Genomic DNA, 139,496 nt, shown 5'->3' on the forward strand with positions numbered 1-139,496 from the left:
GTTCTCTGTGTTATATGTTTTCTGTGTTATGTGTTTGTGTGTTGCGTGTTTTGTGTGTTATGTGTTTTTGTGTGTTATATGTTTTTCTGTGTTATGCGTTTAGTGTGTTATGTGTTTTTGTGTTATGTGTTTTGTGTGTTATGTGTTTTCTGTGTTATGTGTTTTGTGTGTTATATGTTTTGTGTGCTTATATGTTTTGTGTGTTATGTGTTTCTGTGTTATGTGCCTTTGTGTGTTATGTGTTTTGTGTGTTATGTGTTTTGTGTGTTATATGTTTTCTGTGTTATGTGTTTTGTGTGTTATATGTTTTGTGTGTTATGTGTTTTCTGTGTTATGTGTTTTGTGTGTTATGTGTTTTGTGTGTTATGTGTCTTCTGTGTTATATGTTTTCTGTGTTATGTGTTTGTGTGTTATGTGTTTTTGTGTTATATGTTTTGTGTGTTATATGTTTTGTGTGTTATGTGTTTTCTGTGTTATGTGTTTTCTGTGTTATGTGTTTTGTGTGTTATGTGTTTTGTGTGTTATGTGTTTTGTGTGTTATGTGTTATGTGTTTTGTGTGTGTTGTTTGTTTTCTGTGTTATGTGTTTTGTGTGTTATGTGTTTTGTGTTGGGCAAATCCATTAAGCAGACGCAGGTGACAGCATGTAGTTAATCTGTGCACTGGACCATAACATGTGTTGCTTTAAGTTGTGGGGCGGTGGGGTAGCCTAGTGGTTAAAGCGTTCGCTCGTCACGCCGAAGACCCGGGTTCGATTCCCCACATTGGTACAACTTGTGAAGCCCATTTCTGGTGTCCCCCGCCGTGATATTGCTGGAATATTGCTAAAAGCGGCGTAAAACCATACTCAGCTCAGCTCAGCTTAGCTCAGCTTTAAGTTGTAGTTCTTATGGGATGTAGTTCTTATGCGAGGAGGGGTCTCCTCACTGTGCAGGCACCTTTTGTTCACAATCACTGAAGCACTCAGGCGTATTAAACGACCAAACAAAGGGATTACTGGGGGACCGTATCAGTATTTTCTGTCTGGCAGAAGAAGAACATACAGGCAATAGTGATACAAAGTTAAATAAGACTTTAATTCTTCAACACAGTAACACACTCAACAGTGGCACAGAATTGAATCAAACTTTTACTTTTAACACCGTAAACACTTTAAACAGAGTAACATACTATGGAAGAAATAAGCACTGGATTGGGAATAGCACTGCATGGACAACCTTTCATGATAGCACTGAATTACAATTAAAGTCCAACTAAATGTGACATGCAATCGACAAATTCCATTGGAGTTTTCGCACCATTTCCGAGTAGAATTTTCTGCTGCACCGGGGGCCTGCTTAGCACCGTGTAGGATCTGAAGCATTGTTGTCTCAGTGTGGCTCTGCTCTCTTCGGATAAGGTCAATGAATCTATATATGTTGGGGTGATTCTGGCCAGGTTTGCTTAGTCTTGCATGCCATCCTTCGACATGATTTGTGGTCCTGGCACCCACAGTGTGGAAGTGATTCCACACCTGTCTACCAGGACCCTCAATCCACTGCAGTGTCACATAGTCCGCAAACTGGTTCACAGTTGGGTCATTCAGATAAGTCACAATTCTCACAGACTTCGCTATTTGTGGGTCAGTCACAAACCGCATCTACAAGCCACATTTCTGAACATTTCTCCAGATAGCCAGCCTGAAGTGGAATAAACAGCCTTTCAGGTGACACCAAAACACGTCTTGGATGGCGTTCTGGGCTGCAGGGTCAAAGTGTTTAATGCAGGGTGAAGATGGATATTCAGCTCTGATGACTTCTCTTTGGTAATGCTGAAGAATCTATGGTAGGTTGCCTGTTTCTTGTCTGGAAGAAGTCCATAAATCAGAGGAAACATCTTGTTGTTGACCATGGCATGGATCGTGTAGAGCTGATGGTATATACTAAGGCTTACACTGAAGGTGCGTCGCAATAGAAGGTGTTGGCTCTGGAAAGGTGTTGGAGGTTGGTTGGTGAAGATGATCATCTTGTCGTCAGCATGGAGGATGAAGTTTTCACCGGACAAGGTCTGAATGTTGTTGTCGGGAATGTTGACGTCTGATCGCCGTCTGGGAAGAGGTGGCAGTTCTGTGGCTCGTGATCTGTAGAGGCTGGCCTGGGCGCTGTAGAATGTCGGAGCAATAGCAGCAACATCTGGTTTCTCAGAAATGAGACCTAAAATATGATATCAAAGCATCGTTATAAACTTGACTTGAAAATATCGTTTGTATTCTTATCAGTATCCATATCCATGCAAAAAAGCAAATGCCATTGTTGACCTTTTATTACAACTGAGTATGTTACTTTGTTTAAAGTGTTTACGGTGTTAAAAGTAAAGGGTTGATTCAATTCTGTCTTGAAAATCACGTTTCCATTCTTATCAATATCCATATCCATGCAAATAAGCAAATGCTATAGATGTAAAACTTGTCACTTACGTTGAAGACCGTCTTGGTACAGGGCAGGCATGGGTCTGGTATCAGACTTGATCATATGCTTCAAATTGGCAAGGAATTTGTCCACTGTGATCTTGCTATGGTTTGCCGGATGGTTGTGGGTGTTTCGATATGTCGTAATAAAATCATTGGCAGTGTTGATGGTTGCGGGACAGCCTGTCTTGCAACATCTCCAATGCACACTGGTGTTGCGTCACTTCTGTATTCTAAACTTATAACCTGGATAGACAAGGTTACGTATTCCTGCGTAATATTTACCTGTGAACAAGATGAAATTTATTCAGTGACATTAATTGAACATGGATAATTGGTGAGTTGATGTCAGTCTGACAATCTATCAGCTGGGAATCTGTCCCTTGGCCATGCGTTAAGATCAGCTAAATCATGAGACGACCCCTTTCTATAAAACAACATCACTAATCCTAATCCTCTGCAGGCTACCTCCATAGTGAGGATAAACCTGTGAGGACACCATTGTGGTTTTGCGTATGAGAGAGACCCGACACCCACCGACATGACTCATCTTGGAGTAGCCCTTCAGACGGTACGGCGAGCAATATATACGGTATACGAACAGGGTGGATTCACCAGGAAATGATCCTGTCGCGCGAAACTAATTTTACACATTTATCATAATTACACTTTCACTATCCTTTCATCAATTTCCTCTCTTTGTGGGCAGTATATTAAGTATGGAGGGGTGAAAATAAAACCAAAAAGGTTTGATTAACAAAAGAGTGTGCATGGTATGGAATCCTAGAAGGGACATCGTCGCATTGTTGCCCTCACAAAACAAGCAAACAGTGTCAAAAGTAACCAAGAACGCGACAATGCAACACTTTGGCTATTTGTCGCTCTTTGAAAAATATGTTTTATTCGTCCAAAGCGCGACAATGGGACACTTTTCAGGGTCAAAATATGTCGCGTTGTTGCATTGTCGCCCCATCTAAGATGTGTAAAAGAAAGCCTTAAAATGTGACTATGTCCCTTCTAGGATTCCATAGTGTGGCATTTACGAAGGTGGATATGTTTCAGAGAGTGTTGCGATGGATGGCACCTGGATGGACATATCTCATATTATATTTTATAATGCTACCCCACACCCCACTGAGACACCTTATCGTTGTCACCCGTGAAGGTCCGGGTTAGAATGAACCTTCAGTAACTCATGCTTGTCGTAAGAGGCGACTAACGGGATCGGGTGGTCAGGCTCGCTGGTTTGGTTGACACATGTCATCGGTTCCCAATTGCGCAGATCGACGCTCATGCTGTCGATCACTGGATTGTCTGGTCCAGACCCGATTATTTACAGACCGCCGCCACATAGCTGGAATATTGCTGAGTGCGGCGTAAACCTAAACTTACTCACTCACTCACCGTATCGTTGTTCAACATGGATACCCTATTCAGACAAAGTATACGGACCCCGGCCAGTCGAAGCAGTTGTATCTCCCAAATGCCGAACGCCAGACAGGGCTAAATCATCGCCTCTTGGTATGACGCACCGGGGTTCGAACCCTCGACTCACTCGTCCACAGACCCGGGCTGCTTTATTGCTTTATGAGAAACAAAAAGAATTATTCTGTTGTTTCCTTTTGGCATTTATGATTCATAACAACTATAATTGTTTCAGTAATCTAGTGAACTGAATACGTTTCCTTGGTTTCAATTACATGTCATGTAGGCGTGTTAATATGGATGGAAAGATGACAACTCAACGCTATAGAATAATAATTATCCACCAACACTGATCCTCTTGGGCGCAATTTAAGCCAACACAGCTGAGACTATTGTAGGAAATAACCACTGAAACAGACACCAGTGGCCGTATGCATATCTCCTAGTTCTAGTCCGGGCGTAAATGTGAACTGCACACAAGCGCAAATCTACGCCCTAATGCATATCCATGACGTTAGAAAAGTTACGCCTTACTTTACGTTCAGGGCCTAGATTTTCGAAGCTCTCTTAGCGCAAAGATAGTCGTAAGAGCCATACATTAACATTAACATACGACTATCTTAGGGCTAAGAGAGCTTCGAAAAATCTAGGCCCAGGAGTTACGCCACCTACCTAGGCGTAGCTGAGCAATGGCGGCCGTAGTCTATCGACACCGCATTCGTGACCAACTCGTGTTATTCCGAGAGGTTACGGAAGGGGCGAGTGGTGACGAATGTCGACACCGCAGACGGCACTTGAACAGAAACCGGATATTCAGAGACAGAACGAACCCGTTGGAATTGTTTGACGATCTGGAGCTCCATAGTCGATTCAGGTTTCGGAGAATCGACATATTCAGGATTGTTCATTCAGAGATGACATCAACCATACGGGTGCAGGTGTTTGCGAAATGTTTAAGCATGTCGTGTTCTACTGTTAGCATCTGTCGCGGTTTGCATAAAACAGCAAATAAGTGTTAAGACAGTGTGATTGTAGTATAACACCGAGTTATAATACTGATTGATCGAGTCTGGAACAAACAACCTGTGACTGAAAACAAGAGCGACGATTTAAACATCGGGGTCGGATGACATAAAGCTATTTGACAATCGACCCCCTTTTCAGCTAGTCTTTTGACAAGGGGAAAGTAGTGAGAGAACGCCTTCTTTTAGCCTCTATGACCATATTCTACTTATTTCAAGGCGTGTCAGCTTAATATGGAAGAAAAGCCATTTGGTAAATCCCTGGGGTATGGTATAGACAAACCTGGAACTGGGACGAACTGGGATTCGAACCCGCTCACAGTTTTCTGGTCTGCACAGAGAATTACTGCGCCACTGGTTCTCATCTCCAAGGTATTGTGAACTCACATTGACCCGGAATCCCTCAGAATACCTACCGTGGTGAACTTATTTGAATAGCAAGTGGCTTCGCTTTTTCTAACTGAAAGTGGGGCGGTGGGGTTGCCTTGTGTTTAAAGCGTTCGCTCACCGCCAATAGCTGCAATATTGCTGATGCGACGTTAAGCAATATTTACTCACTCACTTCCTTATAGATTAAATATGTACACTAATCCCACCGTTATCTCGTTATCTGACGGGTCAGGGGCGCCGGGGTGGCCTCGTGGGTAAAGCTTTCGCTCTTCACGCCGAAGACTCGGGTTTGATTTCAATGGGTACAATGTGTGAAACCCATTTCTGGTGCCCCCGACGTGATATTTCTGGAATATTGCTAAAAGCGGTATAATCTGATGCTTTTTGCATCACACTGTGAAAAACGTTTATACATGATTCTTTTGCAAAATTATGTACAAATCATACGTTATTGATATTAATAATGGATGTATTCTATATTATTATCATATTTAGACCCGACATTATTTTACAAGCACACCAACAGTCCAAAAACATTTGATTGAAATTATTCAAATATCTCTCCAAGTGAGTGACTCAGTTTAGTTTTCATCAATATTCCAGCTATATAATGGCGGTCTGTAAATAATACCGTCACAATCCAGTGATCAACAGCATGAGCATCGATCTACGCATTTGGGATACGATGACATGTGTCAATCCAAGTCAGTGAGCCTGACCACCCGATCCCGTTAGTCGCCTCTTATGACAAGCATGGGTTACTGAAGATCAATTCTAACCAGGATCTTCACGGTTATCTTCAAGACTGTTAGGTCTAGGTATGATATATTTCAGTATAGGTAATCGGAAAACAAATATCAATAATATAATGCCTTTCATATGGACAAAATCCAGAGGCCAATTATCAGAGGCAATGACAAACACAACCATTCAACACAATTAGTAACCACCCTCCCAGTCCAGTTATTAATATTTTTGCTAAACTCGGAAGTTACGGATCAGAAAACAGCGACAATTGCATCTTCAAAATTGCTAAATTATAAACTGATGTTTGCGATATTTAATCAACATTGTCGTTCAGTTTCATGTGTACGATCTCGTGACAACATCGGGCTGACACAAAATAAACTGACGAGCAAAAGAAAGTACACAGGTGTAATTGTTGTTGCAATCCCAAATATGCGTTCTAACTAATACAATTATTGAAAAACATTGATTGTATAGAACGCAACCATCATGTTGCATTTGCCAAAATGCAACCAAAAACATTTGTACGTGTTTTGCACGAATTTTTGCAAAATTGTGATTATTGTCCCATGCACCAGCACTTTTTCTGACAGAGAGTATAAAACCTGTTTGTCGTGAAGACTGAACAATCACTTGACAGAAATCTCACGAGGAAATGCCAAGATTGACGTCGGCGCAACGAGAACGGGCCAAAGGAATGACACAAATGGGTGCTTTCAACAGCGATATTGCAAGGGCATTGGGTTGCACAAGACAAACCATAATTCGGCTGTTTAACCGTTTCAGTACGACAGGCCAGACATGTGATCGACCCAGAAGTGGACGTTCCAGAGTCACAACACCCCAAGAGGATCGCTATCTGCGGGTTATTCACCTACGCAACTGGATGTTGACGGTGACGTCATCAGCAGCCACATCATTGGGTCATCGCGTAAGCCGATTCACAGTGACAAGACGACTTCGTCCTGCTCGCATGTATGGGCCTACCGACCGCTGCGTGGAATGGCCTTGACCTTCCAGCATCGTAGGGACCGTTTGCAGTGGTCATCACTACATCGCTGTGTATTGTTACAATGTCATTTTGCTGATAAAACACGTGTATTGCAGTGTGCTTCAACATACATTTTCCATTTCATCAAAAGGTTTTGTTATTTTTATCTTATTGGAAGAAACACAACCTGTGTACTTTCTTTTGCACATCAGTTTATTAACGTGTATATCGCTGTCGAAAATGTGTCTCGTTTACATTTCGCCTCTGTAACGACGAATTTTAGTGTCTCGAAACTGCTAAGGAATATTTTCCTTTGCTAAATTAAAAATGTGGTCGTTATTCACGTAACGTAAACTTTGCTATAGTATTGATGAAATTACTAAGAAAAACAAATCTAATCACCCGTTCCTGTGCTTTCCTCTAGTATATATATATGGCGGGTCGCCTTGTTTGCCATGGGCGCGGCGGCGTAGCCAAGTGGTTAAAGCATTCGCTCGCCACACCGAAGGCCCGGGTTCGATTCCCCACATGGGTATTATGTGTGAAGCTCATTTGGGCCATTTGGTGTCCCTAGTCGTGATATTGTTTAAATATTGCTAAAAGCGTCGTAAAACTAAACTCACTTCCCCACTTCAACGTGTTTGCCCAGCGGAGGCCGCCATTGTGTAGTCATTGCCTGTGTCAGTGTAGCGTCAGCGCACCGTACCCAGCGAACCAGGTTGCCGGATGTGACGCCAGGAATACATTATATTCAAAATATCCGATTTGTCAAGGGAAGTGGAACAGCGTCACTAGGCAGCGTGGGGGACGAGAATGGGGGACATCAACATCCGGGGTATCACCTACGATGTAAACCTTTGTTTGAAAACGTATTTCCTCGAATGAAACATTGGTTAAGGAAACGAATACAGAAATGAGTGATTTATGAGTTTCAAAGAGGTAAAACATGCAGCTTATGGAATGAGTGACTAAGTGAGTGAGTTTAGTTTTACGCCGCTTTTAGCAATATTCCATCAATATCACGGCGGGGGGGAATCCAGAAATAGCCTTCACACATTGTACCCATGTAGGGAATCGAAACCGGGTCTTCAGCGTGACGAGCGAACGCTTTAACCCCACCGTCCCCTTGTGGAACGAACCAGTCACGTACCAAATGACACCAGTGCAGTTCTTGTGCGGTTTGTCAATAGTCGGACACATCGGTCTCTAATTCGTGAACAATATATTTTACAAGAATAACGAGAAAATACCAAAAATACTACATTTTGAACCGACTAAACGGACTGGAATCACTGAATCAACGAATCAGCTTTTCATAACTACAAAGATCATTAGATCCAATCAGAGTGTAATTTTGTTTTGAGGATTTCGACCGGGATACTATGTACATAAACATCACAGACCAGAAGCGAATGACGATTGAAAGACAAAAAGTTTAACAGTGTTGTGTAAAATATAGGTCAACTTGACTGACAAGGAAAATTCAAAGTTCATACGATGACTAACTGTAAGTGTACTTCAGATACTGACACATGTTAATGTAGCCACAATTGTCCAGATAACCACTGTGATATTATGCTCTTTACTCCTACTTCCTTCTAGATAAATCAGGTGTCACAAGTGTAGGTATAGGCGAATATCCATTTCGTCATTCAGCTACCTATACCATGTTTAAACAAACCAACCATGGTCTGAGATTTAACATCGTTATATATATACTACCGATCAAAAGTTTAGACTCACTAGTGTAAATGTAGCCACTTACTTCAGTCAACTGTTCTAAACTAGATTTTGCAAAATATTCCATACTGTTTAAAGGTACTGTTTACACATGAACTAATGTATTGTAAAACAAATTCGTAACGTTGAAAAGATTATTATCCCTGAGTTCAATAAATGATTAAACTCGGTGAAAATTGGCGAATTCTTAACAAAACTTTACACCAAAACGCAGCTGTTCACATGCACGATATTTGCACAGTCATGCTTTTCAGAAATTTGATGCATGATCCTTGCGCATTTCATCTGCATAAGGTTTGCAGTTGGTTCCCCCAAGTTAGTGGAGAAATGCATCTTCGATGTATCCATTTCTGGTGTCCCCCGCCGTGATATTGCTGGAATATTGCTAAAAGCGGCGTAAAACCCAACTCACTCACTCACCCATCTTCGATGTAACCATATATATATACATAACATATAGTGAGTGCTCTAAGTGAGTCTAAACTTTTGATGGGTAATATAGTTTGCTCAATATTCACCCTTCCACAATTGTGGCATGTGATCATGAGTGATTGGAACGTTTTTTAAACAGTATTACAGCTTAGCTATAGCAAAGTCACCTTTTAGACCCACCCTCCAAAAAAACACAACAACAAACAAACAAAAAACAAAAACAACCCCCAAACACACACACACACACACACACACACACACACACACACACACACACAACACACACACACAAAGCGAATAAAAAAAAAGCAAAATGGGCTAAAATCCCGGACAAAAAGTAGAAAAACCCATGAAACAACAACAAAAACCCCAACAACAACAAAACAATAACAACAACAACAACAACAAAACAAATACTGTAACCAACCAACTAACTTCGTTACCAGAAAGACAGTGTTACACATATCTGCAACTTATGTTATACTGCTGAGGAGTACACGAAATCAAACATTATTGAAATATATAGTTTCATCATGTCCTGGAATAAATTGTCTATTTAAAAAATCAGCCCTATTTTGACCTTTATGCTTATATGTGATATTACGCACGTTCGGCTGTAGAAACAAGTGGAACGCTTCCTGAACTGTCAAGTGCAATGGTCAAGGGGAGGTAACTCTCAACTTATAGCCCCGCAGTTCATGGCCGCAGAACTGAGGATTTCTATGTCTAGTTAACAAAAAGAACGAATAAGAACCCGCTTGCGGGCAGTCAATTCAAGAAATCAGATGTTGGTGGGAAGGCTTTGATAAGCCCAACTGAAGGAGGTAAGGAATGGGTGAATACATTGAATTACGTACAACAACGTACATAAATATGCTCATAACCATAGCGAAAGTTCTGTGGCATCAATTAAGGTATATATACTGTCCAGTATAATAACCTGTTGGTGACAGTATATGCCTTGATTCCAGCTTTTTTACGTTACAGTTAAACGTCATGCAAATCATGCATGTAATACAATAAGTCATACAGAAGAGTTATGGTCTTTGGTAGAGCATTATTTATTCACAAGAAACAGATAATTCAATAATTCCTGTTATCCCAGTGTCTACACACAGTTGATACAGCCATTACTATGTCGCAGTTATTGTACCCAAGCACCTTGCTCATGCCAACCAATGTTCTTCTCATTCTTTTATGTCAAGAAGATGAAGATGAGGACCCTTTCAGCTTTATGCGGTTGTGTGAAGCAACTGATGTCACAGACTTCCAGGGTGTGTGCAGTACAGACTCTCCGTGTACCCCCAGTAGATCTACTCCCCCTCATCCCCTAGCACCCCGCCCTGCTCTGTCCCACACAGACACTACTCGAGCAGGTCAGAAGCCTACCATGATCGGCCGTACATCCCGAGGCGGACCCTGATGTACGTACCTGGACATGATGTGAAGAAGCTGCGGAAAGTGCCGAAGCTCGGAGTGGATTGTGCTGTGTTGGAGTGCGAAGACGGAGTGGCTCTTAGTCAGAAGGTACTTAAAAGTTAAACCAGGTTCCACCATACTCCCAGTGTACACTATTAGCTGAACTAAGACAAGGTGTGTCATGATAGGACTATTTCGTAATATAGTATTTAATGCAAGATTTTGTTCATGCATGTATTGTGTTACTGAATTCGAAATAACTTGTGCATGAATTTTTATGTTTCATAGATCATAAACAGTGATTGAAAATCTTGCAAGCCGTTGAATATCTGCTCTAGTCTAAACTTTCAATCTGAATATGTCTTGTTTCAATCAGTTTTATTTAGATTACAGATATAAACTGGGGCCTCAGCACCACTTGTGCTTTAGCAAATGTAGGAAAGAATTAAAGTCTTTCAATCTCATGTATACTCAATGTACAATGTGGATATAGCATATATTGTTGATAATTTAATTGTTCATAAAAATGTAGGTTGGACACGTTTTGCCAAAACATATATTAATATATTGATGAATAGAGCTTGGTGTATATTGTGTTGTCTGAGAATATAGATGTGATGATGCATTGGTGAATGTTGATGCCTATGAATTGCAACATATTAGGCTGTTTATAGTTTGTTACATGCCATGGTTGTCTTTTGGTCAGCCAGAGTGCCGGAATGTACTTCTACAAATATCTGCAGCTACCCACTAGCTTAAACCAGTCAAATATCATTTAGGAATATAACTCTCAAGAACTTGAGCTAGTTGTAAGAGTGAGTGAGAATCTGTTTTTTTAAACCACTTTTAGCAATATTCCAGCAATATCAAGGTGGGGGACAAAAGAAATGGGCTACCCACATTGTACCCATGTGGGGAATCAAACCAGGGTTTTCGGCATGGCGAGCGAACGCTTTAACCCCTAGCCTCCTCCACTGTCCCCTTGGCTTGGCCAGTAATTCTTATTTTACCATAATGGTGAGATTCAGGGTGGGTGGTAACAAGTACCATCTTTAAAACACAGTTTGTTGGGTATGACTCAACAAGGGATGAAGTAACTGACCTTCCACTGTCTGCGCAGATGCTGTAGTGTATTGCCACTGTGCATATCATGTTGTGTTTTGGTAATATGGTTGTTATGTTATGTTTGGCAGTCATGATTCCAAGTAATGACTGCTCATTGTGTAAAAGCCTGCACACATGTACTTGTGAATTAAACTGGGGCTTTCCAGCCAAGAACTCTTTGTCATCTGCTTGCATAATTGTAAATCTTTGCTGTACACTAAAAAATGCTGATAAGAAGCAACCTAATGGATCATTTGAATTTGTGTTTCGCTGAAGCCCTCCTCGAAGCTGTCCATTTGTTTGACACTTGACATCCTCATCCCTTGAACTTATGTTTTAGGCTGACGCTCGAGAGAACATCCGTCAGATGCTGGATGAAGTGGACTTCTCAGGAGTGGACTGTGCTGTCAGAGTCAACTCTGTTTCCAGTGGTCTTGTTGAGGAGGACTTGAGGGTCATCTTCAAGGCTGACAGACTTCCTCAAACGATACTCCTGCCTAAAGTGGACACCGTAGAAGATCTAACACAGGTGAATTGTGTGAAGGTTGTGGAAATAGTTTGCATGTCTCAAATCTATGGATTTGGAAATTGTGTGTTGGTCACAGATCAGAACTTGGGGGCACTTGTGTGTTGGTGACAGGTCAGAGTGGGGTCACATGGGTGTTGGTGACAGGTCAGAGTGGGGGCACATGTGTGTTGGTTGCCGGTCAGAGCCGGTCAGAGTGGGGACACGTGTGTTTGTGACAGGTCAGAGTGGGGTGACGTGTGTTGGTGACAGGTCTGAGTGGGGCACATGTGTGTTGGTGACAGGTCAGAGTGGGGACACGTGTGTTGGTTGCTGGTCAGAGTGGGGGCACATGTGTGTTGGTGACAGGTCAGAGTGGGGACATGCGTGTTGGTTGCTGGTCAGAGTGGGGGCACATGTGTGTTGCTGACAGGTCAGAGAGGGGACACATGTGTGTTGGTTGTTGGTCATTTATTTAAGCCATTTTAATGTTATAAATATTGTTTCACATATATTAGATGTATATGATGAAATTAAAGGCAGTTATTTACCCAAAAGTTTTCCATATGCCCTGATAAGGAAGTGATGTGTTTTGTTTGTTGCATGTACATTCTTCATACTTTGTATTGCCATACAATTAAGTTTTCATGGTCACTCTCTAGACAAATGTTATTTACGGACGTAAACCCTAGGTGAAGCAGAAAGCTTGTTTGATGTGCTATAACCATCAGTGTGTACTGTGTGCTGCAGTTCACTGACCTCCTGCAATCTGTAACTGCTGACCGCAAGGACTACTGTCCATACCTACTGACCTATGTGGAGAGTGCCCAGGGCGTTCTAAACATGCAGGATGTCCTGCAGAGGGCCAGACAGTACTCCACACAAGGTGTGTTCTACATGGACGGTGTCGTGTTTGGCTCAGACGACTTCTGTGCAGATATTGGTAAGAATATCCTGATTGAACTTTACGGATTTGACAGAGATAGAATATGAATCGGCCTTCTAATTTTGATAAATCATTTGCCCAAACCAGCTCACTTGAAAGACAAGTCTGTTAGTAGCCCAAGAACTTGAAAATGATGTTGTCTTTAGCTGTTTAGATTGTAAAATCTAAAGCTGTTTAGGTGGCATTTTCAAGATTGACAACCTGCTTGATGTTCTCCTCAACCTCTGGTCAATATTTGTGGATAATGATATGGATGATGAATCAGCTGAATGTTTTGCAAACCATGGCACACCATTGACTACCACGGCTCCAGATAAGGGCCGTATCGGCGCGTATGTACGGATAAAACATATGCACGATACGGTAGAAATAATTTAGAAAACGTAGCAGATAAGAACCACGGCAATGGTGTACGGTCTTAGAATCATTAACAGACATATTTATCTGAAAAAAGTATTGTTTTATTGTTTATTGACCTGTTTACACAAGAGTAGCAATGTTGTGGTGCATATATGAAACGAAACACAAGATTACTGATATGCCATTAAATTCCATTCAGTACTCTAAATGTACTCTTAAGTTTTTCCAGTACGCTTATATTGAAAAAATATGGAGTACGTACTCCTGATTTTGAAAAATTATCTGGAGCCCTGGACTACCAACACTTATGATATAGTGGGAGCGGGACAGTAGGTCTGGGACGGGTCCAAATTTTCTATCCGGGTACCCCACCCCCTATTACCCTACCCTACCTGGATACCTGTTATGTTAATCCCTGAAATCGAATTTGTAAGAAATGGCAATATATTCTTCAGCTCGGAGGCTAAAATTCTGAGTTTTTCAATATCTTAACCATGTATTATATTCAAAACAGGTGACTGTAAATTATATCTAAATCTTCAAGACAAGACAACCTTTTAATCATTAAAGAATAACATATTGCATTGTTGAATCTATTAGTCACATGATCATAACGGGTCCGGGTATTGAGACGGGTACCCGGATCCAACTCATTACCCACCCGTCCCAGCCCGTCCCAGCCCTACGGGACAGTGAACATTTCTTGTGGATGTGTGCTATATTTACTGATGTGTATTGATGATGAGACTGAAGTGCCTGTTTTCTGTGTACCAGGGGCAGTGAGGACGACAGATGCAAGGGAACTGACCTACGCCAGACAGAAGGTGGTCATGGTGGCCAAGGCGTTCCGACTGCAGGCCATTGACCTGGTCTTCATCAATATCAAAGGTAGTTCTCCATGTGCTACCCTGTTGGGATTATAGAACAAAATAGTTCCGCAGTCCATGTTTGATCGTTATTGCCTTATAATCAGGAATGTATGGAAGACATGAGGACCTCGCTAATCAGTGTAGAGCTAGGTTAGCCATAGGTGGATCCAGAAGGGGTGGGGTGTTGGTGCAGGGGTGTGCACCCCCTTCCCCCCTTTTGTCCTGAAGGTTTATTAAATGACCATTGAAACTCTCGTGAAACTGAAGTGTGCACCCTGCCCGCGTCATACCAAAAGACGTTAAAATATGGTACTTGTTGGTCCCTGCCTGGCGCTCGGCATTAATGGGTACAACAAGGACTGGTCGGCTCGGAGTCAGTATAATGTGTCTGAGTGGGGTATTCATGCTTCACTGCGGCATGGTATCTCAGTGGGCTAGCACTATAAAACCAGCTTCAGTCTGGGCTAGTACAAGCAGCCGCACATACACATACACATGCATGCATGTCGTCATATGAGCGAAATATTCTCAAGCACGATGTTAAACCCTATTTCACCTCACCTCACTTTGAGGAACGGGGCCCAGACTTGGTGACTTGGGTGATGGTGTGTTATATTACTTTAATGGGGTGGATCATTGCTTGAGATATCAGTATCTGTCTTGGATATTTACAGGCTGCTTGAATATTGATGAAGGGGCATTAAACAACACACATGAAGGTAGAGAGATGGACAGAGGGACACACAGACATGCACCAAGAGAGGACAGTATTATTTTGCAAAAATTAGTTTGCTATGTATGGAGAGGGGTGTTGGGATAGCATAGTGGTTAAGGCATTTCCTTGTGACACCGCAGACCTGAGTTCAATTCCCTGCACATGTACAATGTGTGAAGCTTGTTTCTGGTGTTACCTTTCGTGATATTCCTTGAACATTGCTAAAAGCGGTGTAAAGCCTTCCCCACTCATACAAGGAGATGTAATTCAGGCTTGTAACAGATGTGGTCTCTCTCCAGACACAGAGTCTCTACGCCATCAGTCGCTGGAGGGGGCTAGGATGGGTTACACTGGGAAACAGGTCATCCACCCCGGTCAGGTCTCCACAGTTCGAGATGCATTCACTCCCAGTGAGGAGAGAGTGCAGTGGGCGACGGAACTGGTCGCAGCATTTCAACAGCACCAAGAGTCAGGCAAGGTATGCAGATCTCTTGAAACGTGTGTATCCCAACTTTACAAATCTACACGCATAGAAAAAATTTCAACACTGCTGAAAACTATTTCCTACTGAAATATTTAGAAATTGCCTCTTCCATAAAGAGATCCAGTTGAACTGATGTAGTGGTATGTCTACATTAAATCAAACAGTGACATACAGTAAGCCGCATTCCTACTCAAGCCCTGAATCCTACCGTTGGGTGATACCAAGGCAATGTGTAGAGTTACAAGGCTGTAGCATGTTGCACACAAAACATGATGTTGGTGAACATTGTGGTGTAGAGGTTAAATTACATTTGTGACGTCATTCCATTGTCTGCTTGCTCCATTACTTTTCAGGAATGGAGCGATTTGTACCAGTTTCACATTAAAGCCTTCATTTTGGCATTTTGACATTTAATTTTGATAACACATTATTTTTAAGGAATGGAGAGTTACGAGGATATTATCCTACTTGAATTACATTCAAAGTATTGGGAATATTTCTGTTATCAAAATTAAATGTCAATATGACAAAATGAAGGCTTTAGTTTGAAACTGGTACAAATCGCTCCATTCCTGAAATGGACATGGAATGACGTCACAAATGTAATTTAACAACACTGACTACCCCAGTAATGAGTATTAACTCCTCATAAGTTCAAAACATGGATTTGGGGATCCCATGAATATATGACTAAACTGTGCAGATGTTTCGTATATATGATTTTAATTTTGTTTTAAGTTGGTCATGGGACAAAAAATAATTTAAATGCATGTGACTGGCACCTCTGTTTCACATTAATTGCCTGGATAATTTTGGCATCAATTTCATAACATGAACCATGTGATGTCTTTCAGTGGCATTTAGTGACGACGTCATAGTCCTAACTGCCAGTTCACCTGATGAAGGGACCTGGAATGGTCTCGAAACGTTGTGAGAGAAATTAAAAAAGAAGTTTAATCCATAAAAATATCTTGGATGAACCATGTGGATTGATATGTTTGTTAAAATTCCTGCCAGGGTGTAATCATTAATAAGACAGTATTTACTCTGACTCTGTACTCAGTAACACATATCTGGTGTTTTATATTTCAGGGGGCCTTCACCTTTCACGGAAACATGATTGACATGCCTCTACTACTGCAAGCAAAGAATATACTGAAAATTGTGACGAATATTGAGTCATCTGGATCTTAACAGATTATTGTTTGAAGGAATGTTGAATATGCAGACATGTATCATGTAGTGTTTATGGCAAGTAAATTATGTTAAACAGATCATGGTTGTCTGTGGTCGCTGTGTGATGATTACTGATGTAATGTCGAAATCCTTGTTGAGAGTACAGGTTGGCCAAAGTCTTCATGAGATCATGTTACATGGCTGACAGAGTGTGTTGTTTTGTTGTCAGGGTGTGTTGTTTTGTTGTTGGACATAGTGCTTGGCAAGATTCAGATGCATGTATGTAAATAATCCAGACAAATTAAACCAGTGGTTATGAGGCAGGTTTTATACAGACAGGATACAATAAGAAACGGTTGATTCTAGAAAAGAAATGTTCAGGGAGTTGTCGTGCAGTTGACCCATGAGCTTTTGTTTCCAGTGACCTTAGGGATGAACTCTGCACCGCCTCGACACCTGACATGCTCTTCCCTGTGAAATGCTATATTCTGCTGACCTAATTATTTCTCTCCATGTGTACTTTGAGTCACAGGGTTCGAACAATTTTTGGACGATAATTTTCAAAAATAAAAATCATGACTTTTGCAATTGTATATTGTTTTTATATGTTATGATTAACCTATATTTCAAATTTGAACGAGATTGGTGAAGAAATGATTTTCTGTATTTTATGTAATGAGTGCAGCGGTAGAACTTTCTTAAAAATTCATTTCTTCACTGGTCTCATTCAAATTTGAAGTAAAGGTTAATTATAACATATAAAGACAATATACAATTGCAAAAGTCTAGATTTGTATTTTTTAGAATTATTGTCCAAACAGTGATTCGAACCCCTGTGCTTGGAGTGCTCTCCACTAACATCCAACATTAGCCACCAAGGTCAGCAGACGGACCATGCATATGAATATTAACTTTCTGTCGGAGAGTTCTTTACTTAGGGAGCAGTAGAGAAATTCAATGTTGGGTGAAAACCATGCAATCCGTAATCCCCTACATATTTTTCATAGCAGAACAGAAGTTGGTGAAAAGCAGCAAAATATTCTTACCAAGATAAGGTTTTGAACATGAATAATCTTTTGTGAGTTAATTGGGTTTGTCTTCAGTAGCATTTATGTTTATTCCCTCAGTGAAAATGTCACAAGAGTTGATGGTTTTGTACTTATGTATATGAACTTGTTAATGTTGGTAGGTCTATTAAGCTCAAATATAGTCTGCTTGTGTAGAACTATTGAATGAAATAAATATCCCCATTCATGAACGATTTTACTAATACTATGTTGATAAAATGCTTACATCTGTACATAATAGAAATGATTCTGTAAATGTCACATACGTTTGTGTAAATATGTATTCTGCGGTTGCCATTCGTTCGTGTAGGTTTGGCAGAACACTGGGTGAGTTCACACACACACACACACACACACACACCATTACCCGACCTTCATATCGCTCAAACCCATTCCCACCCCATCCCTGTCTGTTTTTTTTGTTCATATCAAGTCGTCAATCAAGTGTCTTGAAAAAAACTGGGGTAGGTTAGTAACTGCTTGGGAGACCGAGCGTATTATTCTCGCCAGACGCGCACAATATATAGCTCAGTTTGGGGCCGGTGTATTTCTGTCCCACATCAAATTCCGTTTCCGCTCACCTGGAAGAACTCAATGAGCACCCATGCATGAAACAATGTCTTAAGTAACAGCTCCGTTGTTGATCAAGATTTCACTTTGTGTTCAGTTACATGTGTAAATGGTTTTCACTTGAAGTCAGTTTGCTACATCTCCTGATGGTTTTATAGTGTGACCAGAAATTATTGAGAATTTTAGGAATATGTTTAATTGGATTTCTAGTATAAACAACCTTAACCAGCTATCAAGTGCGTGGTTTCATTCAAGAGAGACAACTCCGTTAATCCTTTTTCATTAGTTTGTGAAGAGTTATCCCCCTTTGTTTACTTGCTAGCAGACGACATTTTCAGTGCTCCTCAGTATGGATGTTTTAGAGAAGAGGAAGTTGATTTTAGAGTATTATAACAAGGACATCAGATCAGCTAAAGTGATTTCAAGTAGAACAGGCATCCCTTTGTCCACTGTTTATCGTGTTTTGAAAAATATTGCAAATGGATATGGCATTGAGCACCAGGGAGGCGCAGAAAATTGACTGTCGGTGACAGGAGGCGGCTCGGTATTCTTGTTTCTAAAAACAAACTAAGGAGTTTAGAAAACTTAAGGCTGGATATGATTGATAGAGGAAATGTGGCTGTCTGTAAGGAGACAATTAGAACTTAGCTGCATGCAATGGGTTGGCAGAAAAGTCGAGGAATTCCGTCACCGATCATGAAACCTGAACAAAAGGAGCGAAGGTTGAACTGGTGCTTACAGCATAGAAATTTTAACTGGGACAATGTGATTTTCTCAAATGAAAGTTCTGTGTGGCTGTTTCCTAATACACTGAAATTCTGGACCAAACAAACTGAAAAACCTTTGTATCAGCGCCCAAAGTACAGTCCGAAATTTAACGTGTGGGGTGGCATATCTGTGTTAGGGGCAATGCCTCTCTGTGTATTTGAAGGGAATATGAACAGTGAGCGGTACACAGATATTCTCGAGGGACATTTACTTCCATCTGCTCACGTGTTCTATGGAAAGTTTTGGATTTTCCAGCAGGACAACGACCCAAAACATCGTTCAAAGCACTCACAGGCCTGGTTTCGGACCCAAAATATGACATTATTAGATTGGCCAAGCTATAGCCTTGACCTAAATCCAATAGAAAATGTTTGGAGACTTATGAAGGAAAGTGTCAATAAGAAAAACCTGACAAATATTGCTGACATGAAAGAAGAGGTGGTCCGATATTGGGACAGCATGGATCACGACTTCCTATAACTTCTTTGATCAGTAGTATGCCCCGCCGCATTGAAGCCTGCATTGCTGCCCATGGTGACTTGACAAAATACTAAGTGTTAACCTGTCTTTGAATCTGGAGTTATGTTCTGCTAATATTCACATTTAATACGTGAGTAATGAGTGATAAAAATAAATAAAATTACAATCTTAAATTCTCAATAATTTCTGGTTGTACTGTATATAACCAAACGCATCTGCGTATTTTTTTTCTAGCACATACATGCATTTATTACCCACGTGGTCAAAGTATGGGTAGTTGCATACTAATCTCGTACGGCACACGGGTGTCGTATTGCGTTGACCTGTGTCGTAACGACTTGACCTGAGATTCTAACGATTTGATTGGATAACCGATGACCTCTCAATTAGGTCACATTCTGACATAACTATTTTCTCATTTGTAACAAACACGTGAATTCATTCATTCTACAACTTAAATGCATTGTGGGAATGTAAACATCGCGAACGTTGCCGCGTCGCTGTTTAATTGTAAGTCGAACTGAGACATTATATCCGTCGAAAAACTTCAACGCAATGTTTCCACCAGTGATGGTAGTCGAATGAAGCAACTGCAAACAAAGAAACGGGGTGCTACGGAGTAGTTTACTGTAGGAGGCTGTACGAGGCGATGACAACTGACATGCATCGTGACGTTGGTTACCAGGGCAGTGACGTCATTACAGTGTGACGTCATGCAAATATTGTACTACAGTACAAAACTCTTCCGCAACCTCTTTATGAAACCGGTTTCGGTTTGAAACAAAATATTAACAAAATACGCTATTTTGTCAAAGTATGACCAGAAATTATTGAAATTTTAGGAATATGTTTAGTGGATTTCTAGTATAAACAACCTTGACCAGCTATCAAGTGCTTGGTTTCATTCAAGAGAGACAACTCCGTTAATCCTTTTTCATTAGTTTGTGAAGAGTTATCCCCCTTTGTTTACTTGCTAGCAGACGACATTTTCAGTGATCCTCAGTATGGATGATTTAGAGAAGAGGAAGTTGATTTTAGAGTATTATAACAAGGACATCAGATCAGCTAAAGTGATTTCAAGTAGAACAGGCATCCCTTTGTCCACTGTTTATCGTGTTTTGAAAATATTGCAAATGGATATGGCATTGAGCACCAGGGAGGCGCAGGTAGGCCCAGAAAATTGACTGTCGGTGACAGGAGGCGGCTTGGTATTCTTGTTTCTAAAAACAAACGAAGGAGTTTAGAAAACTTAAGGCTGGATATGATTGATAGAGGAACTGTGGCTGTCTGTAAGGAGACAATTAGAACTGAGCTGCATGCAATGGGTTGGCAGAAAAGTCGAGGAATTCCATCACCGATCATGAAACCTGAACAAAAGGAGCGAAGGTTGAACTGGTGCTTACAGCATAGAAATTTTAACTGGGACAATGTGATTTTCTCAGATGAAAGTTCTGTGTGGCTGTTTCCTAATACACTGAAATTCTGGACCAAACAAACTGAAAAACCTTTGTATCAGCGCCCAAAGTACAGTCCGAAATTTAACGTGTGGGGTGGCATATCTGTGTTAGGGGCAATGCCTCTCTGTGTATTTGAAGGGAATATGAACAGTGAGCGGTACACAGATATTCTCGAGGGACATTTACTTCCATCTGCTCACGTGTTCTATGGAAAGTTTTGGATTTGTCAGCAGGACAACGACCCAAAACATCGTTCAAAGCACTCACAGGCCTGGTTTCGGACCCAAAATATGACATTATTAGATTGGCCAAGCTATAGCCCTGACCTAAATCCAATAGAAAATGTTTGGAGACTTATGAAGGAAAGTGTCAATAAGAAAAACCTGACAAATATTGCTGACATGAAAGAAGAGGTGGTCCGATATTGGGACAGCATGGATCACGACTTCCTATAAATAAGTACTGTCGGAAATGCTAGAAAAATGCTTTTTGACTTATATTTAAAATTCAGAGGTATTACAGTTACTTAAATAACAAATATCGCTTCAAGAAACATCTACCTAATGTAGACCGAGGGAATAAATTTTGAGACATGCTCTAAAATGTGTTTTTACTGATGAAAATACCAAAAACTTAGAAAAATAAGGGGGTAGTGGGACGTTATTTGATACAAACATTAACTGCCTGTGTTACGTCATCAGCATCCACGGTATCGACAGGTGAAATTGACACCTGAGCACAAGCTCGGGCGAGGGGTCATCTCAATAGATGTTTTCTGCAAAATGTTGAATATGTGTACGTAAAGTATACGTATCGGTTATGTAAGGGATCATTTGTGTATGTGTGTTTGTTTTGAAATACCCATACGAATTACTGTACATTGGAAAGAATCCTATCACTTGTGTTATCTTATCGATTGATTGTAGAAATGTGCAACGTTTTAATAAATGTTTTGCATGTCAACAGTATATTTCATTGACAAAATATGGATGTAATTCGAACAGTTTAATCTAACGAAGTCACTGGTGTAGCTTCTTTAGAATATATATATTCTTCTTCTCATAACGTTTGTAGACCGCCCGTCTAAGCACTCCCTTGTCAAAGTTGTCAAGGATGGTTTTACGTCCCGGTTTTGCATTTGAGACGGTCCCTGTCTTGTATGATTTGTTTACAATATTTTAAACTTGTTGGTAAGACATGCCAACAGCTCTGCAAGTTCTGTAATAAACCCTTTCTAAACTAATGAAAGGTTTACATCTGTCTTTTTTCAGCAGAAACAACCTATAAACCTTTGCAACAATCGACTGCAAATCGTTGGCCATAGTGGACGTTATGATAAAGATGTGCATGCATGACGGGAAACTTATTTATCAAGACTTAACATTTATATTATATTTCTTCAATAAAGAAACGATAATTAAGTAAAGTAACACAAACATTCAACATTTATTTGTTTAAGAAACACGTTAATTCATATTTTTACATCACCTGTATTATTAGCATAAATGTAAAGACTATTTCAGATTTCTGTTGTTGAACTCTGAAAAAATCTTAAGTTGCTGTTTTGGTACCAAATTCTCTCCTGTAAACTGCCCTTTAAATGAATGGGAATGTTAAATCGGTTGAAATAAAAATTAGGTAGACAATAGACGAGTTGATATATTGACAACATAGTACATTTATCACTTTTATAAAGATATTAAGGCTAAAAAGCATTTTTCTAGCATTTCCGACAGTAACTTCTTTGATCAGAAGTATGCCCCGCCGCATTGAAGCCTGCATTGCTGCCCATGGTGACTTGACAAAATACTAAGTGTTAACCTGTCTTTGAATCTGGAGTTATGTTCTGCTAATATTCACATTTAATACGTGAGTAATGAGTGATAAAAATAAATAAAATTACAATCTTAAATTCTCAATAATTTCTGGTTGTACTGTATATAACCAAACGCATCTGCGTATTTTTTTTCTAGCACATACATAGAGAATACTACACGAGGTCTCATTACATACGAATTATTTGAAACGAGTGTCCTTCCTATGGTATCTGACCGAGGCGAAAGCGAGTCGAATAATTATAGGAAGGTCACGAGTTTCGTATAATCGTAATGTAATGAGACTTTCGAGTATGGTATTTTATTTATTACCCACGTCTTACATGTATTAAATTGACAAAATAACGTAGTTTTGTTAATATTTTGGTTTCAAACCGAAACCGGTTTCATAAAGAGGTTGCGGAAGAGTTTTGTACTGTAGTACAATATTTGCATGACGTCACTGTAATGACGTCACTGCCTTGGTAACCGACGTCACGATGCATGTCAGTTGTCATCGCCTCGTACAGCCTCCTACAGTAAACTTCTCCGTAGCACCCCGTTTCTTGGTTTGCAGTTGCTTCATTCGGCTAACATCACTGGTGGAAACATTGCGTTTACGTTTTTCGACGGGTATAATGTCTCAGTTCGACTCACAATAAAACAGCGACACGGCAACGTTCGCGATGTTTACATTCCCACAATGCATTTAGTTGTAGAATGAATGGATCCACGTGTTTGTTATGAATGAAAAAGTAGTTCCGTCACAACATGACCTAACTGAGAAGTCATCGGTTATCCAATCAAATCGTTAGAATCTCAGGTCCCATGCATTTATTACCCACGTGGTCAAAGTATGGGTAGTTGCATACTAATCTCGTACGGCACACGGGTGTCGTATTGCGTTGACCTGTGTCGTAACGACTTGACCTGAGATTCTAACGATTTGATTGGATAACCGATGACCTCTCAATTAGGTCACATTCTGACATAACTATTTTTCATTCGTAACAAACACGTGAATTCATTCATTCTACAACTTAAATGCATTGTGAGAATGTAAACATCGCGAACGTTGCCGCGTCGCTGTTTAATTCGTAAGTCGAACTGAGACATTATATCCGTCGAAAACATAAACAATGTTTCCACCAATGATCGTAATCGAAAGCGCACTGCAAAAAGAAACGGGGTGCTACCAGTATGTTTACCGTAGGAAAACTGTACGAGGCGATGACAACTGACATGCATCGTGACGTTGGTTACCAGGGCAGTGACGTCATTACAGTGTGACGTCATGCAAATATTGTACTACAGTACAAAACTCTTCCGCAACCTCTTTATGAAACCGGTTTCGGTTTGAAACCAAAATATTAACAAAAATACGCTATTTTGTCAATTTAATGCATGTAAGACGTGGGTAATATACAAAATTATTACCCACTTGGTCAACGTATGGGTAGTTGCATACTAATCTCGTACGTCACACGAGTGTCGTATCGCGTTGACCTGTGTCGTTACGACTTGACCTGAGATTCTAACGATTTGATTGGATAACCGATGACCTCTGAATTAGGTCACATTCTGACATAACTATTTTTTTCATTCATAACAAACACGTGAATTCATTCATTCTACAACTTAAATGCATTGTGGGAATGTAAACATTGCTAACGTTGCCGCGTCGCTGATTAATTGTGAGTCGAACTGAGACATTATATCCGTCGAAAAACATAAACGCAATGTTTCCACCAGTGATGTTAGCCGAATGAAGCAACTGCAAACCAAGAAACGGGGTGCTACGGAGTAGTTTACTGAAGGAGGCTGTATGAGGCGATGACAACTGACATGCATCGTGACGTCTGTTACCAAGGCAGTGGCGTCATTACAGTGTGACGTCATGCAAATATTGTACTACAGTACAAAACTCTTCCGCAACCTCTTTATGAAACCGGTTTCGGTTTGAAACCATAAAACTATCAAAAATACGCTATTTTGTCAATTTAATACATGTAAGACGTGGGTAATAAATAAAATACCACACTCGGTCTCATTACATACGAATTATACGAAACTCGTGACCTTCCTATAGATACCATAGGAAGGACACTCCTTCCGTATAGTTCGTATGTAATGAAACCTCGTGTAGTATTCTCTATTACCACACTCGGTCTCATTACATACGAATTATACGAAACTCATGACCTTCCTATGGTATCTGACCGAGCGAAAGCGTTTCGTATAATTCGTATGTAATGAGACCTCGTGTAGTATTCTCTATGCATACATCCATCCATCCATACATACGCCACTGATCAAGAAAGAAATCTTCTTTTGAAGAAAGTCAAACCCCAGACAACACAACAAGTCATCACTTTTGCTGAGCAGAAGTTTTATGCGTGTGTAGCCGTGTGATATTTCATTCTGCTAAAAGAGAAGGTGTGGTATTTTTGTACATGGTTTGGGCTTATTTCAGTTCATGCATATTGCATTATATTAAAAAATAAAAAAAATATACACAAAACCAACAAAACAAAAACAATATAACTTTTCCCTAAAATATTAAATTACCTGAAGTGCCATTTGGGTGCTGTAATAGCAGTCATGTCATGTCATTGTCTGGTCTTGCTTGTTTACTAACACTGGTCACCATCTTGTTCTTCTTCTCTTTCTGAATTGGGAATCATCCCATTTCACTTCAATTTTCTTTTCTATAAGTAGACTCACCTTATTGCCACTTACCTGCCACTGATTGGTTTCTTATGCCAAACAATTCTCTTCTTGGCTGTGATTGGCCCTATTGGTTTGCCATAGTTTTCTTTTTGCTCACCTGTAGATTGTCCCTCAGTGTGTGTGCCAGTCCCCACTGAGATACATTCTCCTTTATATGTTGGTGAGTCAACCTTTCACAGTTTCATTAAAGATATGTTAGGCATAAGTTTACTAAATTTATTAAACATGTTAAACATTTGTAACTATCAACTAGAAAATATATAAATGTTAACTTAAATTAAAGTATCTGGTTATTGTCCCCCGCCGCAACGCGGAACGGGGGACTATGTATTCAGCGGCGTCCGTATGTCCGTCCGTACGTCCGTCCCGATTCTTGTTAACGCGATATCTCATGAACTGTTGCACCCAATGTCTTCAAATTTGGTGACAGCCTACATTGGGGGATTATGCAGGCACCAGTCGATTTGGGTGACCTTGACCTTATTTTCAAGGTCACCACGACACTGACCACTTTTCAAACTGTTGTTAACGTGATATCTCATGCACTGTTGTACCCAGTGATTACGCAGACACCGGTCGATTTGGGTGACCTTGACCTTATATCAAGGTCACCACGACACTGACCACTTTTCAAACTGTTGTTAACGTGATATCTCATGCACTGTTGTACCCAGTGTCTTCAAATTTGGTGACAGCCTACATTAAGGGATTACGCAGACACCACTGTATTTAGGTGTATTTCAAGGTCACCACGACACTTTGAACACTTTATAAACTCTTCTTAACACGGCATCTCATCGACTGTTGTACCCAATGTCTTCAAATTTGGTGACAGCCTACATTGGGGGATTACGCAGACACCAGTTGATTTTGGGTGACCTTGACCTTATTTTCAAGGTCACCACGACACTTTTCACACTTTCAACTCTTGTTAACACGATATCTCATGGACTGTTGTACCCAATGTCATCAAATTTGGTGACAGTTTACATTGGAGTATTACGCAGACACCAGTTCATTTGGGTGACCTTGACCTTATCTTCAAGGTCACCATGATACTTTGACCGCTTTTTAAAGGCGATATCTCATAAAACATTGCACCCAATGTTTTCAAGTATGTTGACAGCCTACATTGGGTGATTATGCAGACACCAGTAATTTCAGGCATCGTGTATGTGACCCAAAAATAAAAAGTAGTAAATATAGAATTCCATTCTTTAGCGGCGGAGGGACATTGCCGCATCAGTGGCAAACACTTATTTATTCTAAGATAAGCTAAATTAACTTCTAAACTTGACAATGGCCATGTGCTTGTTGGTGTCGGCCATGACAGTTTTTCCATTATATCATTCAGAGTCATAGTTGGCACATGTATTTGTTACAGTAACATACTGTTCACTGATGTAATGCTTGTGATATTAATGTAATGTTACTAGATATATTGATGGTTGGCCAAACTGTATTGTTTATAAGTGTTGTTAAATGTGACAGTGTGTGTGCCTGTCCCCACTGAGAGACATTCTCCTTTATATGCAGGTACACACGGTCATCTCACCATCAACAATAAACTATATTCTTGTTGGCTGTGGTTAACTGTTGTTCATATAGCGTCGTCCAGAGACTCGAATACATTACATCCTTGGACCACGGCCCACGAAGATTGGATGATCAACCGTATCTGACATCCTGAAGCAGTGGTTGAGCGTCTCTACGACTGATTCCAATGCTTGAAGCTATCTGAGGCCAAAACATCGTGGAAGACTTAGTTAACATTTCTGACACACCACTTAGACGTTTTTGATGTTAATGACCATCAAAGACTTTTTCAAGTTATAAATTATAAATGTTGTGATAAATGCCTGATTGTTCACACTAGACGTCCACATGTTAGGATGGAATTAGTTGTATGGAAACTGTAACATATTCAACATCCGGGTCATAATGGCTGCTGATATGCGGTAAAAACAAACGTGAGTTTTGTGCCGATGTGGTTATGAAATAGATATGAAACTGATTGATTATGTGATTATATGTGTATGTTATGCCATCTATGAATGTTAATAAATGATAACAAGGATGTATTGTTATTATTTTCTATTTCTGTGAATATTTTTACACACGATGAAGATAAGTAGATCTACAATTTCTGATATGACAGTATGACGATCATGACATTTAGTAAACATTGATATTTTCACACAAATACATTAATCCGACATATTTCTCTGCAACCACGAGTGTCGGATTAACGAGAGTTGACTGTACATACATACATAAATGTATACATACATATACATCAGATGTGTGTTTACAAATCTTACTGTCAATCATCTAAAGACTGATACATACTTAGTGATGAACATTTGAATAAGCTCATGTAACACTTATCGCACTCTTCAAACAACACGAGTCGTGATGGCTTTCAAAGAATGGCGTGTGACAGACACTACCGGGGGAAGACGTGGGAAGTCAGGCTGACACTTGGGCAGTAAATGGAAGCTTGACTGGCTGATCAGTGTTGGCCCTCCTTCTGGCCTGCTTTCTGCTGGTCTGTCCGCGCTCTTCCCGCCGTCTGTCTTCTTCCCCTGTTTTGCCCATCTGCCTGTTCTTTCAAAGACAGACGAGGTCTGCTTAAGGTCAGCAATTCTCAAAGGACATAAACTGCGCAGCTAGTCATACTTTGACGAGATTTAGAGCATATCACAAGGAAGTACATACGACAAATAGAGTTACAGAGAAAAACGACTGTCACTTTGAAAGAGTATTATTTAATAGCATTTCGATATTCATTAAGTCTGTGCAGACGAGTCCATTGAATTGTGTGACCGATTGGTGTGTTAACAGGGCTGCGTGAACACCCATGAAAGTTGTAGCAGCTGTTACCGTACTGTTAAGAAACGTTACACTGCTCTTAATAATGGGAATCTGCCGGAATCGCGGTGATACCATGTCATAAACACATGCAAAGACACGTCAATTTTCCAACCGAGAAACATGGAACCAGTGAAAATATGGGACTACGCCGGACGTACTTTTATCACCACTGTGAACCACTCAGATATTGTATTACAGCACGAAAATGGCGACGCTCTGTTGATGTTGAGTTTGTGTCTCACATGGTGCTGCTTTGAACACAAATAATTGGTTTATCTCATCCTGTCTCGAGTTGTTGAAAGCCACTGTTGCATGGTTCGAATATTGTTGAGTAGTCACAATAGTCATAAGCAACATTCATATATGTATTTACTAATACACCGGTTCTGCCTTTTCCAGGACAATGTTTGTATACTAGTCAGTTGAATACAAACCGTAGTGCTCATGAGGGGCTTAAAACAGATTCATAAGCAGGAGTGTAGGGATTGGAATGTAATTTAGAAATATGTTGAAGAGATAATTTAATGCAGCGCTGTTTTAAAGAAGGCTCGTTTGCCTCAACATAAAGGCTAGGAACAGGAGATGTTTGAATATCATCCAGAGTCCTTGAGTCCCAGAGGCCTTGGTGGTGGATTGTGTCTAGCTAGCGTTTTTTAATTCTCCCTTGCAGTCTATATGTGAAGGAAGGTTGCCTGCCCCCACACACACACACACACACACCCACACACATACACACTGAGCCGACTTTTAACAGATCTAAGACCTTCAGGCGAAAAAAGTCATATGATGGTCGAAATGAATGTTTTTCAGTGGTATACATATTTTTACCTCGACCTGAAACATTAAAATCTTACACAATCAATGACCGCCTATTGAGGCATTTAATGCTTTTGAGAGATATCTTTTTATGCCAAACAAAGTGACAAACAATATACTGCTTTATGGTACCCCATAATCCTGATTATAATTGCCAGACAGGGTTGATCCAACACTAACTTGAAATTGTCTGTCTGTTAAAAAACTGATTTGGAATGATGTAAACGACCTGTCAAACCAAAACCATCTAGAGGATTCAAACCGCCAAGGTAGAGGCCAGAGTCATAGTTCATATTTATCAATTCTTGTACCTTTTTTGTTCTCTCCGTAGAGTACTTAGTAGTGTTAATATGGACCCCAGACCATTTGAAAGGAGAGAATAGTTTGTCCAAGATAAGGTTAGCAGGCAGGGATGCATTGCTACATCAAAAGTTAAAACAGCGCTTTTACCAACATTGTATTTTAGCTGCCACTTATTTGCGTATGGTTCAGTCTAATTCAGCAGTCTCTGGTGATGTGACACACAAAACCGACTCTCATCAGAGAATATGACACGTCTCCATTCACGTTGACGCCAGTTTTGATGACCCTGTGCCCACTGAAGTCGTGCTTGTCGATGCCGTGGTTGGAGGACAGGACGACGTGCTGGTCGGCGACATCGTAGGTTGTTGGAACGCAGACGTCGGATGACAGTGTCACGGCTGATGCGTCGATTATGCGTTCCTATGGTGTCTCGAGCAGTCTGGCTTGCTGTCAAGAAAGGGTCTGGCTGGTGTTGACGTGTAATGTGTCGATCTTGTCGTGGGGTGGTGACCCTAGGTCGGCCGCTTCAGGGAAGGTCATCTGTAGTCTGCATTGTGTTGTATCGATGCTGGAGACGGTAGATCGTGGTAATGGTGACATTAAAGTGACGGGCAACATCTGGGACAGACTCTCCAGCTTCCAACGGTCCGATAGCCTGCTTCCTCTCAAGTTGATTTAAAAGTGGCATTGTTGAACAAAGAGTGACTGGCCAAAGATTTGGCTCAGTTTTATGCCCACTGAAGATGGTGATAACTCGTGCATGGTTGATTGCATGAGGAAAATGTGCATGATGCGGTGCATTCTGGCGATTCGTTTTTTTTCTTCTGTTCCCACACTGGCTTTGCAAAACGCAACAGAAAATGTTAACAACACCATCAACCATCATTATTTACCAACGCTGTTATAATTTTAGGGGTCTGAAGCACCTTTGCGTAAGAAACTTGCGTTTCTTTTGCGTGTGAGTATAGTTTTACATTTCTGAGTATAGTTTTACATTTCTGAAGACATTCATTATTTCATATTGAGCGCGCAGTTTCTTCTGCAAAGCAATGATAAAAGCTACTTTCCATGCTTGGTACAGACGGATCTTTGAAATTTTGAGCAAAGGTGTTATATATACTTTCTGCGTTATTGTTTGTATGATTCTTGACACTATTCTGCTGACAAGACCTGTAGCTCGTTTATACTCTATTGTAAGCTTAAATATTCATGTACATCTATTTCCGCTGCCTGGGGGATTTCTGTTAATCTATGATCTATGAGACTTTGCTTACATTGACCATGTCGTGTTCTAAGATACGTGTAGCTTCTTTGTATCTAGTATAGTACACATTATTTCTATCATGTACATTCCCATTCTTAACCCAAACCTTTCGTCTAATGCACATATCATCATGTAGTATTTATAGTCAACGTTGTTTATTGTTTGGTCAGTGGAGTGATCTGTTTCGTCTGAACGTTGTTTCTTGGACGAGAAGAACCAGCTTGTTGTGACATGATGAAAACATCACGATTTAGCACCCGACCCATCATAGAGTGTCACCAAGGACGGTGTCAAATAGCACCGGAGATCCATGATGCCGACACCAGAGATACTGGGGTGTTATTATTCAGAGAACATGACACAAATAACTGTATTTATCTTCCAGTGTAATGTCAGACTGGTTCGGTCCATGGCATCGTGTAATCATAGCTTTCGGCCCTTGGAGCCGTGCCAATTTACACTTATTAGAGGGGTACAAAAAGTCCGCAGTCTAGTGACTGAGTGAGTTTAGTTTTACGCCGCACTCAGCAATAATTCAACTATATGGCAGCGGTCTGTAAATAATCGAGTCTGGACCACACAATCCAGTGATCAACAACATGAGGATCGATCTGCGCAATTGGGAACCGATGACATGTGTCAACCAAGTAAGCGAGTCTGACAACCCGATTCCGTTATACGACAAGCATGGGTTACTAAAGATCAATATTTTAGCGGGTTCCGCAGTCTAGAGTACCAGTGGTCCGACTTCTATTTTGTGGAAGTCGCGGTTGCTGAGCGGGTTAGGTGGCTGACTTAGTGTGCGGGCGATTAGGTGCCTGATCTGAGGGTGTGGGTTCGAATCCCGGATGGGACTCAACCCAACAAAAGTACTAGAATTTGTACTTTACTGAGAAAGTGTAATCCCAAATATACTGAACAGCAAAAGAAACGCAAGTTTCGAACAAATAAAATCTCATGAAGGCAAGCGTTCATGTTTATGGAACGTTCATGTTAAAGTGACGTAATGATCCCAGATGAGATGATGTCATGCAATTTGACGTCCATGCGAAACATTCGCACAAACACACCAACAGTGCAGCAAAACCATAATTTTAGCACGTGCATCGACGGTTATAGATGAAAAGCATGCATTTCACTCTGAGGTATCCTTTATAAAAGTTTGTGTCAAAAAACAGTTTAGTATTGACGCTAGGAGGTGTACACGCCACACAACGATGCCTAGACTAACGACTGAGCAGAGGGGAATGGCCATTGGAAAGTTACACGGAGGTAGCACTGCAACCGCTGCAGCTAGACAATTGGGCTGCCATCTTATCACCATTACACGACTTGCTCAACGTCATCAGCAAAGCGGGTTGCTGCTGATCGACCCCGTACCGGACGGCAACGAGTGACAACTCATGCGCAAGATCGGTTCATCCGGATCACTCATCTAAGTAACCGAACTCAAGCAGCAACAGTAACAGCAGCCTTTGTTCTTGGGTCAAGGGGAGCAGTGCCAAGCGATACGATTAGGCGTCGTCTTCAGGCTGCTTGAATCCACTGCCGAAGGCCATATGTGGGGTCAATTTTGGCACGTCAACAACGCATATAGCATATGTTACAACAGACTGACAGGTTGTGGCTTCCCTCCTCATTCAATTAAAAGTGAACCGTTCCAGAGACGAGTGAATTTTTTTACTTCCCCACAGATACCTTGGATGCTCTTGGAGAAGGCAAAAGGCTTGATATTTAAAGGGCACCCATCAGCAGTTTCAATAAGCAAGAACCTTGGCCTGGAATCTGTAACAAAAGGTGATATCTCTTCATCAGATGAAGAAGACAAATGTAGACGTGTTTTCGAAGGATCAGACAGGGTGTTTTTAACCATGATCAGATAAGATAACTCAGCAGCCCTGTCCCCCACACGCCATCGTGTGTCAACAAGGACATTATTGCAGTGGAAACAGAACTGCAACACCAGGCCTAGGGCTACAGGGATGTTATACTCCAGAGAATACTGACTTGAAAAGCCATGATATCTTAAGGAATAAGCACCATGCTGCTTCAGCTCATGATACATTTCTCAAGAACATGGAATTCAGAGGTCTATATAATCAGATCAGCCCATGAACCACCGCCTCCTGGCCCTCAACAACCAGAATTCCTTCCTCCACCGATACAGGGGCGCAAGCCACGGCAAGCAGGTTGCCCAATTTTGGCTGCCTTTTACAACTAACAGTGGGGTTCTGTGGACCAGTTCTGCCCATGGTACACACGGGGGAAGAGCTTTTAGAGAAACCCATCACTCACCAGAAGGAGGTTGCTCTTCACGAGTGCCAATTATATACTAGGTAGCAAAAGAAACGTCATAATTGAAACTCATTTAATGTTTTGATTGTATATTTTTGACAACATCTCCAACTTTACCTGAGCAAAGACATTCCTTCCCAAACTTAGAATTGAACCCCGGAAATGTTCTCAAAAACGCAACCTGATCTCGGAGATGGTACGGTGTTCTCCACGTTTTTCATGCAACTCATGCTGCACGTGCTGTTCACAAGGACCAGTCCTATAAAATGCACCCCCAAACCTGGTAGAAATATTCCTATACAACGTCAGCATGATGCCACGACTCACGACGAACCAGGCGCTAGGAAGACTGGAAGCTGGCCACACTGCACAAGCCGTTGCCAATCACTTCCAGGTCAACGTTCGGACCATCTACAGGCTGCAGCAACGTTTCCGGGCCACCAACACTAAATGATCGCCCCCCGTACCGGCAGACCAAGGGTGACCACAAGACGACAAACCGCCATGTTGTGTGACAGCATGTACAGAATCCCTTCATGCAGGCAGCCGAAACAGCATGCCAGACAGTGGGAACACACGGAAGACCAATCAGTACTGATACAGTACGCCGACGTCTTAACAGCGGGAACTTCCATTGCCGTAGACCTTACCGTGGACCTATCCTCACCCCTCGTCATCGGCGTGAACGTCTACAGTTGGCCCTACAACACCAAAACTGGCGATACAGGCAATGGAGAACTGTTCTGTTCACAGATGAGAGTCGGTACTGCTTATAAACTGCAGATGGCAGAACAAGAATATGGCGACGACGTGGCCAGCGTTGCTCAGACCAATGTGTTATGGAAAGAGACTCATTGGGAGGTGCAAGCATCAAACGTTTATGGGGTGGAATAGGCCTGAACCAGAGAGTTGTGTTCCACAACCTTGGTCCAGGGAGAGGTGGCGGCATCACAGTGGTGCGCTACATCGACCAAGCTCTCAGACCCCACGTCATACCACATTTCGCACGTCATCGGAACAACGTTTCCCAGCATGATAACGCCCGGGCCCATACTGCTAGAGGTACACGGGACTTCCTACAGCAGAACGGTGTCAAAATTATGCAGTGGCCAGCCCTTAGTTCTGATTTAAACCCAATTGAACATCTTTGGGGATGAAATTCAGAGGAGGCTGAATAATGTTATACCAAGGCCGAACACAGCCGATTTATTGCACCAGGCCTTTCTCAGAGTGTGGTTCAAGGTGCTAGTGGCCTTCATCAATCGATTGGTGCACTCCATGCATAGTCGCTGTGCTGCAGTTATTGCCGCTCGTGGTGGTCACACTAGATGCTAAAGTCAAGAGTCTGAATGGACTGCGAACGTTTACGTAATGTCTTGGAATTGTGCTGGGTTATTCATTGATTGTGTCAGGATATTGTACACAAAAATGGTTTTGATCCGCTTATTATGTCTATTTTTGTAATGATTTGATTACAGTGCCTATCTAATTTTGAATTCGTACTGACGATATTTTGCTGCTGAGTATAGTATGCCGACTCCTAGTGGAAGTAGACATAGACTGAAGGATAGCACAACAGAAAATGTACGTTTATATCTTTTGGGAGTTAACTTTTTCCACACAGTCATAAAATTACCAGTCTCAGAATACATACAGAATTAATGGCAGTTATTTTGAAAAACGTTACTCGTATGTTATTATTTCACAGATACTTCCAAAGCGATGTTGGTAACATTTGATCTAATTTGTATTCACAGGCACTTTGCACTGACAAAACGTATATTTCTTTACGCAATTTATAATAACCCGAAGTCCCTTAAAATAGGATACAAAACTTTCTCATGTGTAACATAAATCGAATGTTTCTCCTGTCATTGGGAAAGGAGGTACCCATCAACCTGTTACAGTGCACGCTTGGCTACCTTTGCGAGATTACAAGTTGAACCCAATGACTAGCACGGCGGGTATCAGGTCATCAAGGCACAGGGCCAAACGGGTGTTATTCAAGACAAAATGTTATGCTCAGTTATGTGTTGAGTCACTGTTGTAACTTCACTACACTTATTCTCAACTGACGGTGGTTTTCCAGAATGATGAACTTTGACGACGTGTTGAGACAACTGGGGGAGTTTGGTACGTACCAGAAATGGCTGTATGTACTTCTGTGTCTACCATCAATACCACAGTCTCTCCAGGTCATACAGGCAGCTGTGTTTTTGTTCGCGGTTCCTGAACACAGGTAAGAGTATTTAGTGTTTTATTCACTGTTTTCAATCACAGAACCCCTTGATTCTGATTCCACATTTGTCTGCGCGGTATCAATGCGTGTTGGTGTCAGTTAATTGGAAAACATTTAGTACAGTCTTCAAAGAAAAAGAGAAATGCATAGGCGTTTTCATCGGTTCATTTCGATGTATTTTGACAGCAATCGTCATCAAGACAATGCATATGCAAACAGGTCTGTGTCGTAACCGTTCGCCATTAACGACCCAGGCCTTGACCTGCCCGCTTTCGAAAACCATAGCTCCCAAAGTACTGCATCGATTTTTGTGATGTTTGTACGTAGGTAAATCTTTTAATGGGGTATATGCAGTTAGCATTGTTGTAATAGCCCTGGAACGAAGTTGATGTGTTGACTTTGTTATACCTCTTACCTTTATGTACTGCTAAGACCCCGTCAGATTACAGTGTAAACACTCTTCAAAAAGAGCGCGTTGCAGGAGGAATGGCGAAGTATTCCCCAAGCAAATACTAGTATCCGACGACATATGCAATCCCTTCCGAGGCGGTGTCACCAGGTATTGATCTGAACGCCCCCTTGTGTCCACACATGTGCAGTGAGTGAACAATCGTCACCACTCCCCCCTTTCCGTAACCTGCAAGAAGACTCGTCCCCTTCTCGATGCTTGTTTTGTGCGAAAATACGAGAAATGACTGCGGTGCTTTGGTAAAAATAATCACGAGTACTTAAATCGTTTATGGCATTATGTCATTTTTTAAAAAATCATGAAAAATAAATCTCGTCATATTGAAAGTACAAAGAACTTAGCTAACAGGATTTTGCTGCCTATTATGGTGTTTTTGATAAGAATCATGCGATTGAGGGCGAGAGATTCAAATACACGCACGTGCGTTTGTTGACATAACGGCTCTCATGGGTCCAACTGAGGGTGTTTCTGACGATCTTGCGGGTTTGCTATTGAGATTGTACGTGCGCTTCCAACAATTTTCGGAAATGTAATTATAAATCGCTGCGAGTTTCAAAACAATAATATTATATCTGTATGTAACTAATCAACTTTAATCTTTAACATTGGGCATATATTTCAATTCTCTGAGAATATTTTAATCTGACCTTCTTGTGGTCATTCACATATTTTTCAGCGAATTCAGTTAAAAGTCCACTTGTGGTATTACAGCAAGGTTACAGGTATGTTCAGTTTGAGAAAATTTATAAAAGTCATTTTTTGAGTTTCTGCTTTGGAATTTAATGTAGCATGTTCTTTTTACAAATTGTATTTGCATAATCAATAAAACAAATCCCTTTTGTGATTATTAAACCCTTTTAAGAAATATAATTGGAAATATATGGTGAATATCTGGTAATAATTACGTCAGAATATGTCTTTAACAAATATGTTTTTTTTCTTTCTTTAGTTCTACCAAAGAGGTTTAGTTCTTTAGAATAAACAGCAAAAACAAAAACAGCAATACAAGGTATGAGTACTTCCGGTGATATTAAGGAATAGAGTTATCGTTCCTGTTTGAAGTAGTTCTGATGTTCCTACCACAATATGAAATCCTTCCAGAGGGTCACGAGTCGCCATTCGGCTTGTCCCGGAATAACCCGAGTTGGTCACGAATGGTGAGTCAACTGAATTAATGCTGACAATGACAACAATACATTATAAGTTGTTCACTGGTCACGAGGGGGGCATGGGTTGATGTACTCTCGATGTTAGTTTATGTTCCCTGAGCCCTAAACAAACATGAAGGGTACATCAACCCATGGGCCCCGAGGGACCAGTGAACAGCGTATTTATCTTACCGAACACCTTAATGTTAATTTTGAATTGTTTGAAGCACGGGTACAAATCTTTTTGTAGCCATCGCTAGATTTTGCTGACAAGAAAAACAGATTTAGAGTTATCTCCGTTCCATCGATTTGCATTCGCAAAACATCGGTAATTTCTGCACATCATACGTGATTCAATGTTATTCGAGATAAAGAATTACTACCACGAAGTACCAAATGAGTTGCCATTGACAGCAGGGTACATTGAAATGCTACTCGCTTCTGAGCGGGGTACATTGAAAATAATAGAAGAGCGCTCAGCCAATCAGAAAGCGACATGTATGTGAGGTAAGATAAATGTTCATCTGTGCGTCGAATTTCCTTCATTTATGTTCAATCTTAATCGACATATATGTATACAATGTATTTAAATACGTTTGATACATTTCCATATTTTTGGCGTTTCTTTTTTTGAACAATTAGGAGATAAACGTATTCGGCTTCAAATGAAATTTAGAGACTATCAGTTCGGTCAAATATTCATCTAATTTCCAAACACAGTATGTTTATCTCCATTCTACCATAACTGATTTAAAATCGAACTTCTTTGTTCCGCGGAAGATACTGCATGGTTTTTATAAGCCAACCTTTACACGACCGAAACTAGCCTATTGTTTTGTGTGCCGTGTTACTGAATCCCCCTGGCAACACTATAATGCAATCGTCTGACCTACTTATTTTCTTGGAAGAAGTTGTTACGCAACAGTTTGAAATGGCGGACGAGCCAGTGTTTACATTTTGCGTAAGGTTGAAATTTGAAGTCACAGTGGAGAAAATACTTCACAGACTGTCAAATCTGAACCCAGCAGAATCGAAGAATAGATCCTTTTTTGATCGACCTACGTATTCATCATTTGGGATTGGATTGTGGCCAAGCTATTTTCAAAGGGTACGAACATAGATCACCAGCAGTGACAGCCTTGCCGGAAACTGACAGAGAGCAGAATTCTTGTGGTTAAATTTTTACATGTATTTTTTTAACAATGCAACGGGACATGATGGAGTATGGGTGACATAAATTTGGTGTTTCGCCTGACCGTTATCTTGCGAATTTCCCATTCTCAACAGAAACAAATACACCATTTACCAGGTAGGCAAATGTTTACTTACGTTTTGCTGCAAATTCTGTATAGATAGGGATGTATTTTACAAGGCTTTCTGATTTATAAGTTAGATATTGTTTGTTTATGTTTGGGGCTGTGCATTGTAATTGAGTTTGAATGTTATTATAATAGAAGCTAATATGATAGTAAGGTTCCCTAATGATTGTGGAGGAAAAATTATATTATTGTATTCTTTCAGTTTAATAAATATTTTACAAGCATTTCCATCACGTCTGTTGTGTTGATATTAGCCATGTTGGAGGTCTAGCTGAAGTAGTGCGGCAGTGTTGTATACGTGCGCAGTGAAGAGGTCAGACGCATTTTCAATCCAGGATTGATAGTGTCTAAATTTATTGCTTGTCCAACCGCCATATAGCTAGAATCTTGCTGAGTGCGGCGTCAAACTCATTGATTGTCCAATCAAATTCGAGTATTTCACGTAATCATGGTAGAATGTCCCTTCACATCATCGAGCGACCCTTCAACCCCAGAGATCGGCAATCGTGAATAGCAACCTCCACGTGGTTATTGCTGGGTAACGCTAATAGTTGTTCCTTTTTGTGGACTCGGGGTAGAATGTGTCCACAGCAAGCCACTGCTGGTCGTAAAAGCTGACCAAATTGGGCAGTCTGTTTGCCGTGGGTTGCGCCCCAGTGTCGGTGGAGGAAAGCATTCTGGTGGTTGAGCACAATAGGAGCCTGGAACCGTGTTCCCGTTGCCCAACACCCTACCTTCACCTGGACGGGTGGTAGAATGGGTCACGTCATGTCCTTTTTATTATTGGGTCTCGGTCGTTTCAGTGAGTGAATGAGTTTAGTTTTACGCCGCACTCATCAATATTCCAGCTTTATGGCGGCGGTCTGTAAATAATCGAGTCTGGACCAGACAATCCAGTGATCAACAGCATGAGCATCGATCTGCGCAGTTGGGAACCGATGACATGTGTCAACCAAGTCAGCGAGCCTGACCACCCGATCCCGTTTGTGGCCTCTTACGACAAGCATGGGTTACTGAAGTTCAATATTCTAACCCGGGCCTTCATTGGTATTTTTCCAACCGTGGAGAAAAAGGCTGGAGCAAAATACTAGGGTAGTGAGCACCTTGGTTTCAGGTGCAAGTGCGTGTGAACGCTGGGTATCAGGCATAATATAATAATAATAATGCATATTTATAATGCGCCTATTCCACATCCTGGGGCATGCTCAAAGCGCCATGTACAGATAATTTACACGAGAGCATTTACTGCCGAGATTGTAAGTAATAAACTGAGAACAGGTTTTAAGTCTGGACTTTAAAAATGTATATTGTGTAAGAGCTTTTAATATGTGCATGAATAACACGCGGTCTGCCTTTAGAATCCCCCACCAAATATGCGCAGTGAAATCAAACATATTTGTATCTTTTTGCTTCAGAACATTGTTCACTTCACGGCTGTCCCTATTCTTAACCATGACGTTGCAATATTGTTGTACAATACAAATGTAGTAGTATATATAATAGCTATTATATATACTACTAATGTGTTACACCGACTCGCTCGGTTGTGTTCCCAAGACGACAGTGATCAGACTGGCCTGACATTTATATGGCTTCAGTGCAGTGTTTGTTTACATCACAGAAATATACAAATTCATTTCATGGGGGATTTTAGGGGACGCTCACGGTGAAATGCTCGCTCTTATTTTTCACATAGAATAGGAAAGCCACCATTTTGGTTTCTCTACGATTGATTCTAGCTATCCTAAGTTGGTCATGAGCAACTTAGACATTGAATCTTAACTTTACGATTGACTTAGGTAAGATTTGTTAGTGGAACGGTATGCCGATCGTAACGTCACGCTAAGATTGGGATTTTATGGGTTTACGATTGGCGTAGGGCTAAGATCGGTTAGTGGAACGGCACCCAGGTCGATGAGCCGTTGCTTAAGCAACGTCGTGTAAAATTATCATTACAATATGTTACGAAGCCTAATTCTAATCAGTTCAACAGTGCGTACAGCTGCATTTTTAGTCCTCTTTATAAAAGGCCTTCTCTCATTCCGCGTCTATGAATAGGAATTTAACCTTTCATTTCTGCTGCAAATATTGAATATCGAAAATATATGTCCTTTCCGAGTGTTTTCATCTGCTGCTTGCAGGCAACTGGTAGAGTCAAAGGTGGGTCTAACCTTATCACAGTTAAAGAATCTGACACAAATCAGTTAGGATATGAACATTAATAAATCAGTTAAGGTGTAATTATAACAATTAAAAATCTATGTTTACAGATGGATCAGAGGATGGTGACGCTGTTGCCTGCGCCACTATCCATGGATCCAAGACTGTGTCTTCAACAATACCTGATAACTGTTCTATTTTTACGGCGGGAGCAAGAGCTATTTTAACAGTTTTAAAATATATCAAAGTTCAGTCCAAACAGAACCTATGTATAATATTTTCTTACACGCTTTCGTGCCTTCAGGCTCTTGATAACATGTCCAGTACACATCCACTATTAATCGAAATTATTGAATTGCGGGGGGAATTCAAGTGGTTTCAACAGCTGGGCTGTGCTGCGCTCGGCTGCGCTCATAGCACATGCGCAGTGAAATAGGTTCACGCAGTTTGGAAGCGGGTTGTACGGTGAATACTCGGTGAAGGCTTTGGTGTGAGCTATTTTTCTAATTTTTTGTAGATATTTCACTGGCGCGAGCTTTTTATATGTTATGACAGTAGATTACCGATTTAACTGTTTATATAATTTCATCTGTCTATTTCACCACACGTTCTTCTTACCGAGTCACTTTCTCATTTCGATACTTAAAAGCAATGTCATTATTTAGCGTTGACAGAATTTCTAACTGTGATATAGATATGTCGTTGTCTCAGACAAAACTCAATGTCTGTTTTATTGACACCTATGTGTCTGCCTGCCTGTCTGCTAATGTCAATATTCAATACACAACTTCGATCTCTGACCAATTTGAACTTAGCACCTATCAGGCTATATACCATAAACAAAACGCATTGATTTATGGCCCGAGTTCGGTCTCTGTTACATTATGTAATTACACAGACACACATGACATGTTATGATGTCTGTTGATTGCAACATGTTATACACAAAAAAATGAACATGTATTTACAAAACCCAACATCTCTATATATGCACACACAATGAGCCGTGAGGGAATCTGCAAATGAACCAGCCGTTACACTTGAGTGCACACCCACCCGCTCTGACTGGGTTCGGTATCCCGGCTGCTTCGTTTCTTGGGAAGTAAACCCAAGTACACAATATTGCACTTTTGATTTGCGATTGTACGCTTATGATTTTGTTTATATGTTTTTTCATAACCAGCAATGTATATTATATGTCATAAATAAGTGATAACTGTGTTTTGCTTATGTTTGATTTTTTGGTTGCATGTGACCATTTAAGGACCTTTTCACCAATGTTAATTATCATTGTTTTTGAAAAGAAATAGAATTGATTGATAAATTTTAATTAATACGTGTTGTAAATCTCATAATCGGTAGTTTCAATTAGCAACCAAGATTGTTAGTGGCTGTGTCCTCAAAGGGTTTTAAAGTATTTTAAAATTATCGGCTGAAATGAGAGGGTACGTAAGTCCAAAAACCAAAGTAAATTTAAATCTACCATATTTTATCGCAGGAAAAAAATGTTATTGAACTTATGGTTAGATTTGTCTCCAATCGTTAACATCTGAGAGGATCGTGTTAATCCCGCTCGGGTCCATGCAGGTAGCAAAAGCACTGAAAGTCCAAATGGTCCAATGCATGGTGATTTACCTTCAGTTGCTGGCGATTTATAGCCTGATTTTATATTGTTTTAATTATAATCTGTGATAGCCTAGTTGTTATGCTGTCCTTCGATGACAACTTTTTATAAAAGTATAATTTATCAGATTCATTAGATATATTTTCAACATATGACTTTTCGTCTTCACGATATGGTTGAAATGTTGCCGATGTGACGTAAATTTTTCACTCGCTCACTCAAACCCGGCTCACAGACCAACAAACCTCTACTTCAGCACAATGTTTCTAGGATGCATATGCGTTTAGAGAGGTAAGATAATTTGGACTTTTTATGACAAATGCATACGCCGAAATTTGTTCCTTTATTACTTCGAATTAAACTTAGTTGTTCTTCATTATTTCACTTGGATAATCAATATTTATTTGAAAATAATCCTGCGTGATAATTCTGAACAAAAAACCCATGAACAAACGCAAATTTCTGTTTTATGAAATATCAGTTATGCATGTCAAAATTTAACGAACAGCGTCGTGGAGTTGGTATTGTAGCGACAGCTTGGCCATTGGCAATGTCTTTAGAGTTACATCACGGGTCCTGTGGTCAGTTGGGTACTTAGTCACATAGCCAGAAAGGTGTTATTGGTATTGGTTTTAGAGTTGCACGGGCCCTGTGGTCAGTTGCTACTTGGTAACTCAATTGCACTCAACCACCAGCATCCCGTCCTCCACCGACACGGGCGCAACCCACGGCAAACAAGTTGCCTAATTTTGTTGCCTTTTACGACCAGCAATCGGGTCCTGAGGACCTGTTCTACCCGGGTCCACACGGGGGAAGAGTTGTTATTTTTTCTTTTCATGAGTGCCCACGATGTATGACATGACATAACACTGGCCATCCTATTGTAGTAAGAGTGGGGACGAATTCGCAAGAGCCACTTCGTCGATTTATCCAGTCTGTGCCTAAGCGGTGCCAATTGTTGCCATACAAAGTACTGACTTTGACATCATCAATTAAACTAACGTAATACATTCTTCTAAATGGCTTATGCATTTCTCTATTTGAAGGGTGAAGTCGTTAATCTTAATTAGCATAGAAATACTGTTGTTGTGATATATTCCTTTTTTCCTGTATTGTGGAAAATATAGAACATGTTGTAACACGCTGGCTGCGACAATGCACTCACTATGGTTCCTCAATCACAGGTGCGCAATTCCAGGACTGGCAAATGACACCTACGAAATTCAGAATGACTTTCACGAACAACTCATAAACAGTTCCATTCCCATGACATCTGGTTACTATGGCGATGAGAAGTATTCCCGCTGTCAACTGTATCTACAAACCAATACCTCCAATATACCTACAAGTAATATCACAGAGCCTTGTAATGCCTGGGTGTACGACCAATCACAGTTCATGTCCACGATTTCAGAAACGGTGAGTTGTAAGCCAAGAAGCATAACTTCTCCCGTGACAAATATTCAGATGATTTAGTTTGGAATTGTGTGAAATTACTACAACAGATAAGGCTTTGTATGAGATTGTGCCATGAATCAATGCGAAGGTGTGCAAGGATATGAAATTCATCGCCAACATCACACGTGTCGCAGAGGTCACACATTCTTTCTTCAGGTGGGACTTTGTGCAACCTACCTCCTTCTGTAGATAAACGATGGCAGGAAATTAAGAACCAAGGAAAAAGGGATACATGTCAAATATCTTTCAACGACATGTTCAGTTTTGAATACAATAAGTGATACCTTAATTAGAATTCGAAATCAAGATAAAAAGTTTTAAGATCATTAATATTTTTACTGTGTATGTCTATTACATGGGTATCACCACCTTTAGGGAATGTGTGTGGGCGGTGATTATTTCCTTTGTGCTACGAATCAGTCATATGTGTATCACATTAAATAACATTAACAAGTCCAATTTAATCTGCGTGACTGATTGCACTGTATTCGTTCCAGCTTGATTTTGTCTGCGAGAAGAGGTCCTACGTGAGTCATGCCAAGATGCTTGGTATGTTTGGGCATCTGGTCGGCGGTGTGATTAGTGGTCCATTGTCAGACATGTGAGTATACATAACGGATTGCATGAGAGGGTGAATGCATTAATGTTCTTTCACGGTAGTCAGCAATATTCCAGTTCCTGGAAGTCGATATGGTCAAATGTGGATCTACAAAAACAGTGACAGGTAGCATGGAGTGAGTATGGTTTACGTCGCTTGTATCAATACTAGAGGAATATCAAGGTGGGTATAACAGGCATCACGCATTATACCCATTTCAACCCTTACATATATCCAGCGACGTTATTATCGAAGAAGGCACAGGTCCAGTTTCAATATGTAGCTACAGGACCTAATCTGATCCAGAATCACGATACGATCTGGGAAATGGATTCAGGTCTACAACATGCCGCTGCTACGGTACAGTGACAAGAACTTGTCTGTATACGCGCATTAAATAGTATGCGAGATGTGACATCCACTGCGCAAGAACAGACTAAACAATAATTTGTTTTAACAGCGTTTAAAAGAGTGGGCCTTCCATAAATGTAATTGGCAAGACCTTGTATTATTGCTGTATTTCTGAAACAAAGTAGAAAGTAACGGATTTACAATCTTAAAGCCTTTGGAAGTTTATCTATTGATAGGACAAATGGTATTACGAAAAGAAAATATATTCTGTCCTCTAAGCCAATTTAATAGTCCCTGAAGTACAGACATAACTTACTGTTCCTGTAGAGTTTCAAAACATATTGTATTTCCGTTGATGCTAAAAGCTTTCGTTGGATCCAATCTCCACACGCTTTGCTCCTTAACTATCCACAACGGAGGTGCTTAGTTCATTGGAGAAGATTGCATTCAATCAATGTCCTACAGGGTAGTATGCAAACAATTACACAAAAGGTACATTATTCCACCTTATCCATTGTGAATTTCGCAACATATTAATATCCAAACGGAATTATTTGGATCCTAGTAATGATAACAATGTCTATATTACGTATTCCTCCGTTTTGTATCCCTTGTCATGAAAGAATCACGATTAAGCATGTCCTGCTTGACTGTATTGACTTTCCATCACAATGGATAAATATTTCAATGTCAAAACAGTAAAGGATCTTTTTAATGTTAATTATCATTTAATTATTGGATTTTTAAAAGAAATAAAATTATTAGATACATTTTGATAAATGGTATATTTTATTATTGGTAGTTTAATTGAGCAGCTGAGATTGTGAGTGGCTGTATCCTCACGTTGGGTTGAAGTATTGTAAAATTATTGTCCTCTTGTGGGGACAAAAACATTTCAAGTAGATTTTAACTTACCGCCTTTTTAATCGTAGAATATGTGTTCTTTTAATGTATGACTAGATTTGTCGTAATTGCTAACAGCTGACGGGATGGTGTAAATCCAGCTTGGGTCCATGCAGGAGGCAAATGTACTGTAAGTCCCATGGTCCCTAGTATGGTGATCTACCTTCAGTTGTTGGTAATTTTTAGCCTGTTTAATTAAGCTGTTTTAGATTTTCAAACACGTTTTACATTTATAACTGTGATATTCTAGTTATTTTACTGTCCATTGCAGACAGGTAACCATATTATCTAAATTTGTTTGTACTCATTGATAAATTGACAACTTTCTTAGTCACGATATGGCTGAAATACTGCCGATGTGACTTTAAATTTTAACTCATCCACTCACCATATTACGTATGGCACGCCTTCATTATTCGAAACAACCATCTGGTTTCATTGCGGATACCATCATACGCTGTGATGGAGAATGCTTTGTTAGATGATCGTGTATTTTCTGCAGGTTTGGAAGACGACCAGTTATAATCACTAACATGTTCATCCTGGTGGTGCTCAGCATCTGTCTGGTGTGGTCCAACTCAGCCCCCTTGATCTTCATCCTTGATTTTATCATTCAATGTGTCGCCCTGGGACAGTACCTCGTTTGCTTCGTATTTGGTAAGGCAATGGCCTATTTGGATTATAGCCTGTAGATTCACAGTCTTCATCGTGGATAGTTGCTGACGATTTCAGTCGTTTATTTACTTACAAGTCTTAAAATAGTAGAAGTCAACCCAGATAATGCACATGAGATACTGATAAGGCCACCTATGGCAATAGTAGTTATATATCCGCATTGTACAACTAACATTGAACGTTGACCTTGCATGTTACAAACAGGAATGGAAATAGTGGGTCCGGCTAAGCGTATGTGGGCAGGAGTTGCCATGAACCTCTTCTGGAGCGCGGGGAACATGGTGTCAGCTCTTACAGCCTATCTCTTCCGGGACTGGAAGACTCGACAGCTGATTGTCAGCATTCCGGCAATTCTCTTTGCGTATTTGTAGTAAGTATATGACTGTGAATGGAAGGTTATGCTAGATGTAATTTATGCATTATGTTAATGAACAGGTTTCAATTGCCTTAAAATAAAAATAAACTACGGATATAGTGCTGATTTCGAGGTATAAGAAATATGAACAGTATCACTGCTCTCAAACAAGGTTATGTTTATGCACCACGCAGTTTTATCCCAGAGTCTCCAAGGTGGCTTCTTAAACATGGAAAAAGGGAAGAGGCTAAAATCATAATGGCAAGTATGTCAAAGAAGAACAAAGTTAAACTAGATCCAGATATTCTTGATGAGGTCGATATCGAAAAGGAAGAGGTAAAACAAGAACCATTCTGGAATCTCTTGAAGTCATCAGTGATGATGCGGCGAATGATCATCATCTGCTATAACTGGTACGATGTTTAGTAGATCAGACACACACGTGGCTTTCATTTCAGTATATGTTAGAAACGTATACATGTATTTCAATGTTAATGTTAGGGTCTGTTTATTATCGGCTAATTCATAACGTGGGGGTGTAAGTTAGCCTAGTGGTTAAAGCTTTCGCTGGTCACGCCGAAGACCCGCGTTCGATTTCCAACGTGGCTACAATGTGTGAAGCCCATTTCTGGTGTCCCCTGCCGTAATAGTGCTGGAATATTGATAAAGGTGGCGTAAAATCTAACTCACTCACTACTTCATAAAGTGAGAAAAGTGGTTATTAACAACATTTCCGTGGGAAGGTTCATTACAGTGTTGACAGTCTTACCTTGTTGTCTGTGTGTCCACAGCAACGAGTGAGTGAGTTAAAATTTAAAGTGACATCGGCAAACGTTTAGCCATATCGTGACTAGCATAGGCCATATGTTAAGCCACATCAACGAAGACATTAAATTTTGTACTTATTTCCCCCAATACTTTAATAATTTTGAATAGTGAATCTAGCAATAAATGAAACTATGTTCATTACTGAAATTGCTTCTCTTCACTTCAATATATTCCGTCTTCAATGGCCTTGTAGGTTTGCAGTTGGAATGGGTTTCTACGGCCTCAGCATGAACGTCAACAACCTCGCTGGTAGCATCTACCTCAACTTCTTCTTGTTCATCACCGTGGAGGCTGCTGCATACGTGTCCTGTTTTTTCCTAATGGATCGTATTGGCCGCAAGTTGTTGCTGTGTATATCGATGGCACTTACAGGGGCAGCATGCATTCTGCCTTTGGTCCCAGTCCTGGTTTCGGATACACGTAAGTTTCATTGCGAGAATTCACATACAATTATACATAATGGACGTGCAAAAAGAACCCCGTGACATGGCATTTGTAGAATTGACAAATATACATATGCAAATGCATGCATGTCGAGAAAAATCCTTAGTCACCTTTAACATTGCTTACATTGATCACACGTGTAGTTAATTTGAAGGTGTAACATGAGGAAGGACTAAATATCTATTTCATCGTCTGTGCAACATTTAAGTTAATGTCGATGACAGCAAATCCATTGTACTGTCTCTGCCTCTATGTCCATTAGCTGAGAAATGGGCCATCAATATCCTCGCTATCATCGGAAACACGTGTGCCTCTGCTGCCATGTGTAGCGTCTACACCTTCACAGCTGAACTCATGCCGACCACGTCAAGGACATTTGGCATGTCAATGAGTTCTGTGTGCTGTAGAGTCGGAAGTCTACTCTCTCCATATATTGTTGACCTGGTGAGTTGTAGGAAACCCGTAGGATTGTAAGTCGGGAGCTAGTGAAATAAAATGTCCCAAATATCGATGATATGTGATGAGTTGGAGGAATCTTGTAAATGTGGAACATGAAAGGTTTAAGATGGAGTGATTAAAGATAGGAAGCGGAGCTATGGATTAACAACATGACGTTACAGGTCAGCTGGAAGACATTAACTGATGAAAGATTGCTTAAGAACAAAAGAACTGTAGAGAACTGGAAGAAGTATACATGAAGTGTGAGATAAATGTGGGAATTATGAGTTAATGTGTTGTATACGTGTAGTTGTGAGACAACTGTATACAGTCAGAAACCTTGGTCATCTTGTGTCTACTTAAATTTAATTCACTGGCGGACGTTTACTTTAACTTGAACTCAACATCAATAAATACCAGGTGGCCCTTGTTATGTCCTGTACATAATATCGTCCGGCATTGTCAAGTGTTTTCATAGCAATGTGTCCAACTAAGTCTAAATCGAAACCAGTGCCACCGTTTGGTATCTTAACGCCATTCTTGAAATAACGAAGTAACTTGTATCACCACTTTTCAGACCCTGCACGTATCAGGACGGTTTGGTCAGATTCTCCCAATGCTGATATTCGGGGGTATCACAATCTTGGCGGCACTTCTGGCTCTGCTCCTCCCGGAAACGCGGAACAAGAGGCTACCGGAATCCATAAAGGAAGCTGAGATGCTCGGGACGTAAGTATTCCTTTATAACACCCCAGCATCAGCATCAGTCTTATGCTCTGTTTCTATAGTTGAATCAGTATGAGGCATGTAAAGTCGTTGTACGGTTCACTCCCCGTCATGTCTTCAACTTTGTGTCGTCCCTGGTATGGTGATCAGCCTTTAGTTTCTGGTGATCTATAGCCCGTTTTTATATTGTATTCTTGTCTATAGTGATATACGTTTTATGACAGCGTACTAGCTTTAAATTAAGAGCTGTGATACTCTAGTAGTTTTACTGTCCTTCGATGACAGTTTTTTTTATGTTCTACATTTATTGCTTTTAATATTGATATAAATTAAATTGTTCTCGTCACGATATGGCTGAAATATTGCCGATGTGACGTTAAATATTAACTCACTCACTCACCCACTCACTCATCTTTGTGTTAGAAGAGACACATCACAGTTTCAGTGTTAAGACCATGGCAATTGCACCTTAAGACCAAATTATTACAGTTTCGGTTCAATAAGCCAAATCAAATACACATAATGACTTGCCATATAAATTGGATTTTCTATTCTGCTTGTCACTGTCTATAAGCAGAAAAGAACCATTGCTGTATTTCCTCGTGAACCAAAAATAGCATTCAGGTGTACACACGTGCCGTTGAAGAAATTACCTTAGAATATAACTGAAATGTAATTTTCGTGCGGAATACATTTTATATCAATTCATTATTATATCTGTAACAATGTTTTCAATTATTATCTTACTTTGGTTTTCGCATTTACTGTATACAGTTTGCATACGAACGACTGTAAACGCAGAAATTTGTAAAAACTGACTGCAATTGTCGAATATGATTTTACGTATGATCGATCACCATAGGGATTATCCCTGGTCGTGTTATATCTATTGCATAAAGACATTTGGAATTTGTGTCCATTCTAACGTTCGTTGGAAGGAAGGGGTGGGGTCATGTCAAAGCTCCGGGTTCGATTCCACACATGGTAACATTGTGTGAAGCCCATTTCTTGTTATTGCTGGAATATTGCTGTGTGCGGCGTAAAACCATACTCATTCACTCACACTCGTTTAAAGAGGAAATCTGATGATAAGTGCGGCTGTATTGTAGATATAACATGAACACATTCATGAACATTTGTGAAGTACCTTGTTCGTTGCTTACAGGAGCGAGTACGACAAAGATGTCACAGGCACATCTCCAGTTGAACTAATTCTACTTGAATCTGAGTCAAAGGAGAAAGACGGCGAAGCTGAAGATATGACATAAATGACAATGTTCCAGGCGGTCTGCTTTGTGATGAAATAAACATAGATGTACAGGACATATATAACCCATCTCATTGTGAATGCCGTCTAACATTTTCAGAACGTATGAGACACAACAATCAAATATTGCCATGTATGTTACATTGTTTTCATGTATAGAAAGCGATTATTGTGAGTAGTAGTTGTTCGTTTCAGCATGTGAGCATGTCTCTTGGTATTATTATAAGGAACTTGTAGATATATTATATACATATAGAGAAAAATTAACAGCGCCCATTTTTGTCAAACTAAGCAACTTTAACGAACCGGTGCATAAAATGCCTCAAAGATTTCCGTACCATATGAATATTGTAGTGACCAGAGGAGAAACATAGCCAAGTTTACTGTCAGTAGCATGCACACATCTTGTTCTTGTATAATGTCTGACTTTCCATCAGTTTCCTGTGTAACCTCTCTGCACAAGACGCCTCCTCATTCCTTGGATCAGTATCCTTTTTTGATTCTGAGGAATCCTGTTCCATCCTTTATGCAAGGCAGCAGTCAGTTCATTGAGTCTGGATAGGTGGGTTTCTATGTCAAACCCGACGGCCTGAAATGCCCCACAGATGCTCAATGGGAATAAGATGTGGACTCTCTCACACGCACGCACGAACGCACGCCCGCCCGCACGCCCGCACGCACAGCATTCTACGTGATTCCTGAAATCTTTGCGTAAATTGGGTAAAGGGGAAACTAGCAATAAAGTAGGTTTCATCCTCAACAGTATTACATGTACACAGTTTACAAAATCTATCTTCCAACGGACTTGAAGGTCAAACAAATCTTCCCAACTCGATTTCAAGTGGCAGTGTTCCACAACGTAACTTACTCAGGATGCTGCTGTGTGATCTCACCAATGTAGTATCGACATAGATTTCAGCACATTGAGTAGAGTAAAAGGGACGATAGACACGAAGTTTGTTACTGTTGCTGTGCCTGCTACCATTCCATAGCTTGTGATCTGTGGATATTAACTAATTCTTTGAATTGACAAACTCCGAATGTGTGACATTAACTGTATTTGGCATTGGCAACTGCCAGGGACCGATCATAGCATAAGCATTATTGTTCCTGGTTCTTCTAAAACTGTGGGACCATCTGTTAATGGCACTGATTATCCTTGCATTATCAAATGACGGCAGCCGACGTCAAAACCGTAGGATATCATTTTTTTGTTTTTGCGGTTTTACTATCTACAGTAAGGAAGAAACGACAAGCTCGGTTGACAAATATGAGCTGTCGAGTTCGCCAAATCTATGTATTTTAAGATCAAACAGGTTGTACTAAGTTTTCATTAAGGGTATTAAAAACCTCATATGCCAAACAACGAACAGATTCTAATTTACATACGATTACACAGTGTAAATTAAAAATTCATTTTATTTGCAGTTAGATGTATGTCAAGCATTTCGTGAAAACAAACAAACATTATAAGCGTGATTGCACTCAATTATATCCTGACAACAGAAGAAAATCCAAAGTTAGATCTTTGTTTACAACAAGACGATAGTGTACCACTTCTATCGCCTTATAATTAACAGTCACCATCTAGAACAGAACATCTAGAACACCGTCTGTGATACAATGTATCATTCGCTGATGCCTTATCTCATCAGTGGCAATATCGTTTGCTTTAAGCGTCACTGACGTAACTCAACCCTGACGGACTCCCGTAAGTAACTGCAAGATATCTATATAGCTTTCATTAGTGCGGCAACGTGAATATGCTCTCATACATAGACTGCATGGCATTGAGAAGTTTATACCTTAAGCAGTTACAATTATTGATCTTATCGAACCCTTTAATCAGGCAAATAAACGCTGACCGCCTTGAGATGTTTTGTTATTAATTAGTGAAAGTAAACTGTAGTGCTACGTTTAGACCGAAATCCATTTTGTTCATCAGCTAAAACTTTCGTAGCTCTTTCTGACGAACTGTCTTACAATTTAGTCACTGCTTCCCTGCCTAACCAGTTTGTCCCATAACTCTTTTGGACACAGTTAGTACAGCCATCGAACCCGTGAAGATCCGGGTTAGAATTGATCTTCAGTAACCCATGCTTGTCGTAAGAGGCGACTCGTAACGGGATCGGGTGTTCAGGCTCGCTGACTTGGTTGACACATGTCATCGTATCCCAGTTGCGTTGATACATGCTCATGCCGTTGATCACTGGATTGTCTGGTCCAGACTTGATTATTTACAGACCGCCGCCATATAGCTGGAATATTGCTGAGTGTGGCGTAAAACTACATTCATTCACTCACTAGTATAGTCATCGTGTCCAGAGTTTATGTTGTCACTGCCACTGACTTGATGTTGAACGGGGATTCTTATTTGCCATTTTGGGATAACGTGATCCAGTATACTGTCTGGAAATGTTGACACCTCAAAGTCTTCATTGTTGTACAGGTCTTCATGAGAGGTGATAACATAATCCACAACAGCAAATCCGTTCTTAACGTGTGTGAAATCTTGCTTAAGGACTCGTCCATTTATTATGCGCACATAAGCATTCACTTCGAACTAAGAGGAAAGCTTACCATAACTGTTCAAGTCGATGACCGCTCTGTCCGGTATATTGCCAACACTTTCTATAAAGTCACGCTCACTTCTTGTTCTGGCATTAAAATCTCCGCACATACACAACATCCCTTCGTTCTGGAACATGATATCTTCTCAAGGAGGTTCTCAAAGTGAGTGAGTGAGTGAGTGAGTTATAATTTATCTTCACATCGGCAATATTTCCAGCCATATCGTGACGAGAACAATTTATAAATTAAAAATAAATACATTTTGAAGATTAAAACCTGTCGGCGATGGGCAGTAAAACCACTTGAGTGTCACAGATAGTAAGGTACAACTAGCTTATTGAAAAATGACATCACTAATGAGAACAATACACTGTAACAAAACGGGCTATGGATCGCCCGCAACTGAAGTAAGATCATCACACAAGGGACCGTCAGGACTTAGAGTACTTTTGCAGCCAAAACGTACCGATGAATTTCACTTTAAACAAGAATGTATATCAAATAAAGTGAAATTAAGATTGCCAATCCTCATAATTTTACCTTGCCAATTGAACATTTGAATCTCAGAATTTGATTCATCTTAGGATAAAAGTTGTTAAACAAACGATCATATATTCAAATCGCTATTACTGGTTTGTATTACAAGGGGGGTAAGCGCAGTGGTTGGAACAGTGAAACAAATGCACGTGCGGTACGTGATGAGCGTTAACTTAGACCAACCTTACTTGTTCTCGGTGTTTCATTTAATGTGCATACACCCTTGTAATACAAACCAAACCGAATAATATCTGAATTTCAACTGGAGACAACTTGTGGGAAACAGAATTCTCTTCTCAAATCAATTAAACATTAATATTGTTTACCAAGATATGATCTCAAATGTTAAAGGTTCAAGGATATTGTATGATAAATTGATTAAGAACAGCAATACCCCTAAGGTACTGGAGTATTTGAATAAGGTCTTTCAGCAGGATATAATGTGGAGTGATGTATTCAGATATTACAGGAAATGTACAAATAATGGTAAGCTGTTACATTCTCAGAGTACAGATTTATTTACAGAAAATTATACAAAGAAAGATATATTGAGGATGAAGCTAGTAGATAATGATACATGTACTTTTTGTAAAAATACCTCAGAGGACATATCGCATGTATTTCTTACTTTGATTTAGTTAAAACTTTGGGCAAAATGTAGAACAATTTCTAAATACCCACCTCCAGTGTAATGTCACATTTACAAAATTCACCATCATGTTTGGAGTGTGCTCAAAAATACTAAATCATATTTTACTTCTTGACCAAAAGATTCATTTATGCTTCAAGTATTGAACAACATCAGTCACTATCTTTTAAGGGATTTCTTAAGTTATTAAAAGATATATGTACAACTGAAAAATATATAGCTAGGAAAACCAATAACTTAGATCCCTTTATTATGTTCTAAGCATTGAAGCGCTCTTATAATATCATTTGATATTTTCAGTCTCCACCCACTACAATCCCACTATTCAACCTTATTCCTTCTATTTTATATAATCTCTACAGAAACTTTAGTGATATCTTATGTATCTACACATTTGTTATAACCTTATAAAACCCCGATGATGTCATATATATTGTCTTTTATGTCATACGTAATTTATCTAAGAATTGATATGGAATACAAAAAAATTTTTAAAAATCTGAATTTTAGTGTCGTCCAGTATAAAGTTCTATATATCAAGTAATGTGTTCTTAGAGGATGACCCAGAGCCACCAAATCTGCGTTTAGCTCGTTTGAGGGTCCGTTTCCAGTTGTTCCCGAGCCGTGCGTATCACCCCAGGTTGTAGACGGCGTCCGAGAAACCTCACCCCAAGGATCCCTGCTGTTTCTTTGAAGGCACCAAACGCTTACCATAAATACCGAACACGCTATATTTCCCCACCTCCTTTTTTAGTGTCCCCATGTCTGTATTTTATAACCTTTGTTAAACTATGAATACACTTTTCCATGTAGAAAGAGGTCAAGTGTAATATATGTTATATTTGTGATTACACTTTCTTGTCAAAGTACAGATTTTAATACTTTTGTTGGGTTGAGTCCCATCTGGGATTGATATCACTGTACTGTCACCTGACAGTCTTGTCTGTCTCTCTAGTAAGTATTAAAATACAGTCTCTCAAAGGTTTTAACCGATTCATTTGATGGATGATTTCGTGGATGATTTTTAGGCTTCTTGTCCAGGTATACTTATGGCACCACCATCGACGTTAACATATTTGCTCCATATTAAAGCCCTTATAGCTAAATGCCTGAAGGTACTCGATTTGTTGAAAGTAGTTTCTCATTCAAATGGGAAAGGCGATCAATTGCTACAAAAATAAGTTGGTTTCCGGAACACTGAAACTAAGAAGAAACGACCTGGAAACCACAATTTCCAGTTGGTTTCCATGTAGTTTCCTATAGTTTCATTGTGGTTTCCATGAAAACTGAAACTGAATTTTGCACCATTTCCGGTTGGTTTCCAGTGCGATTCATTACCCACTCCTCCAAGCCGAATCCAGCTGGTTTCCATGTTTGCGTTTATTGTAGGTTTCAGCCTGGTTTCCGTGTTTTCGTTTACTGTAGGTTTCAACCTGGTTTCCATGTTACCGTTTATTGTAGGTTTCAACCTGGTTTCCATGTTTTAGTTTATTGTAGGTTTCAACCTGGTTTCCATGTTTTAGTTTGTTGTAGGTTTCAACCTGGTTTCCATGTTTTAGTTTGTTGTAGGTTTCAACCTCGTTTCCAAGTTATAACCTAGTTTCCATTAAAACTGAAACTACATTTGGCACCATTATCTAGATGGTATCCGTGTCAGGACTCTACCCACTCGTCCATGGAGGCTCCTGCTGATGCTTAGTTTATTGTTGTTTCCAACCTAGTTCCCAGCTTATAACCTGGTTTCCATGAAACTGAATCTGTTGTGCCGGCTCCTTACCCGCTCCTCCAGAAAAGAGGTTGTGTCTCATGCAACACACATACCAAATCAGGTATTTTATACAATTGCACAATGGTAAAACCGTCAGGATGACAAATAACTGAATAGAACACGAAGTCATGATAGGTTTATTTACATTCAACAATTAGATAATAAACAAATGATATTTGGAATGTTCACATTAATAAAAACTGAATTTTCAAAATGCATAAATAATTAAAAACAACAAGGGAATAAATAACAGTGAGTATGGAATGTTTTCTTAAACTCATCAATGTAGATGAATCCATATTATTTGGTTTTCCCCAAGAGAGGAAGAACTTTCTGCTTCTTCTTCTTCGGCCAGTCAATCGTTGTCAGGACCTTGTTCCTGCTTTCCAGCTTCTGAAGGTTAGAAAACAATAAACAATCAGTACAAACAGGCATTCGTCAACAATATCGCTACCTAGAGAAAGGAAAACTGAGGAAAAATCAACTGAAACCACTGTCCAAAAAGCAAGAAGTTCAATAAATCAAAACTGATCATTTGACCTGAAAAGTGACAAAATTTTCAATCGCAGAAGAACTTAATGAAAGTTGTAAGAGTAGAGAGACAAGCGAGAGCGGGACATATTTCCTTAGCTTGGGTTGGACATTTGACGACTGACAAAGATTTTCTTTCATTAAATAACAGTTGTGTCTTATAGAAAACATTGACGTTGAATTAATAACATCTCTTAGGAATGCACACTAAATTCATACTGTCATTTCCTATTTTTCCGAGAAATTCTCATGTGAAAGCTATAACGTATTACATGTATAGAACTACATATGAAAATAATGTGAAAAGAAAGTTTGGGTTTATTAAAAAATATTAATGTGGGGTCATTCTGGCAGACAAGAAATTGAATGGGGTCATAGGCGGACCTCCATAACTAATATCTCATACTGCTATTGACAATGTGTTTGCAGCTACTAACCAGTGGGGTGTTGTTAATAAATTGTTAATTGATGTGTGCAAGGTGTTATATTCCAGACCAAAACCAACTGAGTTACAAACATAATGTACATTGGTGCTTTACTATGTACTATTTAAAACTATTGAAGCTGCATATTTCTAATTATACATTGCACGCATTAAACAGTGTTTACTTTGAAAGTTCTTTGGAATATCAGTGCACATTTCAAGAAAAAAAATCAAATAACGATTGCAATTTACTTAATTACACATCTGAATCTTTTGTTGTTGTTTGCGGACAAAGGCCTCTGCTTTCCCACTTCTTTGTCTTCTAGGTGAACGAACCCTCTTGTTCGTCCAAAACCGCCAAACTGCTTCTGAAAGGAGATGTGTATAAGTGGAAAATATTTCCAGTTGGAAGTTACAAAAATAGTCGTTGTGTAATTTTTATGTATTTTTCTGATTCATAGGATTTACATTATTTGGATAATTTTATGTACATCATTTACTGAAAGGTTTGGATTCCACATACCTGTTGCAGGTCAAGATCAGTTAGTCATCTTCAGTTTTCCAACACTGCCCCAATGGAATGCTGGAAATGTAGAAATGAATGGAAAAATCAGTGATATTGTATTCCTGATAACAATACGGCACGAAAATGGAAGAATAAATTTCAGTTTGCAAGGTGTAGATATCCTAATATCAAAAGAAACAAAATTAACAAGTTCATATAATTTTAAGTTGACAATGTACATCAGTGTATCCCCAACATATCCCATTAAACGTTCTATATATCCAACTTTCTTTGAATGAAAAAAAATAAAGAAAAAGAAGAAAACAAAGAAATACATATGTGAATGAATGAAAGAATAAATGATACACCACGGCCATCCCTCCCCAAACATGTTAAAGAACGCAAAACTATCGGTAGAAAACATGTGTTAACATCAGCTATCCTTTTTATAAAAAATCTACTTTGAGACATTTTTTTTACATTAGTAACTAATTCAGATATCTTATTGCATGTGTGGAATGGCATGGGCATTGACAGAATGTTATCTGACACCGTCACAGACCCCTCAAAAACAGAAAGTTTAGAACTATCACAAAGCGTTGTAAACACCTTTCCAGTTTTGTCATATACTTAGATCAACAAGAAAGAAAGAAGTTTTAGAACTATAACACTCAAGCATCACAAGCATCAATGGCGTATCAGAACAGATCGGCGATATGTCACATTTTTCACACACCTCAAATACACCCAAACAATTTAAAAAAAATTATAATTCTATCACTATTACTTGCAAACACCTTTCATATATATATAGTATAGTGATTTGGTGTCCCACAATATCAGTTCCTTCCACACACTCAACATCTTGGTTCAACAAAAACAGGTAAATATAAAGTTTGACCAATGTACCTTTTTAAATGCTGAGTCAATTCACCTTTCAAAGTGTTATCTTGTATATATTTCTCATTGTTTTATTTATTCTTTTTAGATAAAGAAAGTGTCTCATCCTCAGTTTGGCAATGCAGACAACTGAACCCTGGACCTGCCTCATTTATCCCAATCCAGACTAATAGTTATTTGCTTTATTTAACGTCGCACGCACAACTAAGATATTTCAGCGTCGGGGTAAGTTAAAATAGAAATTTTGAAAGAGTGGTGTCACTACAAAAAAACAAAAAAAACAGGCAAAAAACACAACAGCAATAAAAACAACAAAACTGAGAAGTGTGCCTGGTGCTGGACAAAGGCCATTTTATAGTTGTTGTTCCGTTATCCCACCATTTGTATGTTTAGTATGATTATTGTGAAGTTTGTGTGTATGGCGGCGGAAATATGATACTGCTTCATTTCTCTGCCTATCACATGTATGAGTTGATTGTGAATAAAAACGAATGTGAAGAAATGAAATGTGTCTTTTGTTTTTTGTATCATCGATTTGCAGACACATTATAAAATTATGCTATTATCCACCAAATGATGCGTCAACAACTATTTAGGGTAACCTTAGTTTCTTCTTGTTCATCTAAGCAATCTTACAAATTACGTACTCTTTCAAATGTAAATCTGCTATTCCTTCCTCAGGCATATTCATTTTGAACTTTAAGACCTCATAATTATTCTACGCAATTACTGATAATGTAATATGATATGAAAGTAGTTAATCTTCGAAACTAAGTTTCAGGAATGGAAACCAACAGTATACACATGACCATAGTTTCTTGTTGGTTTTCATTACCGGAACTATAAGTTTACAGTATCCATTATGGATTCTATTAGGAAACTAGGTTACCCAGTTTCAATGAATGGATACCAACTGGATGCCAGGATGGTCAACTTCATGCCAAATACTTGCAAATTTTAAGTTACTTAGTTCAAAACAGTGCACAGGAAGCCAACATGAAACTACATATTCTGGTTTGTTGCCATTTAATGAAACTTCAATTGCAAATTCCAGGAATGGAAACCAACAAGAAACGTATAACCTTAGTTTCTTGTTGGTTTCCATTTACAGAAAAGCAAAAATCAAAGAATCCAAAATGGAATCTAGTTGGAAACTCAGTTACTCAGTTTCAGTAAATGGAAACCAACTTAATTCCCCAATAACCCACTATACGGATGGTTTCCAGGTTTCAGGAAACCAAGTCATTTTAAATTACCTTCCTACACTTATAGAGAACGCCGGTCCGCTCAAACCGTTATTACCGTCCCATCGTATGCGGTGGAGGCTACAAACCAACCTTTAACTGCTTGATTGTGTCCATCACCAAGATCTAAAACTTTGTCTTGGATCAGAAGCTATTTACAGTTTATTTTACCTCGAGGACGTTGATAAATCTTTCAAGCATCAAATTTGTCTTTATACTATATCACAAAACTATTTTCTGAGGAGTCCAACCCTGCCTGCCTTTATGTTGACCTATACAATGAAAACTCGGAGAATAAGAATTAAACCTTCCCTTTCTGTATGGATCAAGAAAACACATCTCCTCTCCGCATGCTTTCTTCACCTCCTTGGCATTTGGTGAGGCCACAAGTAGACATAACACATTCAAGAAATCAGAAACAAATGAATTACAGAAATTAATATTTTCAGACTCACTTTCGTGCCTTCAGGCTATTAAAAATTCGTCATGTAAACATCCGATTTTAATCCAAGTAATCGCATTTTACATTGATCTTGCTACTGCCAGTACGACACCGTCCTCTGTTGATTACCCAGCCATGTTGGAATTTCTGGTAACACAAGGGTCGGTTCTGCTGCTAAGGCGGGCACTCAGAACATCTGTGACATCACTTCTCATCACATACTCAAATTATAATAACATGTCAATCGTAGAATGTTTTATTATCTACCACCGTATTTGTATATTTTAGAAATGCGTACAATTGCTAGCAGCTGAAGGGATAGTATAAATCATAGGCAGTTATTTTGTACAATAGGTTTTCCATACACCCAGATTTCCCAAGTACCTCAGCATGGTTTGTTTACACGGATGTTGATACAGTTAGGAAGTGATGTATCTTGTTTGTTGCTTGTAAATTCTTCATTCGTTATTATGCCATGCAATTTACACTCATTATAAAGACATATTGTTATTTAAGATCCATGATTAGTTAAAGATTCTCAATCTCATTCCAAGTCAAGTCTATGTACCTCCTGAATTACGTTTTCGTTGTCTCTCGCTTGACAAATGTCATTGCACATGGACGTAATCCTATGTGAAGCAGGAAGCTTGTTTGATGTGCTATAAGCACCAGTGCGTACTGCTGCAGTAACAGTAACTGCTGAATGCAATGACTACAGTACTGTGCATACTTTCTGAGTGAGTAACTTCAGATTTACAGTCACACCGGCGAGCCATATCGCAGTCATGTCGCGACTAATACAGGTTATACATACACGATGAATACAGTTAAAGTATCCATGCCTTCTGACCTATGTGGAGAGTGCCTAAGGCGTTCTAAAAATGCAGGACGTCCTGCAGAGGGCCAGGCAAAACTCCACACAAGGTGCACGTGTGTTCGTCATGGACGGCTTTTTCTTTGGCTCGGATGCCTTCTTCTGTGCAGATATTGGTAAAAAATGATTGAACTTTGCAGAGTTGACAGAGATCAAATAAGAATAGGCCTTCTAATATTGATAAATCAGTTTTCCAAACCAGCAGACTTGAAAGACAACTCTGTTACAGGAACATGATAGAGATATTGTCTGTGACTGTTGGAAGGAGATGTAATTCAGGCTTGTAACAGATGTGGTCTCTCTCCAGACACACAGTCTCTACGCCATCAGTCGCTGGAGGGGGCTAGGATGGGGTACACTGGGAAACAGGTCATCCACCCCGGTCAGGTCTCCACAGTTCGAGCTGCCTTCACTCCCAGTGAGGAGAGAGTGCAGTGGGCGATGGAACTGGTCACAGCATTTCAACAGCACCAGGAGTCAGGCATGGTATGCAGTACTTGATGCAAGTAGATTGCAAATATTTGCTTTGCTTAAAATATGTATCCAACCTATGTAAATTATCCCTAGAGAAACGATAAACACTGCTTAAAACTGTTTCCTTGTGAATATACAATGTTCTTGTACCACCTGTGAATGTCCAGGAGGTAGATCTTGTCAAAATGATTATCAAGTACTTATTTCCATTACAATAATTCATCTATGATGTATTTTATGAGCAGTGTTTTAGCAAAATGTCTTTCAAATAGTCATCAATGTTTGTTAACCCTTCTCCCCATCTCCCATAAAGAGATCCAGTTGAACGGATGTAGTGATGTGTCTTCGTTAACTCAAACAATGACATAGAGCAAGCCTTATACCCCATGCATAAATCTCACTGTTCAGTGATATTAAGTCAATGTGTAAAGTTGATGGATACTAAGGCTGTAGCACAAAGATGATGTTGGTGAGCTTTACAGTGTGGTAATTTGTTGGTTATCAACAGTGACTTCCCAGTAATGACACTGTAAGCGTTCACTGGTGTGGAACTTCATGTATACCACTGATGTGTTGATTACTTTGCAATACAAGTTTTATAGAAAATCAGAGATGACTGATGTCAGTTATAACAGAATACAGAATAACAGAATGACTGAAGTTTATTGTATTTCGAGGCCAGGGGGCTTGGAGTACAGTTTAAGATGTAGTTTAAGATGTTAAATACATTTTCAGAGCGCTATAATCTTATGATAATTCCAGATGCACTATAGTACACAATGCCATTGAGAATGAGGTCAAATGCAACACTTTTGGGATCACGCCCTCCCAGCAAAGTACAGACTCCCGCACTCCTTCCGGGCCGAGTCTCATCCAGGACCTAGACCCACACCCCCACAGCCAGGCGGCACCCAACCGCCAGCATACAAAGTCAGCCGCCCACGCAGCGGCTGGGCGGGCTAGGCGGCCGACCCCATGCGCCGTCGAACAGGCGCCCGACTCCGAGGGTGCGGGCCTGAATCCCAGACGGGACCCAACCCAGCAAAAGCACGAGAATCCGCACCCAGCCAAGAAAGCGCAATCCCAAACACAACATATGTTACTCTATTATTTTGATTTAAATACTTTATACAAGTAGGTGGCTAAGCGGAGCAATAGATTGCCGTCTGTTGTTTATAACAAGGTAAAACAAAGTGCAGTACACGGATGGCTATAATAATACATAGGTAGATAATGTTCCCGAATGTGTGCGTCATATGGACATATAAACAGAACATGATATTCATCTTCTTGACCTTCTCCGCAGTAAATCAGCGGGGTTACAATTGCAAACATGTTTGTAGTAACTTTAAAAATCATTTGAACAGCATCTGAACTTTGTCAATGATGTCAGTTATGTATACAAATGAAAGGAATGTAACATTACTATCTGACAGCTCAGATGTTCTGTGCATGTCTGTTAGTATGGATAGTTATCAGCGTATGATCTTATTAATTCCTCATGAAGTTAAGTTCAAAACATGTATTCGGGGATCCCATGGATATATGCCTAAACTAAGCAAATGGTCCGTATATCTGATTTTAGTTTTGTTTTAAGTTAGTTATGAGACAATAAAATATTGAAACTGCATATGACTAGCACCTGCGTTTCACATTAATTGCCTGGATCATTTTGACATCAATTTCATAACATGAACCATGTGGATTGATATGTTTGTGAAAATTCCTGCCAGGATGACATCACTAGTAAGACAGTATTTACTCTGACTCTGTACTCAGTAACACAGATCTGGTGTTTCATATTTCAGGGGGCCTTCACATTTCACGGAAACATGACTGACATGCCTCTACTACTGCAAGCAAAGAATATACTGAAAATTGTGAATAATATTGAGTCATCTGGATCTTAACAGATTATTGTACCCGTGAAGGTCAGTATCCCATGCTTGTCGTAAAGGCGACTAACGGGATCGGGTGACAAGTCAAAACATTGACTACACAACAGTATCGTTTCCTGTTGACTGGGTTCCGTCTTACTGCGCAATTTAGCACAATAACCAGTCCAGAATTTTGAGACCAGTTCATTCAACTGGATACATAAATATTAATCAGTATTATTTGATACATCTAACCACTTGTATATTGCAACACTACGCTCCTTCTAATCATTGCAAACAGTCGTGCAGCGTGCTCTGTCGTACAGCGTGCTCTGACAAAGGGAAATCTGGAAATCGTGGAAATTTTAAAACGAGGCTCTGCCGCTAGAAAAGTTTGGCGGTCTGGTACGGACTTGATATTATGTCAATCACATTGTGAGTTACAAAACTACACTGAATAAGTGAGCCAGATAAATTGTGAATCATTTGACGACCTCATCAAACAGGGGCAGCCTGTGACGTCTTTGTTAAGGCCATGCTGCCTACGCTTCGCCATAAAATATAGAAATACGATGTTATTAAAGTTTAAAATTAAAATTAATTTGTAAATACCATTTTCTTATGAAACAAGAAATTGGAATTCAGTGTAACCATAGTTGTTTGTGGTGTCTCTTTTCACTTTCACACGAGCAAATTCGGATCGGCTGAAAAGTATGTCATTGTCTGAATAGGTTAATGAGACTCATGTTTCGGTTTGCAGGCTCGCTCACTTGGTTGACACATGTCATCGATTCCCAATTGCGCAGATCGATGCCCATGCTGTTGCTCATTGGATCGTCTGGTCCAAACTCGATTATTTACAGACCGCCGCCATTTAGCTGGAATAGGCACTATTATTATTATTATTAATATTGCTGAATTGGTATTGTGGTCAAGGGTTGATACTGACAGGATACAATTAGAAACGGTTGATTCTAGAAATGAACGTCCGTGGAGTTGACGTGCAGTTGACCCATGACCTTTTGTTTCCATTGACCTTAGGGGTTAACTCCTCGGGCACCCGCTCGACACCTGACATGCTTAATCTCTGAATATATATAAGTTCAATAGTAACAAACAAGCCTATTTAAATTGAAAAGGAGCCCCAGGGAGACCAGAAATTCCTGAACCTGATTAAATCTAGAATTTGCTTTATTTAGGGCTTTAGCATTGGAGAGAGGGCTAGGCAGTAGGGGAAATAATGTGGTTCAGGGACTGTGAGACAGACTATGGTATATTCTGCTGACCTGATTATTTGGCTCTCTTCATGTGTACTTGGAGTGATTTCCACTAACATCCAACATGAGCCAGCAGGTCAGCAGATGGGCCGTGCAAATGAATAATATTAACTTTCTGTAGGAGAAAACTTAGGGAGCAGTAAAGAAATTCAACGTTTGGTGAACACCATGCAGTCCTTGATCCCCCTACATATTTTACATAGCAGAACAGAAGATGTTGAACATCAGCACAACATTCTTGCCAAGAAATGGTACTGAACTTGAACAATCCTTTGTGAGTTAATTTGGTTTGTCTTCATTATCATTAATATATATTTCCTCAGAGAAAATGTCTCAAGAGTTGATGGTTTGTACAGAACAGAACAGAACCTACTAAAATGCATCACCTTCATAGAATTTGCTAATGAATGTCTATTAGGTCTATTATGCTCAAATATAGACGCGATCAAACTGTAATGGGGTATGTCCAATAGTATGATTGTGTAGAAATACTGAATGGGATAAATATCAGTTTTACTAATATTAAGATGGTAAAAATGCATACAGATTTACATAATACAAATTCATATGTCAATATATATATTCTGTAGCTGCTGTTCATGTAGCTTTGAGGGTAGGTGGGGTAGCCTAGTGGTTAAAGCGTTCGCTCGTCACGCCGAAGACCCGTTTTCATTCCACACATGGGTAGAATGTGTGAAACCCATTGTCTACTGCCCCCAGCCGTGATATCGCAGGAATATTGCTCAAGGCAGCGTAAAACTAAGCTCATTCACTCATGTAGCTTTGTCAGTGCACTAAGTTGATTTAAATTAGTTGAGTTTGAATATCACTGACAACACTCGTTTTCATGAAATGTTGATGGGCTATGGCACAAATAAATTTGCCGCCATAGTCAAGCTGTGTTAAACTAGCCACCCCTTAGTTAATGTCCAGTCATGGGAACAATTGATTAAGTTTACTATTTCGGTGACCCCCGATATCCAGCCCTATGCCCTCGCACGTTTCACACAACCACACACTACAACCCCTCATCCCGTCGCCTGTAAAACATCATCATAGTTGACCTTCGCATCGCCCAAACACATTCATATCCCCATGTCATTTCTTATTCGGGTCAAGTCATCAATCACGTCTCGCTTGGTGGTCGATCGTTAATTTTTCACGCCTGAGGCACACAGTATTGAGGTCCGTCCGGGGCCGGTTAAATTCCACAAAAAAATCCGTACCACAAATATTTCCACTCACGTGGAAGAGCACATGGTAAATGGTGTTCACTAGAAGCAGAGATCATATCGTTATAATTATCATATGGTCTCTGCTAGAAGTCAGTCGGCTGTATTCGGATGGATGAACATAACACAAACGATCCTGCGTATCGTTTCCAGCACATACATACATTAACCTCTTGTCCCTAGTATGGTGATCTGCCTTTAGTTGTTGGCGATCTATAGCCTGTTTTTATATTGTATTGTCCAAATAGTGCTATCAGTTTTAACTTTCCACACTAGATTTAGTTGTAATTGTGATATTCTAGTTGTTTTACTGTCCTTCGTCGACAGGTTTTTATAATATACATATATTCCATTTCAATGTCAAATATGTTCTCGTCACGATATGGCTGAAATATTGCCGATGTGACGTTAAATATTCACTCACTCACTCACTCATTAGCCAATTATCAAATGTGTGTAAAACCCACTGCCAATCATCTAAACACTGCTAAATACTTAGTGAGGAACTTTTCAAATAGATCATGTAACATCCCTGGCACACTTCAAACTACACGAGTGGTAGTGACATGGGACACTGTTGACATTTACACTGGACTAGGTTGTGACACATGATGTTGCTCCTATAACCAGTCGTTGGTTTATGTGATCCTTTCGCGAGTTGTTGAAAGTCGCCGTTGCATGATTGAGATAATGTTGAGTAATCACATAATTATAACCAACACTAATTAATTTAATTGCGAATACATCTCTCGTGTCTTCTCCAGGGTAATGTTAAAATACCAGTCAGTTGAATGTAAACCCAAGTGCTCACGACGTCACTACATATCACACGACATAACTGATTTTTGCAACCTTTTGGAACCTTTCATAATTTATGGCTAGGGGGATGATGATGAATTTTATGAAGAAGCATGTACAATGTGAAAGGTAACCTCCCCGACAATTATGTAAAAATAAGTGACATCCCCTGCATGCTATGTACAAAACCAATACAAACCGTCCCCGTCCCACTTTTTAATCATATAATTTAAATATCTGTATGCACAAAATTGCTGAACCCTAGTACCAACCCAGAAAAAAATGGGTGCCCCACCTTAAAATCATCATCACCCCCACCCCCAACCCCCCAGCCATACATTATTAACGGTCTTAAATAATGATAATTCAGGTTGCTCGTAACCAAGCATCCTGCTTCCGAAACCGACTGGATGCGCAAAATCCATGTTAACGACTTAGTCCTTGCACTTGAAAACGGTGAGTTCACAACTTGTATCAGTATTCTAGTTCTAACACATTTCAGCTAAATTGGGGAGCAAAGACCGCAGGGGTGCAGGCCTCAGACATATATCACTTCGGTGAATCCCACGAACACGGTTATGGCGCTGACATAACTTAATCAAGGTGAACCCAGATTCAAACCCACAAGTACAGGATTCTGGCCTGCCCAAGGGAGGCAACTCTACACAGCGAATTGTGGCGCCAAAGACAAATTTTAAATCGTGCTCGCCCACTGATATATCATGTGACATTTTAACACTGACACGATGACGATGAACACTTAACGCAACCTTAAACTGACTTTATGTACACTTCTACATTTCTTGTCAATAGAGACCGCCTCCGTGGTGTAGTGGTTAGAGCGTCCGCACGGAGAGCGAAAAGTCGCGGGTTCGATCCCCGACCGCGTCATACCAAAAGACGTTAAAATATGGTACTTGTTGGTCCCTGCCGGGCGCTCGGCATTAATGGGTACAACAAGGACAGGTCGGCTCGGAGTCAGTATAATGTGTCTGAGTGGGGTATTCATGCTTCACTGCGGCATGGTATCTCAGTGGGCTAGCACTATAAAACCAGCTTCAGTCTGGGCTAGTACAAGCAGCAGCACATACACATACACACGCATGCAAGTCGTCATATGAGCGAAATATTCTCAAGCCCGACGTTAAAACCCAATTTCACCTCACCTCATCTTGTCAATAGAAATGCCATGAGATACCTTTTTGTTAATATACCACATAATGTACGCTTCTTCTCAGCATGTACGACATTACATCTTGTATACTTTGTTCAGTTCTATATAAGTTGGGGCGCAGGGGGAGCCTAGTGGTTAGAGCGTTCGCTCGTCACACCGAAGACCCGGGTTCGATTCCCCACATGGGTACAATGTTAGAAGCCCATTTCTGGTGTTCCCCGCCGTGATATTGCTGGAATATTGCTAAAACCGGCGTAAAAGCAAACTCACTCACTCTACATAAGTTGTACATTTAATAATGAACCGTTCTTTTTTAAGATACACGTCTTGGGAGGGCACATGTACATGTGTGCAAGTACTCAACACAGTTTTTTCAAGGGAATATTTATTATGTTTTGTGTTAAGACCCGATCATGAAACAGATGAATTTTCAAAATTGTCTGGGTAAGAAATACTTCCCGAGAGTACAACATCTGCCAACGTTTATGTTTAACTTAAAAGATTACATTCGTGACCACTGTTATTCTTGTCATTCTGGCGTCCTTGGAGTTTACCGCAGGAGAGTTGTGACGGATGGAAATGAAGCTCCACACAAATAGCCAATATAATCTGTATGACAACTTATCAAATAAAGTTGAGCGGTAATCGAAGTAACATAAATGCATTGTTGAAGTCCTTGCATACATGAAATCGGGATTTAATATATTTAAAAAAGTATTCTGAAAATGTGCATACGCTTCGATATTCATGACGCTTTCCGTTTTTTTTAATTTCTTTTCTAAATGCAGATGTGAATCTCCTGTAGAATGCTGACATAGAAAACTGGCCTGGTCACACAATAAACCTTTAAAACACAAGTAAGTCTGGAAACACCGGAACAACTCAGTGTGGCATGCACATTGAAACTATCAGCATCAGCACGCGGTATACATGGGAATCCGGAATTTCTCCTACATACGAAGCCACCGAGCAAGTGAACACACGTTGCGTGTTTCGGCAAGGAGGATAATGAACCCTGAAACCACAATGTCCAGGTTAGTTACCATTTCTGATATCTTATAGCCACATGAATAACGGTGAGATACCTGAGTGGGTGGATTTCTGGAGTACCCTGGTTGAGTCTGTTTCTGGATACAACGTCTTCCTGAGAGGGTACGTACGTGCCCAAAACTTTCAAAGACAATTTCGCTCAACCATACTTTTTAATCGTAGTATTTTTGTTTTTTAAATTTCGGCTAAATTTTCCTACCATCGCCAGCGGCTGAAGGGATGGTGTAAATCCAGCTAGAGTCCATGCAGGTATCAAAAGTAATGTAAGTCCCCATGGTCCCTAGTATGGAGATCTACCTTCAGTTGATGGCGATATTTAGCACGTGTTGTATATTGTCTTCTTTAATTAAAATGTTTTAGTTTTACATCCTAGTTTTATAATACATACATACAAACATTTGTATAGCGCCGATATCCAGTACAACTGCTCAAAGGCGCTTTGTATTCCCTTGATCATTGGATATCCATCACAACGGCACATCGTATTTTTCAATCTCAACTCCCTGGGGAGCATACAACTCTTGCTGCCTACCTGGCGCACCGAGTTAATGTGGCTTTTCCATCCTTACGAGGTACCCATTCACAGCTGGGTGGACTGGGACGCATAGTCACAGTACTTTGTCCAAGTTTTACTGCACGTTGCTGTACCCGCAACTAGGTGTTTGCACGTATTTATGTGGCCACCATCTGGTCATATACCAACGGATTCGTGGGTTCTTTTAAGTGCACAGGGTTGTGACAACACTGAAAGAGTCTGCACACGTTGACTCCAAGGTTTTTTTTACACCCGGTCACAGGTGGGCTCGATCCCAGCACCTCCAAGCTCGCTGGATTACTAGCCTGGCGCCTTAGACAGCTCGCCCACCGCGCCCCGTATATTCATATCTTTGATACTGTAGTATTTTTACTGTCCATCGTCGACAGGTTTTACTCTACAAAATGTTTTTATTTTTGATTCAATTTGTATAAATTGTTTCCGTCACGATATGGCTGAGATATTGCCGATGTGACGTTAAATATTAGCTCACTCACTTACTCTGGATAAAACGCTTTTACCAGTGTTTCAGCGGGACGGAGTGGGACACCAGAAATGGGCTTCATACATTGCCACCAAATTGGGTATCGCTTGGGAGCTTCATCGTAATGAGCTAGCACAGTAACAACTGAGCTATCCCATCGTCCATGAGGGGTATGACCTCTTGAGAGGTTCTGGTCGAACAAAACGTGGTATAAAATAGTAAATCTGGTCCTGCATGTAATGTAACGCAGGGAAAGCAGTCGCTCTGACCACACATTTCGTGGACGTGGAGAAAGCATGATGACATAGTGGGGACGCCGGTTATCAGAAAAATATTACTATATAATATTATGTGGAGAATATAATATCGACGTTGACAAAAACTATGCATTCATGGCATACGGTTAATCATTTCAAATAAATTGGGGCATTTTGACTCACTCACTCACTCACTCACACACACACACACACACACACACACACACACACACACACACGAACACACACACACACACACACACACAGAATCGTTCAGTGGGTGGTATTAGTAAACCTCACAGTTTCCATTTCGAAGGCGATACATGATAAACTACAAACAAAACAATAATCTACGCTAGACTATAATCTATGCCAAATGATTTTGCGTAATCACGTTTCGCACAAGTAGGTATTACGTCCACGAATAACCATAATCACAAATCATCAGGGTCGCATAAATATATGTAATCGAGTCTGGGCCAGACGTCCTTGTTATTGACATCATTAACACAAGCAGCCACGAACACAATTAAATATGAACATAAGATGACATGACAAACATAAGTGGACATGACAAACATAAATAGGCATGACAAACATAAGTGGACATGACAAACATAAATGGACATGACAAACATAAATGGACATGACAAACTTTGACATGACAAACGTAAGTGGACATGACAAACATAAATGGGCATGACAAACATAAGTGGACATGCCAAACTTTGACATGACAAACGCAAGTGGACATGACAAACATAAATGGGCATGACAAACATAAGTGGACATGCCAAACTTTGACATGACAAACGTTAGTGGACATGACAAACAGGGACATGACAAACATAAGTGTACATGAAAAACAGGAACATGACAAACATGTACTGACAAACATGAACATGACAAAGATGGACATGACAAACATGGACATGACAAACACAAGTGGACTTGACAAACATAAGTGGAGGACATGACAAACATGGACACGGCAAACATGGACATGACAAACATGGACATGACAAACATAAGTGGACATGACAAACAGGGACATGACAACATAAGTGGACATGAAAAACAGGGACATGACAAACATGGACTGACAAACATGAACATGACAAAGATGGACATGACAAACATAAGTGGACATGACAAACATTGACATGACAAACAGGGGCATGACAAACATAAGTGGACATGACAACAGGGACATGATAAACATAAATGGACATGACAAACAGGGACATGACAAACATGGACTGACAAACATGAACATGACAAAGATGGACATGACAAACATAAGTGGACATGACACACATGGAGATGACGAACATAACTGGACATGGCAAACATAAGTGGACATGACACACATGGACATGACAAACATATGTGGACATGGCAAACATAAGTGGAGTAACAAACATAAGTGGACATGACAAACATAAGTGAACATGGCAAACATAATTGGACATGACACACATGGAGATGACAAACAAGAGGACATGACAAACATTAGTGGACATGACACATGGATATAGCAAACATAAAGGGACATAACAAACAGAAGTGGTCATGACACATGGATATGACAAACATGGACATGACAAGCAAGTGGACATGACAAACATATATGCACATGGCAAACCTAAGTGGAGATGACACACATACGTGGACATGAGAAACATAAGTGGACATGAAAAACATAAGTGGACATGACACACATGGAGATGACAAACATAAGTGGACATGACAAACATAAATGGGCATGACACATATAAGTGGACATGACAAACATAAGTGGACATGACAAACATGGATATGACAAATGTGGACATTAGAAACATAAATGGACATGACAAACATAAGTGGACATGACAAACATGGAGATGACAAACGTAAGTGGACATGACAAACATATATGGACATGACAAACCTTAGTGGAGATGACAAACATAAGTGGATATGACAAACATGGCCATGACAAACATAAGTGGACATGACAAACATGGCCATGACAAACATAAGTGGACATGAACACGTCAGTAAACAATGTGTTGAAGATAACAAGGGATGGTGAGATAGCATAGTTGTTAAAGCGTTTGTTCGATTACCCACATTGGTAAAATGTGTAAAGTCCCTTTCTGGTGTTCCGGCCCTTTATATACTACTGGAATAAGGTACAGCTTGTTCAGCTTGACCTGAGCTACTCTACATATACATGTCCCGGAAGGTCAAATGGCACAAACGGCAGGTCGAGTTAACTTCATTAAATAGGGGAGCTTTTTCCTTTCTTGTTCTATTCGGCCCACGGTTGCACTGGAAACACCAGTTCCTGCTGCTGCTCGCTGCCTAAAAGCCCGGATCGGAACACCATCTGTAGCTTCTTTTTTAAAGAAAGTTAGGACATCGCTGACGATTTCTCGACACTGAGATGTCAAACGGCGACCTTGTCTCGGCTGTTGGGACATGTTGACAATCAACTGACAAAGTTGTACCCCTCACAATAATAGACCCAACCAGTTGTGACACGGTCACGCAGTGCGTTACTATTCACTTGATCATGTGATCATCTGATTTTCTATAAGCCGTGACATGACGTACTCGCATTTTCGTTTGAAATTAACATGTTTTCTACAACATTCAGAGGCGAAAGAATAATCAGCCGTACTTCAATTGTCGATATCAGATGTGTGAACTTCAGATGTCAGAAAACTTGCAAAAAAGTGATTAAGTTCATTGCGCATAAAATTTCACGCAAAGCGCTTTGCTACATGTTTGTTTAGGGTTATTTATATAATTTTTTAATAGTTGTTTTATGCAATTTTATGTCATGCACAGTTACTTTTTAGCGTCAGTATATATTCTGGAATATTGCTGAAAGCAGCGTAATACCATACAGAGTGTGAAGGCAACGGCGACGAACACAAGTATACGTGGTTATCTGATTCTCATGATATTGAGTGCGGCGTGAAACTAAACTCACTCAATCACTCATGTGATTGACGTGTTTATTGCACGTTGACAGTGAAGTGAATTTTGACATCGAGTTGAGGCAACAAGGGGAATCTGGGTTAATCAGACAGTTGTGTGTTTTTGCGGTTCCTAAAAATAGGCAAGTTATTCAACAAAATACAGAAAATGTTATAATTTGATATTAATGATTCGAATGGCAGATTCGCACCGATCGTGTCTTTAAATTTGTCAGCAACATACATGTACAGATGCTTGCTTGTAGCACCAAATGATAAACTTCTCAGGCCTTAATCACGTGGAGTTCATTTCAAGCCCACACAGGGTGTCACGCAGATGAAACACCCGTTACAGCATCATTACGTATGCTTATTTACTTGACATACGTATTTCTAGAGTTTACACGTTTACATAAACTCCAGATAAGATACCCTGGCCACTTTATGTAAAGACGTGTTAAGAGATCGTACTTGTATAAACATGGGTAAATAAACACAGTATCAGAAATATCTTACAAGTTATATGTTATAGGAAATTGTAAACATTACAACTAACACAGTGTCAGAAATATCTTACAAGTTATATGTTATTGGAAATTGTAAATATTACAACTAACACGGTGTCAGTAATATCTTACAAGTTATATGTTATGGGAAATTGTAAATATTACAACTAACACGGTGTCACAAATATCTTACAAGTTATATGTTATAGGAAATTGTAAACATTACAACTAACCGACCACGTTCCACTATCTGCCAAGGGTCACACTGATGACGAACATCGGATTTAATCCGGGACCAGTATCTCGTATTGTGCTGTTCAGATTGATTTAAGCTAACAGATCCAATGTGCATTACATTTATCTATATTTTCGGCTATGTTTATCATCCGCTCTGATCAAATCACATGTACCACGTGAACCATGAACAGCTAATCTAAGTCATAGGGTACTTAAGTAGTGTAATAATATCTTTATAAAGATGTATGACATAATACTGACAGTTAACTTATGTTCGCAATAACAGCACTATCGTCAATAAATCAGTAAATGCGTTTTATTCATATTCATCAGTTTTGATTTCACTCTTATGTCATGTTGTCAGAAACCTCTTTTGATATAATAATCTAATTAGGAAAACGATGCTTTGGTATAAAATAACATCACCTTATGAAAATTGGCTCCCCAGTAACTCATAAAGAAAGTTATTTGGATAAACATTATTGGTATGCTATGAGTTCACAAATCTTTCCAAAGTGATGTTGGTAACATTTGACTTATCTTGTGTTCAATTTTGTGCTCTTGTCTTTACATAATGTACTAAAACCCATCGGCCGTAAACATAGGATATATCTTTCTCACCTGTGACATACATCGAATGTACCTCGTGGCGGTGACAAATGAGGCCCGCAGTAACTTGTCTACGTGCACGCATGGTTTCCTTTATGATATTAGAAATCATGGACCTGTGAGGGACAGCGAGGAATCGGGTCATCAGGCCGCAGAGAAAACCGCCAGCCCAACATTTACAGTCAGCGGGAGATATTCACGCGGGGTACATACAGTGTCTTTCACTCTCATGTCATAAACTTCTTTGATTTTCATTCTAGAAGTTGGGTAGATGAAGAATGAGGACTATTTTTATGGATATACAACTTCTTTATTCTGTATAGGCGACGTTTCGACATAAAGTTAACGGTACCTTAAGGTTGTGCTTAGTTATGTGTTGAGTCACTGTTACAGTTTCAGTACACTCATACTCAACCGACGGTGCTTTTACAGAAGGATGAACTTTGACGACGTGTTGAGACAACTGGGGGAGTTTGGCCCGTACCAGAAATGGCTGTATATACTTCTGTGTCTACCAGCAATACCCGGGTCTATCCAAGTCATACAGGCAGTTATCTTTTTGTTTGCCGTTCCTGAACACAGGTAAGAGAATTTAGATTTTTTTATTTCGCTGTTTCGAATCCTTGGCGCCCTGTTTATGATTCCAGAATTGTCTCCGCGATGCCTGTGCATGTTCGTTTCGGCTAATTGGACAACTTTTAAGACGTACGTCACTTTGGGTTTTCCTCCCTCATCACCGTGCGACCATTCAGCGTTAAAGCCAGCTCACAGACTAACAAACTGAGCACTACTTCCCTATGTAATGTTTCTAGGATACATATGTATTTGGATAGGTCAGATAATTTGTACGTTTTCAATGACAAATGTATACCCCAAAATTTGTCCCGTTATTTACTTCAAAGTTAAACATATGTATACTCTACCAGAAACGAAACGCACTGCGATTTGCATATTTCGCCTAAAATGATTGATAAAGGTACTTATTTCGCAAAGTTACTTTTCAGTGCATTTTCGTGTGGGTTACATCTCTCAGAGGCATCGTTAGGATCTTTACTGACATTTAAAGCAGATTTTTCGAAACTGTCACGAATAGAGCGCCAAAACGTCCCCATTCGAATTGTCTAGAAACTAACCGTACTATGGCCAGCATTGATCTAAGGTATTTACAACATCAAGCATGCTGCTGTCGTGGGTATATACTAAGGAAGCAAAAGTGAAAACAAAGTGTTTTTCTCGAACTCAGAACTAAGCATATGTCGTCAATGGGACTGACTGTCATTTGATGCCTTGCGACTAATCTAATGATGGTAGACACATGACAGTCAAACTGCCTCGCCATTGCGGTTGACGTTGATGAATCCTAACATGTTGCCTAGATCCCAACTACGCCCCCCCCCCCCCCTTCACGGGCCATGTCAATCAGTGGTGAGATTCGGCTTTCATTGACATTTAGCCATCTTTAAAAATTAAAAGAGATCATTTTTTTATCTTTCAATTCTCTCATATGTGTGGGCACGTCGAGTCTTGTCATAGGCACATGAAGACGGCATAATGAAATACGTATATTTTTCTCAACTTTTAAAGCACAAGGCTTAATTTCAAGATTAATTGTGTTATACGTACATTAAAAACTGATTAAATGAAATGTTTCCTCGTTTTATTCACAGGGCTTACCATGCTGACGTCCAGCTTCTTACATTTGTGTTCTAAGAAGCGAGGACAAACAAATTTGCAATGTGTTGATGAAGGACACTTGTTTTTAAGTTATTACATATAATTGAATAACACCATAGCGTATAGTTTTAAAACGTGTGGCCTTAAATTTTACTGTGCTCATGTTGCAGATATTTTACTTTATTAAAGTTTTATAAACACATTTAGTAATTTCTTCTGAGATATGAAAGGCCCCTGTACTGAAACAGAAAGTAGACATTTAAACGATCTGTAAGATTCATATCGTGTACTTTCGTCTAAATTCGAATGGCAATTTTGAAACAAATATATTCATAGAGCGTTCCTGAATCCATTCAAAAGATATACAAACATTACCAACTGTCTGGGACAACCAGACAATGCCATAACCGTATGAGAATATAATGTTTCGAAAACGTGAAGCCTCTGTTACCTTACCTATAGCTACTGTGTAAGAGCATACTGTATGCTATTTTCGGTAGACGTTGTTCATGCATGTCCAGAAGTTTAACCAGAATTTAAGGCATCTAATTTGTGAATATATTTGTAGTGGATATCTAGCACATTCATCATATACCATAAAGTGCGGCATAAAGGGTACAATTGGTTGTATTTGAGAATCGGACAGTTTAGAAAAGACATTTGGAGTGAGAAAATACCAAACTAATATATGTGTAGGAATTAATAGCGTTGACAGGCTTTTCTTGAAAACTCCATTTTCCATGCGTAGATGTAGGTCCACTACTCCTAAATACTACAATCTTATTTATTTTCCAAATTTACCGGTAGTCCATTCGTTACTATATTTTTCAAAAATATTCAGTTAAGTCTAAGAACAGAGTCTTATACTGATAATACATCGTCAGCAAAGAGAAGTATTTAGAAGTTATGCTTAATTAATAATTTCAAAGTACAATTCATTGATGAAAAGGGAAAACAGAATAGGACTAAGCACGCATCCCTGACGCAGCCCATTAGGACACTCAAAATAGTCTGTGAGATCATATCCACAATGAACACATGATTTAACATTTGCATACATAGCCTTCAAGATGGAATACATTTTGCCCCTCGGGACAACTTTTGTGATACATTGCCACAATTTAGAACGATCAACCAAGTCAAGCTTGTTTAATATCTACAAAGGCTACATATAGTCACAAATGTTATAAAAGAGGAACGTGCTATTCTGCAACCATATATCGTGTCATGAGGGTCTATTACCAAATTAAGATGTTTGACATATCACAATGCGACCCCTGGATGACTCTAACACTGTGGAAATAATGCAATTTTAGTTGAGAAGGGGATGTTAAACAATTTGATTCAAATTTTTAAATTGTTCATTTATTATGATATTTCTTATTGAAGCATTTTTTTGTTAATGTTAATTAGTATGGTAATACTATTGTGATATTTTCTGCCTTTTCCGGTATCATGGCAGATATTTAACATGTTGTAACACACTGACTGCAATAACACACTCACTATGGTTCTTCCAATCACAGGTGCGCTATTCCGGGACTTGCAAATGACACCTACGAAATTCAGAATGACTTTCACGAACAACTCATAAACCGCTCCATTCCCATGACATCAGCTTACTATGGCGATGAGAAGTATTCTCGCTGCCAACTGTATCTACAAACCAATACCTCCAATATCTGGCCTTCTACAAGTAATATCACAGAGCCTTGTAATGCCTGGGTGTACGACCAATCACAGTTCATATCCACGATTTCAGAGACGGTAAGTTGTAAACCAAGAAGCATAACTTCTCCCATATTCAGATGGTTTAGTTTGGAACTGAGTGAAACTACATCAACAGATAACACTTTGTGTGGAATTGCGTCATGAATCAGTACAGAACAAAACCTTTATTTCGCTCAGTCCGGGATACTCGGCATAAGAGGTACAAATATACAGTACATAGGAAGGCGAGATGGTTTATATGGAAGATTGTACAATTTTCTTGATGGTATTACAGAATATACATATATTTTTAAAGCACTAATTTGTTATACAGTTAAACAATTCGTTAAATGTTAACATATTGGGCTTTTTAAACATGGTTTGGGATATAAGTTTCCTGATGATGTTTGAAGAAATGGCAGAGAAATATGTAATGAAATTCATCGCCAACATCACACGTGTCGCAGAGGTTACACATTCTTTCTTCGGGTGGGATTTTGTGCCACCTACTTACTTCTATAAATAAACGATGGCAGGAAGTTTTAAACAAGAGGAATTTAAGAGCCAAGGATAAAGGGATACATGTCAAATATTTTTCAACAACATGTTCAGTTTTGAACATGATAAGTGGTACCTTAAGAAGAATTCGAAATCAATGATAAAAAGATTAAAAATCATTAATAGTTTTACTGTGTATGCCTATTATGGGTATCACCACCTTTAGGGAATGTGTGTGGGCGGTTGTTATTTCCTTTGTGCAACGAATCAGTCATATGTGTATCACATTAATTAACATTAACAGGTCCAATCAAATCTGCATGACTGATTGCACTGTATTCGTTCCAGCTGGATTTTGTCTGCGAGAAGAGGTCCTACGTGAGTCATGCCAAGATGCTTGGTATGTTTGGGCATCTGGTCGGCGCTGTGATTAATGGTCCATTGTCAGACATGTGAGTGTACATAACGGATTGCATGAGAGAGGGAATGCATTAATGTTCTTTCACGCTAGTCAACAATATTCCAGTTCCTTGAAGTTGATATGGCCAAATGTGGATCTACAAAAAACAGGTAGCATGAGTCCATTGAGTGGGTATGTTTGTATGCGTAAGAGCAGACTGAACAATAATTTGTTTTGACACCTTTTACAGGAGTAAAATGTAATTGGCAGACCTTGCAATATAACTTTGCTATTTTCTGAAACAAAAGAGAAAAGAGTAGAAAGTAGCCGATTTACAGTGTTTCCGAATCAAAAGGTAAGAAGTCCTGTCCCCCTAGCCGATCTAATCTTCTCTGAAGTACAGACATATACTGATCCTGTAGAGTTTCAAACAAATGATATTTTCGTTGATATTAATACGCTTTCGTTGGATCCAATCTCCACACGTTTTGCTCCTTAACGGAGGTGCTTAGGTCATTGAAGAAAGACGAATGCACACAATCATTGCCCTATAGGTGGATTATTCCACAAAGTTTCAGTTACCTTCATCCATTATGAATCTTCAATATGCAACCTATTAATATCCAAGATAATTATTTGTATCCCAATAATGATAATGGTTTCCATATTACATATGACACACTTTTCATTACTCGACAAAATTATCGGGTTTCATTGCGGATACTACTATAAGCTGTGATGGTGAATGGTTTGTCAGATTATATTGGGTTTTTTTCTGCAGGTTTGGAAGACGACCGGTTATAATCTCTAACATGTTCATCCTGGTGCTGCTCAGCATCTGTCTGGTGTGGTCCAACTCAGTCCCTGTGATCTTCATCCTTGATTTAATCATTCACTGTTGCTCCCTGGGACAGTACCTCGTTTGCTTCGTATTTGGTAAGGCAATGGCCTATTTGGATTATCGCCTGTAGATTCACAGTCTTCATCGTGGATCGTCGCTGACGATTTCAGTCACAGTTTATTTACTTACAAGTCGTAAAATAGTAGAAGTCAACTCAGATAATGCACATGAGATACTGATGAGGCCACCTATGGCAATAGTATTATATCTCCGCATTGTACAACTAACAATGAACGTTGACCTTGTATGTTACAAACAGGAATGGAAATAGTGGGTCCGTCTAAGCGTATGTGGGCAGGAGTTGCCATGAACCTCTTCTGGAGCGCGGGGAACATGGTGTCAGCTCTTACAGCCTATCTCTTCCGGGACTGGAAGACTCGACAGCTGATTGTCAGCATCCCGGCAATTCTCTTTGTGTATTTGTAGTAAGTATATGACTGTGAATGGAAAGTTATGCTAGATGTAATTTATGTATTATGCTAATGAACAGGTTTCAATTGCCTTAAAATAAAAATAAGATACGGACATAGTGCTGATTTCGAGGTATAAGAAATATGCTCAGTATCACTGCTCTCAAACAAGGTTATGTTTATGCACCACGCAGTTTTATCCCAGAGTCTCCAAGGTGGCTTCTTAAACATGGAAAGAGGGAAGAGGCTAAAACCATAATGGCAAGTATGTCAAAGAAGAATAAAGTTAAACTAGATCCAGATATTCTTGATGAGGTCGATATCGAAAAGGAAGAGGTACAACAAGAACCATTCTGGAATCTCTTGAAGTCATCAGTGATGATGCGGCGAATGATCATCATCTGCTATAACTGGTACGATGTTTAGTAGATCAGACACACGCGTGGCTTTCATTTCAGTATATTTACAATGTTGGAAACATATACATGTATTTCAATGTTAATGTTAGGGTCTGTTTATTATCGGCTACTTCATAACGTGGAGATGTAAGGTAGCCTAGTGGTTAAAGCTTTCGCTGGTCACGCCGAAGACCCGGGTTCGATTTCCAACATGGCTACAATGTGTGAAGCCCATTTCTGGTGTCCCCTGCCGTAATATTGCTGGAATATTGCTAAAAGCGGCGTAAAATCTAACTCACTCACTACTTCATAAAGTGAGATAAGTGGTTAATAACAACATTTCCGTGGGAAGGTTCATTACAGTGTTGACAGTCTTACCTTGTTGTCTGTGTGTCCACAGCAACGAGTGAGTGAGTTAAAATTTAAAGTGACATCGGCAAACGTTTAGCCACATCAACGAAGACATTAAATTTTGTACTTATTTCCCCCAATACTTTTATAATTTTGAATAGTGAATCTAGCAATAAATGAAACTATGTTCATTACTGAAATTCCTTCTCTTCACTTCAATATATTCCGTCTTTCAATGGCCCTGTAGGTTTGCAGTTGGAATGGGTTTCTACGGCCTCAGCATGAACGTCAACAACCTCGCTGGTAGCATCTACCTCAACTTCTTCTTGTTCATCACCGTAGAGGCTGCTGCATATGTGTCCTGCTTTTTCCTAATGGATCGTATTGGCCGCAAGTTGTTGCTGTGTATATCGATGGCACTTACAGGGGCAGCATGCATTCTGCCTTTGGTCCCAGTCCTGGTTTCGGATACACGTAAGTTTCATTTCGAGAATTCACACACATTTATATAAATGGACGTGCGAAAATACGTGATATGGCATTTGTAGAATTGACAAATATACATATGTAAATGCATGCATGTCGAGAAAAATGCTTCGTCACCTTTAACATTGCTTACATTGATCACATGTGTAGTTAATTTGAAGGTGTAACATGAGGAAGGACCTAAATATCTATTTCAACGTCTGTGCAACATTTAAGTTAATGTCGATGACAGCAAATCCAGTGTACTGTCTCTGCCTCTATGTCCATTAGCTGAGAAATGGGCCATCAATATCCTCGCTATCATCGGAAACACGTGTGCCTCTGCTGCCATGTGTAGCGTCTACACCTTCACAGCTGAACTCATGCCGACCACGTCAAGGACATTTGGCATGTCAATTAGTTCTGTGTGCTGTAGAGTCGGAAGTCTACTCTCTCCATATATTGTTGACCTGGTGAGTTGTGGGAAACCCGTGTGATTGTAAGTCTGGAGCTAGAGAAATAAAATGTCCCAAACATCGATGATATTTGATGAGTTGGAGGAATCTTGTAAATGTGGAACATGAAAGGCTTAAGATGGAGTGATTAAAGATAGGAAGCGGAGCTATGGATTAACAGCATGACGTTACAGGTTAGCTGGAAGACATTAACTGACGAAAGATTGTTTAAGAACAAAAGAAGAACTGGAAGAAGTATACATGAAGTGTGAGATAAATGTGTGAGTTATGAGTTAATGTGTGGTATACGTGTAGTTGTGAGACAACTGTATATAGTCAGAAATCTGGGTCATATTGTGTCTACTTAACTTTAATTCACTGGCGGACGTTTACTTTAACTTGAACTCAACATTAATAAATACCAGGTGGCCCTTGTTATGCCCTGTACATAATATCGTCTGTCATTGTCATGTGTTTACATACATTAACATTAACAATAACCATAGCAATGTGTTCAACTAAGTCTAAATCGAAACCAGTGCCACCGTTTGGTATCTTGACGCCATTCTTTGAAATAACGAACTAACATGTATCACCACATTTCAGACACTGCATGTATCAGGGCGGTTTGGTCAGATTCTCCCAATGCTGATATTCGGGGGTATCACAATCCTGGCGGCACTTCTGGCTCTGCTCCTCCCGGAAACGCTGAATAAGAGGCTACCGGAAACCATCAAGGAAGCTGAGATGCTCGGGACGTAAGTATTCCATCATGACAATCACCCCAACATCAGCATCAGTCTTATGCTCAGTTTCTGTAGCTGAATCAGTATCAGACATGGAAAGTAATTTTGCAGTTTGCTCTGCGCCTGGTCTTCCTTTTTGTCTCCGAAGATGTTCACTCCATATATGCAGTTTCAGTTCAAATTGCCTATTGAGTGGGTGAGTGAGTGAGTATGGTTGTACGCCGCTTCTAGCAATATTCGAGTAATATCACTGCGGGGGACACCAGAAATGAGCTTCACAAATTGTGCCCATGTGGGGAATCAAACCCGGGTCTTCGGCGTTGCATGCGTGCGTTTTAACCACTAGGCTACCCCACCGCCGAATTGCCTATTGAAATAGACATAATAAATATTACCATATTAATTGGATTTTCCCTGTTTTATTTGCAGAAATAAAACCTTACCGTGTTTATTGTCCCGTGAATCGGAAATAGCTTGTAAAAGAAAAGACCATGAACAGATATACTGTAATTGAGTTTTCATGCAAAGATCGGAATAAATTCTATCTATGTTATTACATCGTTAACATTTTATTCCATTATTATCATATTTTGTTTGCTGTATTGTATATTTTAACGACTATAAGCATAGAGATTTGTAACGACTGACTGCAATCGTCGGATATTGTGTGAGATATCATCAGTCACCATAGATATTACCCTGGGTCCAGATCCACAGAACGTTCGTAGCGATACGACATTCGTAAGCCTATGATAAACTATAGGGTTACGACAGGATTAAAGTTACGAACGCTTTGTGGATCGAAATGTCGAATATAAGGTGTATATATATATATATATAACACATTTTTATCCATTCTAAAGGGACAATTCTAAGGGGGAATCAGATGATGGTTGATGGAAATCACTCACGATTTCGCTGAAATTAATCAGTACAATTTTGAATGAAATTTTGAAGAAAATGAATATAATGGATTGCAAACGTCAGTCTACTTATACAATTAACTCCTTTTGTTGATAGTATGTGTAATAGCTGGATTGAATAAGACACATGCTTCCCTCTGTATATCAATATATAAGCATGGCTGTACTGTATATATAACATGAACACATTTATGTACATTTGTGAAGTACCTTGTTCGTTGCTTACAGGAGCGCGTACGACAAAGATGTCACAGGCACATCTCCAGTTGAACTAATTCCACTTGGATCTGAGGAGAAAGATGGCCAAGCTGAAAATACATACATAAGAAATGACGTACATGGAAAAGATCCAGTTTCAAAAGATGGTTTGCTTGCGTGAAGAGAAAACATAGCTGTATATAGAACAGTATAAGCTTCATCTGTTTGTCAATGTCGTTATACGTTTATGGAACGTATGATATCTGAATCTGTGAGTGGAACGCAGAATCTGTGTGTATAATTGTTTCCTGCACTTAGGGAACTCAGATGGCAGCCTCTTAATTTCTTTCACTTCACCGGGCAATCCTTCAATGCCCTTTGCTACAGCAAATAGATTCAAGCATCAGGTGCACACATTACAATGAAACGAGGTTGCTTGAGCTTCATCTTCTGAAGAAAACGATTCGTGTGAACGTTTTTTTAAGTGGGGGTGCTATGGTAGAAAAATATGATTCACCCTCCTAGCTCCCCACCCACCGTGGAGCGTCAGCAAGGACGACCCCTCATGCTTTCTGGGTCTCCAACAATCGACACCAGGGATACCAGGAGGATATACTCGACCAGGAAAATATCTCGAAAAGATAAGTCCTACCGGATTGCCCCATGAACAACCGCCTTCTGGCATAGGACTATCGGCACGTTAACAATTCAATAATTATGTTTTCAACAAACATTTCCATGGCTTGGTGTGACCAGCTGTTTGATAGGACTGGGCCCATTCTCAGGTCAAGCTCGACGTGGTGTATTGAGCAAAGGACAGGAACCAGTGCACTCAACCACCAGAATCCCGTCCTCCACCGACAGCCATCAGGTTGCCCATTTCGGTCGCCTTGTACGACCATAAATGGGCTGGTGACCACCTATTGTACCCCGGGTCAACACGGGGAAAGAGCTATTAGCGTTACCCAGCACTTACCACGAGGAATGTGCTCTTCACGATTTCCTATTTACCAAAGAAAATGGCTTCAGGAATTGTTTACAAACAACATAGTATAGCTGTAATAATGCTGAAATATAAATATACTCATGATATAGTCACAATTGTACAATCGACTGGCTTTTATTAACTTTTCACACACACACGCACATAGATGTCGCTATGAAAGTGGAATAATTTTATACATTAAGACGTTAAACATCATTGCACTTCACCTCCCTTTATAGCCAAATATTTGTGAATCGTACATTAACATTGGTTGTTTAATCGGATCAAGATACACACCCCATCCATGGCTCACACAGAGTTATAATATTCAATATATTTCTACACAAAATGTAGCTTGGCAAACCATCAATGCTAGTTATATGTATGTTAATAAATTATGCTTTTAAAGGTCAGGTAGTACGGAATAATACATAATAATTGTTCTTTATTTGGTATTTTTCATTCTTGGAATAAAATGAATCATGTCTCTGTGTGATGTACATACTGAACGTGTTTTATCAGCAACAGCTGTGATTATTCCTTTTTTTCTCTTACATTTGAACGTGTATATCAAGAAGACACACACACATACGAATAAGAATCACCAACAACTGTGAACATTCCCTGTCGAGTTTCAGTCCACAGTTTGACCTGTGAGCATACAGTGACAGTTATTCTGGGAATGAGTTGATGCCTTCCGCCATCAGATGTGAGTAATTATTAATGTATAGCATCCATTGCATTCTGTATTGTAAGACTTTGTTTATGAGACTGGGTTTTGTTTCATAATAAAGCAGGCTGGACATTCGAGCGTCTGTGTGAGAGAGTGTTACTTTTATCCATAGGGCAATCACACCACACCGAGGAGAAGCTATTTCCCGTATGTTATTATGTTAGAAAATGAACGTTTATCCGAATCACACATTAAACAAATGTATTTGGCCGCCAAATTTGTACGCATTACAGTCAGTCATATTGTGACTTAATCAAGTTATACAGTTTTGCGACAATTTTGAACAATACTTTTCATACTAAAACGATGGTACAATAACTAGATGATCACAGATGTTGGTCTAAAACTAGCACGTCAGTATTAAAATGTGACTATTCATATCAAAACCACGGCTACAGAACACCAGGTACTCCCAAAGTTAGGACACCACACCATAATTCTGCTACCTGCATGGTACCCCAGCTGGACTATCACTCTGGCTAAGGGCAATACGCAGACTGTGAAACCAACCAGTTAAACTAACAGAAATGGTACTCTTAAAACCTCGCAGGATAAAAAATACTGTCACGGTACTTACCTGCCTTCTTCGGAGGACAATTATTTTACGCTGTTTCAGCTACCTTTGAGTATGGGTTAGTTACGCTTTACGGCGCACTCAGCAATATTTCAGCTATATTGAAGCGGTCTGTACATAAACAAGTCTGTACCAGACAATCAAGTGATCAACAGTATGAGCATCGATCTACGCAATTGGGATACCATAACATGTGACAATGATAATAATCAGACATGGTAGAACCCACGCGGCCTTGAAATTGTCATTCATTTGGAAAACTTTAAATTGAGGCAAACGGCCTTGGAATCCAAAGTCATGTAGATCTTTTAAAATACCATACCTTTTAAAATTTCCATGTAGTGTCATATATTTTTTCCAGATCGAAAAAGATAGACGCTGCGTATTGTTTATTAATAATGTCATGAGAAACGCACTAAATGATCGACGGTACTTCTGTTTTTGTGGAAAACACATTGAATATCTGTTATTAGGTTATTGGTAAGTACCAAATTAGTCGATTATTTATCATGCGTTCTATATTTTTGCAAACGCATCTAGTTAGTGAAATCGGTCTATGAAAGGATCAATATGATCACGTCCTGGTTTGGGGATGGGAACAATTATAGCATCACGCCGTGAAGAAGGGGAATTTCCACAGTGGTCCAAATGTCATCAAAACTATTTAACAGGGTCTCTAATCATTATACTGGTTAGTGCTTCAGGAGTTGACAATGTATGTTACCAGCTCCTGTAGCAGTATTGGGAGCCTAGTCAAGAGCAGTATGGATCTCATAAATCGAAAATATTTCGTTGTAATCTTCCCCATTATTTGAAGTGAAATGAATAGTGAGTGAGTGAGTTAAAATTTAACGTCACCTCGGCAATATTTTAGCCATATTGTGAAGAGAAAGGTTAGATAGATATACGTTGTTAAATAACCAGTCATCGAAGGGCTGTAACATGACTAGAGTATCACAGATGGTGTTTAGAAACTAGCATGTAAATCTAAAACTATCTTATTTACGAAGACAATACAATATAAAACAGGCTTAATAGGTCGCCAACAACGGAAGATAGATCACCATACTAGGGTCCACGGGGACAGTGAAATAAATAGATTTCTGTTCGTGCTGTTTTTAGTCCGGCAGCCAAATCCACTTTTTGGGCACAACCTTGCTTTGGTGTCTATAGTAGTTTTTTTGGTGACTTTTGCTTCTCAAGACCATCTATTTAGAGAAATGTCTAACTGGACCTCCATCAGCATTGAGCATTATTGTGCGTAGTTGCGAAATATAATTAAACCGAATTATGTATATATGCAATGTATCTATTTTTGTTGTCTAGTTGTACAATCTAGCTTAAAATTTACAAAATTCCCTCAACAACAACAACAACAACAAAAACACATTTCTGTACTTCCTGATGATGTCGTCACTTAAAGCTGGCCAAACCCATTTAATTTTTGCTCTATAAGTAAGTACATTAGATGGTGGATGCATGCTTGACTAATAATACTATTAATATTATACAACCATGTTGGTCAGGCTTTTTCAAGGCTTAGCCAAGTAAGTTGAATTATATGTGTGTGGCTATATTTTAATTTTAAAGAGGAATGGGTAGCATAATTAAGTTAATAGCTGTAAGTCTTCTTTGATTGGCATTCTAGCTGGGTAGATGGAAGGATGAGGACTATTTTTATGGATATACAACTACCCTATTCTGTATAGGCGACATTTCGACATAGTTTCTAATGTCGTTGTCAAGCACGTGTACTTACAGCTATCGAAGGATGAGGACTATTTTTAAGGATATCACGCCGAAGCCCATTTCTGGTGTCCCCCGCCGTGATGTTGCTGGAATATTGCTAAAAGCGGCGTAAAACCAAACTCAGTCAGTCAGTTTTATGGATATACAACTTCTTTATTCTGTATAGGCGACATTTCGACATAGATTCTAATGTCGTTGTAAAGGAAATGGAGTCCTGTTTTGATTGGAAATTTAAATGCAATGATTACCTACAAAGTAAGGGACTCATTAACATTAAGGCCAAGTGAATTCAGAACATTATTAGAAGTAGTCAGCTGTACCAGGATAACATTCATGAGAAACTGCAGCCCCAGTTTGAGAGTGATTCGAGTATCATCCTTTAAGCCCACAAGATATGCATAGAAAAGTACCTTCATCCTGAGGAAGTCCAAAAGGCTGCGAAACGCCATGCTTGTGATGCAGATGTGGGTGTACCTGCTACAAAAAGAGCAAAACAGTCTGAACTCCCCAAAATTAACTTTAAGCATCACTGCATTGACTGTGGGGAAGAATGTCAAGTTAAAAAAGATTGACAAAATCATTCAAGATGGAGGCCAGCTTATATTTGCACACAATTTGTAAGAATGGGACATAAACAGTCATTGAAGCAAGAAATCCTTGAGAAGTGTGACGAACGAAGTGATGAATGGCCGCCTCAAGTTAGAGTCAGCGTGTGCGGAACTGTTAGTGATGTACGTGCTGCTGATGTACGCTATCACAAAAGCTGTCATATGAATTGTATGTCTCCAAAATCCACAAGTGCTGCTCTAAGGGCGGAACGCGAGGACCATGAAGATATATCATTGCAGGTCGTCATAAGTGTATTAAATGAAGACCAATAAAAAATCTGGAATTCAGTTAAAGTGTACACTTTATATGTAGAGAACGGACGGAATGACCATTCTCGCTGTTTGCTTGTGACCAGACTTATCTTATCCAGGAATAGCTACTATTTTGGCATTTCGAAGTGGTGCAGCCAAGGCTCTACGTGTTATCCCAGATGAAGATGATGACGACATTGATATATCAGTTGCCAGACAAATGGAGGATTACACTTTCTTAGTAAAGTACAGATTCTAGTACTTTTGGGGTTGAGTCCCATACAAAAAGTACTAGAATCTGTACTTTACTAAGAAAGTGTAATCCCAAATATAACATATGTTACATTTGACCACTTTCTATAAAATGGCATTGTGTATTTCACAAATGGAGGAGTTTGAGAGAAAACTGCCTTATGGTTTTTATGGCAGCATCATAAAATGGCGTGCTTACAAAATAAGTTCAACACAGTTTCGTTATTACTATCAGACATAAGTATGCAAAACAGTACAAAATTGCAATTCTTAATGTATTTCTGCGCAATATATTGTTGTCTAATTTCAGTATGCAATGTACATTTAAAAAAAACATGGAATTCATCTTCTTTTACATTTAAGTTGCAAAATTTACAAATCCTATCTTCTTTGGGTATATTATTTCTACGTCCGATATCTACCTGTAATTGGGCGCCTCCAGTTCTTAGTAAAGCTAAGTATCGTCTCAAATTTGAAAGTTGGAAATTTGTTACTCATTTTTCTGGGAAAATATTGTGTCTATATAAAGAATAACTGTCGTATCTAGCACTCTCAGTTATGATTGACTGCCACTCTTGTACACAAACATCTTTAAGTCTCATCTTTATCTCGTTCAAAAATAATTGACAATGTCCAACTTCTTGATATACCCATGCGTATCCTAGCCCAAGTTTGAATAATGATTCTCTAATAAATGATACCCAGCTAACCCTTTTTTGTATATCTGAACAAAATATCATATTATAAGCTTTTTGGGGATGTCTATTATCTTTCATGTGTAGTAATGATAACCAATAGCTAATGCATCTAATAAATGTTTCTACATAAATTGGGAATCTGCCACATTCACCAGTAACCATTACATTTGGTGTATTACTCGGTACTCCTAAAAATCTTTTACAGGCTGTTGTTTGTATTCGTTCTAAGACTTCAAACTTTTGATATCCACACAATTCTGCGCCGTACATACTAATAGGTTTTATCTTCGTATCGAATATTTTAAAGTACAACTCATGGGATAGATTGCCTAGCAATTTCATTGACCTCAGTAACTTATATAGTGCAGCTTTACCCTTAATACAAACACATTGGACATATTTTTGCATGCTTAGATTATATGTAAACAAAACCCCAAGATATTTATATTGTGGAACTATTTTAACTAAATCATTACCAAAGTAACATTTTTCACATTTTCGTAGACCACCATGTTTTCTAAACACGACAATATTAGTTTTTTGTAAGTTAACTTGCAATTTCCGTTTTATACAATAAGCATTCAATGTATCGAGGTGTCTTTGGAGACCAATAACTGTATCTGAAAAGAGTATTATATCATCCGCAACAAGTAGAATGAGAAGTTTTATATATTCCGGGTATAGCTGTATCCCTCAGTGACCACTAATCTCAAGAGTATATATCAATTCGTTTATATATACTGAGTCAAAAAAGAAACTTCACATTCTTTCTTCAGGGTACTATAAAAGAACAAGAGATGGTAAGATGGTTAAATTGTTATTATTTCATTGCTGAGATCTGTGTGATGTACTCGATACACTGACAGTGCCATAATCAGTTCCATTAGGCTACACCGCCGTTCCAAAACATGGGTATACAGAATGTCAAGTCACAAGATTAAAAATGCGAAATTTTTCAGTTCAATATCGTGTATGGCCGCCCCGCGCATTCACCACTGCCAAACACCGTCTCCTCATCGACTGCCTGATGCTTGTGAACACGTGGTTGGGGATTCTGCGCCATTGCTCTTGCAAGGCAGCGCCAAGTTCCTGCAAATTCTGAGGTTGGTTCCTAAGACCACGAAGCCTTCTCCCAAGTGCATCCCAAACATGCTCTATTGGATTAAGGTCAGGGGACCTCGATGGTCAGTTCATGATGTTGATTCCAGAGTTTTGAAGGAAATTTCATGTCAACATCGCGGTATGCGGCCGAGCATTATCATGCTGGAACTGTAGACCTAGGCCATGAGCCGCCATGAAAGGAATGAGTTCAGCGGTGAGCACCTGGTCGCGGTAAGCAGCAGCTGTGAGGTTTCCACGGATGACCAGAAGTCGGGAACGGTTGTTCCCACAGAAAGCACCCCACACCATGCAACTTCCGCCCCCGAATCTGTCAACTTCCTGTACACAACATTGGGCATACCGTTCACGACGTCGTCTCGAAACTCTATGCGTGCCGTCCGCGAATCTGAGGGTAAACCTGGATTCATCGCTAAAGACGACTCGATTCCAGTCTCTCTGGGTCCATCGGAGGACACGTTGGGCCCACAGCAGACGTTGATGAAACGGCGTCAATATTGGCCCACGATATGGACGTCGAGAATGGAGATTGGCAGCCCGCAACCGATTTCGAATGGTCTGTGAGGACAGTCGACCTCTAAACATCTCAGCCCTGGTTCGTGTAGCCGGCAGAAATCTGTCACGTAGGTGACGTAGGACGATTTGACGGTCTTCTGCTCGTGACGTCACACGTGGACGACCCGACCTTGGGCGATCAGAAGTGGTGCCAGTTTGTTGTAGACGACCTCGCAAGTCATACACAGTACGACGGCTGCATCCCATTGCTCTTGTGACATCAATAACTGATCTTCCAGCTTGCAACATGCCAACGGCATGTTCACGTTGCACATTTGACAATCGTGGCATTTCAAGTACCGTTAGAACTGTGGTTTAAAAGTGTTTTTTCAATTCTTGAGGCCAATGCGAACACGTGCATATGAAGAAAACTTCGATGCGAAGATTACGTGATCGACTGCACGTGCAAAACCTGATTTGGCACTAACGTCATTTGCACGACGAATGGATGGGTTCGAGTGGGTTTTGCTAACGTTTTTCTAGAGTCGAAAGATCGGGATCCCATTTCGGATACATAGATGTATCATCAGAGAAACATTATTCATTATTTTTCAAATTACATTTTGTGAAGTTTCTTTTTTGACTCAGTATATAACGAAAACAGCAAAGGGCTCAAGACACACCCTTGGCGTAGTCCTATGGACGATTCAAATAACTCTGTCAAGGAATCATTAGACTTAGTCGTAAATAGCCCGTAAAGCATTCAAAATGTTTCCTGATAACCCTATCTTATTAAGTAATATAAGTAAACGTTTTCTATTAATAGAGTCAAATGCTTTACGGAAATCTATAAATGCAACATAGAATCTGCCTTTCCGTTTAGATAAATGTTTTTGGATAAGAGCATTTATGACAAAAATATTGTCTGTTGTTGAGTAACCTTCCCGAAAAACTGCCTGTTCTTCTAATATTTTTACAAATATCACGTGAGCTATCACCTGTACCAACTGCATTATTCAACGACTATCGAGAGATGCGAATTTCCAAGTCAAAGTCAGATTTGAAAAACCTGACCAAGGTGGATGTCTCAGCTAGATATTGAACACCAGAAGCAACCTGCACTGTAATTGATGGTTGGGCGCTCCTCTGGATTCCTCAGTGGCCTCCGTCCTTCTCTACACAAAAGCCAATAGTAATGGATTTTGTGAAGACATTCAAGCATCATATACAGGAGAAGCTGAAGTCTGGTGAGATATATTTAGTCTTTGACAGATATGAAGAATTCAATACAAAGTCTTCCACCAGAACCCCCAGAATGGCAGAAGGATGTAAAGTATTTCAGCTATGTCCCACATCACCCTTGCCCTCTCAAAAAGACTCTGACTATCACACAAAACGAAAAGCAGTTCATAGACATCATATGCAAAGATCTTCAGAATGATACAGAATTTCACCAGAATACGGAAATGCACAAGCTCATGATAACTGGCCACGAGGAGCCGATAATATCATTGTGCAGCAAGGCATACAGGTCGCAGTCAATGAGCAGAAGCATGTGATTATTCTTGCAGACGATACAGATGTGTATGTCCTCCTACTTCATCACTACTTGCAACAAGGCTTAGAATCACCAATGGTGATGGCATCACCTATTAAAGAGAGAAGGTAATTGATATACATGCTACTGTGGAGAAGCATCGTGATATTCCATCCTTTTTGGCTGGTCATGCTCTATCTGGCTATGACACTGTGGCAGCATGCTATGGAGTAAGGAAAAGAAAATGCTCAAAGTGCTGAGAAAGAATGTGTCTGTGGACAAGATAGGCAACATTCAAGCAGATTGGCCTGATGTGATGGCGCAAGCGACCGGATTCACAGCTGAATGTTATGGACAGCCAATGGCTACATCCATGTCAGAATCAAGAGTTAGTGTATGGAATGCTCAAATTGGGAAGCCTGGACTAACACGTCTTCACAAGCTTGCCTCACTGCCACCAACTACAGAAGTATTCACTGAGAATGTCAAGAGAGCTCATTTGCAACTCTTTCTTTGGAAGAATGCACTGCAACTTGATCCTCAGAAGTTGAAGTGAGTGAGTGGATTTAGTTTTACGCCGCTTTTAGCAATATTCCAGCAATATCATGGCGGGGGACACCAGAAATGGGCTTTACACATTGTACCTATGTGGGGAATCGAACCTGGGTCTCCGGCGTGACGAGTGAACGTTTAACCACTAGGCTACCCAACCGCCCCTCAGAAGTTGGAAGCCACAGACTATGGATGCATGAAGGAACGGAGTATGAAGTCATTGCGGCCAACAACAGTACCTGCAGACACTCCCCTAGCTCCCAGTAAGATCTTACAGATGATCAGGTGTTCCTGCTCAAGTGAAACCCCATGCAAGTCTTCAACATGTGGATGTAACCGTGCGAAACTATCATGCACAATGTTCTGTGCTTGCCAGACTTCAACTGCATGTTACAATAAACAAACAGTAACATCACAAAAATTACATTGCCATTTTGTGCGAATCAATTCTCATAGTTCACTTTTTAAAGAATATTGTATTGCAATCGCTTTAACTAATGGCAGCAATTTTGTTGTTTTATTACTTATCTAAAATTGCTCAATGCTGACAGATGTCCAGTAAACTTACCCTTGATATTGGTGGTCTTAACAAACATAATCCACCAAAAAACCTACTATAGACATCAAAACAAGGTTATGTCTACCGGCTGCCGGACTATTTTGATACTTTTGAAATCGAGGTTCATAATTAGTAGAGGAAGAATGTCTTGCCAACGTCTCACCAAGTTTATTTGCAATATGTGATTATCAATAACTGGTTCCAATCTTTTCAGAGGTAAATACCTGATCTAGAGCCCTTACCCTTGATTTTCTGGATCATATTCAAATCGACGTACGTGCATTGATTAGATACATAGTTTCGCCAAGATTGGCGTTACTTTGTTTAAAGGTATGCTGTGCTTTAGCGTTTAAACGCTTCAATTTGTTCAAATTATGGACCTTAGGGTGGCAACGGAAATAATGCTCCACCTTTACCCTTGCCTTCCGCGCCTGTTTGCAGTCAACATTAAACCATGGTTTTCGTACATGAAGAATTGCAGAGGACTTTAGTTCATCAGAAAAAAAACAACATTTTATAGCACCAGGAACATTACTACAAGTTCAGGTTTAAGTTTTTCAGTACAGAGAGTTTCAAGTAAAGGCCAGTTGGCCTTTTTAAAATATACCATCTTAGTGATGGAGGAACATCAGATGGGTTCACGGGTTTCAGTATTGTTGGGAAATGGTCACTTCTAAAGAGGTCATCGTTGACTGACCATTGAAGTTCACTCAACAGGTTCGAATCAGTGACTGACAAATCAAGAGCTGAATATGTTCATGTGCCAGGATGTAAATATGTATTTGAACCGTCGTTATAAATGCGTAGATCATTATTTGAAATTTAATCCTCCAGTAATGTACCTTTGGTATTTGTATTACTACCGCCCCAGAGTTGGTTGTGACCATTATTATCCCCACGATTATACAGGATTAAGCTCATGAATCAGATCATAAAGGGCTTATAGAACAGTTAACTGGACAGCAGATAAATGAACCGTGAGTAAATGCAACTTGTAATGACAGTCGCAGTGCTACGGGTATGGTCGGACAAATCCATGTCCTCAAGGGATCCAGACTTATTAAATATATGATCGGGTTTTTCACCCCTTTTGGGACTCTACCACTTTGTTACTTTTTAGATGTTTCACTAGTCCATTTGCTTTCGCAGTTGGTTTCACATTTGTTTTTGGGTTTCTTGAATGTTTCTTAGATGTCAATGCATCCATCGCAGATTATGTCTCAGATTGAATAACACTTTTTGATATGGTCATAGTTTGTGAACGGGAGCTCACTTGTGGAGGCTTCGCCTTGACTTCAGTAGACAGCAACGTGGGAGCAGAAGTCCAAGCCCATGTGTGTGTGAGTGAGTGAGTGAGTGAGTCAGTGAGTTATTATTTAACGTCACATCGGCAATATTGCAGCCATAACGTGACGAGAACATATGTGACATTGAAATGGAATAGATGTATATTATAAAAACCTGTCGACGAAGGACAGTAAAACAACTAGAATATCACAATTACAACTAAAACTAGTGTGGAAAATTAAAACTAATGGCTCTATTTGGACAATACATTATAAAACCTGGCTAAAAATCGCCAACAACTGAAGGTCGATCACCAAACTAGGGACAATGGGGACTTACAGTACTTTCGCTACCTGCATGGACCCTAGTTGGATTTATATCACCCCTTCAGCCGCTGGCGATTGAAGTCAAATTTAGCCAAAATTAAAATGACAAGAATACTACATTTAAAACAGCTGGTAATATTTAAATTTCCTTTGAATGTTTCGGGACTTACGTACCCTCTCAGGAGGACAATAATTTTATGCTACTTCAACCCCCTTTGACCAAGCCCATGTGTAGTCTGTCTGGCAGCCTACAGAATTATATGAGGCCTGTTTTGGTTTTGAAGCCTGAATAGATGCAGAAACAGTGGTAGAGTATATCGGACGTAGCTGTTCTTTTGCAAGAATAATCTGTTTTGCTTCTGTGAAGGGAATATTTAGTTCATGTTTCACTTTGGATATTTTCGATTGTAGTTTCCAGGTAGGACAAGCTTTGGAGGAAGAGGGATGGCAACTAAACCAATTTACTCAGCTAGGAGTAAGTGAGTGAGTTATTATTTAACGTCACATCGGCAATATTTCAGCCATATCGTGACGAGAACATTTGACATTGTAATAGAATATATATAGTTATTATAAAAACCTGCCGACGAAGGACAGTAAAAATATTCGATAATCACAGATATCAATATAAAACTAGCGAACAAAGCTAAAATATTCCAATTAAAGAAGACAATACAATGTAAAAATGGGCTATAGATCGCCAACAACTGAAGGTAGATCACCATACTAAGGCCCATGGGGGCTTACATTACTTTTGCTACCTGCATGGACCCTAACTGGATTTACACCATCCCTTCAGCCATTGGCGTTTATACTGAGATTTAGCCATACATTAAAATGACAAAAACTACGATTAAAAACCTGGTAGGCTGAAATTAACTTGAAATGTTTTGGGACTTACGTACCCTCTCAGGAGGACAATAATTTTACGCTACGTCAACCCCCTTTGAGGGCACAGCCACTAACAATCTAAGTTAACAATCTGAACTACCAATCATTAAAATACATCTACTTACAGAGCATATTAATCAAAATGAACAATGAACAGTGTTAAAAAGATCCTTAACAGTTTTAACATTAAAATATTTATCCCTTATGATGGAGAATTCGACACAGTCAAGCAGGAGATGCTTGACTGTGACTTTCTCATCACAAGGGATACAAAACGGAGGATCTTCACCTTTCAACAAGTAGTTGTGAGTATACCTTGTATGGCCAATGCGACATCGTCGCATAATGACCTCTTCAAATCTGAACTGACAACCCAAGTGAGTGTAACCAATATAAGGTTTTATTTCATGTAGTTTATTAATACCTACTTGAGTGTCCCACTTCTTCTGCATCAGATCACGGATGTAAGTTCCAATGCAAGCTTTGTAATCAGAGTAAGGAATAAGAAGTGGTGTCACAGATTTGTTGAGTGCTGCCTTAGCAGCAAGATCAGCCATTGTGTTCCCAGAAATGCCAACGTGGCTGGGTAACCAACAAAAGACGATGTCGCATTGGCCAGTAGCAAGTTCATTATACAATTCAATAATTGCTAATAAAAGTGGATGCTTACAAGAAAGATTTTTAATAGCCTGAAGACAAGAAAGAGAGTCAGAAAAGATGATATATTGTTTGGGATGTCGTTGAATATATTTAAGAGCCGTTAATATGGCGTTTGCTTCTGCTGTAAAAATGGAGCTGTTATCTGGTATTCTAGAAGATATTGTTCTGGATCCAATGACCGTGGCACATGACACCGCGCCACCGTCCTTGGACCCATCTGTAAATAAGGATTTGTGTGTATTATATTTAGTTTTTAGTTGATTATATTCTTGTTTATATTGTAATTCATTAGTTTCAGATTTCTTAAACTGTGTCAAAGTAAGGTCAACTTCAGGCCTAACCAATTGCCAAGGCGGAGAAGAAAGAAAACGGGAAGGAGCTATATGTTCTAGCTCAATGCCAGCAGCAGAAAGAAAAGGTTTCACTCTTATACCAAGAGGCGGAACAAGAGAAGGCTTATTGTTATACAGATCTTCATATAGTGGATTGAAGACACAGTTATATGCAGGGTTTGACTCATTTGAATAAAGTTTTGTAATATACTGTAAAGTTAATTTTATACGGCGTTGCGTAAGAGATGGATCATCAGCCTCGACATAGAGGCTGTCAACAGGTGAAGTTCTAAAGGAACCAAGACATAATCTTAGACCTTGGTGGTGGACAGAATCTAAAAGTTTAAGATTACTGTTGCAGGCTCCACCATAAACGATGGAGCCATAATCAAGTTTGGAACGTACCAATGATCGATATAATTGTAGGAGGGTAGCTTGATCCCCCTCCCCACTTAGAATTGGAAACGACTTTCAACAAGTCAAGTGCCTTCAAGCATTTAGTTTTTAGGGACTTGATATGGGGAAGAAAAGTTAGATGCGAGTCAAAAATTAAACCCAGGAACTTGGCCTCCTTTACGACTTTGATGGGAGTGCCATTGAGAAACAGTTCCGGGTCTTTATGCGGTTTATATTTTCTACAAAAATGTATACAATTAGTTTTGGATTTAGAAAATTTAAAGCCGTTTTCAAGACACCATTTATGTATTTTATTTAAACACAGCTGCATTTGCCGTTCAATAGTATGCATATTCTTACCGCGACAAGAAATATTAAAATCATCCACCAAAAGTGATCCATCAATTGAATCGTTTAAAACCTTTGATAAACTGTTAATCTTGATGCTAAACAGTGTTACAGACAAAATACTGCCTTGTGGGACTCCCTGATCCTGATTATAATGGTCAGACAGGGTTGAACCCACTCGGACTTGAAATTGCCTGTTATTTAAAAAAAGTTGGATATAAAGTGAGGCAAACGGCATCGTAATCCAAAGTCATGTAAATCTTTTAAAATCCCATGTTTCCATGTTGTGTCGTATGCTTTTTCTAAATCAAAAAAGATCGACACTGCATGTTGTTTATTAATTATGGCATCCATGTATCCGTCATACCGAGAGAATATTGTTAAGTGTGTCTTTACAGAAAGGAAAAAAACACACACATAAAACCCATTTCCTTCAGAATCTTAATTTCTTCAGTATTTTTTTGACAATATTATTACTCATTACATTATGAATTGCGGTATTGCGGTTTCGTTACAGATTTGGCCGCAAGACTGTCATTGTCGTCAGCATGTTCTTTACCACAGTATTGAGTGTGTCGCTGACTTGGGTCACCAGCTTCTACGTCTTGATCCCTGTAGTCATACTGATGACGGCGTGTTCAGGCACTCAGTATCTGGCTAGTTTTGTCTTCGGTGACCGCTTTTCTTATAATTGTACTCACTGCACTTTGAATAGGCACAAAATGAAGCCCCTGGTACAACTGGTCGTTTTATGATAGCGTTCCAATCTTTGGGGTACCTTATTCGAACCCCTCACCGCGAGGGGTTCGAATCACTCATGCAAAGCCGTGTGCACCCTAAATCAGTCACCTACCTTCTCCACTCTTTTCATTCTAATGCCACAATCTGAGAATAGGCTACGGTGCGCAGCTTCTGGTTGCAAAATACTCTCGAATTTGTTCTATTATATTTTCAGGATGTTTGAATATTGTCATGGTTAACAAAATGTCAGATTTCAATTTAGCTACATTGGTCCAACGCACTTGCGCTTTCATTGCTGAAAGCTGCCCAATAGCCAACTCGACCTGTGAAGATCCGGGTTAAAGAGAGGCCTTCAGTTACCCATCCTTGTTGTAAGAGGCGACAAACGGGATCGGGTGGTCAGGCTTGCTGACATGGTTCACACATGTCTTTTGTATCCCAGTTGCGTAGATCGTTGTTCATGATGTCAATCACCGGATTGTCTGGTCCACACTCGAATATTTACCGCCGTTAAACAACAAACAACGTAATACTCAACTCAGTTACTTCTAAAACGACAAATGCTTAAAATATATATTCATAATTATTGGTTCTAAAATTGTTTTTGGTTCAAGAACGTTGTTGTTTTTGGATGAAAGGTCTTGAATTGGTGGGTCACTCAAAGAGAATGTGGGCGGGAGTCGCCATCAACTTCTTCTGGAGCGCAGGCAACATGATAGTCGCCCTTGCTGCCTTCCTCCTGAGAGACTGGAAGACGAGGCAGCTGGTGCTCAGTGTGCCGTCCTTCATTTTTCTATATTTGTTGTAAGTACCTCAATGTTGGCCAGTGTGTATCCTAGACCCAACATATGCTGCTTTTATGAGGCAACTACATGCATACTGATTAAAGCTCTGTTGGTGATATTTGGATGAAATGGTCACAATGGTCAATGAATGCAATTATCCACATATTCAAATCTACAGCTATGGGAAATCATAAAAGGAATTATTATGCGATGAATAATAGATGTGCATGTGAAAATATATTTGTTCATTAACCACATCTTCCTTTCGGATGTTCTGAAATAGTGCCAAATGCAGATATAAGTCAAACTTAACAAAAATAAAGAACTTTTGCAAAGATACTATGCATAACTATGATTTATGACTTTTCAGCTTTATACCAGAATCTCCCAGATGGCTACTCAGTAAAGGCAAGAACGAAAGAGCAAAGACCACATTAGTGAAGATAGCTGAATCAAACCGAATTACTATCAGTGAACTTGAGTTGGAGAACATCACAACAAAGGAAGAATCCAAGATGGAATATTTCTGGGAGCTCTTTAAATCACCGACCTTATTACGAAGATTACTGATCTTATTTTTTAACTGGTAAACATTCAATAGGTGTCTACAGTCCTACAACGCCGCGTACATTTAGAAGCTGAAAAATGGGGTTGCAGAAACCGATAGTTTATCTTCATTTTAATTATTACATAAATGTGATGTTCAAACAGATAGCTTAGTCATTCAATTTGATATGTACATCAGTGTATTCCAAATATATATACCATGTACATTGCACCTCAAATAGAATTACTTCTTAGGTTTGCAGTTGGAATGTGCTTCTACGGCCTCAGCATGAATGTCACCAACCTTTCTGGCAACGTCTACCTCAACTTCTTCCTGTTTGTCTCTGTGGAGGCGTGCGCCTACGTTTTGTGTCTGTTCTTGTTGGATCGAATGGGCAGGAAGTGGATGCTCTGTGGCTCCATGATAGCTGGAGGCGTGGCTTGTCTTCTATCCTTCTTTCCATTTCTAATCTCAAACAATCGTGAGTGTAAAGGTTTCACTGTTTTACCAGAGTTAAGTGTTCAGATAAAACGTACATGAGTGGTACGTTCTTACTGGCCCTGTATAATCAATATGTTTGTCATCATTAAAAGTTCATTCCATGTAATCGTAAAAGAACCAAACGTTTGAAGGCTACCCATGAAACTTTTTTTTTTATTCATTATTTTTTCAAGTAGAAAATGTTTTGCATGCGCAGCCGTATTGACGTTTCCAGAAACAAACGAATGCATGCAATATATTTAGTGGGCACTCTAGTACAATCAAACCTCGACTGTTTGTTTTGTCGAACTTACAGAACTTACTTTTCAAAGTGAATCTGAAAATAGTTGACCGGTTACGTGATCAAGGAGATGCACATTTTCCCGTAGTTCCATCGCTTGGCCCAGTTTTACGAGGGGCGTTCAACATATTTTGCAACTTTAAAATAAGACCAAGCCGCAGAAATGTTTTTGCACTTGTATTTTTCAGTATAATTCTATTCACCTCAATACACGTATTATATTTGTCCTTCAAGCTTTAATACCACGTTTATAGTAATCAGCAGATTGGTGCTCTAATGCCAGATCGCCTCTGTGGCAGCCTTTATGTCCTCGCCAACCTGGAAGCTTCATCCTGGCAGATTTCATTTGCTGGAAAAGGAATTAGTCACTGGGGGCTAGATGTGGGCTGTAGGGTGGGTGATTTAACTGTTCGAATCCACATTCACGAATGGTGGCCTGTGAGAATCTCGACTTGTGAACTGGAACGTTGCAATGCAATAGTAGAACACCACATGTTAACATCTGGCGAATAGATTTTCGCTAATCTTTCATTAAATTAGCATAAAACTGCCCATTGTCTAAGTTTTGGTAGCACTTAATCAATCAGTAATATGCCTCTTGCATCCCAAAATATGGTGGCCATTACCATGCCAGCTGATGGTTGAGTGTGAACCTTCTTCGGAGGCGGAGAAGCGGGGTGCTTCCATTGCATGATTCAGTTCTATGATGGCAATCTTGAGCATACCTTGGGCATACCACGATGCTCATGAATAATGGTTTCAACAGTTCCAGCTGATATTTAGAATTCCTTAGATAGTTCAGACACTTTCATTCGTCGGTCAGATAAAACTCTTTTTAAAGCGGCTATGGTTTCCGGTTGGGTGGCATCTGAAGGGTGGCATCTGGAGGCCTTTCTGACCTTGGGTCATCGTCTATGGACTCCCTACCCATTTTAAAATGTAGAGACCAACGGGAAACTATGGAATTGTCAGGAGCATCCTTACCCATCACTTTACACATGCGATCATTTATTTCTTTTGCTTTGCGTCTCTTCTTGGTAAGGAATTTTATTACAGCGCGTTGTTCATGTTGGAGAGAATCCATGCTTGTGATCACCCTTAGGTGAATGAAGCCATCATATCTGACTTATTGTTGTGTCTGGAACGTGTTATGACACGTGTCAACCTGATGTTATGACTAGTGTCACACCTGCCACAAGTTGACATTGTTTGTGTAATCACAAATGCCCAAGTTGCAAAACAAGAACAGCACAAAATGGTGTATCCGTGAATCGGGGACACACAGTTACAATGCTTTCGCTTCGAAATACTTTACGGTAGAACGTCACACAGTAACCTTTGAATATTTTTAGCCAAGATTATAATTCCTGCACCAGTTAACTCCAGATTCAATGTCGGTCAAAATGACCGCTTCATGTTTATATTTATCCACCCATTTCAGTGATTGTAGAATTGCTGATATATAATCATGAGGCCTGGACACATGGGCGATAGTATAATAAGAGATCCAGAAAGCTACGGCAGTACTTGAAGCAATCCTTGGAGGCGTCAGTATTAATGTGTGTAAAATCTGCATAACGTTCAACGTTTTGTATAAACTCAGTTCATACTAGAATCCTGGGCCTAGATTTTCGAAGCTCTCTTAGCACTAAGATAGTCGTAAGTGCCATTCATTAACATTAACTTACGACTATCTTAGCGTTAAGAGAGCTTCGAAAATCTAGGCCCTGGCTTAAGTAGAAGCCAAGGAACAGTTTTAGAAGGTGTACTTGGATCAACTGGATTTAAGTGAACAACACCATATTGTGCCATTTTCCGAATGTTGAAACCAAATGGGATCTCACACATGAGATACTCTACAGTCGTTAGAATGAGTGAGTTAAAATTTCAGGTCACATCTTCAAGTTTACAGCCATATCGAGACTAAGAAAGCTATATACTCACAAGAATTAACTTAACGATATATAGTTATCTCTCAACAAAGGACAATTAAACAGCTGCAATATCACAGACATAGATCTACAACTAACATGAAATTATAACATATGACTATTGAAAACAACACAATATAACACGTCACAATTTAATTCTGGACTCACAAAAGTCCAGAAACTCTCCGCACTGTGGGCACTTTCTGACAAGGGATTTGACCAAATTAAACATGCAGTTGTTATGAATATATGGCAAGGATGAAAAATTGAAATCTTTTTTCGAAAACTTTAAATTGAAACTCGCTCGCCCATGGGCCGGCCCATTGGCGAGAATGTTTAATTTCGATCAGAATTCATGCTTTGGAGGTTGTAAATGAATGAGTGTATGTTTATAAGCATCATGACACAAATTTCACCTCATTTTGACTTAATTCGACTAACTTAGAGCAATATTAAAAAATCTCGTCCATGGGCGAGAATATTTACTTTTACTCAAAATACATGTTTTTCCATGTTTTGGAGGTTGCAAATGAATGAGTGTATACTTATGAGTATAATGAAACAAAATTCAACTCATATTGACTTAATTCAGCTAATTTAGAGCGATGTTAAAAAATCTGCATTATTTACGGTAACATGGATTAGCTAATAGGGCACTACCGGGAGACCCACATTCACACGATCACTCAACCATACCCATTGCCGGTTGAGCCAAACCATTTTCAACTCTTGTTTTCTTAAAAGTGGCATCAGGGATGCCAGTTATCTCCATTCCAATTTTCATAAAGTGAGAAAAAAGGAATGGAGATAACTGGCATCCCTGACGAACACCAAATAAACAATCAAAGTAGGATGTGCATCCATGTTGCAGTAATATACACAGTTTAAGTCCCTGCTACATACTATTACTTATTCTAAAGATCTTTCCTACCCATCCTCCATTATATATTTTAGATCCCCTCTCCATACCGAGTCAAACACTGCTGTCAAATCAATACATGCACAATACAGTCTTCCTTTGTGTAATATTTATTAATGATAGTGTTTAAAATACAGATGTCACCTAAAGTGTGGAAATCCTTCGAAATCCTACCTGTTCAAGTACAAGAACATTTTTTTTCATTTGCCTAATCATTTAATAGTTTACAGATAATTTAGAAAACATTTTACCAGAGACTTTGAGAAGTGTAATAGGTCTAGAATTTGATAGTTCATTGAAAGTACCTTTCTTATAATAACCCAAAGTGTCCTGTCCTTAGGATATATACCTGTATCTAATATCAAATTAAACAAATATTTTAACATTTCAATACGCATTGGGGGAGGTCTTGTAAGGAATCAATACTTATACCACTTGCACCTGGTGAAATTTCACATCTAAGTTTATTGTTAACATCAATTAATTCATCAGCTAACTCACCAGAGACAGAATTAGAAAAGTAAATAAAAATATTCGAGTAAAAACAAACTTCACAATCTGATATATGCACTGGTACCTTTGAAAACACACTCAAAATATGAATTCCATTGTTCTGGCGTAATAGTGTTTGAACATATTAACGTTTTTCGTAACCCATGTCCAGATCAACGTACTATTGTGTGGCAATAAGGCTTTATGTATTATCGCTGGAAGAACATATAAATAATTGGATTATTTTTTTGTAGAAAAGATCTTTGTCAAATGTATATGCTTGACAATACAAATGGGTGTCTTTGCTGTCATTAAAGTCTCAGTCTACGCCTTGCTTCATTCCTGGCACGTTTATATTCCGAATCGAACCAGTCATTGTACTTACTACAGTCACATAAAACATGAGTGTTTCCAGTAGATCTAAGTTTGCATACAGATTTTACGCACGTTTCGATGAGCCCTGAAATATATAGAGTTATATGCCCCTTGCACATCATCAGTGTTGATGCGCTCGTAAATATACAAAGATTTCACAAGGAATGACTTGATTCAACACATTTGCATCGTTTTGTTTTAGTTCGGGATTCCATACATATCTTTGTTTGGGTGTAAGATTATAGGGTGGCTTACTTGTTTGTCGATTATAAATGAATATTCTATAGGCATCTGCGTCCATTTTGGCTCTTCTCCCCCACGAAATCCTGCAAAGTATCTAAGCATACATTCATTACAAATGATAAAGCCATCAACACTTCCTTTCAAGCATGTGAATTTACCTGGATTATCGTCACATAGCCTGCCGTTGCCAATGTTATTACCTGAAGAATTACAGATCTGTAATTGTTGATGTCCTCCCGATGTTAAGACATCATCATTTGATACACGTTTTGGTGGATCATCCTGTACATCATCGTCTATTTGGAGTCATCGTCATCACCAACATAATCCTATTGTGAAACGTTACCAGTCCTGGCATTGAAATCTCCCTGAATAATAATAAGGCACTCTGGACATCTCTGTTTAAATGTTAACACATCAATTTTCAAGTTTTTCAAAGATTGACGTTTTTAGTATGAATGCTTGAACCGATTGGCGAGAAATAAACTGTACCAAGATAAAAAAAACTTTCTTGTAATATTAAAGCAGATTTTAATCCACATGATGTTATCTGAGTTCGTATTTATGTGTTCCACTTTTTTGATTACGTATTCGTTTATGAACTTGTGTATACCTTCGGAGTTTCGTACAGCACTGGGATGTTTATTCCTGAAACAGCTGAACTGTAAATGACACATTATGTTTCAATATATATTCCCAGATATGTTGCATATTCAGTTCCCTTTCAAATCCTCCAGTGTTCCAGAATACATATTTTACAGGTATAGCTCTATCAGCACTTCCTTGTGGTACATAACGATCAGGGCTTCGATCACACCCCTATCTCGTGTTGTCGGATTGGTTACCTGACAGGTTTCACGTTTCAAGGAGTCATTCATTTCATCAAAAGCATAATGTTTATCATCAATTTGAAGTGTATCCCTTCTTAAAACAACGAAGCTGTCTTCCTTTCGTGCTTTCTCCATGAGTTGCATTAAGGATTTTCTGATATTGCGAGTTTTCTGTGTATAATCTTGTGAAATACTAACTTTAAGTTTGCCCAGTTGTCTGAGAATCATGTTGTTATTTTTTTATTTCCCATCTTGGGTGAAGAGAATAGGTCGTGCTACGAGAGGTCTGGAGCGTAGGCGACGCACACTACAATAATTCCAACACTGACTTGATATACATGTCCTTTTCCAGTAGTTCACACTTTTTGTTCGATGTGCTCGTTGTGTTTGCTCGACGTTTCTGGAATGTGGTAGATGAGCAAGTGATTGCTTTTTGACTGTCTCTCAAGAACTTCAATCTTCGTACGCACTTTGTCCAGCGTCGCTTGAAGCATCACATTTTCTCACTCAAGAATTGTATTTCTTGTTCCAACTTAGTGATTTTTCAAGCCAGGTTTTGAAAGTTCGAATTCATCTCGAGCCGCATTGTTTTAATTTCCTTCATTATATCGTTTTCAGCAACAGTCAGATCACTATCAAGTGTAGTCTGTCTCTTTCTTGTTTTGATTCAGCGTCATTATTAGGAGAGACAAAAATAGACAAATTCAAATTGCCATGCTTGAACCTTTCAGTACGTGCATGGCTGCCTTGTTCGCCGCTCGTCTGCCCATAAAGATGATTACAAATTGCATTAAAACAGCCAATTCGTTCTCTGTATAGACTCATATCACAGCACATCTTGATTTAATGTTCATAAACGTTTTGTTACCTGTTTTCTGGGTTCATCATTGAAGTTAAATACATTTTGTAAAGTTTCTCCACCGAAGCAAGAATAAACCGGACTGCCACTCCACATGCGGCATGAACTTGAAAATACAGGAAAACGTGAAAAAGGGGGAAAACCCGTATGTGCTTTTGTCAATAGGGCTGAATACAAGAGAATACTTGTTTTGAATAGGATCCGGGTTTAACAATGAGTCTGGGACAATTGCACCCCACTAATCTTGATCTAGCTTGAGGAATAGATCAAAACATCACTTATATTCTTATGGCGAGTCACAGCTTACAAACTTACTGAAAAGCAAACAACCTTCTTTTAAGAACATATGCTGTTGGCCCGGATATCGCCATACTTGTGTGGATTTCAGGATTCTAAATTTCAGAAAGCTTTTCTGTCGAAACGCGAGAGAAATCGTAGAATGAACATTATTAATATGTTCAACTGAACAGGAAACATGATGTGTACACGCGTATAAATCGTGTAATAACATAACCTAACCTTCATAAAGCCTGAATGTATCCTGCATGGCGACCTGTTCATATTATGAATGAATATTGCTTTCCGATGTAAGCACACAGTAGGACTAAAAAGAATTTGTCCGTCTAAAGTTTAAATGAAAACCCTAAATTTACATTGGAATAACATTATCGGGATGGGTTCATGTAAGTCGAGGCTTGGATTATTTGTATGTTGATGGAAACATACTCATACTCATTTCTTGAAAACAATATGTGCAGTCATTACATCATTTAAGAAATGGTTCCAAATTTATTCAACGTGGTTCTACAAGCGTTGGAGAGCGTATCCAGAAGTTTCGCATTTTCAGTCATATCAAATCGTTATATCACTATACATGTACCGTCTATAATGCTCTCCAAAAACTTGAATTCTGGGTTAGATATTCAGCCCAAACAAAAGCCTTACTGATGTGATCCCAACAGGGCGTCCTCAGAGATTCACATAAAGTACAACGACTATAGATACAGTTTTTAAAACTTTATTCATTCCGTTATTTAAACCACAATAACCTTACTTGTATCCACATTAATTGTAAAAAAACCAGTACCACTAACTAAACCAGCTAAATAATCCCCCGAGAAAATCTCTTCTCCATCGTCTCTTTCGAATTTTATATAATGAATGTGCATACACTTTCACAGTTTCTAACATACTGTCAATGTCAGTGCATTGATCATGATGTCGTCCGCTTGAGGAACACGTGAGTCTTCGATTTAGAATTGGTCTTCAGTAACCCAAACTTGTCGTAAGAGGCGACTAACGGCATCGTGTGGTCAGGGTCACCGTATCCCAAGTGCGTAGATCGATGCTAATGCTGTTGATCACTGGATTATCTGGTCCAGACTCGATTATTTACAGATCGCCGCCACATAGCTGGACTATTGCTGAACGCGGTGTTAAACAACAAACACCAACAGTATGAAGACACATCAAAATCACGTTCTCTTGGCATTGACCAAGTCCTACAATGTACGTTGTTAGTAATCCAAGTGTGCACGTGGCAAGTGGTTGTTCTAATCGCCTATAGTCGTCTAATATGGCCTAATGCCAAAGTCTGTCTTTGCATCTAAAGGGACCCAATGCATATGGCTCATTCTAAGGGTTTCATTTTGCTCAAACGTAAACATCTATTTACCGAAGAAACTTTGGATTCAGACTGAGATGTTCCACATACAGAATCATTAGTTTGAATCATCTGTCTAAGAGTGCTATTCTACAGTGAAACATTCCCTTCAAAGCTAAGAATAATCCATGACTGACTAACTGCCACCATACTACCATGATACAATCATCATTACAAAGGTCCATGTAATATATACCCTGAAAAAAATCGGAACAATTGAGGAGAGACAACCTTCACGGTTACAATACAGACAACAAAGGATTAGTCCACATGACTCTTTCACTTTCTAAAGCACATAAGTGACATCATGGTGTGCACCATTTCTTTCACTGTGTCCTCTGCTGGGTGGAAATCCCGAGAAGTTTTAGCCATAGTCAAGTCCCAGAAATCTAGATAAACAATCTTGTGTTGCAGTGAAGCAAATGCCTCATGCCAAATGTTAGTGTACAGAAGACCCCAGTAGGATAACAAACCGTGCATAGGTCTGAAAAACGCATGTGGACCGCGAACTGCAAGTGTAACATTAGGAGCGCGTGCCAAGAGGTTCTTTGCTGATGGAACAAGTCTCTGAACATGTCGCCTGAACACATCCGGATGGACAAGCGTGAAATGAACGTACATATACAACACTACGATGTCCTTGGTTGTGTTCGGGAGACGGTCCATCATGACGTTCTGTCCCTGGTGTGTTGACCTGTCATAACGTCGAGCTCCATTATAGAACGGTAGTTCATGAGCGTGCCAGGAAATTGAAAAATTGTGTGTAACATCTGTGTCTGTAGTTGGTACATGCCCGTCCGTATGGGATGGAAAGTGTAAAATTGAATGAAGAGCACCTTTAAACTGACTACTGGTTGAATCCCCATGAAGCCAGAGCGTCCTTCCTTTCAAGCATCGTCTGTAGGCATCAGTGGTGCGGGGCAAAGTGTTAGTACACAACAGCGAATGCCATTTATTCTGGAGAAAGTAGCCATTTGGAGACGTACGTTGCCATGTCATTACCGTTGGTAACTTGTTGCAGGGAGTTCTAGGGGCCGGCAGTTCCATATCATTAGAAGCTGGTAAAGAAAAATGGTCTCAGGGTGAATTCAAATATGGATACATACATATATCTTCGTGCGTGTACTGTTGGTAATCAGAAGGATATACATACCCCAAAAGTGCCCCAGGACCTAATTACGCGTGGTGAAAATTGTTTGTCTGTAAGCAAGGTTGTGTGTAATGATGAGAAACAGATAGTAACAATTGTCGCATAGCCGCATACAAATCAGATCTTAGTTCTTGTTATCGGCAAACAATGACCAAAGCAATCGCTATTACTTTTCGCGAACTTTGACAGACCAATGAGAAGAAGTCCACAGTAGCCAGACTGAACGAACTTTCTCTATCAATACCGCACAAGTTCCACACTGACGACTTCCATTCCATACTTCACTTTGAGAGACATTTTGACAAAGTTTTCGATTCGAAATATGAAACCTGAACAAAGTAACATTTAGGAATGTATAGATGGCCGAATGTGTATAGCAGCACTTTCCCCGGTTTATGCAAAGGCTATACCATTGACATGTTGTTCAGGCAGATGATTAGACAATATTTATAATCTGAGGCACAGCCTGTAACTGTCGTTCGGAATAGCCAGTAATGACCCAGTTTAACGTTGTATGATTAGAAACAAGCTTGAAGGAGACGCTATGATTGGTCTTTTGATAAGTGAAATCAAGGTCAGACAACTGATTCAATTCTAATAATATCGTTTATCAAAGCAATATATGTGACCTTATTGTCTCTTTGACGCTAATCGTCCAGTGCAATCATCATTTTAACATCTCTTGTACTTTTGGCCTAGTGGTTAAAGCGTTAGCTTGTAATACTGAGGACACGTTTTCGATTCTAACCATGCACAACTCTCCAGTGTGTGACAGGCTGCATGCTTCCTGTCAACACTATGGGTGGACGATTTGTTAAGTGAGAAACAGTGTTGACAGGAAGGATGCAATCTATGGGTGGACGATTTGTCAAAGTGATACATTGCATCTTTACTGTCAACACTATGGGTGGATAATTTGCCCAGTGAGTGACAGATTGCATCCTTCCTGTCAACACTTTGGGAGGACGATTTGCTCAGTGAGTGACAGATTGCATCCTTCCTGTCAACACTATGGAAACACTATGGATGGTCGATTTGGCCAGTGAGTGACAGATTGCATCCTTCTTGTCAACACTATAGGTGGACGATTTGCCCAGTGAGTGACAGATTGCATCCTTACTGTCAACACTATGGGTGGACGATTTGTCCAGTGAGTGACAGGTTGCATCCTTCCTGTCAACACTACGGGCTTACACATACCTACCTCTTCTCACAGACACCTTCACTGAAGTCTGTAAAATATCGGGTTTTGGATCTATCACAGACCTGCAATTTAAACCAAGGACATTGAATAACTGAAATAAAGTTAAGTTGTGTAAAAGACAATCACATGTTTAACAAAATTTTATAGAATTATTAATGGTAGTACCTTTTCGAAAGTTACAAAAGATTATTCTCCTTCCTTTAACGATTTTTGGGTAATTTCGACCGTTTGTCATATTTGGTGTTTTGTGAAAACACAAAATGTCGTAGCCTTTGCACCTAACCAACACGCCATGTTATTAGAAAATCTGATCATCAGATACCCAACTATTTATTGTTTTAAAAATACATACAAACCAAGAATGTTCCTCTCTGTGTTATTAAGTGGAGCAGCAATTCTGTTTTCACTATATGAATGCGACCATCTATCACACGTTAACTGTTTGATTTTGGATTTCCTGCAGTAGTAACTGTATCCATTGTTCTCATTCGTGAAATTACACCATTCGTTCGTCTTTAAGGAATTTCCTTGGCTAATTGAGCACTTTGTTGAATCTTTGAGATTGTTTGCCCGAAATTCAGCAAAAATCGTCCAGAGACTGTAATGCTTTTGCAATATCATATAGTCAAGAACGATCTCCTCTCTTCTCGTAGCAATGAATGCCTTGATTGTTGCATTTCCTGGCCATACAGCTTTAAGCAGAGCAGTATAACTTCCATTATAGAGGTCCGCCACCCGACCGGAAACCGAAGCTGCTCTCTCTGGGTTCTCCATCCAAACTCTCAAGAAATCACCTCCCGTCATCTTGCGGTTACCAAGCATATCATACAGATCTATTTGCACTTCAACCTCATCTCCTAAATTGTAAACTTTGTGAGCGTGCTTTAGATATATGCGTGATTTGTTTGGATGAGCACACACCGAAGGCACAAAGATTGTTCCATAACGCATAACCTTCTCTGTGAGATATGTCACTCCTCTTTCGGGAAGGTAGACCCTGAAACCATACCAATTACGTACAAGTGGATCAGACATCGTGTAAAGCCGAGGATTAACATACCAGAAACATATGTTGTACATAAAACACATCAATTCCAGAGAATTAAAGGATCTTATTTACTGCCAAAGAAGGAACACATTTCACGAGTCAAACCTTTTGAAAAGCTTTACTTTTAACCTTGATTAACATATACTGAAAGGCAAAAGTTATTGTGACACTCAAACAACAACAGATTCAAAATTAAACTTTAAATGATGCAAATGCAATGTTATGAGATGGAAAGACAAGTGTTTAAAGTGACATATGCAAGTAAGCCACAACATAAGCGGATTCACAATCACATTCACATGTCTATGCCGAACATGCGCGTTGATACGGCCTGTCACCTTATGTGTCAACCTAGTCAGGGATCCTGACCACCTGATGCCTCTTACGACAAGTATGGGTTGCTAAAAATTCTAACCAGAATCTTTACGGGTGACAAACGTCGATGAAAGTCCTAGAGAAGATCATTCATTATTGGTAGAAGGATTTGGTGCTCCCACAGCATAGATGTCGCTCCAGATGCGTTCAGTAGGTGACAAATCAGGGCATCGTTCAGACCAGGGTAACACATTGCTCTGATTACGATATTGCTGTACAACTCGTGCAAATTGTGTTCTGGCGTTATCATCCCAGGGCGCAAAAAACGGTAAAGCGGCCATTTGCAAAATCTTGTCTTGGGTTCTCACAGCATTCACGTTTCCCTCAATTGCAGCTATTGATGTCTTTGCTGCAGTTGCACCTCTCCATCTGTCATTTTCCCCCGAGGCGTGGCATGATGCAGTTGTGAACTGATGTACAGAGGTGTTTGTATTACTGCTGCACCTATCATTGACTAGATATGATAAGCGTGATGTTGTCTCGCCTTCTTCTGTGAACATTCCTGGCCAATTGCATTTTCCCGAACATGTTCTGCTTTTTGCAGTTTTCGTGCAATTAGAACACCAACAACTGCTTGGTAGCGTTTCGTTGACCATTTTAACACGCTTTGTGTAAATAAAATAAATTCACAAGATAACCTATAAAAACATTACATATCCCAATGTGTTGCCATACAAGACATTAATGGCTAGCCTGTCCGTTGTCAACGAGGGTGATGGAGACGCCATTGATCCGCCACTACTGACTAAGTTCTGTCTAGGAGAAGAGGTTCTAGGTTTCCCGAAGCATACGGACATTATCGAGGCTTTGCGAATGATCACTTTTGAAACAACGTCACTGATTGCACAACTAAATCCAATTGCAAACAATCACGAATCCTGATCACTCTCACCATGTAAGGGCCGTATTAGATCAGAGGTACGTGGGAAGATATGACTTGAGTGACCGCTGTACAGCGAGAATGTTTAACTGTAACTGTAGATGTTGCAGACAAAACATTGTTTTCTGAATGTAAACATCAAGTCTTCTAATGTCTTTTTTAACAGTAAGGAATTCCCGCCATAAGTCAACTGTCAATTCATTGATCATATATGTATTTTCCGTGACCTGAACCCTGGAGGTGTTATATATAGAGAGAACGCCTTCATCAACATGAGATAAAGCTTTCTTACATAATTGGTTTAACTTTTTTATGTTATTACTTCCAGGTCATCTGCCCAGACTGTGCCAAATAGAAAACTTCATGCCTATGTTGAGACCGCCTTGATCTGCCCTTGCTTAAAGTCGGACAGTCTTTACACATTTCGTTTAGTTTTACCTTGTAGTCATTCGCGATAAAACATCACTGGTCAGTCTGCTGAATAACACAAAATCATATTTTTTGTTGAGTATGATTGCGATTTATTATACTATTCGTACCTCTTGAAACATTCTCGGTATCTGTCTCCTTTTTGTCAATAAGTCGTTGATAAGATTCTGGGTCAATGACAAACTTTACCAGCCAATGGGACCTCATTACTGAAATGTCCTCTGTTTTCCTGAATACTACATGTTCAATGCATCGAGTTAACAATGGTTAACCCCAGAAGAAAATGGATTTTCGTTGTTGTCATCAGTGTGTGAAACACCAACAACATAACAACCACCTTGTTTCCTCGTTCAGTTCATCCCATACCCAGGATGATTCATTACTACAGTAGGTTTCTGAATACCTCTAACACTCGTTGACCCGTGGAGATCCGGGGTAGAATAGGTCTTCAGCAACCCATCAGGTCAGGCTCGCTGACTTGGTTGACACATGTCATCGGGTTCCCAATTACGCAGATCGATGCTCATGCTGTTGATCACTTGATTGTCTTGTCCAGACTCGATTATTTACAGACCGCCGCCATATAGCTGGGATATTGCTGAGTGCGGCGTAAACCTTAGTGAATGAGTGAGTTAATATTTAACGTCACATCGGCAATATCGCAGCCATATCGTGACGATTACAATTTATACAATAAAAAGTGACATGAGAACATTTGACATTGAAATGGAATATATGTACGTTATAAAAACCTGTCGACGAAGGACAGTAAAACAACTAGAATATCACAAGTACAAATAAAACTAGTATGGAGAGTTGAAACTGATAGCACTATTTGGACAATACAATATAAAAACAAGCTATAGATCGCCAACACCAGAAGGTAGATCACCATACCAGGGACCATGGGGACTTACAGTGCCTTGGCTACCTGCATGGACCCTTGTTGGATTAACACCATCCCTTCAGCTGCTGGCGATTGTAAGAAATGTTAGCCAAAATTAAAATGACAAGAATGCTACGTTTAAAAATCCTGGCAAGTTTAAATTGACTTTGAACATTTTGGGGCTTACGTACCCTCTCAGGAGGACAATAATTTTACACTACTTCAACCCCCTTTGAGGGTACAGCCACTAACAATCTCAGTTACTAATCTAAACTACCAATAATAAAATATGTATCTATTTACAAATCAGTTAACAAGTTTAATTTTTTAAAAACGCAATGATTAAATGAGGACTTATATTACTAAAAAGATCCTTCATAGTTTGTGATTTGAAATAGATATCCCTTGTGATGGAATATTCAACACAGTCAAGCAGGACATGCTTGACCGTGATTCTTTCATCACAGGGGATACAAAACGGAGGATCCTCACCTTTTAATAGGTACTCATGAGTATATCTTGTGTGGCCAATACGACATCGTCGTATGATGACCTCTTCAAATCTGGACTGACAACCCAAGTAGGTGTAACCGATAGTTGGTTTTATTGCATGTAATTTATTGATACCTACTTGGATGTCCCACTTCTTTTGCATCAGATCACGGATATAAGATCTTATAGCAGCTTTGTAATCAGAGTATGGGATCAGAAGTGGTGTCACAGATTTGTTGAGTGCTGCCTTAGCAGCAAGATCGGCCATTGTGTTACCAGAAATGCCAACGTGGCTTGGTAACCAACAAAAGACGATGTCGCATTGGCCAGTAGCAAGCTCATTATACAATTCAATAATTTCTAATGAAAGTGGATTTTTACAAGAAAGATTTTTAATAGCTTGAAGACACGAAAGAGAATCGGAAAATATTATGTATTGTTTATATTTACGGTGTTTACTAATTTACTTAAGGGCTGTTAATATGGCGTTAGCTTCTGCTGTGAAAATAGAGCTGTGATTTGGTAGTCGAGAAGATATTGTTCTGGATCCAATGACAGTGGCATATGCCACCGCTCCACCATCCTTGGACCCATCTGTAAATAAGGATTTGTATGTATTATATTTATTTTTTAATTGATTATATTCTTGTTTATATTGTAATTCATTAGTTACAGATTTCTTAAACTTTGTCAGAGTTAGGTCAACTTCAGGCCTCACCAGTTGCCAAGGAGGAGAAGAAAGAAGACGGGAAGGAGATATATTTTCTAGCTCAATGCCGGCAGCAGAAATGAATTGTTTAATTCTCAAACCAAGAGGCAGTACAAGCGAAGGCTTTTTGTTGTACAGATCCTCATAAAGAGAATTAAAAACACAGTTAAATGCAGGATTTGACTTATTAGAATATAGTTTTGTTACATACGGCGTTGTGTAAGAGATGGCTCATCGGCCTCGACGTAGAGACTGTCAACTGGGGAAGTTCTAAATGATCCAAGACAAGGTCTGAGACCTTGGTGGTGAACAGAATCAAGTAGTTTAAGGTTGCTTTTGCAGGCTCCGCCATATACGATCGAGCCGTAATCAAGTTTAGATCGCACCAATGATCTACAGAAGTAAAGGAGGGTAGTTTGATCCCCTCCCCACTTTGAATTGGGGACACCTTTTAACAAATCGACTGCCTTCAGGCATTTAGCTTTAAGGGATTTAATATGTGGCAGGAATGTTAAATGGGAATTGAAAATTAGGCCCAAGAATTTGGCCTCCTTTACAACCTTGATGGGAGTGCCATTTAAAGATAGTTCTGGGTCCATATGAGGCTTATATTTACGGCGGAAATGTATTCAATTAGTTTTTGATTTAGAAAATTTAAAGCCGTTTTTAAGACACCATTTATTTATTTTGTTTAAACACAACTTCAGTTGCCGTTCAATAGTATGCATATTTTTACCACAACAAGAAATATTGAAATCATCCACAAATAATGATCCATCAATTGAATCATTTAAAACCTTTGATAAACTATTGATCTTGATGCTAAACAGTGTGACAGACAAAACACTGCCTTGTGGGACACCCTGATCCTGATTATAATGATCAGACAGGGTTGAACCCACTCGGACTTGAAAATGCCTGTCTTTTAAAAACTGTGATATAAAAAGAGGCAAACGGCCTCTCAAACCAAAATCATGTAAATCCTTCAAAATGCCATGCTTCCAGGTCGTATCATAAGCTTTCTCAAGATCAAAGAATATTGATACAGCATGTTGTTTATTTACTATAGCATTTTTAACAAAGGACTCTAAACGTACGAAATGATAAATGGTACTACGATTTTTCCTGAAACCACATTGAATATTTGTTATAAGGTTATTGGTTTCAAGATACCAAGTTCGACTATTATTCACCATACGTTCCATGGTTTTACGGACACAGCTAGTTAGAGATATCGGTCTGTAATTCGACGGATCTGTATGATCCCTGCCAGGTTTTGGTATTGGGACTACAATGGCATTACGCCACGAAGGAGGAAAGTCTCCAGACGTCCATATTTGGTCAAATATATCTAAAAGTGTCATCAAACATGGTTCAGGTAAGTGTTTCAGTAGCTGGTAATGTATATTATCATCACCCGCTGCAGTGTCATGAGCTTGCTCTAGAGCAGTATGTAGCTCATGTAATGAAAACACTTCGTTATAATCTTCACCGTTATTTGATTCGAAATTAACTTTTGTCTTTTCCTGTTGTTTCTGATATCTCTGAAACCCAGGGACATATTTTGCCGATGATGAATTTTTGGCAAGAGTTTCGCCAATTTTATTTGCAATTTTAGTAATTAAATTATCATTAAATTAGCAGATTTTGAACCTTTGCCTTTAATTCTTTGAACCATGTTCCATACCTTAGACATTGGCGTGCGTGAATTTATTTTTGAGACATAATTTCTCCAAGATTGTCGTTTGTTTTGTTTAAAGGTACGACGCGCCTTTGCATTGAGTATTTTAAATTTATTTAAGTTCTGGACAGTTGGATGATGGCGGAAATAACGCTCGGCCTCATTCCTCGCTTTTCTGGCTTGTCTACAATCTGTATTAAACCATGGTTTTCGTTCATGTGGAGTCGTAGAGGACTTTGGTATACACTCATCAGCTATTTCACTTAAAACGTCAGCAAAAGTTTGAATGGGATCATTTATATCACTGAAACATTCGGGTCGCAGTTTCGATTTACATAAAGTTTGATATAAAGACCAGTTAGCCTTCGAAAAGTTCCATCTTGTATACGATGGAGAATCAGATGGAGTTATTTCTGAAAGGATAGTTGGGAAGTGGTCACTTCCACAAAGGTCTTTATGAACAGACCAATCAAATTCATTCAGGAGGTTAGAATCTGCAAGAGACAAATCCAGCGAAGAATAAGTGCCAGTTGCAGGATGCAGATAGGTGCTTGAATCATCATTAATCATGCACAGGTCATTATTGGAAATGAAATCTTCAATTATTTTGCCTTTAGTATTAGTGTTAGTACTGCCCCAGAGTGGGTTGTGACCGTTTAGGTCACCCATAATAACACATGGCTTTGGGAGTTGATCATAGAGTGATTGAAGATCAATCAGCTGAAGGTTCGATGAAGGCGGAATATACAGAGAGCATAACGTAAATGCTACACCCAGATTAAGTCGCACTGCAACAGCTTGGAGATTAGTGTTAAGTGTAACAGGGCTGTGAATAACATCCTGTCGTATAAGAATAGTAGAACCTCGAGTGGCTCTATCACTTGGAAGGGAAAAATAGTGATACGTTTCAAACTGACGTAAGTTAAAATTATCTGTCTGTTTCAGATACGTCTCTTGCAGACAGAACGCTGATGGTGTTAAATCCTGGATTAATAGCTGTATTTCATTAAAATTTGTCCGGAGTCCTCTACAGTTCCACTGCACGATATTGTTAGATAGACCTATCTTTTAGGCGGATTAATTGGGGATCTACCCCGCACCGTTTTCGAGGGCGACAAGCTATGTGCCCTAGAATGGACGTTTTCGGACACGTCCATGTCCTCAAGTGATCCGTAGTTGTTATATAATTTGACTTTATCATCGGAACCTTTTGGGGCTCTGCCATTTTGTTTTTTCAAAGAATCTTGCTTCGGTTTGCCTTTGCTTTTGACGATTGGTTGAACGTTACTGGTAGACTGAGACATTTGAGACGCCTGAGAAGATGTATCACGATCATAAGTTGCTTCTGAGTGGGTTTGGGGCGTGCGAGGAAGTGGTTCCACAGTTTGTGTAGACATACATGATTCCTAAGTATGTGTAGAACGCACGGGTGTGACAATTTCTGGCTTGTTCGTTTTGACCCAAGTCAAATCAGTTTGGCAGGTTACCGACGATGTGGATACTGCCGATGTACATGTATTTACCTTTGGCCTGATTTCAGAGGGTGTCTTAGTGACAGATGCATACGTATCATTTGGCAATGTAGATTCAACCAGTTTTTTGCATCAGCAAAGCTAATGTTTTGTGTGAATTTAATTCTGTTAATGTCCATTTTTTCCCCACATTTTGCAGTCTTTTGAAAAAGAAGAATGGCTACCTGAACAGTTTGTGCACTTTTTAAAGTCACTGTCACAGTCTTCCGTGACATGAGTCGTCTCGCTACAATTTCCACATTTTACTGGCTTTGTGCAAGTGTTTGCGCCATGACCATATTTTTGGCATCTATAACACCTTAACGTATTTGGAATATAGATATCTACTGCAATATTACAATATCCTGCCTTTATTGACTGAGGGGGATTCGGGGATACAGATAGGTGTTAGTTGGAATAGTCTCATTGTTTTTGCGGGTAGTGAACCTTTTGACATAGGTAACTCCATGGTCTTTCATTTCGGACACAATATCCAGTTCCGTCATGTCAGTCAACAAGCGTTCCCTGTCTCTGATTATGCCTTTGCTGGTATTCAGTGTTCTGTGTGCAGACACTGAGACAGGGACGCCCACAAATGATTCAATTGACATTAGGTTTGATGCTTGTTGCCTTTTGCTACATTAAATTAGCAATGCACCTGAACGTAAACGTTTAATGTTTTTGACGTCTCCCACAATGCCATGTATACTCTTTGATACAGCAAATGGGTTTAATTTCCAGCACCAGGAAACGTGGTCAGTAATCAGTTTGGTTTTTTTGAGGGGGTTTGGTACTCCATGGTTGTTTATATAATGGTTCATCATCCGAGCTCCCCACCCGCCACGGAGTGTCATAAAGACATTGCTAAGAACTAGTGGATCTCCGACTTGCAGCACCAGGGATACCCGGATGATATACTCCAGCAGAAGAATTAAAGAATTAATTAATCTACCAGATTGGCCCATGAGCCACCGCCTTCTGGGTATATGACTCTAGGCAAATTACAAAATTAATGAAGATGCACTTGAAATTCAAGTGATAGATAATTTGGCCAAGACTTTTATCAAAACAAGTTAAAAAGTTGAAGTATTTTGTGAAATACAATAATACTCAGGGCTTGGCATGACCAGCCGATTGGTTGAACCGGGCCAATTCAACCACCCGTCTAGGTGAAGTAAGGGGCGAAGTGGTGTGTTGGGCAAAGGAACGCTGTACCCTGAACCAGTGCCCTCAACCACCAGACTCCCGTCCTCCACCGACACAGGGGCGTAACCCACGGCCAACAGGTTGGTGGACCAAACATACCCCCGGGTCCACAACGGGGGGTCGAAGAGCGCTTAGCGTTACCCAGCACCCACCACGATGAGGTGGCTTTTTTCACGGGTGCCCGTAAACCTTAACTCACTCACTCACTCACTCTAACACTCGTTAGGTCTCTGCGTTGTCGTCTTCCTTACTATCCGTTTTCACGTCTAGCTTAGTTTTTGGCTGTCAAAATCATTGACCTCCATCATTACTCTGTACATGTCTTCCAGTTTATCACTATGTTCTTCACTGCTGAGGTCCCTCTTACTTATATAGGATTTGTATAGGATTGGCGGGGACGGCTCTTTGTCCAATATTTCAACTTAGCTTTCTAAACAAAGTCATGCATTGTGTAAACAACTCTTCATAATCTTAAATTCCCTACCTGGGATACAATATTAGAGCCATGTAAATAGATTTCAGTGAGTTAGTGAGTATGGTTTTATGCCGCTTTTAGCAATATTCCAGCAATACCACGGCGGGGTACTCCAGAAATGGGCTTCACACAGTGTGCCCATGTGGGGAATCGAACCTGGGTTTTCAGCGTGACGAGCAAACGCTTTAACGATTAGGCTATCCCACCGCCCCCTAAATAGATTTCAGATTGCGAAAGTAAAAAGGGGACATTTGTTCCACTACTGGTAGTACGGAAGCCATTTACATTGAAGCTTGCTTTGTCGCCGAGGATGACAGGATGTGTTATCTTAATTTCAACATGCTTTGCAGCCTCCTCTGCTTTGACCTCATTAAATGTCCTAGCCAACGTGGAAACGTGTGTTGTTGCTGTAAGGCTACCCTATGCCGTGCCTAAATTAGCCTATAATATCTATTGGAAACACAACACCCCTATTGTATAGTAAAAATACGTAGAGATTTGGAAAAGTCGCTTATATTGAAGGGAACTCCAACCAATGCTTGATTCTAATATAGATCTATCATTACTCTGTTCATATTTTTACTGTTTTCTGTGCCATTATCTGTGACGATTTGCAATGGACAGTCAAATCTGGGAATGATATTTTCAGTTAGAAGGTGCACTTTATTTTCTGCACTTTTGTCAGGCACTGCAAACACCTCTCGCCATTGATCAAATATAATGAACTATGAAACTGATGATAAATCTGTTTCATGATAGAGATCTGAGATAGACTTCATACAAGTCTAATCCTACTTTTGCAAACGTGTATGAGGGAATTTCTGTTTCTTGAATTGACGTTTTCTGTTTCCTTATTACTTTTTGTTGAAAGGGAAAACAATTATTTCTGTGCTCATACAGATGTTTATATATCTTAAAATAACTAACAGTACTTTTACTTGATAGAATCCCAAGTCTTAGCTTGTCTGTGCCCATTGTCTATTGTCGTCATGGTATTGCTTAATGACAAAACTCTGTAGTTGTTTTGGTATCCACAGTTGGCATTGTGATCAGATAAAAAATACACTATATCGTCCATGATATTCACCCCCCAACCCCAGTTCAGTTCTACACAGACCTCTTACTTGCTCAGGCACCATGTCTATCCAGACATACCTTCGTTTATTTGAACAGGGGATTCCTGCTGTGCATCTAGGAAATGTCTTTAGGGCAAATCTATTTGAAGTCAAGGCATTGGTCTGGGACTTGTTCTCGTTGATTTCCACATCGTCTTCTGTCTTTGGTAAATGTTTGTCAGGGTACGCAATACCTGAATGGCATATGATCACTGAATCGCATATATGTTGTTAATTGCGCAGATCGATGCTCATGCTGTTGATCACTGGATAATCTGTCCAGATTATTTACAGTCGGCTGCTATATAGCTGGAATATTGCTGAGTGCGGTGTAAAACTAAACTCACTCACTCATATATGTTGTTATGTCAAATTATACCCTCTTCCTTGTCCTTTTATAATACAACATAAGCTTTATATAATGTTTATACCTAAATCCTTAAACAAAGAAGTGACTGAGTAAATATGATTTTACATAAACCAACGACAAGCTGCTGCTCCATTGCAGTGTTAGTAGTCAGGTCGAGGCCTCTGTATGCCACCTCCGCCAGTGCCAGTAGCCTTTCTGAAAATATACTCATGCCAATAATGGATGTCACCCTATCTCTCCAATTAAAAAAATTGAAGGGGGTGACAACCATTATTGGCATGAGTATACTTGTACACTTCCATCAGATTACATGATTATTGCGGGTGAGTTAAGTCAGCAGACTGTAAAACAATTTCTTGGTTTATAATGGGCCAGGTACTGCCGGGGTTGTCCTGTAAATATCTTTTTTAAGAAATCACTTACAGTACCACGGCTGCTTTAAAGCAGAAACAAGAAACGTGAGACTAAAATACCCCCAGGGAGGTGAAATCTAAGCAGAGTGTTTAAAGGATTTTTAAAAAGGTCACTTCACATTGTCTATTTTCGCTCTTAATGAATCCCTGGGTATATATAATATTCACAAAATACAGTTAAAAAGGGTAATATTTCATTATACAGCTTGTATTAGGAATCTAAAACGCACCTCCCTCGATAACATTTTGCGATTACGCAAGATAATGAGGTAGCTGGTCACGTGGTCGCGTGACGTCATACCCGAGAGTCGCTACATCAACACACGGAAAATACAGTGGTACAGAGCCTGTTCGCTTACTGAGGTCTGCTTCTAGTTTAGCAAATAAATCAATCCACGAAGTCAAACCTGGATTTGGATGGCATACTAGATACAGATAATATCACATACATGCAACATTTTCAATTTGAAAGTATATCTAGCGTCAAGACCGAGAGGAATATTAACGACGATTCCACCAGTTGACAACATACAGCCGTGGGACGATCCCGACTATGACTATGTTTTGAATAGACCTACTGCAGACTGCTATGCAAGCCACTTGCCTATCACATGTTCATGGAAAACTGATTAGATATTGAATTATTTTTTCCGCGGTCACGGTAACATTTGCAGTCATGATAACGGCAATGATCAATGTGTTGAGCCTGTCTTCCGGTATACATCAGTATGGGAAGGTAAACACTGAAATAGTTACGTTCGAGGTTCATGATTTTATGAAGATTATTAAGTAACTTTCCGCTTTATTTCATAAAATGCGTCTTCTGCTAAATTTGTCCGTAAAGGTTTAAGTATGGTGATGAAATACGTACCGTTACGGAAGTCGATAAGTTCGATCTCACTACTGTATACAGTACAGAAGTACCCTAAATTCGTTAGTATATGTTTTCGGAGAAGTCGGTGTATCGTCTCTGATATGGTGCATCAAACATCAGTTTTATTACATTTTCGATTTCCATTTACGTGTAAAGCATCAGTTATTTGTCGTGATACTTAGTCATATAAATCTGCAAAATATACATAAAATGATAAAGACCTGTAACTTCCTTAACAGCTGATAATAGATGTAATAAATATATACAGATGAAAAAAATAGAACTGAAAAATCTTTATCTATCTCTTTAACTGTCAGCTAGTGAAAAAGAAAATTCTTCATTGTGTTCTAGTAGTAATGCGTAAAGTGTGATCAGTCCCAAAGAAAGACGATCGATCAAACCAAGAAACCAGCACACAAAAATTAAAGCAAATAATTTATTTGCATACAAACTTTTTATGACAAATTAATGAATACAGTGTGTACACCAACATCATGAAGGCAAAGACTTGCGTGTTAATTATAATTAACTGGATGGACTTGTAAAAAACCTAAGAAAACAAGATTGATCTCCAATAACACCATGTGACACAGTGGTGACTGCAATCTGGAAACATTTACCATCTGAACAAGTCCCAGGATTCAAACAGACGAATACAATAGACCTTAAGACATCAGGCACAACTGGTTTCAGTTCACAACCTAGACACATAACATGATTTCATTTTATATCTTAATGTCAGAGAATTCACCAGTTCCTGTTTACTAGTTATAATGAAAGTGTCTGGCAGAATATCCATAGGATGTTGTGTCTTGCAAGGCTGTAGGAAGGAAATATGTTTCTTCTCTCGAGAATGGCCCTGAGTAGGAATTCCACAAACTCTGTGAATAAGTTTTACATTGAATTAGAGACATTTTATAACACAATATCAGCCTATTTTGTTTTGGCAACCATAATAATAATTTTCATTGAAATCTGCACTAAAAAAGTAAGTACTTTTGTCTTAACAAATGCTTAGAGGGAAAATAGATATGATGATTAAAAAACCAGTGTCTTTGCAAACAAGACTTAGTGTTGACTGATTACTTACGGAAAAACATGCAGTAATAGGAACAGTGTGTTTTTTTCAAACTGGAGTGCACCAGTTCAACAAAAGATTATTGATTGTCTGAATTATATTTACCATGTGTTGGTTTCTTGTTCACTGGCTTGGCCTCTTGGTTTAGGCTTAGGGGTAGCTGATTGCCCTGGTGGGTTCTCCAGTTTTGGTCACTTCTAGGGTATTTAGGTCGTTTTCATTGATGTGAAATGCTGCCATGTACATCCTAAAAATAGCATTAAAGTAGCATTTTTACATTTGCCAAAAACAAAACCCACAAAGAAATACATTATCTGAATGAACATATTTCCCTGATTTCCCATTTTTGAAAGTAGGTTAAAAGTTACCTATATATACAGCTGCCATGATGTTTTTACAAGGGGTCCATAGATACCTAAGTTTTATGCCAGTGCAGAGCAGTCATTTTCATTTTATTTATTGTACATTGCCTTAAAGAGAGAAAGAGTGAGAGTCAACATTTTAATCATGTCACAAACACACGCGCGCGCGCACACACACACACACAATTCACATACCATTTTAACATGGTAGGGGACCAGTCCCTGGTGGATAATTATCTGATATGACTTATTTTTTATTATGTTTTAATAATTATGTGCTCTCTCTCACCACCGCACTCATATGTTGCAAGTTCTCATTTGTCCATGCCCACCCCCATCCCAATCCCTCCACACACACTCACACCACAAAACACCCAACATTCCGTCTCGGGAAATAGATGACTTGGCCCTACTGGGTAACAGTAACAGTGGCTGTGAAAATATATCTCTGATCGAAAATAGGACATGAGCGCAAATTATGACGTACTTTTCCATCAACTATTTCTTTATACAGCTAGCTAGTACTGGAGTGTTTATGTTGCTCCAAAACAACTACATCTTAAAACTCACCTGCAACCAACGTCGCGTCCGGAATGCAACTCTCTCGGTCTCAGTCCCAAGTTGACATTTCGGCCTCTGTGTTTGTTTGGAATGTCGAAAGGAATGCCCGATGTATAGCATCCTTATAAAGTTCAAGCTTTGCCTATTCGTATCCATATTTCGCCAGAGGTTAGGTCTCTTTCATAGCACTTCTTTGAAAAGTGTAACGAACATAGATGACCGTGCGTGGTGGGGTTTACAAAATCCGCACGATGACAGTAAACAATCTCTGACCTTCCTCTTGTCAAATAGAATTTCTCAGGAAATGTACATCCGTGTTGTTTACGCATTTGGATAATCATCAAAACTCGAAGTGCAGTTGTCAGTTTCCAATACATAATCACAACAACGCTTCATTCAAAATATTGCGCTTCGTGTCACTTTCAACTCGATGGCGTATACACTACTGAAATGTCAACACACTGAGCGGACTCTCGGGTATGACGTCACACCCACAGACGGCAGACCGCTAAACCATAAAAATATGCATACGAGTGGGCGGGGCTAAAGTGGTTTTAGTTTTGGTGCATATTTATAATTTTTACGACTAGTTTTCGTAAATGGATGGTGCAGATGTGGTATATATTCATGTTTGAATGGCATTATGTAATAAAAATGCATAGTGTTTAACCCTTTTAAAAATCCTTTAATAGCACACATTATATATTACACTTGCATACCCCACTTGTAATATGTAGTTATCTGTTCACTATGATATAATGTGTCACTCCTGTATTAATAGATTCAGTTTATATTGACTGCAGATTTGGCTTTATGTTATTTGTCATTTAATTTCCCAGACACGTGTGACAGTGTGTCAATTCTGACTACTGGTAGGCCTGATTTGGCACTTGTGCATGACTATATGACAGTCACATTAACCTTACCTGGGTACTATTATTACTACATAAGTATGTCGTGGTAGTATATATTATGAAATGGGAGAATACATTGATTGAATAAATGATTTCTATTAACAGAGGCCAATACTTACAATGTTGGTGTCCGATGAAGGACAAACTATGTGATTAATTTATATGATTATGTGATATTTCATGTCACCAAATTAAAATTAGAACCATACTATATGGTTAATTTTATATCTTGCATCATAAGCTACCTTTTGATATGCTATATGCTACATGACTCTGTTTTGATAAGTTTATGAAAATATTTTTGTCTCGAAATGGTGTCACAAGCAATTTTGAGTGAGTGAGTGAGATAATATTTATCGTCAGATAGGCAATATTTCATCCATATCGTGACGAGAACAGTTTATAATTATATTATAGATCAATAAAGTAGGACATTAAAAAATTGTTGACGAAGAACAGTTAAACAACTAGTGTATCACAGATAACCATTTAAAACTAGCAATGAAATCTAAAATATTGGAACTATAAATGACAATACAATATAAAAACAGGCAAAAGATTGCCAACAACTGAAGGTAGATCACCATACTAGGGACCATGGGGACTTACAGTAAATTTGCTTCCTGCATGGGCCCTAGCTGGATTTACATCATCCCCTCAGCTGTTAGCAATTTAGATATATCTAGCCATACATTAAAATTACACATATTCTACGATTAAACAAGAAAAAATTGTGTCCAGGGACAGGGATGCCCCCGCTGACATTCATAAGACATATAAAGATCAATAATTGAACAAAATTCACGAACAAGTTCAATAAACATCTATGCAACTATGACATGCACACCTTTCGAGTCTCAATGAAACACATGTATAAGCTTAATCAATTCTGTTGAGCAGTTTTTGTGGAGAAGTGGATAGACTTAATCCCCTATTTCACTATCATCAGAGAGAAATTCAGGAAAATTTATCTAAGTTCAAAATTCTCTAAACATACAAAAAATTATAAAATACGAAAACAAAATATGAGATGCACACCTTTAGAGTCTCTATAAAAGACATATGTAAGCTAAATGAGTTTTGTGAAGTGGTTTTTGAGGAGAAATGGATAAAGTACACCCCCTGTTGTATGGGACGAACTGGATGAATAGAGCCAATTCAAGTTCAAACATCTGTAGAAGTGACAAAATTAAGAAATTGGATGAACAAGGTATGAGACGCACACCTTTAGAGTCCCAATGAAACACAACATAGAAGGCCAAATCTGTTGAGCAGCTTTTGTGGAGAAGTTGATAGACTTCATCCCCTATAACACTATATTCAGAGAGAAATTCAACAAAATTTATGCAAGTTTAAACGGCATTAAAATTTGAAAAATAAATAAAATACAAAATCAAAATATGAGATGCACACCTTTAGAGTCCCTATAAAGCACATGTGTAATCTAAATGAATTCCATGAAGTAGTTTTTGAGGAGAAGTGGATAACGTACACCCCCTGTTGGATGGAACGAACAGACTGAATAGAACAAAATTCAAGTAAGTTCAAACATCTGTAAAAGTGACAAAATTAAGAAATTGGATGAACAATGTATGAGATGCACACCATTAGAGTTCCAATGAAACACACGTAGAAGCTCAATCAATTCTGTTGAGCAGCTTTTGTGGAGAAGTGGATAGACTTCACCCCCTACAACACTATATTCAGAGAGAAATTCAACAAAATTTATCTAAGTTCAAATGGCATTAAAATTGGAAAAATAAATAAAATACAAAATCAAAATTTGAGATGCACACCCTTAGAGTCCCTATAAAGCACATGTGTAATCTACATGAATTCCATAAAGTAGTTTTTGAGGAGAAGTGGATAACGTACACCCCTGTTGGATGGAACGAACACTGGCTGAATAGAACGAGATTCAACTAAGTAACATCTGTAAAAGTGACATAATTAAGAAATTGCATACAAAATTATGAAATGCACACCTTTAGAGTCCCTACAAAAGACATGTAGAAGTTCATTTAATTCTGTTGAGCAGTTTTTGTGGAGAAGTGGATAGACTTCATCCCCTATTACACTATCATCATAGAGAAATTCAGCAAAATGAATGAGTTCAAATGTCTCTAAACTTACAAAAAAAACCACAATAAAATATTTAAATAAAATATGAGATGCACACCATTAGAGTCCCAAGAAAGCCCATGTATAAGTTCATTGAATTCCACAGAGCAGTTATGGTGGAGAAGTGGATAGAATGCATTCCCTGTTTCGGACGGACGGACACCGAGGGTAACCCTATATGCCCCTGCCATAAATGGCGGGGGCATAAAAACGGAAAGTTGAAATTTACTTTGAATGTTTTGGGACTTACGTACCCTCTCAGGAGGACAATAATTTTACAGTACTTTAACCCCCCTCGAGGATACAGCCACTAACAATCTGTGTTACTAATTCAAACTTCCAATCATAAAATATTTAGCTATTTACAAATCTGTTAAATTTAATTCTTTTAAAAATGAAATAATTAAATGAGGACTTATATTAGTTAAAAGATCCTTCATAGTTCGGGATTTGAAATAGATATCCCTTGTGATGGAGTACTCAACACACTTGACCGTGATTCTTTCATCACAAGGGACACAAAATGGAGGATCCTCACCTTTTAATAGGTACTCATGCGTATATCTTGTGTGGCCAATACGACATCGTCGTATGATGACCTCTTCAAATCTGGACTGACAGCCCAAGTAGGTGTAACCGATAGTTGGTTTTATTGCATGTAATTTATTGATACCTACTTGGGCGTCCCACTTCTTTTGCATCAGATCACGGATGTAAGTTCTAATGCAAGCTTTGTAATCAGAGTATGGGATCAGAAGTGGTGTCACAGATTTGTTGAGTGCTGCCTTAGCAGCAAGATCGGCCATTGTGTTCCCAGAAATGCCAACGTGGCTGGGCAACCAACAGAAGACGATGTCGCATTGGCCAGTAGCAAGATCATTATACAACTTGATCATTTCAATTAAATGTGGATGTTTGAAAGATAGATTTTTAATAGCCTGAAGGCAAGAAAGAGAGTCAGAAAAGAGTACATATTGTTTATGTTTAGGATGTCTTTGTATGTATTTAAGAGCTGTTAAGATGGCGTTTGCTTCTGCTGTAAATGTAGAGCTGTTATCCGGTATTCGAGAAGATATTGTTCTGGATCCAATGACAGTGGCACATGCCACTGCGCCACCGTCCTTGGACCCATCTGTAAATAAGGATTTATATGTATTATATTTAGTTTTTAATTGATTATACTCTTGTTTATATTGTAATTCATTAGTTTCTGATTTTTTAAACTTTGTCAGAGTTTCTTCACGGGTGCCACACAAGCAATTTTGGTAACTCATATTCAATCACCCCACAATGACACTTACAGCAAACAGAAAAAATGGAACCGGTTTCGCTGACCAGTGATGAAAACAATAAAGTTGGAGGGAACGGTGTCGTCACTAGACCGTGTCCGAGTTGTTTCTATGACCCGGTGGCACCTAAGGTGATGATATGGTCGAACTTTATACATACAATAATACTTACTGTGATAGGTTGAGTGTATTCCAGTTCAAATGTAGATACACAAAAAGTATAACCACACTGAGACAGGGAATGGCAAAATATCGTTTCTTCATAGCAGATTGTTGGTTTCGAATGACAAAACAACTGGTATCGTCTCTACTTGATTGCGGCTTTGGACCACATACTGACAGGCAATCGATGTGACCACAGTTATGAATTGTAATGTCGTGTTTTGGCGAATGTTCACAGCGTTCAACCTGAACTAAACATGTGTTCTCAGAAAATGTACCTTGGTCTGAGCAAATCTATTCTGCACAGTCACAAAATGATTTTTGATTCTTTCCATTCTGCCCATGTTGGGGCGTACTGGTACCCTGTGGTTAAAGCGTTTGGTCAAGTGCTAAAGACATCGGTTATGAATGGGCAACAGGTCGCCAACAACGTTAACCGAACATAGATCACCGCACTTTGGACCATTAGGACTTACAGAACTTTTCTACCTGCGTGAACACTACCTGGATTTACATCTTCCCTTCAGCCATGATTTAGAATAAGTGTACTTCGATAAACTGGTAGATATATAATACCTTGAATGTCATGATGGACTGATACCCTCACAGGTGGGGTCAATACTTGAGCGGTACTTCAGCCCCTATCGCAAGGACACTCATTTAATAATCATATCCTAATGATTTATAAACTATCTAATTACACACATCCCAGTTTATCAATGAATACAATTTCCTTTAAAGTAAATAATTAAACTAGAACTAGTACTATTAAATCATCTTTCATAGTTGATGATTTGAAATTTCGCCCCTTGTGATAGATGAGTATATCCGTGATGGCCCGTACGGCCATGGCCTCTTCAAATATTGACTGAAAGGCCAAGTAGGTAAAATTAATATTAGGTGTTATTGCATGTAATCAATTGATACCTACTTGGGTATGCCGGTTATTAGTTGTTACATCAGAATGCAAAAGAAGAGGCTCACCCAAGTAGGTATGAAAAACACTACATGCAACATAACCAAATGTGGTTACAACACGGGTCATCTTAAGCTGTAAGCTGAAGACAAAGTATTTTTTCCTAACAACGCGGTAAACGCTAAGCTTCTATGACATTTTACCCTTAACCCTCATCCCCCTAACTGGGTTCTCACAGGCCCAGGAGATGCTTTCAAAAAATCCAGCTCTTTCCCAGTTACACATTTTTTGGTGAAATTCTAGGTATTCCTCGAACAACATCTCAGCTACCTGTACACTTTTTATTTTCATTTCAACAGCTGTACAAAACAAGTTACTGAACACTGTTGGAAATGTCCCCGTTATTACTGAACATGGGCCTCAGAGGCCCAGTCACCCCTCTTTTTTCTAGGTTTTGCTATACATATTATTGAACTGGCCACTGAGTGGTAAGCAGTCAGATATTTTCTTCTTTGAGTGGCATTCTAGAAGTTGGGAAGTACATAATAGAACAAACTTTATGGATAACAACTTCTTTTTATTCGTGAGTGCGACGTTTCGATACAGATTTGTGTATCGTTGTCAAGCATAATGGGACATGAAAAAGGGGGAAGTATATATATACTGGATGTAACAATGTAACAAAGATATTAGCCATGAGTGAGTCGTCCGGGTATAAAGGACGTTGTATTTAGCCAGTTTTTGAAAAACTTAAAAGAAGATGATGATGGTGGATGTATGTCAGAGTGTTCTGACAGCGGGTCGGACAGTGACTATGTTGCGGGCTCCAGATCTGAAACCAGTTCCTCAGATGAAATGGATGATGTTAGTGAGAAGAACAATGAAGTACTAGTTCCAGTACAGCTGGAAGAAAGGTCGTACTTCACTGGAAAAGATGGAAGCAAGTGGTTCAAGGAACCACCTCCCACTGGTCGCACAAGGAGGCGGAACATCTTCCGTGGTCCACTTCACAAGGTTCTTAATGCCAGTCATGTGACCACTGAAGTTGAAGCTTTTAGCCTTTACATTCCAGATGTTATCGTACAACAAACTGTACATTTCACCAACATTGAAGGAAGACGGATGGCAAGAAAACAACCCTGGAGAGAGACTGACGGGATTGAAATACGCGCAATCATTGGCATTCTTTATACCTTTGGCCATCTGAAACACAATATGACAGACACTGATGTTTTGTGGTCACAAAAGTATGGCCTCTGGTCAGAGCGACAATGTCAAGGTCAAGATTTCAAAACCTCATGTCGGCATTGCAGTTTGACAATAGAGAAGATCGAGGGCTTCGTAAAGAGAAGGACAAGCTTGCAGCAATTCGAGACGTTTGGGATATCTTTGAGTCTGCTGTAGGCCACTACTACATACCAGGATCAAATCTTACGGTTGATGAGCAGCTGGTACCCTTCCGTGGGAGATGTGGATTCATACAGTATTTGCCAATGAAACCGGATAAATATGGATTGAAACTGTTTTGGCTTGTGGACTCAGAATCTTTCTACCCACTGTAATGCATTCCATATCTTGGCAGAGAAGGAAATTCAAGACGTGTAGGCCTTGGACGTCAGATAACTCTCAGCCTTAGTGAACCATACTTTGGAACCAATCGCAATGTCACCGCAGACAACTACTTCAGTGACCATGAAGTGGCAAGAGAGTTATTGTCCAATGGATTGACCCTTGTTGGAACTGTTAGGCACAACAGACGTTTCTTGCCACCTGAGTTCACTGCAAAGAAGTGAAGACCGATATGCGACTCACTCTTTGGCTTTCAAAACGACATGACCATTGTTTCATATCAATGTCGAAAAGCAAAATGTGTCACATTATTGAGTTCGGTGCATGATGGTCAGGTGGTGGAAAATTCTGAACGGAGAAAAACGGAAATAATTCTTTACTACAACAAGACGAAAGTGGTGTTGACACGTTTGATCACATGGCTCACAAGTATACCGTCAAAAGAAAATCTAAAAGATGGCCTCTTGTCATGTTCATGAACATGCTGTATGTTGCCGGGATTGCCGCCTACATACTCTGGACAACAAAGTTCCCTAGAACTTTAGCTTCCTCTAATGAGCTAAGAAGAAATTTTCTCCAGGCACTGGGTGAGGGATTAGTACTTCCACAAATACAGAGAAGGATGAACACACCACAGCTGCAACGTGGACTCGATATGCAAAGTACAGTTAAACCTACAGGACCCTCCAGTGATGTAGATGACGAAGGAGTAAAACGCCGCCGATGCTGCATCTGTAGCAGCAGCAAACACCGGAAGAGTAAAATCACTTGTCATATGTGTAAACGCAATGTCTGCAAGGAACACAGTACTCAGACGATCGTGTGTGAAGACTGCCTCTCTACTGATATGTAATCATGTTGTTATGCGTACAGCAGAGATATTGTTGGTTGGTTGACCATTATGTTAAGGTTTTGAACAATGAAAAACAAAAGACCTTTAGATTCCAAGTTTATGTTTGTTACATGTAAGGGTTGCTAGTAGGGCTTAGCCTTGCTGTTCTTGCACTGCTGGCATTTCTTTGGTGGAGCTCTCCACTGGTGGTCCAGCATCTGGCGAAGAGTAAGGTGAAGCCCCTCACGAATAGAAAAGAACATTTAATTTGATGTGTTCAGAATATGTCTGTTTGATTTCACTGCTGTGTTATTTGTGATGGAGATGATAAACAACACTAATTACCACATGCGGGTTCATATACTGGGAGTCATAAGCTCCAGCTCCTTCTTCTGGGAAGCGTTCTCGTACCATGTTTCGGACAACTTCAGGATAAACAAGTGTTGTTCCTGGAGCAGCAAGTTTTCCTCCAAACTGAAATTGAAAAACATGATGATTGCTTTCTGTTTATATTAAAATGTCCAAAGCAATATAACTTTTTTTTCTTTTATGATAATTCTTTTTTAATGGATCATTCGTGAAAAATGTTTTTCATATTTGCGCCACTTTCAAGACTATTTCACTTTGTTACTATTTTTTTTCAGGTGGAAGTCCCAACACACCTGGAAACATATGTTGGAACTGCCAAACCCTATGGTGGCATTTTCACTACAGAAATGTTGATTTGAACCGTGTACCTTGTGGCCCTGTACCTTCACAGCGCCACAATCATTCCTAAAACCGAAAGATACATACTACAAGTTGTCCATATAATGCTCTGTAGACCTCTTCCGAGAGTTCCCATGATGCTGAAGAACATGCAGGAGTCCTGCTGAAGCAGTGTAACTGAAAATACAAAGAAATACCCTTTTATGTGCATTTTCCGTCTACTCATATCTCAAAAGGAGTTGAGAGCTTCATTAGAATTATAACTGAGTTCAAATATATTAATTGTTTTGAAATTTCATAAAAATATATATTTTTACATTAAATTGGTTTTGATTCCAAACAACAAAAATCGAACTACAAAAAATCAATCTGTTAAATGTTTATAATAATGGTAAAAATAACTTACCCTTCCGCTCTGATGGTTGCTTGCAGTCGCTGCATGGTTCCTGGAGCCAGTGTAATTATACATAATGTTGCCCTTGACGTTAGTGAAAATATATCCAAGACCAAGACCTGAAATATAATAAATGCTGTGGAATATGTTGGTGGGATGACTGGGCCTGATAGGCCCATGTACAGTAATACAATGCTGTGGAATATGTTGGTGGGATGAGGGTTAAGACACTACGTAACGATGATTTCAGCTGAGAAATGGATCATCAACCTGCTAGCCTGTCTCGGTAACACGTGCGTGTCAGCAGGGTTTGCTGGTTTGTACGTCTGCCAACGACATCCAGGAACTCTGGCATTGGTCTGTGTTCCATGTTCTGTCGGGGTGGAAGCCTGGTGTCACCTTACATCAATGACTTGGTACATTACCTTTACATTTCTACAGCCTTACCGCCTTTAGAATACAGCACCATAAACTTTAAAAATACGTCATAATACCCTTTTACGTAATTTTATGTAATTTTGTTCGAAAGCACGTTCTCGAAACAATGCCCTATGACGCCTGCATAGCAACACGGTTGTCTAGCTCTGCTCACTGGTGTTTCATCTCTACTAGCTATGCCATTGCATACGCCCAACGATGTTGAGAGTTTCCAGTAGTTGTATACCGGCGGATGCGCAATTTTTTGCAAGGACCAGTTTGAAATAAAAAACATTTCACTAATACGCTCATATTCATGTGTATTACGGGGTGCTGAAGTGTTATATTTTATGTGTTTTTGTATTTTGCATTTTTTAAATTTAGCGAGAATGCGTTACACCGATCTATATTATATATATTCTATTATTCGCAATTTTGGTCAATGTAATTATTTAAATTATGTAAATATATTTCATATTTCGGTTTCTACGTAACTATTAGATCTAAATGATTTACCAATGTGAACTAACATACATATATATATTTTTTTCATTCAGTAATTTGCACCATTACATGGAAAAGTTTTTTATTAGTATTTTATTTTTCGAAGCGGTAATAATGCATTACACTGGACACGTCAGTCATGTTCGTGCCGGTTTGGTCAATGTATTCTATTTATTAGGATTGTTTCAAGGGGTTAGGGTTAGGGTTTAGGGTTAAGGGTTTAGGGGTTAGGGTTAGGGACCTAATCCAATATAGTAGGTACATGTCTGGTGTAATACGTGAGTACCATATGTTGTTTTTCCTTTTCCATTTTAATACTTTTTTTCACACAAAAACGGGAAATTAAAAACGTCGAAAGTACACTGTAAAATGGTTTAATGTAGAAATTTTGGTCTAATGGAAATTGGCCTGGAACTTGCACTCAAGCCTCTCACACGCAACATTAATTTTGTTCAGTTATGATTCGAAGGCTAACTCACCCTCGTGCCGTCACTACACATGATCATGTCTCCCTCGTTCCTTAGTGCGATCCACATTATCCTTACAGTGTTCCCTACATCACTTTTCTGTCACAAAATCACCAATTTATATAAAAGCGCGTCATTCATGCATGCACCGTGAAATCGACGTCTAACGCCTGACGTCAACAACCCTTTTCAGTTTGAGGCATATCGGCTCATTCTACGCCACACGGTATCTTGTAGATTACGGAATGGGACAAGTGTGCCAAATGGCATCGGGTCCATTCGGCAATGTGTCCGTAGATTAAAATCACGAGACACCAAGTTTACCCGTAACCTTTGCAATTGTCCTCGACCTATTCGACGCTTTCCGTTCACTTCCGTGACGTCACAGGAATGATAAATTTGCACATTCTGTAACAGTGTGGACGTAGCTCAGTCGGGTAGCTGTCGCGCTAACAATCGGAAGGTCGCGGGTTCGCGTCCGACGGGTTCTCACAAACTGGTTGCTTGTCTTAATGACTCGTGACCTACGGCAGAGTTAGTCCTCACGAGAAGATGTGGTGCTGTATTCTAAAAGTGCTCCTCGTGATGCGTCGATAATTCTTTCTTGCTTAATACGAGTGATTTCATTAATATAAGAATTTGTTGTGGCCATACTAAAATTAAGAATATGATGTGTTATTAACTGTTTTGGTTGTTTTCAACTATGAACAGGAAGTTATTTGAAATATTTTTTGCAGTGTGGACAATGTAGAAATGCAATCAAATTATTGTATATAATAAGCAGCTTATAATATTCCCAGAAATTATTGAGAAAGCTGTTTCGGCAAATACCTATTTACATGTACAGAAGTTTTACTAAATGAATATGTTGAGATATAACTCTCTTACAGTCTAAGTGTCTTTTCACTACTTTGTGAGACCTACGGATCAAAGTACAGTTACCGATTAAAGTTTGCAGGAAATCGTATGAGAGCGTATCCCTATATTCGACCACTTTTTCCTTCATATCCTCAATATTTCTGTCCTTCATTAGTCCCACACATTCTCAATATGGTTAAACTCTGGGCTGGAGCTGGGCCAGTCTAAAATTTGAACATTTTCGTCGGACAACTACTGTTTTGTGTGGCCCGCAGTGTGTTATCATGCTGGAAAATCCAATTATCTTCATACAGTGTTCGGGCCGGTAGAAGTAAGTGATAATTCAAGATGTCAACATATCGTTCCTTCGTCATTTTTTCAGGGAAATACAAAACGGCGTCACTCGACGTGATGATATCCCACCCCACATGTGAAATTTCGGGTTGTGTTTCGGGCGTTGGTAGATAGGTTTCACGGTATCTTTTGTTCAAATTATCACACAGTTCGGAAAAAGACAGGCAAAATTATCATCCGAAAAGTAAACATGATCCCAATCTTGATTTTCACTCACCCTACATGTACACCAGTTTCAACGTCTTCCATTTTGCTCATCTTTCATCAGTGGTGAGGGAATTCCGCGCTTTTTAACCCAGTTAAGTCTTTGTAATTCTTGTCTAAGGGTTTCATTACATACCTAAGGACTTCCTCTATTAATCATCTTATTTCTAATATTCTCAACGCTTTTAAATTTTCCCCAACTCACAATCTGACCAAGTCGCCGGCGACCCGTAGTACTGAATTTCCTTGGCTTCCCTGGCCCTGTCTTGTGCTCCTGTATACTGTAGACAGAGGGATGCCATGTCTACCGGCTAACTCTTTTGCATTAGTCACACCCCTTTCAAAATGATCTAGAACCAGCTTTCTTTTCTCTTCTGCTGTCAAATCTGTCATGTCAACAAAGGAAGCTGTCGGTTACACCAAGGACAAGAGTTGCCTCCCATATTTAGTACCTTACTAGATAAAGTTACTATTTTAAAATTCTATTATCAGTGTTAGGAAACAAAGATTTTCTCAATAATTTCTGGGAAAACTGTACATTTTTATGCTTCAAGGATGAGCCAAAGCCAAAAGGTTACTCCAGTGTCTATGTCGACATCATTTATGTATACCTTTACAGGTACTGCATATGGGTGGCAGATACAATAAGATTATTCCTATCCTCATCTTTGGGACCATTACTGCCTTGGCTGGTCTTCTCGCATTACGACTACCAGAAACGCTGAATAAAAAGCTTCCGGAAACCATTGAAGACGCTGAAAATTTGGGGATGTAAGTTGCAATATGTTTACATCTTCTACGTTGATGTAAGCTAAATTCGTACTGTTACTTTTTTATAACATTGTCAACAAACAGGATAGTGATGAAACTTAAGGTGGACTTTTAACAGTACAATGGACAGGCCGTAAAATGCACTTTATAAGTGACCTTAAACATAACTCCCACCCGTCCCCCTCACAACCAACGGGTAACATTTACCCATTTTCATTGATGTACCAGTAAGTCGTATTACTTTAGGAGTGTCATTTTCCCAAGAGGAATCCCTGGTGAAACCGATGTGATGATATATTCCTGATGTGTCCAAGTTGATTTTAACATTTTTTATTCTTTTTTTTTAATCCCTATTCCTTGGTAATCGGATACAGAGACACAGTGAACGGGCACACACGCAGTCTTCGTTTAATGGAGACGATGGTTCATGAAATGGACACAGCTGCATTCTTAGGAATGTCTATACATGAAACACAGACGGAAGAGAACATTTTAGTGATGAAGTAGACTAATCCATTTGCACATGGATGTTCAAGTTATTCCTTCTTCTGAAGACAGTTTTCTTGTCTTTGTTGTTTTGGTAGCAGAAAGCACGAGTCTGTGTGCAAAGATTTGATTCGTGGTTCGATCTGCTTGTATATTTTAGTCATATCTAATTTTCGTATTGAGTATATAAATGAAACGAGTTATTGCCTTGCATCTCACATCTCAAGTCACAAGAAGACAATCGTTGTTTGTGATGATCATTACACCCTGGGAACTCTGCTAGTTGGATTCCTGTTACTGAGGGGTGAACATTATCATCATTGTCTTTATTGCTAGTTGGATTCTTGTTACTGAGGGGTGAACATTATCATCATTGTCTTTATTGCTAGTTGGATTCCTGTTACTGAGGGGTGAACATTATCATCATCTTTATTGCTAGTTGGATTCCTGTTACTGAGGGGTGAACATTATCATCATTGTCTTTATTGCTAGTTGTATTCCTGTTACTGAGGGGTGAACATTATCATCATTGTCTTTATTGCTAGTTGGATTCCTGTTACTGAGGGGTGAACATTATCATCATTATCTTTATTGCTAGTTGTATTCCTGTTACTGAGGGGTGAACATTATCATCATTATCTTTATTGCTAGTTGTATTCCTGTTACTGAGGGGTGAACATTATCATCATTATCTTTATTGCTAGTTGGATTCCTGTTACTGAGGGGTGAACATTATCATCATTGTCTTTATGTTACTGAGGGGTGAACATTATCTAGTATTCCTGTTACTGAGGGGTGAACATCATCATTATCATTCCTGTTACTGAGGGGTGAACATCATCATCATTATCTTTATTGCTAGTTGTATTCCTGTTACTGAGGGGTGAACATTATCATCATTGTCTTTATTGCTAGTTGGATTCCTGTTACTGAGGGGTGAACATTATCATCATTGTCTTTATTGCTAGTTGGATTCCTGTTACTGAGGGGTGAACATTATCATCATTGTCTTTATTGCTAGTTGGATTCCTGTTACTGAGGGGTGAACATTATCATCATTGTCTTTATTGCTAGTTGGATTCCTGTTACTGAGGGGTGAACATTATCATCATTGTCTTTATTGCTAGTTGGATTCCTGTTAATTATCATCATTGTCTTTATTGCTAGTTGATTCCTGTTACTGAGGGGTGGATCATCATTGTTATGAACATTATCATCATTGTCTTTATTAGATGGATTCCTGTTACTGAGGGGTGAACATTATCATCATTATCTTTATTGCTAGTTGGATTCCTGTTACTGAGGGGTGAACATTATCATCATTGTCTTTATTGCTTTTATCACTGATCTTGTATTTTACTTCCTTTGGATTTGTTTTACCGTACTACTTTGTACGACCATAGTGATACCTTTGTATTGATCTGTATTGATTTGTGAATTTTAGAATACAATAATTATTGTTAATGGAAACACATTTCTTTGTTCTTTGTCGTTTTCACTACTAGTTCTTTTACGGAATGTTTCCCGGTTAACTTTTTAGTTTCAACTTGGGAATCAACACGTAACACATGTACTTTGAAATCATCTGATTAACGATTGGTTCTACCTGGAACGCTGACAACCAGTTGCGTTAAAGAACAAAACGTATTTTCTATATTAATCAACGTATGTGACAAGGTGATGATGTCACTTGGCTGGGTGCCTATTGTGACCTGAATGTGCAATAGAAAATATTTTTCTTTTATATATTTGAGTTTATCGACGGCAGACCGAACAATATAATAGCAATAAGACCATTAAATAATGGAATCAGGACCAAACGGACAGTTCAGTGATTAGTGTGAGCAATGGTCCATGCCGTCGAGGTTTGATCAATTAGCCAAGTCATCAGGCGTCATCCGAGTCATTAGGTCCCATTATGTGTGTATG

At 39.4% G+C, this 139,496-nt stretch overlaps 5 protein-coding genes and 2 long non-coding RNA genes across 12 annotated transcripts; 4 read left to right on the forward strand and 3 right to left on the reverse strand.

Annotated features, from left to right (window-relative positions):
• Positions 1–1,069: 1,069 nt before the first annotated feature.
• LOC124265468 lies at positions 1,070–22,060 on the reverse strand. Its single transcript, XR_006895463.1, has 3 exons — positions 22,050–22,060; positions 14,957–14,960; positions 1,070–1,168 (listed from the first exon to the last, which is right to left on the reverse strand). It is a non-coding gene; the product is annotated as an uncharacterized LOC124265468 (long non-coding RNA).
• Positions 7,834–16,868, forward strand: LOC124265463 (citramalyl-CoA lyase, mitochondrial-like). 6 transcript variants are annotated; one of them, XM_046700262.1, is made up of 7 exons: positions 7,834–7,996; positions 10,398–10,719; positions 12,056–12,244; positions 12,971–13,163; positions 14,301–14,414; positions 15,410–15,588; positions 16,687–16,868. In XM_046700262.1, the coding sequence occupies exons 2-7, from the start codon at positions 10,615–10,617 to the stop codon at positions 16,786–16,788; spliced, it is 882 nt and encodes a 293-aa protein (XP_046556218.1). In that variant the 5' UTR covers positions 7,834–7,996; positions 10,398–10,614; the 3' UTR covers positions 16,789–16,868. The 6 variants fall into 6 exon arrangements, with proteins under 6 accessions (XP_046556218.1, XP_046556219.1, XP_046556216.1 ...); XM_046700263.1 differs by having other exon boundaries at positions 7,838–7,959; positions 10,401–10,719; XM_046700260.1 differs by having other exon boundaries at positions 7,895–7,996; positions 10,401–10,719.
• A 13,144-nt stretch (positions 22,061–35,204) lies between the features above and the next one.
• LOC124265458 (organic cation transporter protein-like) lies at positions 35,205–50,388 on the forward strand. Its single transcript, XM_046700251.1, has 10 exons — positions 35,205–35,447; positions 43,352–43,586; positions 44,123–44,226; positions 45,980–46,134; positions 46,357–46,522; positions 46,702–46,920; positions 47,529–47,755; positions 48,042–48,223; positions 48,795–48,946; positions 50,109–50,388. Exons 1-10 carry the CDS (start codon positions 35,299–35,301, stop codon positions 50,209–50,211), a joined length of 1,692 nt encoding a protein of 563 aa, XP_046556207.1. The 5' UTR covers positions 35,205–35,298; the 3' UTR covers positions 50,212–50,388.
• Positions 50,389–68,297: 17,909 nt separating this feature from the next.
• LOC124265464 (organic cation transporter protein-like) lies at positions 68,298–85,058 on the forward strand. The gene is made up of 11 exons (XM_046700265.1): positions 68,298–68,521; positions 74,567–74,716; positions 77,335–77,575; positions 78,365–78,468; positions 79,198–79,352; positions 79,577–79,742; positions 79,922–80,140; positions 80,724–80,950; positions 81,233–81,414; positions 82,003–82,154; positions 83,294–85,058. Exons 1-11 carry the CDS (start codon positions 68,514–68,516, stop codon positions 83,442–83,444), a joined length of 1,755 nt encoding a protein of 584 aa, XP_046556221.1. The 5' UTR covers positions 68,298–68,513; the 3' UTR covers positions 83,445–85,058.
• Positions 85,059–92,485: 7,427 nt separating this feature from the next.
• Positions 92,486–100,396, forward strand: LOC124265489 (organic cation transporter-like protein). The gene is made up of 4 exons (XM_046700284.1): positions 92,486–92,817; positions 98,134–98,288; positions 98,996–99,161; positions 99,513–100,396. The coding sequence occupies exons 1-4, from the start codon at positions 92,486–92,488 to the stop codon at positions 99,730–99,732; spliced, it is 873 nt and encodes a 290-aa protein (XP_046556240.1). The 3' UTR covers positions 99,733–100,396.
• Positions 100,397–107,467: 7,071 nt separating this feature from the next.
• LOC124265459 (NXPE family member 4-like) lies at positions 107,468–129,369 on the reverse strand. The gene is made up of 4 exons (XM_046700252.1): positions 129,098–129,369; positions 110,489–111,133; positions 110,137–110,198; positions 107,468–108,840 (listed from the first exon to the last, which is right to left on the reverse strand). The coding sequence occupies exons 1-4, from the start codon at positions 129,187–129,189 to the stop codon at positions 108,062–108,064; spliced, it is 1,578 nt and encodes a 525-aa protein (XP_046556208.1). The 5' UTR covers positions 129,190–129,369; the 3' UTR covers positions 107,468–108,061.
• Positions 123,400–124,149, reverse strand: LOC124265465. Its single transcript, XR_006895460.1, has 3 exons — positions 124,047–124,149; positions 123,784–123,925; positions 123,400–123,481 (listed from the first exon to the last, which is right to left on the reverse strand). It is a non-coding gene; the product is annotated as an uncharacterized LOC124265465 (long non-coding RNA).
• Positions 129,370–139,496: the final 10,127 nt, after the last annotated feature.

This window comes from Haliotis rubra, unplaced genomic scaffold, assembly GCF_003918875.1.
Source record: "Haliotis rubra isolate DU_JTF1 unplaced genomic scaffold, ASM391887v1 Scf98, whole genome shotgun sequence".
In the NCBI taxonomy this organism is placed as follows: Eukaryota; Metazoa; Mollusca; class Gastropoda; order Lepetellida; family Haliotidae; genus Haliotis; species Haliotis rubra.

What these genes read in the sequence shown, in the direction of transcription:
- LOC124265464 (XM_046700265.1), top strand. An exon ending in CCTCGTTTGCTTCGTATTTG is followed by an intron (nt 79,353 to 79,576) that starts GTAAGGCAATGG and finishes TGTTACAAACAG; the next exon opens with GAATGGAAATAGTGGGTCCG. An exon ending in CTCCATATATTGTTGACCTG is followed by an intron (nt 81,415 to 82,002) that starts GTGAGTTGTGGG and finishes ACCACATTTCAG; the next exon opens with ACACTGCATGTATCAGGGCG.
- LOC124265463 (XM_046700262.1), top strand. Translation starts at nt 10,615, where the DNA reads ATGTACGTACCTGGACATGATGTGAAGAAGCTGCGGAAAGTGCCGAAG. An exon ending in GGTCTTCATCAATATCAAAG is followed by an intron (nt 14,415 to 15,409) that starts GTAGTTCTCCAT and finishes GTCTCTCTCCAG; the next exon opens with ACACAGAGTCTCTACGCCAT. An exon ending in AGCACCAAGAGTCAGGCAAG is followed by an intron (nt 15,589 to 16,686) that starts GTATGCAGATCT and finishes TTTATATTTCAG; the next exon opens with GGGGCCTTCACCTTTCACGG.
- LOC124265459 (XM_046700252.1), bottom strand. Translation starts at nt 129,189, where the DNA reads ATGAAGAAACGATATTTTGCCATTCCCTGTCTCAGTGTGGTTATACTT. An exon ending in AATACACTCAACCTATCACA is followed by an intron (nt 111,134 to 129,097) that starts GTAAGTATTATT and finishes GTATGGTTTCAG; the next exon opens with GGTCTACCTTCCCGAAAGAG. An exon ending in GAAGGTGTCTGTGAGAAGAG is followed by an intron (nt 108,841 to 110,136) that starts GTAGGTATGTGT and finishes TTTCTTTACCAG; the next exon opens with CTTCTAATGATATGGAACTG.
- LOC124265489 (XM_046700284.1), top strand. Translation starts at nt 92,486, where the DNA reads ATGCTATGGAGTAAGGAAAAGAAAATGCTCAAAGTGCTGAGAAAGAAT. An exon ending in CTTGATCCTCAGAAGTTGAA is followed by an intron (nt 92,818 to 98,133) that starts GTGAGTGAGTGG and finishes GTTTCGTTACAG; the next exon opens with ATTTGGCCGCAAGACTGTCA. An exon ending in TCTGGCTAGTTTTGTCTTCG is followed by an intron (nt 98,289 to 98,995) that starts GTGACCGCTTTT and finishes TTTGGATGAAAG; the next exon opens with GTCTTGAATTGGTGGGTCAC.
- LOC124265458 (XM_046700251.1), top strand. Translation starts at nt 35,299, where the DNA reads ATGATGAACTTTGACGACGTGTTGAGACAACTGGGGGAGTTTGGTACG. An exon ending in AGTGGTCCATTGTCAGACAT is followed by an intron (nt 44,227 to 45,979) that starts GTGAGTATACAT and finishes TATTTTCTGCAG; the next exon opens with GTTTGGAAGACGACCAGTTA. An exon ending in ATCATCATCTGCTATAACTG is followed by an intron (nt 46,921 to 47,528) that starts GTACGATGTTTA and finishes ATGGCCTTGTAG; the next exon opens with GTTTGCAGTTGGAATGGGTT.